The sequence below is a fragment of the Anopheles gambiae genome, chromosome 3 (genome assembly GCF_943734735.2).
Source record: "Anopheles gambiae chromosome 3, idAnoGambNW_F1_1, whole genome shotgun sequence".
Lineage (NCBI taxonomy): Eukaryota > Metazoa > Arthropoda > Insecta > Diptera > Culicidae > Anopheles > Anopheles gambiae.
The window spans coordinates 9,038,353-9,177,265 of record NC_064602.1 but is presented as its reverse complement, the minus strand read 5'-3'; the positions used below and the strand labels follow the sequence as shown (position 1 = coordinate 9,177,265).

The 138,913-nt window shown below is 46.8% G+C and overlaps 12 protein-coding genes and 1 long non-coding RNA gene across 38 annotated transcripts; 9 read left to right on the top strand and 4 right to left on the bottom strand.

The window, feature by feature from the left end:
• Positions 1-7,276: 7,276 nt before the first annotated feature.
• LOC1277649 (odorant receptor Or1-like) lies at positions 7,277-9,114 on the bottom strand. Its single transcript, XM_061662569.1, has 9 exons — positions 9,086-9,114; positions 8,791-9,016; positions 8,575-8,723; positions 8,211-8,508; positions 7,991-8,151; positions 7,717-7,921; positions 7,571-7,659; positions 7,438-7,510; positions 7,277-7,376 (listed from the first exon to the last, which is right to left on the bottom strand). Exons 1-9 carry the CDS (start codon positions 9,112-9,114, stop codon positions 7,323-7,325), a joined length of 1,284 nt encoding a protein of 427 aa, XP_061518553.1. The 3' UTR covers positions 7,277-7,322.
• Positions 9,115-44,570: 35,456 nt separating this feature from the next.
• On the top strand, positions 44,571-45,774 carry LOC1277651 (replication protein A 32 kDa subunit). The gene is made up of 4 exons (XM_061657701.1): positions 44,571-44,705; positions 44,792-45,013; positions 45,098-45,524; positions 45,599-45,774. The coding sequence occupies exons 1-4, from the start codon at positions 44,693-44,695 to the stop codon at positions 45,678-45,680; spliced, it is 744 nt and encodes a 247-aa protein (XP_061513685.1). The 5' UTR covers positions 44,571-44,692; the 3' UTR covers positions 45,681-45,774.
• Positions 45,775-48,892: 3,118 nt separating this feature from the next.
• LOC1277652 (GATOR2 complex protein Wdr59) lies at positions 48,893-53,832 on the bottom strand. 2 transcript variants are annotated; one of them, XM_061657699.1, is made up of 5 exons: positions 51,775-53,832; positions 51,409-51,707; positions 51,202-51,334; positions 50,456-50,485; positions 48,893-49,602 (listed from the first exon to the last, which is right to left on the bottom strand). In XM_061657699.1, the coding sequence occupies exons 1-5, from the start codon at positions 53,680-53,682 to the stop codon at positions 49,018-49,020; spliced, it is 2,955 nt and encodes a 984-aa protein (XP_061513683.1). In that variant the 5' UTR covers positions 53,683-53,832; the 3' UTR covers positions 48,893-49,017. The 2 variants fall into 2 exon arrangements, with proteins under 2 accessions (XP_061513683.1, XP_061513684.1); XM_061657700.1 differs by lacking the exon at positions 50,456-50,485.
• Positions 53,833-54,070: 238 nt separating this feature from the next.
• LOC1277654 (guanine nucleotide-binding protein-like 1) lies at positions 54,071-56,302 on the top strand. The gene is made up of 4 exons (XM_317131.5): positions 54,071-54,269; positions 54,368-54,720; positions 54,785-54,931; positions 55,020-56,302. The coding sequence occupies exons 1-4, from the start codon at positions 54,191-54,193 to the stop codon at positions 56,202-56,204; spliced, it is 1,764 nt and encodes a 587-aa protein (XP_317131.5). The 5' UTR covers positions 54,071-54,190; the 3' UTR covers positions 56,205-56,302.
• A 684-nt stretch (positions 56,303-56,986) lies between these two features.
• LOC1277655 (small ribosomal subunit protein uS7) lies at positions 56,987-59,528 on the top strand. 2 transcript variants are annotated; one of them, XM_061657697.1, is made up of 5 exons: positions 56,987-57,124; positions 57,816-58,014; positions 58,129-58,467; positions 58,777-58,875; positions 59,076-59,528. In XM_061657697.1, exons 2-5 carry the CDS (start codon positions 57,820-57,822, stop codon positions 59,142-59,144), a joined length of 702 nt encoding a protein of 233 aa, XP_061513681.1. In that variant the 5' UTR covers positions 56,987-57,124; positions 57,816-57,819; the 3' UTR covers positions 59,145-59,528. The 2 variants fall into 2 exon arrangements, with proteins under 2 accessions (XP_061513681.1, XP_061513682.1); XM_061657698.1 differs by having other exon boundaries at positions 57,029-57,124; positions 57,745-58,014.
• Positions 59,529-59,750: 222 nt separating this feature from the next.
• On the top strand, positions 59,751-65,305 carry LOC133393301 (uncharacterized). The gene is made up of 16 exons (XR_009766086.1): positions 59,751-60,069; positions 60,334-60,397; positions 60,607-60,648; positions 60,860-60,909; positions 61,113-61,236; positions 61,526-61,632; positions 61,856-61,994; positions 62,213-62,341; positions 62,634-62,697; positions 62,984-63,105; positions 63,317-63,351; positions 63,581-63,723; positions 64,020-64,082; positions 64,369-64,461; positions 64,722-64,784; positions 65,011-65,305. It is a non-coding gene; the product is annotated as an uncharacterized LOC133393301 (long non-coding RNA).
• A 198-nt stretch (positions 65,306-65,503) lies between these two features.
• On the bottom strand, positions 65,504-80,634 carry LOC1277657 (keratin, type I cytoskeletal 9). 10 transcript variants are annotated; one of them, XR_009766084.1, is made up of 6 exons: positions 80,552-80,629; positions 72,073-72,587; positions 71,816-72,000; positions 71,271-71,745; positions 67,524-70,642; positions 65,504-67,331 (listed from the first exon to the last, which is right to left on the bottom strand). XR_009766084.1 is itself a non-coding variant. In XM_061657696.1 (6 exons), exons 1-6 carry the CDS (start codon positions 80,600-80,602, stop codon positions 67,304-67,306), a joined length of 1,836 nt encoding a protein of 611 aa, XP_061513680.1. In that variant the 5' UTR covers positions 80,603-80,633; the 3' UTR covers positions 65,504-67,303. The 10 variants fall into 10 exon arrangements, 8 of the variants coding, with proteins under 8 accessions (XP_061513680.1, XP_061513679.1, XP_061513678.1 ...); XR_009766085.1 differs by having other exon boundaries at positions 65,504-67,319; XM_061657696.1 differs by having other exon boundaries at positions 70,055-70,639; positions 71,816-71,997; positions 80,552-80,633.
• Positions 80,635-81,047: 413 nt separating this feature from the next.
• LOC1277658 (dnaJ homolog shv) lies at positions 81,048-83,157 on the top strand. The gene is made up of 3 exons (XM_317136.5): positions 81,048-81,455; positions 81,544-82,409; positions 82,496-83,157. The coding sequence occupies exons 1-3, from the start codon at positions 81,307-81,309 to the stop codon at positions 82,558-82,560; spliced, it is 1,080 nt and encodes a 359-aa protein (XP_317136.5). The 5' UTR covers positions 81,048-81,306; the 3' UTR covers positions 82,561-83,157.
• A 1,077-nt stretch (positions 83,158-84,234) lies between these two features.
• LOC1277659 (uncharacterized) lies at positions 84,235-90,982 on the top strand. Its single transcript, XM_061657688.1, has 3 exons — positions 84,235-85,557; positions 88,486-89,285; positions 89,352-90,982. Exons 1-3 carry the CDS (start codon positions 85,541-85,543, stop codon positions 90,608-90,610), a joined length of 2,076 nt encoding a protein of 691 aa, XP_061513672.1. The 5' UTR covers positions 84,235-85,540; the 3' UTR covers positions 90,611-90,982.
• Positions 90,983-91,149: 167 nt separating this feature from the next.
• On the top strand, positions 91,150-92,202 carry LOC1277660 (rRNA-processing protein UTP23 homolog). The gene is made up of 2 exons (XM_317138.5): positions 91,150-91,383; positions 91,476-92,202. Exons 1-2 carry the CDS (start codon positions 91,264-91,266, stop codon positions 92,151-92,153), a joined length of 798 nt encoding a protein of 265 aa, XP_317138.5. The 5' UTR covers positions 91,150-91,263; the 3' UTR covers positions 92,154-92,202.
• A 470-nt stretch (positions 92,203-92,672) lies between these two features.
• Positions 92,673-99,777, bottom strand: LOC1277661 (enhancer of mRNA-decapping protein 4 homolog). Of its 3 annotated transcripts, none has more exons than XM_061655633.1 (9): positions 98,757-99,777; positions 98,484-98,689; positions 96,769-98,406; positions 95,686-96,339; positions 95,268-95,570; positions 94,116-95,209; positions 93,881-94,046; positions 93,266-93,803; positions 92,673-93,182 (listed from the first exon to the last, which is right to left on the bottom strand). In XM_061655633.1, exons 1-9 carry the CDS (start codon positions 98,981-98,983, stop codon positions 92,993-92,995), a joined length of 5,016 nt encoding a protein of 1,671 aa, XP_061511617.1. In that variant the 5' UTR covers positions 98,984-99,777; the 3' UTR covers positions 92,673-92,992. The 3 variants fall into 3 exon arrangements, with proteins under 3 accessions (XP_061511617.1, XP_061511618.1, XP_061511619.1); XM_061655634.1 differs by having other exon boundaries at positions 95,686-96,336; XM_061655635.1 differs by lacking the exon at positions 95,686-96,339.
• Positions 99,778-107,619: 7,842 nt separating this feature from the next.
• LOC1277662 (protein PALS2) lies at positions 107,620-135,024 on the top strand. Of its 12 annotated transcripts, XM_061655985.1 has the most exons (10): positions 113,079-113,297; positions 114,587-114,662; positions 118,235-118,356; positions 131,187-131,855; positions 132,521-132,778; positions 132,850-133,060; positions 133,139-133,309; positions 133,373-133,536; positions 133,738-133,812; positions 133,929-135,024. In XM_061655985.1, the coding sequence occupies exons 2-10, from the start codon at positions 114,620-114,622 to the stop codon at positions 134,103-134,105; spliced, it is 1,890 nt and encodes a 629-aa protein (XP_061511969.1). In that variant the 5' UTR covers positions 113,079-113,297; positions 114,587-114,619; the 3' UTR covers positions 134,106-135,024. The 12 variants fall into 12 exon arrangements, with proteins under 12 accessions (XP_061511964.1, XP_061511967.1, XP_061511966.1 ...); XM_061655980.1 differs by lacking the exons at positions 113,079-113,297; positions 114,587-114,662 and adding an exon at positions 107,620-108,189; XM_061655981.1 differs by lacking the exons at positions 113,079-113,297; positions 114,587-114,662 and adding an exon at positions 107,640-108,189 and having other exon boundaries at positions 131,187-131,813.
• On the top strand, positions 122,811-127,321 carry LOC1277663 (uncharacterized). 2 transcript variants are annotated; one of them, XM_317141.4, is made up of 2 exons: positions 122,811-122,953; positions 126,054-127,321. In XM_317141.4, the coding sequence occupies exon 2, from the start codon at positions 126,089-126,091 to the stop codon at positions 126,875-126,877; it is 789 nt and encodes a 262-aa protein (XP_317141.3). In that variant the 5' UTR covers positions 122,811-122,953; positions 126,054-126,088; the 3' UTR covers positions 126,878-127,321. The 2 variants fall into 2 exon arrangements, with proteins under 2 accessions (XP_317141.3, XP_061511975.1); XM_061655991.1 differs by having other exon boundaries at positions 122,950-123,054.
• Positions 135,025-138,913: the final 3,889 nt, after the last annotated feature.

Genomic DNA, 138,913 nt, shown 5'->3' with positions numbered 1-138,913 from the left:
TGTGTTCATTCTTGTTGAAAAAATAATACTTTCATTATTTTATCCAAAATATGATCAAATTTTTTTTTTCTGATAATAGGCAAAAGCATAAAGTATCTTAAAGAACTCATTTTTCACCATCAAACACCGCTCAACCACCGTTAAGTTCGTTACTTTGCGCTTCCCATTAATCTCAGCGCATGGCGCTTGTCACACAAACGCAGCGGGAAATCCCCATTTCCTGCCGTAACGAACCACCCGGATCAGCTTGTAAACGCCTTCCCCTTCTCCTTCTCCCTATGCTTCCCTGTTTCCACCCTGCCGATCAACCGCAGGGTCAGAAGGTGCCATATGCCACACGATGCTTCCGCGAACGGAACGGCAAGGAGGCAAAGCTAAATCGACAATATTTTCCGGCAACCTGCTGCGATGGGCTGGGAATAGCAGCAAGAAAGCACCAACAATTACAGCGTACATTTTCTAGCTGAATTTTCTCACTGCAAGGGCTGCTGCAGTAGTTTGCTCCTCCGAACGGTTGCACAGCACTCGATACTAGTTCGTTTCGCTAGTCGCCTGGAACTGGCTGCGAGATTCAAAAACGATTCGCGGCTGCACAAAAACAAACTACTTCGGTTTCTATCGTCACCCCTGAGCAGTCACCCAGTCACTGAACCTCCATAAACAACGGACGCGAGGTGCGATAATCAACAACTTAACTTCTGCCAACTGTTTCGCTATACAGCTCGTGCCATTATCCCTCGCCACAGCGAAGTGTGTTGTAGCGTTTCAGCCCTCTGTGCAAGTGATACGGCCAGCATCCGTGAAACGGGCTCTTTTGTGAAGTTGCTCGATCGGATCAAAACACAGTTTCGCTCGAACCCATCTTCACTCTGTTCCACTTAAGGTGCCGCTGGCATTGATAATGGTGTGCAGGCCGGGGGTGTACGCGGGTTTGCTTGCTACCGTTTTTTTTTTTTTTTTTTTTTTAATGTATCCGCAGTTTATTTGTCAAAAAAATTACATAGTTAACATACAACTGCGCGCACCTTCCGATGGGGGTTACCCGTTAGGGATTTACCCACCGGATAAGACCGTCCGATTGGACCTTCCTTTTTTATTATTAGTATTATTATATTTACGCATTTATACACTATTGTGCCTTCACCCTTTATGAGAAAAAAAAACCTTTTGACCTAGCTTAAGCCCTTCCGTTACTCGCGTGGGAGTCATCCTCTGTGCCTTGAGCAGCTCTCTTAGCGCCCTGATGTTACTTGAGCGGTAACGGCTGCTTCTTCTTCTGGTGTTAGGCCAGTACGCCTCTCCTGTCTCTCGCCCGATGGTGGCGGTGACGATGGTGTCACCGTAGCTTGGCGCTGGTCCATTTCCACAGTAAGTTGCGCTGTGTGACCCTGCAGCCGACTGTCGGATAGTTGTTGTTGTCCGACCCTTCTCTGCGTTCGCCTCCGGTTGCGTTGTGGTGTCGGTGGTGCTACTGCTGCTGTTACTGGTGCTGGTGTGGCTTCGGCTGGTGCTGCATCGCTGGCTGCTGGCATGTACAAAAGTCGTAACGCGGACGCCAGTTCCATGTCGCCAAGCTGCTCCGCGCGTAGCCGAGCTCTACGGGCCCTTATTTGACGGTTTCGGGCCGCTCGTCGTACTGCAGCCTCGTCCTGCGCCTGTTCTGCGTTGACTGTCGTCTCTTCGGAGGCGGAACTGATAAGCGCGTTCATCGCTGCCTCATCCTCTCTCCAGCGCAGCTGCAGAACTGTGGTTATGCGTTGTGCCGCTTCCTTGATTCGGGTCCAAGAATCTGAACTTTGCAGCAACCTCCGCCCGATGTTCTCCTCGGTAATGGGACCGTCCGTTCCCAGCTCCAGTAGGTCGCGCCGGACTTCTACAAATCTCGGACATTGGAACAGCACGTGAGCCACTGACTCGACCGAGCCTGTGCATTCCGGGCATTCTGGAGATGGAGCGAAGCCGCAGACGTGCAGAAACTCTCGGAAAAATCCATGTCCCGAGAGTATCTGGGCAAGATGAAAATCCACCTCACCCCGCTTCTGTACCATCCATGAATGCACATCGGGAATCAGGCGGTGTGCCCAACGTGCATAGCGGCTGGCTCCTGGATTTGCAGCGTTCGCGTCCCACTCCCGTTGCCATGCCGCAAGTGTCACAGCACGTTCCTCGCGTCGGATGACCATTCGACTCGCCTCTGTGTCGGCGAGGTATCGCTGGTGGCATCGAGCATCCTCCCTTATCAGATGGTGATGTGGAATGAGCCCGGCCATGAGTACAGCAACGCTGTAGCTCATGGAGCGAAATCCGCTCACCACTCGCTGCGCCAGGTGTCGTTGGGCACTTGCTAACATCCGCCGGCACCACTGGCGTTCCGTGGCCTCAGCCCAGATGGGTGCACCGTAGCGGATGATTGACTCCGACACCCCGGCGAGCAATCTCCGCTTGGCTACCTGGGGCCCGCTGTGATTTCTCATGACGTTGGTCACTACCCTCACCACGCGACTGGCCTTGTCCACGACCATTTTCACGTGCGGTCGCCACAAAAGGTGGTCATGAATCATCACCCCCAGGTAGCGAATCGCCTGCTTGGAGCGAATCTCAACTCCACCCACTCGCATTGGTATCTCAGGATGCCCTCGGCGGAGGCTGGATATCATAACGCATTCCGTCTTTTCTGGAGCCAGCTGCAGATGGTGTTGCCTCATCCACGCGTGCACTAATTCCACTGCTTCCTCTGCAATTCTCGCCGCGTGTTCTGGCGTTGTTCCTGCCGCTAGAATCGCCAAGTCATCGGCGAACCCAACTATCTGAGCCCCTTCAGGGAAGTCCAACCGCAGCACGCCGTCGTATCCGACGTTCCATAGTGTGGGACCCAGAATAGATCCTTGCGGACAGCCGGCCGAGACTCGACGCGTCACGGGACCTTCTGCAGTGTCGTAAGTCAATTCCCTGTTGGTGAAATAGTCCTGCAGAATGCTGCGCAGCTGCAGAGGAACTCCTTTCTCTCTCAGCGCCTCCGCGATGCATTGCCAGTTGGCGGTGTTGAACGCGTTGCGTACGTCGAGTGCAACAACCATGAGACATCGCCTATCGCGGTTGTTTGTGCGCCCAAACGACATGGCTCGTCGACCCGCGTTCACCACCTGTTGTATAGCCAGCAATGTTGATCGTCCGCGCCGAAATCCGTACTGATGCTCAGACAGTTTTGGGTTCTCCGGATTCTCCAGGTGCTCGTTCAAGCGGTTCAGCAGCAACCTCTCGAACGCCTTGCCCGCGTTGTCCAGAAGGCAAAGCGGACGGAAGGATGATGGGTCGCCCGGTGGTTTGCCCGGCTTAGGCAGGAGTACCAATCGCTGCTTTTTCCACTGTTGTGGGAAGCAGGACATGTTCAGGCACTCCTGGTACACCTGTCGGAATGGGCCAGGGTATTTCGTTATGGCCACTGCAAGAGCGGCATTTGGCACCCCATCAAGACCCGGGGCCTTCTTAGGATGCATGCTACTAGCGATGGTTTGCAACTCCGGATCGGTGATCTCACGAAGCGGCACCATGTTGCCAGCTTCGTTTCCGTCTATAGTGGGCCACTCTGCTGGGGGATGCTCCGGGAACAACGTGGAGACCACTCTCTCCAACACCGCTGGATCGCGCTCCTGTGCCGTACGTGTGGGTTTCATACGATAAAGGACCTTACGGAAAAGTTGCCCCGTCTCATCGTTGTGCATCGCTAGCACCATACATTCGAAGAATTGCTTTTTGCTAGCTTTAATTGCAGTCTTTAAGTCATTTCTCGTCTGCTGGACCTCGGCTGCCACTCCCAGATGGTTGGGTGATATGTTGCGCAGCTGATCTGCCTCGCGGCAAGCCTCTACCAGGTTCGCGATTTCCGGGGTCCACCAGTATGCTGGCCGGCCTGTATATTCCTGCGAAGGGAACACGCGTGACATAGTCTCGTCACAGGCCCGTGTCAATGCCTCCACCAAGCTTTCTGCACTCGTGCCTCGCTCCTCAAACTGGGAAGCCCGCAGCGATGACTCGAATAACTGGGAGTTGAACTGTCGCATGTTCCATCGTGTCCCAGCCAAACGCGCTGATGCTGAGCGTTGTCCCCGTGGTATCCCTCGTCGATCCGTCGTTGGAAGCTCGCCGATTGTATAGCGGATGTACACATGGTCGGAGTAAGAGTAGCTCCGCAAGATCCGCCAGCAAGTGGCCGGGTTTGTCGCCAGGTCCGGACGGCAGATAGACGGGCTAGCAAACGCCACGTCAATTCTACTGGGCCGCGCTACTCCACAGCCCCGGAAAGTGGGTTCGGTTCCGACGTTAAGGACTTCGAGCTGGAGACTGTTGGCCAGCTGGAGAAGCGCCTCACCTTTCTGGTTGGTACGCTCGCTCCCCCAAGCGTTATGCCAGGCGTTGAAATCGCCTGCCAGCAGCACCCGTGGATGGCCTTGGGCCAATACGAAGATCCGGTCTAAGATCCCCTCAAACTCCGCCACTCCGATGTGAGGTTGAACGTAGCAGTTCACAATCGTTACCCCATTGACGTCTGCTACCACGACACCCGGAACTCGGACACTTCGGATGCGCTGGATAGGGTATCGCACTCCGCTGGTTACTATGGCCACCTTTTTGTCGCAGTCAACCACCCAGTTGCCGTTATTTTGGGGAACTCCGTAGATTTCCGACAACAGCATAACGTCCACTTTTTCTACCCGCATCGTATTGAGCGCAAGATCTTGCGCAGTCCTGCTCTTGTTGAGATTTATTTGTAAAATATCCATCAACAAGTCCGTGTTGTTGTCGCACAGGAGGCGGCGGCGATACGATGCGGGCCGCCGCAGATCATGCATTTTAGGTCGTTATTGCAGTTGGCTGCCTTGTGGTCAATCGCTCCACAGCGCAGGCACATGCCGGATCTGTCGATCCCCTGGCAGTCCCTGGACATGTGGCCGCGTTCCAGGCACCGGAAACAACGGCGCGAATTTGGCAACGGTTTCGGTGCTTCTCGTACCATGCAGCAAGAGTAGCCAATTAGGAGCCGCTTATCTATCAGATGGTTGGCGTCGCTGCGTGGCAATCGCACTCGGGCACGCTGTGAACCATCGCGCCGCTCCCAGATGTTGATAGTGGCCAGCGTCGCCTCCTTCTCTAACACTGTCTGGAATGTCTTGCGGATGTCCTCCTCCGTGGCCAACATGTCAATATTGGTGATAATTATCTCCGCCATCTCAGTGACAACCCGCGCAGTACCCATCTCACCTAACTCTCCCTGTATTTTTCTCATGAGGGCTACAGCGTCAGCGTTGCGCTCCAGTTTAAGGCGCAGGTGGTCGCGCGCCGTTCGATATCCCCTTCGAATCTGGCGATTTTCCTCAGCCAGATTCGGGTTCAAACGAACTTTTTCGTACAGCGTTTGATAGGTTTGACCCGTACCCGGTGCCACGAATATTTCATCTGGCCTCTTCCGAGCAGAGCGTCTCTGCAGGTTTTCGCACCGTTGATGTTGCTGACCAGCTGCGTCTGTTGTCTGCAGACCCGCCCTCGGCTGCTCCTGCTGGTGTTGTTGTTGTTTCCGCCGCTCCGTCCGCAGCTCCTGCCAACGACGCGACTTTCGCTGGACAACTTCTGCGAAGGAATCCTCGAGTGTCCCCGCTGACGATGAGGCTTCTTCTATCAATTCACTTTCCTGGTGCTGTCGTTGGAGCTGACGTAGTGACGGTTGCAACTCTTGCGACTGTCGCACAGTTAGTGACTGCCGTGATGGTTGTCGGTGTTGTTTTCGCTGCTGCTGCTGCTGCTGTTGCTGGTTGCCTCTTGAATGGCTGGGTTTGGAACTGTTTCCCATAAGCAATGAGATCAGCTCCCGATCGCGCTGGGCCTCTTCGCATAACGCCTTCGTGCGTTTTTCGGCTTCCTCTCTGAGGGTGTCCTCGCGACGCCTGGCATCTTCCCGCGCCTCCTGTGCTGCGCGTTCTACCCGTTCAGAGCTTTCTGCAAGCTGCTGCCGCATAAGCCCGAGCTCGACTTGGAGCTGGGTAATCACAGCCTGCAGCTCCGTTTTCTCTCTGCGTGACTCCTCAAGCAGTTCCGCTTTTTCCCTGCGCGATTCTTCGAGCAGCAAGCGCAATTCGCTCACATCGCTTGAGCGTTTCGTGAGGCCCGTGTCAATGCGAGCCTTTGTAGCTACAGCCATAGCATTTGGCTTTTTTGGAATCGCCCCGCTGCTACAATCCATTGGGATTGTTCTCGTTCGGAGCGTCTTCGCGGTTCCATTCATGCTGTTGCCGCTATCATATCGTCTTTTTTTGGTACGTACCGCTGTAAACTTTCTGAGCCGCTGTACTGCTGCTGCGTGCCGCTCCGCCGTCTGGATCCTCGGATCCGGCCGTCTAACCGCGCTGACACGAGTTTTAGCTGTTTTCAATCCTTGAATCCTACCCTATATCCCCCCTTTTTTGTTTGTTTTCACGCTTCCCTCTGCTTGTGCGAATTGCGATTGTGTGTGAGACTGTGAGCCGACGACAATAATTTTCGCTTATTTCCGCTGTGGTTCCTGTGGTATTCGCAAAACCTTCACTAAATCCTTGTGCAAATCACCCACTCCTCTCGATGTGTGCATCTGAATTCCGTAAACTTTGTCAATATCAACTATTTTATGACCGATCCGAGCTTGGAGCTACACCAACACATCCGATCACGCTGAACACACACACCACTTGCTTGCTACCGTTTGGCCTGGCTCGACTGCAAGACAGCGACAACTGCACCCAAGGGGGTTGCGAGTTGCTTTATCTAATTTGATTTTTATTCTCCCGAATGCCAGCTACCACCGAACAGTGCACGACTTTCGTGTTAATCTACACCTCGTACTATCTCGGCACCAACGACATTTTGCACCGCCCCGGGGTGAGGTGATTAAGAGGGGGGGGGGAGGGGGGCTGGGAGTGAAATCAGGAGCAAGAGAAAGACTAATCGGATAGACTTTGGTGCTTCATTATCGCAAGGGAGCAGTAAGTGCTTACGTAGACATACGGCGTCGTAAATCATTTGCTCTTGCCTGGGATTTTCACTCAGTTTTCGTTGCAATTGCAGTGTCAAGGAAATATTTTGTTTTAAATAAACGCAAAGGTCTCTTGTTTCATGCTTTGGGCGTGAATTCAAGCGGACTAACAGCAACGTGGGGACGTGTTTTATTATTCATCATCCAATGGTAAAGCTTTCTAAATTCTTAAAACTACAAGCAATCTGCGCTGAAAGTTGTAAGGTTTCATATAAATTTCAAGTCAATATCCAGAATGTCATCGCACTTCCCAAAGAACGGCCTAATCCGTCATCGATCTCAAAACTGCCAAATACGAGTAGGATGTTTTGATGATCTTTGCGAAAAAATTATTAATAACGAGTTCCTAAAATGTTGTGTCTACCATTTTGCCTTACCGTCACAAAGGTCTGCATGCTCAGTTCGATTGTAAAAATGTACTTCGCACTGCACTTTATTCCTCGAGCAGTTCTGGAATTGTGAAAAGTGTATTAAATGTATCACATTTAGAATACGGCTCTAAAAGCTTACATCTGTTGAAAAGCTATAAGAAGCTTTCTAGTTTTGATGTTCATATCCGGGTAGTTCACAAAGGCTGTCGCTTGATGTACCTTTTGAGCCTTGAATTACAATAACGGTTACAAATACAGTTCTAACTCCAGTTTTCAACTACTTACCATGTAGATAATTTCATTGCCAAAGTAACAGTATTGTACCACTTGTATGACAAGGCACACCAAGTACATTACCGCCTGCATCGTGTCGGCCATTGTGTTCACGTCCGTAAGCAAACGAAACTCGGTAATACACAGGATGAACACGGAACAGTACAGCTGAGACAGCATCGGTCCACTGAACAGGGTCAGCACTTCGCGAAGAAATCTGCGAAAATAAAGAGTGCATCTAACAGTTATAGAACAACTGCAGGGCTTCATTCCTTTATCTATTTACCCAGTTACTTCCTGATGAAAGATAATACATTGCAGTAGTTCATTGTAAACTACATCTGCATCTGATTTCGTTGGGACGCTCTGAGTATCATCATCAATTGGAGAGACCGTAATCATACGCTTATTAGCATCCACCTGCAGATGACGGTTCTGATGTCCTACCTAAAAACCACATACAGATTAGTGCTGTATCAACTTAACCATTTCCACCACTACACCACCTTCAATAGCTGTATTTGCAGACGATGAAGATGAGCGTTAGTTAACGCTAACAGTGCTGCCACCAGTGAGTCCCATGATATGTTAAACGAAGCGTTGAGAACGATTGCCAAGTACTGATACAAGATAACCATTAAAACTACCCAATACGGGGTGGTATGATCTACTCCGGGCCACACCGGTACAATCAAAGTAGTGAGCAACAACGATATCACTAACCACTCCGTAACCAGCCCATCGGAAAACATGAAGTACAAGACCCAGAATATAGTTGACTTCTTACGCGCACTCGCCAGCGGACTGCCAATCGATTATATAAGAGGGAATAGCTAATGATTCAGACATCAAACAATATCAACTACTTACATGTCTTCCTCCGCATTTCTCGACTGGTAGAGCTTGCCATTCAGTCTACGGATGAGCTGTTGAATTTTGGACACATTTTTGTAGAAAAACTCCATCTTCAGTATCATCACAAGCTGAGTGAGCAGCACAAACATGCCAGCAAACAGTTCCTGTACGGAAAGACCACTCAATTTAAATAGATTGTTTACCAAAATTGAGTACATCTGCCCATCTCACCTCACGACTAGTCACAGTGAAGTTGTAAGCTAGCTGTGTGGCTGCTGAAAGATATATGAAAAACACACGAAACAGCACACCCTTTGCACGGTACCACCAGAGAGCACTTTTCTCCAAATGCTCGTCCGGCCACGCGTAAAACATTCGAAAAATGAACAAAATCATACGCAACGATGGTAGAAACATCTCTGGCCTTTCATCCTTCCTAGTGAAGAGTTTGGTTACTCTAGAAGTAGTTAAACATATTCGTAAATTCAATTTGATCAGTACAGCAATATAGTACACTAGAACTTACCTTGTTTTGCTGAAGAAAAGCCTAACCATGTCTTCACGCGCTCAAAAGACAATTGCAAATGTCCTCACACAATTTTGCATTTGCTAACTGCGCTTCAAATCCTTTTGATCTATTGGTCCTCGTAATGGGCGCTGAATTATTTACCATGCAAGATAAACGTTCGATGAAAGGTGTCACACACATGGTCGCGTTACGATTATATATGAATATTTGAATGCTGCTTATTTTAATATTTAAGTTCGCACTTCATCCAATTCTATTGCCGCTTTCGTGCCACCGGGATCACACAGCTCACACGTACAAGATTTAAATCAATAAGCTATTACAATCATGTTTGAGCAAATGAAACGGCTCCTTAACTGCTCAGCTGCCGAACGCTGTATCAGCTAATTGATCGGAGTTTAACAGCAAAACCCTAATCGAACCTACCACTGCGTCTCGGTTCCACTGTATCACACTAGCTGAAGGTGCATACGGTGGGAAAATCGTACCTTCCTGCCACCGATAACCGTGCCCAGTGCACTGCACAGACACGCCGAGGACTGTCCCGACACGCCAACAGCTTGTTCTAGAGTTATTACTTATTAGCAGCAAAATGTTGTTTTCTATATCCCCTCCCCACAATCCATGCTCCCGTTCCCCCTAAAAACCGGTGAGCTTGGAGCACGCTATTTATTGCTTTATCTACGATCCCCTTCTCGTATTAGTTGTTACTGCTGCCCTGGTGTGTTTTGCCGTGTTTAGCGCGGAGTGCTAGTTCCCTTTTATTCCCGAGGATCGCAATCACAATCGCAAATGTCTTCGTCTGCGCCCAGGGAAGGTGAAAACGTTTGCTTTAATTTGTGCATCATCCAGCGCACATCACCATCGAGCGTCCTCTGTCACAGGGGGAGGAAGGTAGGCGGGGGAGGGGAACGGTCGCTTGCGAAGGGATGGTCGTTTCACTTGGTCGCCTCGCAAGGAGGCGAAGGTGTGATACTCATTATAATCCCCGCCAACCGAAGGGAGTTTCCTCCCGCATTTCCATCGTCACACGATCCACAGCACAAGACTTTGGGCCACGGCACGGCGACTTGTCGTGGTCGTTATTATGAATGAGAGTCACGTACTGTCGTTATCTGTTCGTTCCGTTTTTCATACCTCCGATGGCATCTCGTGTTTGGGGATTGTGGTAAGAATTCGTTGTTGTTTTTTTTTTTTCACTCTACCTATACCACCGTTACACCTTTGGTGGTGTCTGGGAGCGAAGCTGGAAGGCCCGGGACAGCATTTCTAGCTTAAAAGGAAAGCTTTCGAACGATCATAAACGGCAGGACGGTTCAAACCGAAAAGTCGCGCAGATTTTGATGTGTTGCCTTCGTGTTCTCCGTGGATTGCACGAAAACTCCAACCTTCTTCGAACTATAGGTAAGAAACGTTTCTTTCAGCAGCTCTGACTATCTCCTACCGCCTCTCCTTCCCTCTCCGTCCATCGCTGTGTTTATTCAAATCGTACCACATTACCAGCCACATTAAAACAATCACCACGTGCATTAAAAGCTGTCCGTAAATCATTCGCACACGACTGCCGATTGTCTGGCGCGACCCTTGTGTGCACCCTACGCCGGCGTGGGTGCCATACAGCCTGCCTGCCTTAAACGCCGGCAACCGGAAACTGATCACGGATCACACCCAACGTACCGGGCGTTGCGTTGCGCAGGGAAGGGAAGCGCGCACCGTGCATGCGCATTTGCGCAAATAAACACGTGTGGGCAGTGGTAGAAATTTATTGCAATATTACTCCTTCACTGGGGGCACCGCAGCAACCCCTGGAGAAAGATCGGAGCAGGTTGTACAGCGGCTGTTACAGGTAAGTTACAAACGCACGGGCGACCGTAACACGGACACAAAACGTTTCTTTATTTCTTCGGATGATTTTTTTCTTCTGTTCATGCGGTGGTATTATTGCATGTTCCATTTTTTTGTGTAACTGGTACATGATCGCAACTCGTGACATAAAGTGGCGCAAGTGTCACGTGCCTGTCACCGTGTCGCACAAGAGAATATCAGAAGATGAATGTTTGAATAATAATGTAATAAGTAGGTAAGTAATTATGTAAGTATTTATAAAAGTTAATAATTATGCAAATAATTTAACCAGTATATAAATAAACAAGCAAGTACAGTAAGTAAATAAGTAAGTAAGTAAGTAAGTAAGTAAGTAAGTAAGTAAGTATGCAAGTAAGTATGTAAGTAAGTAAGTATGTAAGTAAGTAAGTAAGTAAGTAAGTAAGTAAGTAAGTAAGTAAGTAAGTAAGTAAGTAAGTAAGTAAGTAAGTAAGTAAGTAAGTAAGTAAGTAAGTAAGTAAGTAAGAAAACAAGCAAGTAAAGTAATCATTGAAGTAAGAAAACAAGTAAGTAAAGTAATCATTGGAATAAGTAAGCAAGTATGTAAGTAAATCAGTAAGCAAGTTATAAATGAATAAAAAAAATTCACAGCAACAACTAGAAACTTGCTTAAAGATATCTTTTACAAGCTCACATCTCCCGGAACACTATCAAAAGCTTTCTCATTTTCATGTTCATATCCAGACATATTTGACAACAAACAAATGCTGCACAAACAACAGGAACATCATCAAATCCCGAACAAAAAACAAATTCACTAGAGAAACTTCTTCCAGCCATGACATCTCACTCGTCGGAGCTCATCAATCATTATGTAAAACAATTGTTCGCTCAATAAATCAAATGTCTTTCCGATGCGACGTACATTCGCAATACGCTTCGGCAATATTCATTCCCCTGTCCTAGTGGCGCCCCTAAGGGAACCTCGGCCCGGTTCGGCCGGATCAGTGGAATATTTAAATCTTATCAAAATGCATCCATTTGTCTACGCTTTGCTGCTAGGAGATAGTGAACAACAAGATAGCAAGGTTTTCATCCTGCAGAATCATCCTGTTCAACAGCATTTGCATACAGATTTGCAAACCGCGTAGCGATTTTTGATTGAATGCAAATACTGTGGACGGTACTTCTTTTCTTTTTTCATGCATAAATATGATCAAATCCTAAACGATCACTTCCGGCACAGCGAGAATTGAAGAAGAGTCTGTGCGAAGATCGATTGCTTTATGCTCGCTAGCCGAAAAAGGGATCCACCAAACGGGTAGGCGGGACAACGCGCGCGGCCCGCGGTTTGCGTTTCCAGCGGCGTCAAGTTAACCGACTGACCTACATGAAGCATCGGTTTGCAGATGGATCTGCCAACCGTCCGTCTATCATGCTAATGCGAAGGGGAAGGTAATTAAGGTGGATAGGATAAAAGCGAACCTCCGACATTAATCATTCACTTCGCCCAGCGGGATGGGTTGGAAGGTCGCTGCGTGCGATCTGGACACACTCTGCCCAGCCGGCTCGATTCGGATAAACGTTCATTAATTCCATTCTAAACAGGGGTATCATTATCGACACTCCACCGGCACACAGCAGGAACTCCGCAGCATCTGCATCCGCGTGTAGATTCTGACGTGGCGGGAGGCGCTTGTGCAAATTAAAATCCGCCTTTTAATTCGATTTTAATCAAACACTTATACACACAACTTTTCGTACACAATAAATCCACATTAGACCACAGCGCATCGGAATAGACCAATGCTCCTCCTCTGATTGCTGCACACGTCAGCTCGTTGCATTTGATGCATGTCCTCATGGATGAACTTTTGGCAAACAACTAACACAGTGTGACCTTGTCTGTGACGCTTTTCAGACCACCCAGAAAGCAGTAACTTCACATTCGCTCGAACTTTGGCATCAACTGGGTTAGCAAATTTTTGACTCACCGATCGAAATCTTAATGTTTATTGCTTCGTTTTGAGGATAGAAATTTGCTCTCCCTTTTCTTGGGACTATGGAAATGAAGAATGAGGCACTCCCTCCTTCTAAACCTTAAGCTATGACAATGGTGTGTTCCACCAAATCGCGGTACATCGGATGTCACACTGAAAGCATGGAAAACATGACTGATCTTTACACCTTTTGGTTGGAAAGAATTCGATTTCGTGGCGATGAATAAATCAAACGATTCGATGCTGCGATACAGCCCGGCAAAATGACTCAGTTAGATGGATCGCTTTTGATACGTGGAACAAATCTTGACGTTATGCAAACAAATCAAGACGTAATGGGAGAATTAATGTAGGGCTCATTCGTCTGGAAAATAAAGAATAGTTGGAAATTAAACTTGATCGTGGAATGACTGTTGTCCTGAAAAATAGTTTCAATCAAACCTTTTTCGCGATAGATTCCTGCATGCTAATGGAGCTTCCTAACGATGATAAACAAGGAAACATTAAGAGACATCACATCCTTCTCCACTTTGAAGAGGGTAAACCATTTAAAATGCAATTAAACTTACGCCACAAAGTCACACACACACACACACACGGGCATACCGTGAGAAAAGCACTCACTCAGCGCCTACTCTACGCCCAATCGCCCACCTTCAATGTAAACCAATACGCCACCGGCCATCAAAGCGGGATGCAGCAAATTGAATTATGCTACATTATTTTGCTACACCCGGAGCAACCCGCAGCGTGCTCCACTAACGAGTGCACTTGTTGCCGAGCAAGAATGAAGCTGCGCACCTTTGAAGCTGCACACATCAAACATTTTCCCACACGTGATGTGTGTGCCGCAATCACGCCGAAGAGCGTTTTATGATCTGCGAAAACTACCGTGCAGCGGTCTATAATTAAACGATCAGGAGAATAGCGTACAGATATACGGAGGGGAAGGGACTAACCACAAGACATAATTCCCGTCTATGGAATGAGGAACACCCATCTGTCCCCGGATCGAAGTTGGACAAACCGCGGTCAACCGAACGCACCCGGAAACCCACTCGGGAGCTGTGGTATGTGTCAAGATGCCGCGACGGGTGTCAAATTTATGACATCAGCAGCAGCTCTCACCAAAGGACCGCTCTTTCAGGACGCGCGCGCGCGCTCGCGAGCTCATACAATTCACACAATTCACAATTGTGCAAGCGACCATGAATGAAAACATCGCCAGACGCTGGCAAGGCATTGGCGTTGGCAATTGATAAGCCGGCAGCCGGGGCACACAATTCCCTACGAAGGTACTAGATGCAGTAGATGCATCTGACACGGAGGTGTCAGGAGTTCAGACTCGACAAATGCAGCAGGTTCACCAAACAGTGCACGTACCCCCTGTCTGCGGGAATGCGTCTAGCGTGCCTGGTTTCGTGCGGGTTCGCGGTTAAGTGACGAAAATTAATGTGTTAATTAAGCAGGAATACTCGGCGTTCAATTAGACGGAAAGTGAAGCCACGACTCGCAGGGAGAGCGTCCAAACGCCCTTCGCCTGCAGATGGCAGACGAAATTGCGTGTTTTTCTGTTACCCACAAAATGGAGAAATAGACGCGACCCGTCAAGTGCGAACTCATCAATGTACGCTTTTGGGCGAAAAAGTGATTCACATTCCGGCACACAATTTTCATTCACTGCAACCCGGCAGGGCCTGATGAGGCAAAAAACGTTGTCTCTGATGCATGTGGATGTGCCTCAGAGCAGAGGCAGCAGTACCACATCACACCACTGCAAAATGATTGCTTATTTATAGACATGCAACTATATTCGCTTACAAACTTTCCCATGTCGCCGTACAGCAGCAGGGCACGCCGCTCACCTTTTCCTAGGGACGATAACAAACAGAATAGAGTCATCCGGGGTAGCCGAGGTTCACACCGAACGATCGATTGACACGTGTTTGATTTTCTCAGTCACGAACCGGTGAGTCCCTTTTCCCTGCTCAGTTCAGAGTCCGAAATCTGGCAACGGTCGGGCGTACGATCGTTACTTTGTGGATGGAGATCGTACCTTCTAAGGCGTGCGACTTTACTTTCGCTCTCGCCCCATTCTCTCCTCCCGGACTCGAACCCTATATTAAATTGTTACAATTCTAAATTATATCCTATCTTCAAACAACCAATCTCTTTTTTTTTTTGCTCAAACTTCACCCGGAACACAGGTCAGCAGACCGTGGCGGAGGACTAAAATGGTGACTCTATCCTCGGACACCTCTTCCACCCAAACTTCCCAAGCACTCGTCCCCAACTTTGTACTTGACCATTAGCTTGTCTCGCGGTACTTATGGAAAATGATAAATTGTAATTGTGGACCCATTTTTTAACACAACCAACAAGCACTGTGGCGTGGGCACACACACACAGATACTTAGTAAAACGGGTCGTTCGGTTCAATGTTTTTGCACCGTGCCGCCCGCGTCAAGTTTGCTAGTTTTGGCGTAAATCGTGAGCTACTCCATCCATCTCTCTGCTCTCGATCTCACGGCGGTGCATGATCTTGATATCTTAGCAAAAGCAACAGAAACACAACACCCCAAGAATGAACCTCCCAGGCGTTAGGGCGGTGTGTCGGGTTTGCTGAGAGGAAAAGCGCGTAAAAGGGAGTCCCTCCGCAAGGGGAAAAGTGCTAATTCGCGTGCCGTCGCACGTCACAGGCGGTGTGAACTTAATCTTATCGCCCCGCATGCATGTCGAACAGCGATCGACTACACGAGCACGATGCCGAGATCGCGCAAAAGCCCTCGCATACACCCGGCACTGCCCGTCGTTCGAACGAATCAATTTATTGAGTGTGGCAACCGGACCGGACCGAACATTTGCTGGAAAGTAAATCACCACCCCATCAGTGTCCGGGCAGCGGCGCACGTCACACTCAAAACGCACGATACGCCCGGCCGTGCGCTATTGCTCCTCTCGGCTCGGTTTGCGATGGATTTACACGGCAGCGCGCCACGCGTTCTTGGCCTCCCCGTGGTCGATCCGTGACATCAGAGCATCAGGGACGATGCTCCTTTCGGCGGGGAGCATTTTTTTCCGGCAGTCGTGCGCTCTACCCGCACTGTCAAACAGGGAGACAGGGTTGAAGGGGTGCCTTGAGACACACGGGCCTATAAATAATCAAAATCTAATTATACTCCCGCTAAGGGGAAACGTTATTGTGCATGTTGCGGTTTATACACACCGCACTTTCCTACCGTTTCGTTGCACTCCGAGTGTCATTTGTTGAGATTGTCGTTGAGGAGGGGATCAGCATGAGTTTCGTATCCCTTCGCTGGGAGGGATCGAATTTTTCTAAGGTTCTGATTGCGCACAACAACTGGCAGTCGTTAAATGATGCCGAGAAGTGTACGGTACAGAAGTATAGCTTGAAGCTTGCTCCAGTTTTTTGAGCTAGAATTTAAAACGCAATCACTGCATTACGGCATTTAATTTGTCTTTCTTTTTAACGATCCGTTCTCAAACAGCCTATATGTATGCAATGACACATTTATGACAATAACTCCATGCCTTTTTTGCAAGGATTCTAACAAATGAATTATTGTAAATGTGTTTGTCTAGATATTTTCTATTCAATTTGAATAATTATACATCAGTCTTCCATTTATGTTTACTTTACATAAGAAAACCCTTCAATAGTTTAAACCCTTAAGGTTTTTCTTCAAAATTACTAACCATTTTTGCATACATTAGCATTTAACATCCCACGCTCGTCTATCGTAGTGAAAAAAATGTATGAAAACCAAATTTGCATACTTTTTCTTACCCTCTCAAATCTTCTCCTTGCACTCACGAAATAGTATCTAATCTTTCTAACCCATACATCCCATACCAAAGGCTCTAACATTATCGTTTAACATGGTCGCGTTAAAGAGAAGCCGCCAGAAAGAGATGCATCATCTACCATCGTTCCTCTGCTTGCCAAACATGCATCTCCACCGAGCAGCTGAGCAAGAGTAGATTATCCAGGAGCCTTGCCTAACTGCATTGCGTGACAAGGGCCTCCCTGGTCGGGTACGAAGATTACAATCACGCACCGCTCGCTCCAATCCCATCCGTACGGGGCAGCGCGTTGCGTTGCGCTCATTATTTCCTTCGGCTCGTCGGCTCGTTACGAGCAGCAGCAACAACCGAAGCCTTCCCAGATGCGTCCCAGGTGCCGCCAAACGGTGCGCCCTCTAAGTTCAATGCATTTCAACGAATGTCTCGGTTTATCGGGGTCTGGCAGACCCTGAGAGAGTTGATTCAATTTTCATCTTCCTCAACAACCCAATTCTATACCCACCCAGCTCTGCCTTCCCACCCTCGTTATCACTGTACGCTGCAGTTCGTCCAATTTATTCAGGGACTCAGCGTGCCAGCTCCCTGCTCGTAATCAGGGAAGTAATTTGTTTTCGGTACAGAACGCGGCGGCCGGATAGGAACTGATCATCATGAACGCGATCGTGATCGCACCGTCGCTGCCTAGGCTTGTGTGCCTTTGCTGAAGCAGAGGCGGCGACGGTGGGTTTTTTGATAGCGAAACACTAAAATTAGATTCGACTTCTGCTGGGCAAACTGCCGGAGATGGCGTACCGTCATTGTTACTCACCGTTTCGCTTCTACGCCTGCAGAGGGTTACGGTTTCGAATTTGCGAAAGCAATTTTTTCTGCCGATATTTCAAGTGCTCGGCGAAGGTTGCCGGCTTAACCGGTGTGTGAGTGTGTACATCATTTGCACGTTGTTTTTTTGTTTTGTTTTCTAGTTTGATCGTTTCGCAATGTTTTTGTTCGGATTCAATTTCTTCAAGCAAGGTACAACGCGAAAGGGGCGTGGAAAGTCGGGAGCTGTATGCCGTTGGAGGGGAAATTGTTTCTCCCGCTCCCGCTTCCAACGTGGCGTAGTGCAGTAGTGCAACCACTTGCTGGGTGGGATGGCCGCGAAAGCCGACGAGAAGCAAGTGCAGCCGAGTCTAATCTCATCGTGACGGGTGATAATGAAAATTGCAGTTGCTTACGTGTGTTTCAGTGTTGGTGGTACGTGCTGTGAGCGAAGTTGTACTGTTCGAGTCATTTATTTGAGTGAAAAACCCATAAAATGAAATAAAAAAGTTGATTGCTTTAAGCATAACCTATTACGTATTTCAGTAAACACTTTCGGCGGGCGATTTGCTATCAAAAACGGGAACAATAATTTGTCAAAGTTTTAGATTATTTCGCTCCAAAGCAGTCACTCATCCCATGGGCTAAATCGGCTTACTCAAAACGAATCCATTCCACGCCGGTAAACTTCATCTCCACGGCAGAACTATTTCCCGTGACTTCCGGCTCTGGCGATCAATACCGGTTATGGGTTACAAAGCAAACTTCAATTTACTTTATTGTTCGCGCGATCGTGCCCTCCGGAAAGGCTCACCTTTCGATAATGCGATGATGGATTTTCCCAAAACCAAACAAGTCACGAAGATACAAGGTTTCGCTTTCTGGGGTGTCTTGCTGATGATCGAGAAAAAAAAGAATACAACTCTCAAAACTGATCGTCAGTTCAAGGCTATACCTTTGCAGGACAATAGTTACAAAACGGATCTAAACCGGGGGATTGAAAAAGTGACTCATTGGAACTAAAGTCAGAAAAGAAGTCGTTAGTAAACTGCATTATTGAGCAGGAATTAAGATGAACAGAGTGTATTAAAATGCACAAATTCACCGTTTCCTATTCACGAGCTCCTTTTATTCAAAATACGTTCCTTTAGCTAAGATAATCTTAGCAAACAAAACCCGCTCATGCGGCTAGCAGTCAATTTGTGGTCTTTTCTCCTTCCAAGCTCCATCGTATATCTACAAAGAATCGCTCGATCTATAGTTTTCAAAATGCAAATCTAACAAATTCGCTGTCTCGTAGAGTTATCGTTTCACCATCAAACTCTCCCCTTCCTTCCACAGCACGGTCTACGAGCTAAGAGGATCAGTTAAATCCAACTAAACCCTGGCATAATCTGACATGCGTATGTGTGTCGAACCTTCAACAAAGCTACCTCCACTTGCCGAACATCCTGTCCTCTGCTTAAGAGTCAAACAAGAGGCACAGGGGAAAAAACACACACACCAAACACGACAACGCGATGAAAGACTAATTAAGTCGTCTAAAGTAGAATGTTATCTCTGATTGCAATGCGATGCTGTTGCGCGGTTTGCCGGCGTGCTTGCGCCTTAACATAATCATTTGCATTTTACATATCTCGCTCGCGACTTAGGTCCGAAAACTGCGCTGATCTTCGGACGCTGGTCGGAGAATTGAATATCGCACCGTCTTTGCCGAGGCACAACGAGCCGGCCGCAATGCAAATGCTGCAGAAGCGGAGTGGCGAACCTACTCCCCTCCATTACCTGCCGACAATCCACAGCATTGCCAGCGTTTCTGGGCGAAAGACGGCGGCAAATGGCGTGTAATTTTTGCGTCATTCCAGTAGTACGTCCGGCGGCGACGGTGGCAACGCCAGCTGATCCGAAACATCTTCCTTTCTTCCGCATTAACGAAGTCCGCCCTTGCCCAAAAATGGGAGAAGTGCCCGGTTGCGCGCGGACTTTAAAGGCGTCCTAACGAGCTCCGAAGCACGGCACGGAGGGGCACCGATCGGGTGAAACAATTTAGCGCATTAACTGCAACAATCACCAAACTCCGATCGGTGATTTGGGGGCCACTCTCTTTCGCCTTTTTCACCATGCAGAGGGCGCAAGAATTTGGCGTGGCTTTCGATTCATACATTTCATTTGAATATTTTATTTATTTCATTTGCATTGCATTGCGCAGCTCAGTCAGCGGCTGTTTAATAGCCATTCCCCTGAGGTAGTACTTCATCCGTTTGGTTTACGTGAAGATCTGAAGTGACTGCGGCTCGTGTATTTGTGCTCCCAACTCCGGTGAAAGAAACCAGTAAATCAACCCCGGCTACCAGTACCAACTATTTCGGTTAATTTAAATATTTCCCAACCAAACGGCCCCCAGTGCGACAGGACCATGGGTGTTGTCAGGCGTATTATGGTTCTCGCTGACGGTGAAATGTTGCGATTGTGACAACCCTTTCTCCCTGCTCATTCAACTCTGCTTGCGGGAACGGATCATTTAGCGCGGTTGATAATACGCTGCGTGATCCTTTTCACACACTGGTTCCTCCTTCCCTTTGCCATGATGTCGACATGCGCATTCCCCGCGTTATCTGTGTCCGCATTCAATGCCGATTGGGAATGTGACCGTTGGAGGCCAACGGATGGTGCGATCCGTTAGAAGCGACATAGTACACGGTGTCGGTTGGTACCGTACGTTTCGCAGTTAAGCGATCTGGCTGTTTATCTCCTCCATTCCTAGCATTAAGTGGCATTACTGGCGTAAATTATTTCGTCAATTTAAATTCCCGTACAGAGTACGGGCTGCGCTTGCGTTTGTATGACACACATGGTAAGCAAACCGATCTTGTAATGCGCTGTAATGGGCTAAATGACTTAATTTAAGCTGGCAGGTAAATTACTAGAAAGTTGTCTCAATTGTGTCTTTTGGTGTGATCCAAAGACAATGTAGAAAGGGACTTAAGTATGGCGTGATTCTACGCGAATTGATTGTAACATCTGAGTATTTATATATTTGTGTGTCCATTTTATAACAGCATATGCATGTAGAATGTGCAACAGAGAAACATTAAATTATGTCAGACCTTTTGATGTGTTCAGTATTCCCCCGCAATGCTCTCCGACATCTTTGCAGTACGTGTTGGTCGATTGTCATCTACGAGCGAACCATCCTCTCAAAGGTGTCTTTAGATCCTTCAGCACGATAGCTTTAACTTTCATTTTTATAGCGAAATATCATCCCAGCCCGACCTCAAGACACTTAAGCCAGCATCCTAGCCGTTCTGTCGCTGAGCAAATAGTCACGATATTTCCCAAAACTGACCTGTCGAGGCTCACCCGTCTTCCAGCACGGTTATTTTCATATCATCCGAGCACAATTTATGGCAAATGTATGTAATCAAACTGCAGGACGATCAAACTAGCACCTCCATAATCCCCTGACTGTGCCTGGTTAAGGGTTGTTCATACTCTAGCAACATCATGGCAATTCTTGCTCACTGCTCAACTCTAGGAATTGTCTCGATGCCCCAGCTCCGGGTCCTAAAGGAATACAATTCAATGCACACCTTCCCTACGATGCTGCGCTTTGAAAAGCCCCCTTCCGATATCGGTGAAATGATCGAAACCGAAACATGTAAATTTATTAGCCTCAACAACAACACCCCAAACGCGAACCACAGCCACCCATCATTTCGGGCCGAACCTATCAACGCCTCCGTCCGGTATTATTTGTGCACCGCGGTGGTGCATAGATCCCACGGGCCGCTCCACGGGGCCGCTGCTTTCGGTTCTGCTCGACTTTAGCGATGGCGTACAATTTGTCAGTCCCGTTTTTTTTTTTTTTTTGTTGTACTTTTTGTTACTGTTCAAGCGAACAGGGAAGCGAGCAGCGCTATACGATGGGTGAATCGAGAAAATCGTGTATGCCGCCGGGCGAAAATTGACTGCAAGCTGGCACACGCTTGCAGGAACGAAGCCAAACAACGAAAGTCGGGCTGCCGCACGAAACGAAACCCCGAGCACACAATGGGCATGGCGGAGCAGCCATCGACATAATCATCATCACCATTGTACCAGGTCTCATATGGCCTGCGTGGGTGTTAGCAGGCACCAAACCAACGAGGAAGAGTTGCCCGCTGAAATGCACACGTCTGCTAGTAATGCTGGGCGACCTAACCTAGCCCAACCCACACCCCCGCGCGGAGCATCGGTGTATGTGTGTGTGTGCCTTCGGACGAGTTTGAGACAGGTCTCTGTTATCCCGCCAGTGGAGACTGCCGTCGCAAGCCTCGTTGCACCCTTAGGACCGTAGCTTGAACTACTCTAAACGCAGGCGAGGGGAACAAATTTTCTCTCTCCATAAGGCGCGCTTATCGGCGAACGAATTCTGCCCGGGGACACACACGTTTTTGCAGCGACCACGTGCCTTACATATCTTACCGGCGGTGAATGAACACAACCTGGCCCGGTTGGAAAACGGAGGGAAAGTGCGAGTGCATCGAAAAAACAATAAATTCTGTCCTTACCGTGCGTTCACTTTGCAGCAGGCTGCAACACATTCCACCATGATTTGACCCTGGAATATTTTCCATATGACCTTACGGCTGAGTTGCAAAAATGGTTCCAAAGATAGTGCGCATAATGCGTTTAGCGAGATTCTGTACACAAATTTTTCTTTTTTCTTCCCGTTTACAACCAAACTAAAGTGTTAAAATAAAGTGGATTTTCGTGGGAAAATGTAGCTCCTCTACTGCAGTTTAACGATCATATCCAATACTGCTCCTAGAGTGCAACGGACAAGTTAATTTCGCCCCACAAAACACCCTTCCACGGCAGCGAAACTGATTACCCTTCCAACGACAAATACCTTAAGCCGGTAGAAAAATGTACCATTGCTCTTTGTTTCTGATCGTTCTGCTCACTGGTGCACTGGTGAATGCTTTATTTCTGCTCAGTTGGTGTTACTATAGTCTATGCTGCACCACACACAAGCACGGTGAACAATTTCCCGCTTCGGACATAAATTACACTTTACAGGCAGACAGAAAAGGGCGCGTGTAGTTTCAAATTACGACATCACAATCAAACTCCGCATGTGATCGTTGTGTCGTTAATGAATATCCAGGCCAAGACTTCAGGCTTTCGGCCGTCTGGAACTTCCCCATGCACCTACCACTTTTAGGGATGTGTCAATTAATAGTGGAATATTCAAATTAAATCATCAAAATGCTATCACCGATCCTCACCCTGCACAGAAAACTGTATCCCTTTCCCCCTGCACCTGTACCACCACCACCACAGCCACTCATCTAGGTCATGTGGCTCATGCGGGAAGATTGATATCTCCCGCGTGCACCGCCTTGCTGCAGGTGTGGTGTGGCATCGAGTGGCGTCGTTCTATCCCGCGGCCAAGCCCAGCTCACACACACACGCGCGCAGGGAGGTGGATTAGAAATCATTTGTTATATTTCTCCACAGTTCAATCGTAATGGCGGTGCATACATTCATCACGAATGCAACACCGCGAGCCGTGGCGATGCATTTCAGCGACATTAATGATCATCAAAAAAATAGGCACAGGGAGGGATCTAGCGAACTGAAGTGCAACTAGTTTCAGTCTCATGCAGTGCAGCGCTGTGTGAGCGATCTCACGGGTGAGAGCGATATATCCTAAGCACGATATATCGAAAGCCCTTGCTACCTAGCCGGATACCCCGGGGAGAGCTGTTGGCTGTGTATAGATACAGCATTTGTGTACAGAAATCTTTACTAAAGCCTCACCGAACCGTACGTTTTCATTGAATAAGGAATTCTTCTGCCGTATCTTTACCCTTAAAAAAACAACCCCATCTTCACATAAGGTGTGCTCTCCACGTTCAATCTAATTATACGGTTTCACCGGACCATCCGGGAAGACCCCTCGGGACGCAATCCACACACTCATAACTATGATTACAAAAATATACATTCCAAATTTGACCAAATTGATCGAAAACCGCCCATCCTGCCGGGCGGGAGCAGTACACACTGCAAAACGGCAGCGTTTATCCTCGATGTGACCACATGCTCGAACGCTCGCAATTGCTTTCCACCGGCAATGCTGCCGTGCGGTGCCCTATCATTTCCCGACCCCAAATGATTATTAATTGACATCTTTTGCTTCACGCAGACGAACTTAAATTAAGACATTAAGGTAAAATGGTCCAAAGTAAGCACAAGGGAGGCGCGTTATGGTACGGGGAGTGACGGACACACTGCAGCATTGCTTTCGCGCTTGCAGCCTTGCAGGGGACCTAGGGGATGCATGCTGCAACACCTACGACCTACGACGTTGTTTGGCCGAAGAGTCTTCCCGCTGTTTTCGCAAGGCCCATAATCTCTTATCATACATGCAACATGTGATCATGTGAGGGCCAAAAGTAGCGTTCTGTTTTGCGTGCCCAAACCATCAACCAGTAATGACATTGTCACGAACTTTTCTCCACGCCACACACACACACTTATGGTGAAGTGATTTTACTGCTGCGTTCCTTTCTATACGCTCTTAAATGGAGTAACGCCATCTACATGCCGATTGCCCTAAAAAACAACAAACGGTTCCCTTTGCAGCGTTTTGGTAAATTTTGTGCAATGGTGCGGAAAAGTTAATTAAAAAGTGTCTGCCCACCAAACACACACACACACACGGCCGAGGTTGGCGCTTTCTGCGCTAAAATGTTTATCTCTTTATTTAATGAAATATTTACGATCGACTGTGTCTCTTGCCAACCAAAAAAAAGATCTTGAGAAGGCGGAGACGTCCATACGATTCTCTTTCACCATCTTCATTTATTGAAGTGATCATTCCGATCGATCTGACAGAATCCTGCTACAATTCATTCCGCGTCTTTACGTTCAACCCAATTTCTTTCAACAGCCCCCCATTTCAACGTTGGCACCAATGTTTGGTGAAAATTCAATTGCTTGATCAGATCTCCGCTTGGAGCCGCTTGGACCCTTGTCAGCCCTTGAATTATGTTTTATTACAACTGGTTTAATTACACACATTTAGCAAACGGGCGGGACGAATGATCAAGCAAACCTTGGGCCTCGATCAGACAAGCGCATCCTTCTACGTATGCTTCTTCGTCCAGACAAAAAAAAATCCCCCTCAGATGTGTTGGTTTGAGAAAACCAGTGTTTAAATGCTGTAAATATTGATGGTTTTTCGGTCGCAATTTTGAATGTTTATTACGGATCGACACGCCGGCGCGACAGTTTCGGTGGGTTTTGCGATCGCGCTACGGTGAGGTGTGTTGATTTTATTTCGGGACATGTACGTACAGTGAGATTGCTTTCACGCAGTCTGCGCGAACTATCAATTTGATATACTTTTTTGCTCGTTTTAGTTAAACTCGATTGGGAAGAAGTATTTTCTCCATGAAAGATCTCGTGTTTCCTCGAAAATTGACCACCAAAAACCACACTGAAATTAGCAAAATGGGGCACTTTGGATTCATTTCTTCTTCAACACCCGCAGTCCGTGCACGCAATCCTTCGCATTAATTGAATGAACACACGTTGGAAGTTACGGCGCTCAAGCACGTCAATGAAGCGCCTCACTTTGGCTTAAACCACTTCCCTTGAAGGTATAAGATCTGTTGTTCAAAGTTCCCAACTATTCTTGTTATTAACATGTAGAGGTTGATATTTCAATATTATTAAACGGTTCGATTTATTTCTTGTTATTTGAAGCCTCAATTAAGATATCCCTTCTGCATTCTTAATTGCTCGTGTTTCACCCCACGAAAGCACCCAAAACCCCCATTTTGAACCCCCTCAACATTGCAATTAAGTGATCTGGTTTACTTATTGCCCCTATCGTTTCAAAATATTGATGGCCAATAAAACAATAATTCATGCCGCGCCGTGCCAACGCACACAAACTCCCGCGCCGTAATTTGTCCCGATTAACCCTTCAACCATCAATCACGGTCCAACCGTGCTTTAATTGCTTTTTCTCCCTCCCAAAACAAATGCAAATGCAGTCCCGCGGTACGGTCGTTTATTTGGAAGCGTTTAACCGGGACGCAAGGGTGCCGTGGTCTGCCACAGCGCCAAGGTGTGTTTAAGAGTTTGCTCCAAATCGATCGTTTAATGGTTCCGCTGTCAGCGAACTCCCGCAGCTTACAGCGGAGGCAGAAAAAAAATATCCGAAACTCACACAGCTCGCTGACAAGTGGATGACATTTTTTATTGTAGCCCTGCTTACATGCAGTTTCGTGTAGTTGATTGTTAATTCTTCATGTAGAAGTGAAGTAATCTGGCTTGTAAGGTGAAGGTAGGAGTGATAGAGATTTTCAGAACTACTTTCCCGCTGTCTTGCTGATGTCGTCCGCGAGGACACAACATTCTCTTAACCTTTCGGGAGTTCGGGATTGCGACCAGTGGTTCCAGTTCCAAAACACTCTCCACCAACGGTTCTTTTGCGCAGAATGGCCAGTCGGGCCAGAATTGCACCAAAATTGCAATGCACTCTGCAAGATGTTCCCCGAAAAGGTACCTACCATGACGACCGTAAGCCCCACAACAGCTCACACGTTGCGATTACACGCGTGGCATCAGCCACCGATTTAAACCTGTTTCCCGGTTGCGTAACGAGAACAATGCTGAAGAAGGAGAGAAAGTATCGACGTGGGTGAAATAATGCCCAGACACCGTCCATTGATAAATCAGCACTCATCGTATGCCGAAGATGCTGCTCGAAGATCGTGTGGCTTCTCCAAAAGTCCTTCAAACCTAGTGCACCACTTTCGCATCCTCGCTTGCTCGGCGAAAGCTGCAACACCCCGAGCAGGACCTTGCACACCGTACTATCGCGAAACCATTGATTTTAACTGCTGCCAGTGCCATGGGTTTTTTGCCCTTCTTTTAAATATATTTTGATCGTTTTATAAAGACATTATAAATTTCGGACTTTGGAGCGCCCCGAAAAGGTCAATTGAAATTGCTCCGGTAAAAATAAAAGCAGGATGCTGCGTTAAACGCACACGGTTACGAAATGCAACCCGTCGTTGTTGTTGTTGTTGTTGTTGTTGCCGTAGTTGCCGCACAACGCCCATACACAGCTGTAGTGTCCGAGCGCACTGCAAAAGGTACAATAAAGAAAGGGAAAGAAGCGTGTGGAATGGGGAACAAAATAATTTAAATCATAAGCTTATAAATATGTGCATCGATCATCGCACAAATCGTCCGAACGAGATCACGACCGGTTGGGTCGCGCGTTCAGTATGACCCGGGACAAAAGGCTGTTGTCCACCGCGAGATCACGACAGCGCTATGCGCGAAAAGGAGGTACCTAAAGGTGCCAATTGATTTATCTGTGGTAAAATGCACCATTTTCCAAAACCGTTCCCAGCGCGGCGACGGCAACAACTCGAAGCGGACGATAAGCCACAATGTAGGCGATCTTGATCGATAGGAACTATTTTGGAGGTAACTTTTGCAGTTGATTATCACCCCGTAGTGATCCCAACTAGGGCAAAACAATGCGGAGTGCAATTTACTGTTTACATACGATGGTCAACGATTACGCTAAGATGACCCTGACGATGAAGCTTCACAAAGGAGAGTTAACGTGGAGTGTTGAACGCGGTCCTGGTGTTAGCCTGCATATGTAGCTTATCTGATATAATTCCTTCTTTTGTTGCTACAGTGCTGTAGTGAGGTGCGAACGTGGAATTGTAAACATTATTCATGCACGCTGAATAATGAAAGCTAATTTAAAAGTAATTAAACCGATCAACATGTAGTACTTACCGTGTGGAACTGAAGAAACAATGTAGCGCACTGCCAGAAACGTATTATTTCGCACATGCTACCATTAATGGTGTGTGAGATGTGGTACGATTGTGGAAAGTATGTTGGATGATAACAAAAAGGAAATATCTTAAACCTTAACACGTATTTTATCATTTAAAGTTGCAATATTTTTACTTGAGAATTGTTTATGTTTAATTAAAAGCAACAGCACAATTTATGTTCTAATCATTATCAACCTTCCCAAGCTCCCAATGCATAGCATATCCATCTTTTTCTACCATCAACATCCTTCACGTACCACTCACTGCAACATCAATTCTGATGCATCATCGGACGGCTACATAACTTACGATCGCTACCGATCGACATCATGATCGGTGTGCTGCCACAGCTGACAAGCTCTCATCCCCTGCAAGAACGTTCTACTCAAAAGGCAGGAAGGCAGGCACATAAAACCATCCTTGTTCGACACAAAAGCTAAAAAAAACTCACACACGAACCGTACCGCCTGTTGCAACCTATTTCGTAAATCCATCAGCGTAATTGAATTTATTTAGATTTACTACTTTTCACTGACGAATTGCTTCGCTCGAGCTCGATTGTAAATTGATTCTGTCGGTTTGTTGCCGTGCTTTTTGTGTTCCTTTTCCGTAACAGCACCCGGGCAACGGTTCCTGTTGGGCACTAACAGTATTAAAAAATATATATAACCCTCCTCCAACTCATCGGAGATTACGAATTGATTAAGTTTCTGCGCTACCTAGTCTCTTTCTCTCTTGTGAAAGGCTTTCTAGACGAGGGAAGAAAAACGGGAATGGAAAATTATCCACCACGTACTCCCGTCTCTTCCTTGCGGATGCTTCCATTTCCCCATCCCCAGCGTTTGCCTTTATGCACGTCCTGTGCTGCTGGATCCTCGCATTCACCGGTGCTACCGGTGCTGAGCGCCCGATCCGGAGATTTATGCGCACGTTCTATGCAGCGACCGGGCGCCATGCCCCCCCCCCCCCCCCCCCCAAAAGCAAACCAATCTTGCGCAAGCCGCGCCAGTGCTGCGCGGTTGCGGTAGGTCCCGCTCGTGGCAACGCAATCCCTGGGAATGGGGAACAGGTTTGCACCGGACGGTACGGAACCGTGGCATCGGCTTGGTGATTGTTTATTTTGTTTGTTGCAAACCTCGCTTCGCAGCCGATCCGAAGAACAATATGCCCAATATGCCCGAAATCGCTGATTGTGATCGAACGATTGAGGTGGATGGGAAATTTAAATACCATCCACCAATAGATCTGTGCTGTTTACCGCGAGAAGAAAGGAGTTTACCCAATCCGTTGGGCTTCAAGTTGGGGCTGAGGATGAAAAGTAAAATCTTGCAAATGCAATAGCTGTAGCTTAAGGTACGAATAGAAAGGCCGTAGAACAAATTTAAATCTGCGCTTTAGAAACAGGAATGCTTTTATAACGGTCGTGAGTCAGGTATCGTTAGGTCTCATCATAGAGCTACTCGCGAGCAAGGCTGCTGTGACTTAATTAACTCTTCGGGAGTGTCTTCTTCGATTAGGGATGAGCGTGACCAGTTTCTGTAGTTTCCTTTTACGAAGTTGCCTCTATCTTCCCAAGATCCAACTATCCAAAGACACTCCGAAAAGCCTGGGTTAAGATGCTCTCTTTTCCCCAAAAATTGGAGCAACTTAACGAAACGACCCAACATTGTATTTCACCGTCCTATTGTGACAACAGCAAACTGAAAGCATATCGCTAGACCGGTTGCTTGTTATGCTCCAATGGCAATGGGATAATACAGCAGTAAATAAAATTATTATGATCGTACACTATCATCACTCTATACGGGGCCCCGCTTTCATCGAACACTGCGGGTAATGATCGTGATCAGCCCGCTTCCATCAATAGCCGTCGTCAATGCGTCGTTATTACTTTCCGATTACCCTGGCGCTTATCACCCTAGTTAAGCAGGCTTTGTGTGTGCGTTTTCTCCTTCCTATCCCCAGAGGCGCATACATCCTGCTGCTCGGCTTTTCCCCCTCATCGAAAGCTCTGAAGAGCTCTATTTTCGCACAGGCAATCCTCTACCGGTAAAGGCCCTTCGCCGCAAATCAGTGTCTTTCAGCCAATTTCTAAACAGGCCTGGGAAATGGAAGGTACTACTCCCCTACTTACCACAGATGCTCTCGCTCTGCTGATGAAGCCTAACATGCCCATTAAGATCCCCGTCGTCTGATAGCTGGAGACAAGGGCTATTATTGATTTTTACTTCCCAACCTCCAGCCAGTGCCTTGTGTGGCACAGCCATCGCTGAACGCTTCCCAAACGCTACGCAGAATCGAAGGTACAACGTAGAACGTAGGTAAAGTCGTCGCAACAAAACCCTCCCACAGGTGATTTTCGGTGCAGACAAACTACGGCCAACCCGTGTGGTCGCCGTGCGGTGGGTCCGTGTTGCCAATTTGCGTACGGTTTTCGTTCGGCAGGCCAGAAAGCCTGAGTGTGAGTTGGCGTTAGTAGAACGGCATTGCTTCATGCCCATGGTGGGATGGCTAAACATAAGGCGAGATTACATTATTGCCATTTAGGGGTTCAAATTAAGAGTCAAATCTTCGCGTTGTACGTGTTCTGTTTGGGTTCAATATAGAGCTGTTTGAGAATCTCTATTGTACAATTGTTTGTTCCGCTACAAGGCGTTTTAAAGGTCGGATTAGTTTCACATTTGGAGCAGGTTAAAGATCATTACTTTCGTGATGTAATGAGTGCTCCACATTAGATCTCATGAACACAATTCATTAGTTTTGTGTTGAATCAGCTAAAATGTGCTCGAAAGTTCTTATAAAGTCTAGAAACATACTTCAATTTGTAATGACTCCTTTGGACCTCTCTGGATGCATTAAAACAACGATCGTGAAATCTAATATCCACTCCACAAACGTTATTCACCGTTAACTCGGGGCATAATTTACATCGAGCTAATAAAATGTTGAACCACCTTGCGAAGGCCACCGATGATTTACACTTGCCTGCACTGTACCGTTTTGCTCATGTACGTAAGCTAATTTGTCTCGCCGAAGGACGATCGCAATCGCGAGGTTTTACGCGGTGCCCAACATGTCACCCGAAAGTCTACCACCTGAGCCTGATCCACATAAAACGCTTCAGCACTGCTGTCACTAACCGCCGCACAGCCAATTGCGACAAGTACAGTGACATTTCCCCGTTTCGTTATCCCTTTTTTTGCAGGTACCATCACCTCCACCCGGCACAACCATTACCAATCCGGTGTTGGCCCATGTACCCATGTGAAATCTCATAATCCTCCCCTTTCCTTTGGTACCCATCGTGCAGCTTGCAGTAGCCCCGGCCCCGGTATTAACATAAAAGATCGATCAATTATCCAACGCAACATGACCGCGCAGGCGTTATCTTCATTGATCTTCATCGCGACTTCAGCAGCAGCGAACGATGACGACGCGGGACGGCTTTATCTCAGCCGGCAAAACCGTGCAACCAAGCCAGATTCCCATTCGCATTCCCACCGCACGCGGTGTGTTCTGGTGTGGAGGCCAGCGTTTCCCTAGGTAGATGCGTACAGTTCATCGATCACCGATCAAGCGGAACCGATCGATCGCCGATGCCATGGCGACTCCAGCAAATTCCTTCGCAAACGTTTCCCAACGGGGAGCGGTGCACGGTGAAAATGTGCTCAAATTTGTACCCAATGAAGATCGGGGCAAATTATTCAATGGCCACCCGGGAAAAAAGATTGAGCTTCCATCTTGCTGAAGAAGCAAAACCAAAACGGGCCAGCGAGAGCGTAAGGTGAAAAAGACATCCCGTTTGCGGTACGATATGTCAATAAATTTATGATAGTTTATCGAACCGATTACTCTTTGGGTGCTGCTGCTGCTGTTGGTTTGTTGCCTGGACGAAAGGACGAACGCACAGGCCCAGTATCAGGGCAGACACGAGTATCGGGTGTCGCCCGGTATCTTTGGCAGTTAATTATTTTCATTACGCACCGAGCGTCTGCACGCGAGTGTCTGTGTGTGACTTGCTCGTCTTTCGTGCTCGTTTCTTTATCGCTCCTGCGCCGTCAACGGCGGTTGTTCCTGGAATATGCTTCTTTTTTTGGATAGTTTCTTTTCAATTTAACTCTTTTTTTATGAACACTTTCTTCCAAAGAGACGCCCAGACGCTTTTATTGGGAGCAGTCGTTGTTTTGCTGTTGTAAATTATCACACCCCGAAGGGGCAAATGGCTGTCCTAGTCCTTGACGCTTGTCACGTGCAGCTATTCATTTTTATCGTCCTGTACGCATTGTTTGTGATAACAGTAGACGCTACGCAAGCGAAACCTCAAAATCTAGAGAGCAAAGCAGAGCCTGAACCGAGCTCACAAAAACCCTTGGCTTTGTCCTGTTTTGTCCCGGTCTCTCTCTCTCTCTCTCTCTCGCGCGAGTTGAGGGATTCGTGACGGGGAAATAAATTTGATTAAATCATGTCAAAATATTTCTTTACCGTTGCACCGTCGTTGTAGCGTAAAGTCTTAAAATTTTATTTTTATGCATAAACAATACGATCTGCAGTGTACGATCAGTGGGCCCTTTGCAGCCTCAATGCTCGATGCGCCGTAAAAGGGGGTTGCCCGAACTGCCGTCGGGCGTTCCCGAGAAACCGTCGCGGCTTCTGCAAAACCACCATTGGCCCTGCGTGAATTTCGCTCCCGGGGAAATATCTTTCGCACACATTGGCACAGTATGTTTTTTTTTTTGCACTTCAAGACGATCCCGTTTTGCTGGCACCGTTGTTGCCGTTTTTCCTCCTTACTGTTTTGGAGCGCCTGAGCTCGACATGTTGAATTCGGGCTTGGCTGCCGGTCCCCCGGGTTGCCTGCACAGGTCAGGGCATCCGCGTTTTCAACGTTTTTGCGCTGCATTGATTCCATTTGATTGATGTTATTGATATGCTAAATTTTATGACACCGAACCTTGCCGGACGGACATCAAGCTCGTCTGTGAAACGCGTAATGCGTCCGTAACGGCAGAAGTGGACCGGTACGGCCGGCACAACCAGAGGCGATCGGGATGTGAGATCCGAGAAAAGCGAGAGAAGAAAATAAAACCACTCCAAAAACACAACCCCGAATGTACAAACATTCCAGCAGCAGGGAATGCATAGGACCCAAGATGTTTGTTTCCCTCTCCCCGTTCGATTGCGTGCCAAATGCGTGCCGATATTTAATCGGCCGGTGGTTTAAACTGTCTCAAGCCGAAGTTATGAAATAGGTTAACGATAAGGGATGGGACCACCGGTTTCGTTTCGAGCTTGCTCAGCCACTCCCGATAAGAATGTGCGGCAAGCGGTTAAACCATTTAGTGCAGGTGTGTTAAGCACTATCAAGACGAGATTATCGGTAGTTATGTGATGCTCGGAGGTTTTATTTCGAATGTTTAAACATATTTGAGGCTCAATTTCATTACGAGCACGCCAAAAAACCTCCAATAATCCGCAATTAAATGTCGCAAAAAAGGCACAAGCACGATATAAAGCAGCATTTCCACATGCATTCAACGAATAATACAAAACCCCGAAAATCCTTCCCCCCATAAACATGCGTACACTTATTGCCGGCTCCACGTTTGCACGCACGCAGATGAGCTTGCGTTGCTATTGCTTGTTGGGCAGAAATACAATACGGTCGTAAAATTACGAAAATCTGCAAACGGCATCGTTTTGCCATACGCTGCAATTCGATGCTGGCGTTCCGGGGCTATGTTGTGCTGATTCGTGGCACGGACAAACAATGCACAACGTGCCAAAATGGCTCGGAAAAAGGGGGTTTCGGGGGGATGATGAGTGGAAGCATGTTTTCAGATCCCAATCGCGAGGATGCGGTTTTTGAATTATTCGAATTAATGATATTATCGCTTGATTATGGAATCGAAATGCTACGGACGACGAGGTATTCGGTGGAATTGCTAATGAGGATGTTGGAGGTTGGTTGATGGAAATTTTACGAAAGCGTAAAGAATTGTGTTGCCTTTAAAATGATAATATGAATTATCTAAACTTTGGAAAACACTTTCCAATTGATTCTTTGATAAATAAAAATGAAATTCCATTCACTCATACAGACCTATTCAATCGCTGTTCAAGATCTCCAACGCCAACAGTATCACGAAACTGAAGCTTTCATCAAACTGTCATGCATTTACACATTTTAACAAATCATTCCATACACCTCTCCATCCATTGCAATTTCCAACAAAGAACATAATTGTACGTCAAAGGGATTTCAATTTTCACAGCCTCCGAAACCGACATTCGGACTTGACCTAGGACCTCGCCAGAAGCAGCTCCACATGCAGCGAGCATTTAACTGGCTTACGCCAGCTTGCCAGCTTGAGGCAAACCAGCAACAACGAAAACCGACGATACCGACGCAGTTACAATATATCATGGAATGCATGTCGGTTGAAATTACGGTTATAAATAAATGAATAAACGAGTTATTGTTACAATGCCGCGGTTAAAGTGAAATCTCTCCCTTACGCACTTCGTATGTGCCGTGGCAGTGGGTCAGCAGCAGCCCTGGTCCCTCCGGTTCACGTTCCAGTATCATCACAACCGATAAGCGGAGCGGATACATCTAACCCGTGAGCATTGCATCCGCAACTTATCGTATCGATGCTCGAAGGGACAGCAGCGGAGACCAACCCCAAAACCCGTAAACCATACAGGTAACAGCCGGACAGCAGCATTTAAAAATTAATTCCACAGTACCGATAATTCGATTATGCTAACTGAACCATAACGGACGAAGGGCCAAATTGAAGGGCCGTAAAATTTGGCCACCCTATCTCACTCGGTCCCCTTTTGTTCGGTGTATGGCTTAAGCCACCAGCAGCTCCTCTTGAACAGTGCAAAGCAAACGGTGCGATCGAACGATCGGTCGGAAAAGGAAACAAGAATTCGCACACACGAACCAAGGGAATGGGTTATTTATGTGTTTTTTAGGTGTAATTTCTGTGTAGCTTCAGTTGCATTCGCTTACCATCGTCCGAGTTTCTTTTCTTTCCATTCCGAGTGATAACGATTCGTTCGGGAGTCTCTGTCGGTTGGAGTTTCATTTCCCCCGAAAACGAGAAACGGTAGGAAGCTATTTAGCTTTTCTGATACTCTTCTTTGTACTCCAAAACCGGGAAAGATGTCCGTACGAGTAATCTCTTCGCTGCTGAAGTGAATTATGCTGTGTGTGATTTGCGATTACTGATCTCGCCAGTTGCCAGTTACTCTCACTCTCATGTTATCTTTCATCCGTTTATTTTTCTGTGCTTTTTTTTAAGATTTTATTTCTTTTTCTACCGATTAAGAATTCCTTCTCCACTTTCTCAACCACCACAAACGACTGGTTTGTTTTGGATGAATCAATTTTCATCCCACAAAACCGTTTGGCGCTGCAATCGATCCCTTGCTCCAGATGCGCGCGCGGTGTGATTAAAACAATTAACCACCACCTACCAATAAATCCTTCCCGTACCCGGTGAGTGTGTGTGTAATTTTGGGAAATAAATAAATTGAATATTGCAAACCTTTCTTCCCGAAAGGCTCCGCCGTACAGTCGTTAACCTTCGCGCGGGAATTTTTTGGGTGCTAAATCAAGTGAGGCTTTTCGTGCCCTTTTTTCGCCTTGCGTTGGTAAAAACCAGCCCGGATCGGAGCATTATCGAATGTTCGATGCTCTGCTCTCCCCATCCCCGGGTCTCTAGGTGTGATTTCAAGATGCCCATGCCTGTCCTAGAACTGTCAAAACGCGCCACGCCAGAATTATGTGACATGATATTTATTTTGCTCCAAATAAACAATCGCAAGACCTGTAATTGATTCCAGTCCAGAGGGCTGCTCGATGCTGCCCTACAAGATTTATCTCGGCTTGGCAGCCGGTACCATCGAACGACGCTGCCTGTCCAGCGCACTTTCACGCACCCTGTGGCCCTGTCTTCGCGGAGCACGGTGCAAAAGGGAGCAAAAGAAGCGACACATACAGAACCATGTGATACTGATATCAAATTATCGTTGTTGTTTTTTATTCTTCTTCTCGTCATCCTTTTCTCACCAAACCAGCTGGAGGAAACTGGTATCCAAATCTTGTTGTGCATAAATTGCCCCATCCCTCCGGGGGAAGGATAACTACCGGTCTCCGGATTGTCCGGTGGTGAACGGTGTGAAACAATCGCTCGGACGCTTCTGCTACAGTTTAATTAGTTCTTCTCGCGCTCCGAACAAAGCGCTCTCGCTTTGGCCTGACCTATCCCAACTGGGATGGGATTTGTGGGACGAATCGGCCACAAACGGACGGATCATAAGGAAGCTGCGATCAGGCCGCAGTTATGATTTTTAACTACTCAATTAAAAGCGTCAGCTCGGTGTCCTTCGCAGGCGACGGATTCGTTACGGATTGTTCACTATCAATTAAGGATTAAGCACTCCGATGTGTTGCGAATCGTACTGGACTGCTGGAAACCACATTCTTGCTGGAACAAGGCTATTAAACGAAGCAATAATAATGGATAGCTTTACAGCCTAATAAAACTGCTAGCATTTTGTTTAATGGCCAACAAGGAAGCGTTTACCTTCATTATTTTATTTCTCTTTTTTCACTTTAAATCTTCTATGAAGCATCGAAACAGTTCACTCTATGAAACATACTTCTAACTTAAAAGTGCTCAAACTTTTCCTTTCAACATGCCACCAAAAACCGACCGAATGTAAAACTCCCATACGACCGCGCAAGAAAACGGCAAACCACCTAACTAAACTTACGAAAGATTTGATCGCGCGCCTAAGTGACGAACCGTGCGGAACAAATTAGCAGCCACGAAACGCCATCATCATCATCATCATCATCGTAGTCGTCGTTGTCGTTGGTGCAAACATGCACCACAGCGGAAAACGAAAAAAAATAACAAAGATCAATATGCTTTTTACCTAAAACCTAAACTAGAAAGTCCGCGTCCAAATTTCCCATCCTTTAGTCGCACACAATCGCTCTCTTTCACTGGCTCTATCTTTGTTTTGTAACCTCGCTTAAAGCACGGCTCCCGCAGGCTCCCTGTACGACTAACGCTTGGGCGTGAACATAAAACACACTCTCCGAAGGGCGCAAAATTATAAAACCAAACCAAGAGCCCGGGCGCAACGGCCCCGTGCTAGGCTCACGGGTAACGATCGCAAAATTTAGCTTAATTTTAGCCTTCCCACTTTTTGCATCCGAGACGATTATCGTTAGTTTTATTGTTATTAAAGTATAACTGCCAGGTACGGTCGGTGGCATGGTTTGGTATTCCTGTGGTGAATGCATCAACCCAGCCTAGTGGAAAGCAAACGAGGACCGCAAACGTTGCACCGTAATCTTACGCTCCCTTTTTCCTAGTCGATGTACCAATTGGAGTCAACAGAAAGCCCGGCCACGGACAGTTAGATTCCTGCTGGTCATTACCGTTTTGTGGACCGGCGTCGTCGTCGTCGTTGTCGCCGAAACGATCATCATCAGTACTACTGGAAGCAACGGTTTTGCTACGGTTGCTAAGAATCTCGCATCGGAGGACCGAATAAAAATTAATGAAAACGAGTGTTTATGGCCACACGTTTTACCATATTTATTTGCGCTCGCCACGAACGCTCGAAAGACGATCCCGAAAGAAATATCACCGATGGGTAAAACGGTACGTAAATAAGCTTCCCTCACCTTCCCTTTTTGCACTCCTGCTTATGCAATCCCATTCCCACTCTTTCTCTTGGATTTGGAAAGCGAACGAGGGGACTACAAATGTGCATCTTGTTCGCGTATCGCGCCTGTCTGGACGTCTGTCGCAGGAACATGGGGATTTGCCATTTTCCACCGTGAGCTCCTCCCTCTTGTGCCTACATCGCTGGAAAGAGGAGAGGGGGGGAGGGGGGACACCCAATTTTACTACTCTAATCGTGCCCAGCTCCAGCACGGTGGGAATCCGATGCACTTCGGTGCACTTCGATGCGTGCTGCTGCTTAGCGGGACCACCCGATCGTCAGCCGTTGTTCCTCGATCGTCTCGATCGGTTTACGCAAAACGCATGTAAACCTCCGCCCCAGCTATCGCTCCTGTTGTATAATGATGAGTGTATGTGCTTGAAAGAGGGAAGCTTCTTACACCTCCTCCTCTACACACACGCACAAAATCTCGACGTAAAACAAACAAATCGTTTTTACAAATCTCAAAACCCCGAAGGTGGGTCGTCTAGCGGCGAAAAGAAAGGCGTTAAAGTTTTGCGAACGCGCGTTGAACGCTTGACTCTGCGGCAATGGTACAAAATCGTGCCCGGTGATGCGGGAAAACTTGGGGGATGGAGGCGTTTTGCATCTCGAGCAAACGAAGCATCCAAAAGAACGCCCATTCCCGTTCTCGGCCAGCCCTTTTGCTGGCTGTTTGCAGTGCCTGCCATCCCGGACTCGTTCGGCTCGAAAGGGGACCACGGTGAGATAGTTAATCGAATCGTTTTGCAAATTTCGCTCGCTTCCAGCCTAGTCTTGGTCTTGGTAGTGGAAAAGGTTAGGATGATACCGAAACGAATCGTCATCGTCCCTGGTTCGCCTGGAGTTTGTATTCAAGGGGCAATCTTTTCTTTGTTTTTTTTTGCGTTGTGTTTTGAGAGAGAAGACTTTCTTTTCCTGCAATGCTTCATTTGTAGTTTATATTTAAATCCTAAAATTATTGTATTGAAAGCTTCTTTACAATATGTAGAAATTAAATTAATGCTTAAATATTAGGTTGCGCTTTTGTAAAACAAAACTGTACCTGGAACTATCAGTAGAACTATTGTTGAGTTCGATTGTCCAGTATCATTCTCATAACATCTTCATTTTTTACCTTTTTTCATATTCCTTCAAATTCCACATTGATAATTTAGTCTTCAGGAAGGGAGATCTTGCAGTTCCTAAGGAGGATCTTTTCTCCTCCACTCTGATCACCTTCCTCGGCCAAAGAAACGGCGAAGATACAAAATAACAGTTTATTAGCGACAAATGGACCATAATTTCATTACCCAAAACGATCCCCCACGATCCTCCCGAGGTCCCAGATTGCTTTCTAAATCAATTGCTGCGCCTAGTCGCCGACCAACTGCAGCTAGGGGAACATCAATTTCCTTCTTTCTCCTCCTTTTTTGGACCCTTTTCCACTTTTCTACTCCCACGAACAAAAAACAAGCTCCTTTGCTATCGTACGCCCCTAGATTTTTGTTTCTACCTCACCTACAGCAACAAAATCAACAATCCATTTTCCGGTTCATTGATTTTTATAACTCTATTTACAAATTTGCCCGCGAATCGTTTCCTCAATCCACTTGGCTATCCTCCTTCTTCCGAAGCGATAAGCGCCTTTTATTTACTTAAGATCGAATCCATCCGATAGTGTGCCGAGCCAAAGAAAGCCTACCAACTCTGTAATCTTGTGCCGATGAAAGCCCATGCGCGCAACGGTCGCCGTTCGATCCTGGCCCGGAAGGCAGAACACGGGAAGAACGCGGACAACGGTTTGAATCTCCACCCATAACGGCCGCCGGCCGTTCGATTCGTGGCGCAGTGTCGATACACACAAACGGATCCGATAATCTTTCCTCTTCCCCCATCTTCCCCAGAGCTGGCTCGCTGGTTCTCTGGAAGTAAAAGTTGGGGCGATCACCGCTTATCGCCACATCTATAGATCATCTATGCGCGCGGCCGGCCACCGCGATCGCATAAAATGGGCTAGTCGCAAGCGAAGGGAAGCAAATAGAAGAGGTCTAATGCTCTGATAGAGCGAGGAAAGGTTTTTCAATGTGCACTTTTCAATGCACAATTGGCCGCACTACACACCTGCCCAACCGGTTAAAGCAGCAGCAGAAGTAAGAAGAAATTTGTGTACTACCTGTCCTATGTTTTGCATTGAGCTGCATTAGTTAATAAGCCAAACACAACCCCAATCAACGTGTCCATGCCGCAGTACTGCACCATCTGCGTGCTGCACTGCGGGTTCTAAATATAGCATTAAAACTGAGACACCCAAACACTCACTCCCGCGGTGCACCGCGGCGCGTACGCATTTCCCGGATTTGTTGTGATTATGTCACGCGCTTACGCCGCATCTTGCACAGCTCCCCGCGCCAATGTGGCATGTGTGCATCATTATGTTGGCACATTTGTATCATCCGAACGCAGCAGTAGCAGAAGAAAAAAAACAGAAAAACACTCCTCAATGTTTTGTGTCTAGGTGAGTCGTGGACTAAAACGGAACGATCGTGTCGGACGGATGGACGAGGACGGACGAAGTCCTCGACGCTCTACTATTGCTATCATTAAAAGTTTATTGTGTCAATTAGTGATTGCAAATTTTCCTCCCCGTTTCATCCACCGAACCAGGGCCGGACGAACGCGGTGAGACTGATTTATGGCGCAGACAACCTTTCTTACTGCTGCTTCCATCAAAAACGCGGCGCGCGCGCAACAAGATCGATGTTGTTTGGATGGAGTTTTTTGTCATGGTGGTGTGATGCACTGTGCGCGACAATGCGAGCAAGGGAAGACACGAGATTGTTGGTTTAGTTTATGCATTTTTGATGAGCGAAATGATGGACAGGACATGGTTTGGAGGGGCTTTAGGTTTGTGTGTGTTTGTGTTCTACTACGGTTGTGCTGAATTCACTAGAACAAAATTGGTATTTGTTTTGGGAATGGCAAAGTGTGATGACGACGAATCTTGTAAGTGGTCGTTTAGTATGATCTTTGGACACTACAACCAGTGGTACACTGTGCTCTTATTGGGTGTGCAACGCTCGATTACAGCGTAAGTCTCATTGTGTAGTCAATAGCACGGAGAACAGCTGTGCAGACGATCTTAGTTCGATCCCCCTCTTCTAAGTTGAATTTTAATTACTTATTGACTTCAATAAAAGATTCATAAATATCATTCCGAACCATGGAGAAGACCATATAGAGGTGATCAGAAGAGATGCGTGTGTACATATTATCATCTTTTATAAATAGTCCTCATAAAAAGAAACCAAGAAGTCATCTTTCGTCTGAGGTGTGAAGGTCGTCGACTACCACCACATATTCTCTCATCTCTTGCAGAAACCCCAAAAATAAACAATCAAATTGGTTTACTACACCACTACTACTAAGCTTCTTCTTTTTAGGCGAAATTGAATCATTAAGATTCTCGATTAATAACCTGCAATAAAACCGATTCATTCATAAAGCTTAGCTACTCGTGCGAGAAGCACATTTATATTAATTTCTATACAGTTTATTCCTTTCCGCACTTTTGCGCTCCAATTCGCCAACAATAAGCTGGCCAATGTATTTCGCCATTGAGGTAGCATTAAATAAAATAAAACCTCAATGCTTCCCTTTCGTCGACCTTGCATTGTACGTGCGTGTGTGTGTGTGTGTGTGTGTGTGTAGGGCAACATAATTGAATATTTTCCCCGTTTCCTCCTGCAAGCAGGGGTTATATGCACTCTGCCCTCTGCAGGACTTCTCGCACACAGGGTGGCCGGGGGAAAATAATCATCACGTCACGCACGCACACCCGTCGGCCGTCTGCGTTGCCCGTCCAGCGCACCACAATCGCATCCGCCATCGATAAGTTATTGTTAATTGGCTGTTTGATTATTTACTACCGTTTCGGGATGGCGCAGGTACTGGTGGGTTTCTACGTGCCTGTTTACTGCTTTAATCGATTTGTGGGGCACTGCCAAATGCATGCCGAGCAGCAGCTTACTTCCGAAAGTGTGGAAAGTGGAGTTGATGTGGAGTAATAATGCTGAGGTGCCTTGTGATCGACTGGTTTGTGGGGAAGAATTGGAATGCAGTTCTTAACTTCGGTCGGTGGTTAATTGTAGGCTCTTTCCTCAAGGTGCAATGAAACCATTTTAATAAGCGGCTCCTTATTTGCTCGACACATGCGTGGAGTATGTCCACTGTGATTTCGTTGCAACCAGCTTAGTAGTTCTTGTAGTACACCGCTGTCGTATTGATTGCATTTAAAGACAAGCTCTTATTGAAGCACAAACAAAAGAGCCCGCAGATGACGAACGAACGTTTAAAACAATCAAACGCACCAAAACACTTCCCCTATCGAGCCCGATCCTTCTGACAGGCTGGAGTTTCATCCCGTGTTCTCTCTACCTTTCAATTGATTAAAAGCACCAAATATGGCTAATAATCTGCACATTAAGCACAACCTTGCACACCCCGCCATGGCGGCATTTATTTTTATTTTGCTCTCTCTCTCTCTCTATCTTGCGATTCTTCAATGGCGGCTTCAATTCAACTTGCAGCAAGAAGTTTAAAGAGTCGAGTTGACGATACACACACCAACCCAAAGAAAGAGACGCTGCAACGCTGAGGGACGCTAATTGATTCCACATTTTTCATCCCACCCGGGGATGGTCCCCAACCTCCCCCGGGGATGGATGAAGCGAGCGAAAAAAGATACAAGGAACGCAAAGCATGCGTTCTTCCGCAAAACGCCAAACGGAACGAATTTCACGGGCGGAACGGGCCATTTAACGTCCAAGGGAGTTGCGCGAGCCCTTAAAAACTCCATTTACCCGGTGCCGTGTGTTTCGAACCATTCCGGTTACCTTGAAGTGCGGGCGATGGTATATTTGCGCCTGACCGCGCCTGACGTCCATTTACGGGCGGGATGACGTTTAATTTGCCTGCGGTGCCTTCAGCGGGTTGTCTGCAGAATGTAAAGGAAAGGGAGGGGGGGAAAAGGGCAGGACAAGCTGCCTTCCCAAGCTGGTTCACAGCTTGGCAGAGTGTGTGACACGGTTGTGCAAGGTAGAATAGCACATTGGAAGTTTGGAGTGGACGGGTGAAGTCAAAGAACAAGTCAATTAGGCATTGAATTATCGGCTTTGGATCTCGAGCGATCGTGCTGGTTGATCGACAAAGAAGCATAATGTAAGATAAGGGTGAGAAATGTTAGTGGAGGAGAGAAGAAGGGGTGGATTTTGAAGACCTCACTGCAATAAGAATATTCTTTTCGCCTCGTAGGACTGCAAAAAATCATTATTTTTCATTGATGATCTACTTCTGAGGTCTTTTTTGGTTGAAATGATCAAAAAAGCGCCATCTGTTGAGAAATAAAACAAGTCCATTTTATTAGTAACATCATCCGAAACGTATTCTTCAATACTTAGTGCTTACTTATGTAGTGAAAATTCCAACAAATCATGCCATGCACGTTTCTTATTTCCATACACGGCAAACACTTGCACAGAAATAGAACCACACCGCAAGGAAACGCAAATCAAACCACCAGATCAAACGAGCTGCCGATAGGTGCACTGGCTGCTGCAGTTTAGTAGCCGCGTAACAATTTATCAACCCAACCGTTCTGATGTTGCGTGTCACCGAGATCATGTCAGCGTGTGAGTAATTTGCCTGCTTCATTCATCCCGCGCTCCCGGTTCCATTGGGTTCCTTCGCTGTGCTATAAAGCGGCCAGATAAATAAAAGAAAATTTGCAACATTATGCGCACGCTGCTTCCAATGAATAATTGTGGTACATGTCTTCAATGTAATTTGGGGCAGAAAGAAAAGCGCGTATTCTTTTTATGGAATATTGTGCACGATCAAAGGCGATCGTGCAACGGCCTGTAGCATATCTCGCGATTTATTCCCAAATACTAACAAGGTAATATTATGTTATTGCCCTGCTTCTCCAATGCAAACTACTTAATGATGCTCCCCCCCGTCCCCGACACACCACACCCCGCCTAATGGAATGATTTTGTGTCAAAAGCTTAAACATCATTATCTCCACCGTGTAATTGCACTATTATACACCATTTTCCCCTCCGTAAACCCCACCTACCCGTATGCAGTCCAATTGGAGGTGACAGTGCACCGGGATAAAATTAATAGCAGCGTGATTAAATGCTTCCAAAGCGTGGAATAGAAACTGATCAACCTCCTTCTCCTCCTCCTCGGCAATGGGTTGCGCACAAAGTGGAGCACCGGCTATGGCGAGAGCCCGGAAGATTCCTTCTACTCGTTCCCATATAAATATCGCCGTCCTAACTGGCTTAGGCTAGCGTTTATCTCTCCCTCAACGGGGCACCGTCGGCAAGGTATGTCCAATGTATGCATGTAATGCGTATGTTCCCACCTCGTTGCTCGATCGAACGTTACGGAGGGGTTTGCGTGCAGATGGGTACGGATTCGGAGGACCGATCGCATCATGATCGTATGAGAGGATCGTGCCGATTTTGTCTGGCTTGGAGTTGCTTCCTTTCCTTCCCTTGCCCCCTTCAAATGACCGATCATCATAAATTAATCTCACTCGAAATGTATTACGCTAATGACGAGACATTCTAATGTAACCGAGCTGGGAATACATATCCTCCTGACACTGTTCCTGGCTGACTCGGTTTTGTACGTCGGATCTACTCGGGCCTGTTTTCTGCCGCACACTACATCGTTGTCGTCGTTGTCTGTACACATGCAGCTTCCTAGTGGGATGAATGTGAAGCGTTATAAATAATTTTTCCCGATATTACATGCCAACGTCATGATGCAGGCACTGCCAGACAGCACGGCTACAGTCGTGTCGGTTTGCTTTTGCCTTCGCGCGTATACGCTAGACTGGGCAGATGTTCGGTGAGCATAAATTTTGATATGTAGAAATAACCACCATCGGTTTGGGCATGCAGACCTTGGGATGCGAAAATTCGATCGTCAGTCGGGAGTACTAACAAAGAAGCGAAGAGTGTAGCTAAATTACTTCTCTCTAACCGTCTTTTATAAACGCCTGAAGGTATGCAATAAAACAGCATCAAAATAATCGACACGTTCACTTTTTGTTTGGCTTTTTTGCATCAAAAAGCTAATACCAGGCATCGAATAGTGCAAAGAGACGGCATGTAGAACAAGTGAACATATTTTTTCCAACTGATCATGTGGTCGACAAGACATACGATGTGAAAAGGATTATAACGGCTCATCTAAACGGTTCCAGTTTTCATATATTTTAAGCAAATTTTATAATTTTTGAACTTTTATTAAATTTGTTAAAAAAACGAAATTTCCCTTTTTCTTAAAACGTTAAAAAACGAAATTTTTGAACGTGACAATTTGCCTTTCCTTTCTTGTGTGCCAAACTGTCATCACCTTCTTGACAGCTCATTGCACGCTGTCAACGCGCACCGCTCGAACCAACCCGTTTACTCACCGACCTTGTGTTTGGGCGCCAATTCGTGTAAATCCGTGTTGTGTTGTTGTTATCTCTCCTCGCAAAAATGAACGATAGCTGTAAGCCAAATTAACTGTGAATTGTAAAAAAAATACGTTAGTTAATTGTGTTTATTTACCTCTTCCCCGTTTGCTTCCTTTTCCAGTTGGTGCCGGTGGATTTAACGCGACCGCGGGCGGCGGCGGTGCGGGAAACGAGAACAAAGCGGAAGGCGTCCTGCCGCTCGTCATCGAGCAGGTGCTGGAATCATCGGACGGAGGCATTTCGCTGTTCGGGCACCAATATGCCATGATTACGCTGGTTGCAATCATCCGCAATGTCGATTACTCCTCCACCAAAGTCACCTACCAGCTGGAAGATCACACAGGTATGTACGGTGCTGCCGGCAGCCAGGTGGGGAACACCGACACACAAAGGGACGTTCACGCATGGTTTCCACTTTCCAATGCAGGCCGAATTGATGCACATCTGTGGATAGAGGACGACGGTGTCACCAGCACGCCGAGCATCGTGCCCCAGTCGTACGCTCGCGTGGTTGGATCAGTGCGCAATCAGGGTGGCTCGAAATCGATCATGATCTTCAAGATCGACCAGATCAACTCCCCGAACGAGGTGACCACCCATCTGCTGGAGGTGCTGCATGCCCGGTACAAGGGCGAGGAGAACAGCAAGCGCAAGGTGGAGGGTGGGTTCGACACGAACGCCAATGCGACCTCGAACGGTGGGTTCATGGAATCGGACTCGGTCGGTGCGTCGCTGGGCCTGAACGGGAAGCAGCTGGCTGTGTACAAAGCGATCAAAAGCCACGTATCTGACATCGGGATCAGCCGCAAGGAGCTGCAGGCCAAATTTTCTCACATCAGTCCCTCGGAGATGCAGTAAGTGTTATGAGTGTAGGATGTAGAGCTCCTGCGGTGATTGGAGTTTAACGTTTCGTCTCTTTTTTTTACAGGAGTATCATTGATCATATGGGACAGGAAGGCATGATATACACCACGGTCGATACGGATCATTTCTTTTGTGTGGACGCATAAGAAGCATTTCTTTTGTTGGAGTTTTTTTACGCTCTTCTCTCTCTCTCTCTCATTCCCATCAATAAATAATCACGATATTACTATTTACCACAAAGTTGAATGAAGTATTGTTCTGTGACCGCGCGGCTACACGAGGTGAAATATACAGCGAAATGAACTACAGTCTTTCCCCGAGTTACGCGACACTCGAGTTACGCGAATTTTTATTTTTGACAGTTCAGATGTCAAATCAGTACAATTTTCTCCATCAATTGTCAAATGAAAAATAATTACCGATAATTAACCAAATTTTCTACACCAATTGCATCAAATAAGTATTAAATTACATAAATGAACTAAATTCAATAAAAAATTATGATAAATAAAGTATATTTTTGCTGTAACATGTGATATTCGACTTACGCGAAAATCCGAGTTACGCGAATGTCTCCGGAACGCATTATTCGCGTAACTCGGGGAAAGACTGTATTTGACAGGCGAAATATCTGACCGTAGCAATAGACGATGCGCAATCTCAGATTGCGCATATATCTATCTGTCAAACGGGTCGGTTTGATATATTTATCTGTCAAAAAATATATATATATCTCGGACATATAATCTTGAAAATTTATGCGCAATCTTGGCGCAATCTGAAAATGTATGGAAATGACGTTTATAGCTCAGGGTTGGCTACGCGAAATGACTTATGTTTTGATAAAACGAATATATGCGCAATCTGAGATTGCGCATCGTGTATTAATACGGTGACGGATAAAGCATCACAGCAACCAGCTGATGTGCAATGTAAACAAATAACGTGCACAAAATCGTAATTAAATCCATTAAATAACTTCAATATCGAGTACTTCGTCAATTTTCAGTCAACAGTTCATAATTTCTTCTAATTAGGGAATGTTCTACTTATGAATATATTATTTTTAATAGAATTTCGAAAGCGGATGTTGTGTCTCCCCCAACCCTTTAGCTGTACCTGTCAGATATTTCACCTGTCAAATAGTTCATTTCGCTGTATATTTCACCTCATGTAGCCGCGCGGTGATGTGTGTTGTGAATCGGTTATCGGATGAATGAAGCATCTTACCGTATTAATACACGATGCGCAATCTCAGATTGCGCATATATTCGTTTTATCAAAACATATGTCATTTCGCGTAGCCAACCCTGAGCTATAAACGTCATTTCCATACATTTTCAGATTGCGCCAAGATTGCGCATAAATTTTCAAGATTATATGTCCGAGATATATAAATTTTTTTTGACAGATAAATATATCAAACCGACCCGTTTGACAGATAAATATATGCGCAATCTGAGATTGCGCATCGTCTATTGCTACGGTTATAATAGTACCTGATCTATCAAATCACGGTAGTATAATTTCAATCGACTCTTTTTAAATATTTGCTGATAGGACAGTCTAAATTTACTTTTCTAAAGCAAAACTAACCCAATACCAAGCGAAAGTTCACACAAGAAATTGGAACCTAAATCAAATTCCCTTTTTCCCGTAGCACACGACCCCTGCAATTTAATGGGGAAGTTCCCTTTTTCGAGCTGTCAGTGACGATGGACGAAAGCGCCGCACACTATCAGCCGGTCCAGCAGCAATCACAACAAACGCTACCTGATTATCATTTTTCGTTTATTTTGAATTGTTTGCGCTGTTCTCCATTCCGCTCCCAGAAGAAGTCCAATCTTTTCCAACCCAACTAGAACAAACATGTAGTGATAATAGACGCAACGGCAGGGCAAACTTAGTTCCGAACGTACTTCTCACGGGCACCAAAACGACCAGCCGCACGATGGTGCTCGCCGCATTGGGCGACTTCATCTACCACTGCTACATGCTGCTGTACTACATCATTCGTGTTAGCACCTTCGTGGGCTATTTACTGTACGATACGCTCAGCAAAATAGGATGGGCCGTGCTGTGGTGTGTGCAGAACGTGTCCGTATTTGCCAGGATCGTGTACGAAGACAACCATCACCACATCCAGGACGTGCGGACCATCATCGGGGGAACGTCCGATTTCTTCATCAGCAATCTGGTGAAGGTTTGCAGTGCAGTGTGGACTGTCTGTTGCGTGTTTCGAGAAGCGTTGATAAGATGCTGGACGTTGCTGTGGCAAACGGTATGGTGCATCAAACGCAGCCTCGTGCTGATCGGTGAAGCCGTCTGGTTGCTGTTTACCGCTCCGTACCAACTGCTGGTTCTGCTCGATGAGTTGCTGTGCTACGGGACGCAGCAAACTCTTCAGCTAGCACGAAATACGGCCACGTTTTGTGCCAACGGGGTGGTCGATATAGTTCACTACACTATCCACGATGTACCGCTGGAATCGGCCCTGGGATTAATGCTTCTCGGACTTATCTACCTCAATCCCGGACCGGCAAAGTGTGTACTGCAGTTTCTTCTGAAAGCTGCCCGCTACGCATACCGTGTTGGACGTGCAAAGGCACAGCGTGCTCTGGCCACGCTCAATGACAAATTGTCCCGAATCGCTCTAGCGGCGTACATAAGGATTTTGATACCACTTGGAGAGCTCTTGAGGCGCTATCTACACGGGACCTTGCACCTGTTGCGCTACGACAGGATACGTAGTCTGATTCAGTCGATACCGCTGAACCGAAACATGCTCGAGCTTAGCACTCCCCAAGAAAACCAACACACGGAGCGTAATAATCGTCAGGAACCACCAGCAGCACTGCCACCACCACCACCACCACCACCACCAAGACGTCGTTCAACGCCCCAGCGTGCGAAGATTGGCTCGTGCATCATCTGCGAAGACGACGATCGGACCATCGTGTTTGTGCCTTGCGGACATCTTTGCGTGTGCAAAACGTGTGCGCGCAACATAGCCTACTACAATCCAGTGTGCCCGGTGTGCCGGACGCACATCGAGAAGCAGTTGAAGGTGTATCTTTAGGGATGAGGGGGGGAATAGGGATGATAGATTTACATAGGAGGCTCAACATAGGAATTAAGAGTAGGCGACGAAGAGTATGAGCAGGCTCAAGAGATGATTGGATGTGAAAAAGATTACGAAAGACATTAAGATATGGAATAAAAGGTCAGAGAGTGTAACTATAGCCAGTACGAACTCAAATAAATATAAGGATTTATAGAAAGCCATACAAAGCATTCATCATTGCAGTTTTTTTCAGTCAAAATCGTCTCAATCGCAAGAAAAAATGGGAGATTCATGTTTCATGGTTTTATAAATTTTTATAACAATTTTCTCTATACAACCAACAACAGTTCATGTACCTCTGTCCCTCTCTTTCTCTACATTTCGGTAACAAATTCGGCAAACCTCCCTATCCCTAACCACTACAAATTACAAAGCTTGGAGCTTTTGCTCAAACACGGACAACCGCATCCCGTGGCGCACACGTCGTGCCGCTCGAACCATATGCGCATATGCTCGGTGTGTCCGCCGTGCCCACAGTGCAGGCAGGCGTTGGCCGCACCGCGTACCGGCAGCCGGCACAAGCTACAGTACAGCACCGGCTTCTTGCAGGTCGCACAGGCGGGCGCCCCGACCCGGCAGCAGTTCAGGCACTCCGTCACGAACTCGACGCACCGGGGCGTGTCGACGTAGCTGGACAGATACTTCAGCACCTTGGCCCGCTGCACCAGCAAACCCCACCGGTACAGCATTTCCGCGTAGCTGCGCTTAAAGTTGTCGTACAGGTAGCGATTGCTGTCGCCCAGCAGGCTGCGATTGATGTCTCCAACGAAGCCGATGGACGTCCCGCCGCCGCCGCCGCCGCCACCGCCAGGGCCGAGCCGTATATCGTCCAGCGAGTCGGACCAGGAGTTGCTGCGCAGATGCTTGAGCTGCTGAGCCAACAGCCAGCCCTGGTGGGAGGAAGGATCCACTGGCAGGATCGTATGGTACGGTGATCCACTAGGCTGCTTGGCCAGCAACGAAAGAGAGGGAATTAAAAAATGGAGGGAAAAACACATATTATTAAACAATTCCGGGAAAAGCGAACACACACAGGCGATGACAACCAAGGTCATAGAGAGACAACGGAGGGGGGAAAAGCATTTCCAGCACACACAGAAACACATTTACACGGAAGGACACGACGAAGCGAAGCTTTCCTTCGAAACCGTTCGTACACCTAAAGCTTAGGGAAAGGCGGTATCCAGCACATTCACAGAGGGGGGATGATTGTTCCTAAAGTCCGGGTTGGAATGTACAATTTTTGAATGTGGTTAGCGGCATTCCGATGAGGCAATGATCACCAGGGGACAAGCACAAACACTCTGCACTGCAGCGCACACCTTCGGCCCTGGAGGGAGAGGGTGGGATTCAGGCACTAAAGGCACATTGTGGCGCGACGGATGGCGAAAGAACACGTTAAACTTTAACACAAAGCACAACGAAGCAACGGAAAACAGCTACAAAGGACAACGAAGCGTGAGACAGGAGCACCCGACCAAGGGCACCAGCACAAGTACCATCCATCATCCCGAAACGAAATCGTAGCATGCTTTGCGCTTCCACCTGTTGGTGGGATGTGTCGCACAGAAACGAGAGGACGAACACAGCGAGAGGACTTTCTGCCGAGGAGGGAAGCGTTTTTCTGAAAGAGCTAGGGGCATTAGCAGCAATAATTTCATCATATTTTTGTTTTAGTACAGACGAGCAGCAGCGGGCATAGCGTAAAATTTGGTTTGCTTTTTTGTTTTGTTGCAGTTTTGGATAACAATCACACATTGGCCGGAGGAGTATTGGTATTATATACACCTGATTTACCTTAATTTTTCGATGACCGCTAAGTAAGTGCTATAATGAAGGGTTGAAGGAAAGAAACGGAATTAAAAAGCTAACGGAAAAAGAAAACAAACTACCGCGTACGTGTAGGATTGTCGGCGTTTGGAGGGGGGAGGGGAGGATTACACAGGGAATCATCCTACTACCACAAACCCTTGGGTTATTTATACTAGGGAAAGGATAATTCGAGAGGACTTTTCTTGGTAAACAAGGGACAAGAAATGAATGAAGGATTAAATGAGGAAGGATGTTCATTTGATGCTACGTTCCGTTCAAATGAATTCATTAGTTAAAATAATATTTAAATGGTAAAACTATAGAATGGTTCATTTTATACATCTGTCCTATCGAACGGGAATGTTTAAAAGTTAGTCAAACATTGCATGAAATCTTAATTTTGTCTTTTAGGAAGAACCATGGAACGTATGCAAATTATGAAATAAACAAGGAAGACGATGATTCATGCCGGCAGTTCCCCGGTTGGAAAGGAAGTACTATGCCGAAATGGACCATGTATTAGAGGGATGAGCGTTATCAAACCAACTATTCAAGGCACCCGAGAATTCATGCGCCTATTCTAATTGAAGGGGCTTTGAAAGAGTTACTTAAAGAAGGTTCAATCGGAACCGTTTCACTAAAATGCACCGCGTTTATGGTTGCATTTGCTTTCGAGCACGATAGACGCGATTGATGACGTTTGAAATAGATCAGTAAATTGATTAACTTACACTTTGGTTAATAGATTTACTGCTCGAGCTGGAGCTCATGGAGAGCTCGAGCGCCGAGGGACAGTGTCGCCCGAACGCACAGCACAGCATGGCGGCCGTCTGCACGTCGTGGATGCGGGCAAAGTGGTGAATCCTAAAATAAAGGAGAACAGTCCCATTAAAACGTACCTCAAAATGAAGCGTACTATGAATGAATCTTATACTCACAGCGACTCGAGCAGACTCTTGGCGAACGGATTCTGGGCGCACAGCATATCGTCGTCCGTTTCGAAATCCGTGCTCGGCTGGGCGATCATCTCCGCCAGCGACCAGCACTGTACCAGATCGGGCCGGCCGTACCTTTCTGCCGCCGCCCGATTGTGGCGACACATTTCGGCCACGTTCGTCGTGCTGATGATGTAGTTCTCTGCCAGCTCGCGGCTAACGTACAGTATCTTCGACACGTCGTACACGTGCACGGGCGATACGTTGATCTTGACCGACGATCCTCGATGGCGTGATGATTTCTTGGGGAGGGGAAAAGAGAGTTTTGATTGCAACAAACCCGCCATTTCAGACAATTTGCACACTTACCCTGTCCGGTAGGTAAAACGAGGACGTGCTAGGATCGCGATGGGCGTACAGAATCGGCTGCGAGCCCATCACGTTCCCGAGATAGCCACCGCTCAATGCGGACAGAGCCCTTGGGGTGGTGTTTTGCTGCTTCAAGCTGATGCGCTTTGTGTTGAGCGGCCGCGAGAACGTCACGAGTATACCCACTTGGCTGAACCGCACCCCTGAAGTTTTGGGAAAGGGCACGCAGGCATCGTGCAGGGCGCTGCTGAGCGCACCCTCCAGCCGCGGCGACTGCAGCCGCAGATGCCGATCCCCATTGCTGGTGGAGGACTTTTTTAGCTGGTCCACCAGCGCCCGCAAACACTGCTCGAGGCAGGTGCGGCCCTTCTTCACCCGCTGGCTAGCGGTCATGCGCAACACCTTCATCAGCGTCAGCGAAAGCGAATCGTCCAGCGACGTGCCCTGGCAGTAGTGAAACTCCGGCACGGTGCCATTGTTCGGGTAGAGCGCGGGGAAGTTGACCTGCAGCATGATCACGTACCCGTTGACGGAGATTCGGACCGTGGCGGTGCGCTTGATCGGATCCAGCACCTCAATGTCGATGTGCGGAATGTTGGGATTCAGCAGCGAAAACTCGTGCTGCAGCGATACCGACGGTTGCTTCTCGCGCATCGGGCTCTTCGGGCAGACGGTCGCCGTGAATTTTCCTCCCCCGACAGCGCCACTCGGCACAACGCTGCTGCCGCCGCCGCCGCCGCCACCATTCGTTTCCTCGATCATAAACCCATCGTCATCGTCGGGCGGGAAGCGCTCGCACAGCTTGCGCACCTCCTCGTCGATGCGCCAGATCCGGATCGTCTGGTCGCGCGACCACGTGATCAGCTCGGGATCGTGTATGTCCTTCCGGCCCCAGGCAAAGTCCAGCACCACGTCCGTGTGCCCGACCAACGCGCAAATGGGCGCGTCCTGCTTGGAGTTGTTCCACATCAGGAGACTGTTCTCGCCGCGACCCTGCTGCGGCACGCTGGTCGTAACCAGCCCGTCCGCGAACGGGGTGTACCGGGCCCGCCACACTGGACAGGACGTCGTGATGATTTTCTCCGCCCGCCGCGGGTTGTTGATGTCGAAGTACTTCACCGTACCGTCCTGGCTAGCGGTGGACAGGCTCGTCTCGTGATCGTGGCTCCAGTTGATACCGTGGATGCGCGACAGGTGCGCGGTAATGTACTGTATCGGACACGAACCTTTGCGCTGGTCCCAGATGCGCAGGTCGCCATCGTGCGCCGTGGCGACCAGGTTCCCCGAGACCCGATTAAAGCCCACCTGACTGGCACCGGACATACAGACGGCACTCAGCGACAGTACCGGCTTCCGGGGATCGCGCAGATCCCACAGATGCGTGAACGTGTCGATCGAGCAACTGGCGAGAAGGTGCGGCACCTTCGAGTGCCAGTCGATGTCCGTTATCATTCGGGTGTGCGCTCGAAGCGAGTGCTGCAGGGTCGGCTCACCGGACCGCCACGTGACGACCTCGATCTGCTGGCAGGTGGCGATCGCGCAGTACTCCTGGCTGTGCTGGCAGATGGCCCATTCGGCCGCGGTCACCTCGTACTTGGAGTGGCGCTGAAATTTGCGCAGCCCGCAATCGACCGCCGGATGGTGATGGTCGTCCATCCGCGGGTTGCTCGCGTCCGTCGATTCGTAGTCGCGCAGTGACTGCAGGGCGAGCAGCCGCCGGCCGGCCAACAGTATCCACGAGCCGGTCCAGTCGACGGACATGACGTTGGCTTGCAGGTCGCGGTACTCCCGTACCCAGGAACTCTTGCGCTGCAGGCATAGTGGCTCGCTGCCGACCGCTCCCGCTCCACCGACGCCGATCAATCCGCCCAAACTGCCGCCCACTCTCGACTCGGTGTATGAGGACATTCTTTTTACGCGTTTTTCAGGGTTGCGATGTTTCGCTTTAATCCATCGTCGCAGGTAGTGTGTAGAATTGGTTTCGGAAAAAATGCGCAGCAATTTTGGAGTCCGCGCTGGGTTGTTGTTTATGTTTTTGTCTGTCCGTCTTTTGATTGACAGCGACAGCGGACATTTCATTTGACAGCTGAGCAGTGTGGTGTAACGGTTGATTTTAAATTCTTCACATAAAAATACATTGAAATGTATATTTTATGTTGGTAAAAACTATTAAAAATTAAATTATATCATTCAACTCAACACCACAGCTGTTTGATTTGATTTCAGGACTTACTTCCCTTTTTTGTTTGCGTTGACCAATATGGTGTAAGCACGTTGTAAACAAACATGTTTTGACAGGTTCCAATTTTTCCAAAGCCAAAGCAGAAAACGCCGTACAGCAAACACCGGATGCGCAAATACAAGGCAAAGTAAAAGCTATTAAAGAAATTCGATTCTCTTCCCATTCTGGTGCATCATGCCGCAAGGAAGGCGCAAGGTAGCTTTCAGTGGAAAACAGAAAAAGCAACAGCTGCTAGCAAAAAAACAGGCGAAAAGTAAGTTTGTTCCGAATGCTATCCTTTCGAGGAAGTTTCTAGAATTGTTTCGGCAAGACGTGCCAATAGTGATTGCTTCTTCATCTTCCACCACACAGGTAGCACATCGCACAACTTAATACGAAACCTGAAGGATGAGGAGTCGAGTGACATCAGCGAGGACAGCGATATGCCGAGAACGTTCGGGCAGAACATTGAAAAGATCAACCTGCAACCGTTGAAGGATCCGCGCAGCAAAACGAACCGATACGTGCTGCAGTTCCACCGGGAAACGGCGAAGGAACTGCGGGAGATGAAGGAGGAAGCTCGGAAGGGGCTGGTGTATCGCAGCGAGCAGGAGATGGAGCTGGGGGACAACTACTTCCAGCAGTACGATTTCCCCACGCGGCCCAAGTGGACGTACGAGATGTCGAAGGAGCAGCTGGATGGCAACGAGAATCGGTACTTCTTTGTACGTTTGGCGTTTGTGGGTGGCTGGTTCGTGGTTTTTCATGGTTTTCCCTTCCCTTTTGCAGAAGTACGTTACAAAGCTGGAGAAGGATCATTACGACGACATGAAATCGCTGAGCTTCTGTGAGTTGAATTTAGAAACCTGGAGACAGTTGTGGCGTGTGCTAGAGTTGTCGGACATAGTTTTAATCATTGTGGATGCTCGTTTCCCTGTACGTGTGATGTTTTTACTGCTCCCGTACTTCACCATCGCGAAGGAAAGGCTCTTTAAATAATCAATGGTTTTCTCTCCCGTAACAGACGCTCATGTTTCCACCTGCGCTTTACAAGTACGTGACGGAGGAGCTCGGCAAGGGAATGATGCTAGTCATCAACAAGATCGACCTGGTGGAAGCGGAAGCGGTACTGGCCTGGAAACGATACTTCGAGCAGAAGTATCCGCATATCCATGTGGTGCTGTTCACGTCCTACCCTTCGTACAACCTGCGCGGTAAGCAGGAAAGCAAGTACGGGCTGAAAATTCGTCGCCGCCGTGGCCGCATGCGCATGGCAGCGGAAGGAGCGCAGCAGATCTACGACATCTGCCACAAGTACGTCGGCGATGAGGTGGATCTGGGCTCGTGGGAGCAAAAGATTCTCGAGGAACGCAACGCACCGATGGAGGTGGACGGGGACGAGGACAAGAAGCTCGTTTCGGAGCGAACGCACGAGGAGGAGAAAGATTTCGCGTTCGAAGAGCACGTCAAGTTTAAGAACGGCGTGCTTACGATCGGGTGCGTCGGCTACCCGAACGTTGGTAAATCGTCCCTGCTGAATGCCGTCATGGGCCGGAAGGTGGTCAGCGTGAGTCGTACGCCGGGCCACACGAAACACTTCCAGACGATCTTCCTCACCAACACGGTACGGTTGTGCGACTGTCCTGGGTTGGTGTTTCCCTCCTCGACACCACGCCGGCTGCAGGTGCTGATGGGAAGCTATCCGATCGCGCAGCTGCGCGAACCGTACGCCTCGATCCGGTTTCTGGCCGAGCGGCTCGATCTGGTGCGGCTGCTGTCCCTGAAGCATCCGGAAAGCGACAACGATGAATGGTCCGCGATCGATATTTGTGACGCTTGGGCGATCAAGCGAGGCTTTCTGACGGCCAAAGCTGCCCGGCCGGACACGTACCGAGCGGCCAACAGTATTCTGCGCATGGCGCTGGACGGTAAAATCACGCTCTCGCTGAAACCGATCGGGTACCACCTGGAGAAGGAGAAGCTGGCCACCGATCCGGGGCTGGCACGGGTGAAGGAAATCCAAGCGATCGTCGAGAACGATGGTAACGACGATGAGGACGATTGCTTTTCGGACACGGATACGGAAGACATGGCTGGAGCGAGCAATGACGGTGATAATGAGGAGGATGAAGATCCAAACAGTACGATGTCTCCGCCGGCAGGCTCTAGCAGTGCAAATCCGTTCGATCTGCTCGGTAGTCCCGAGTAGGAAGGGGTGGGGTGGAATTTCGATTGCAAGTTATGTAAATTATGGTCTGAATCATATTTGTCTCGCTTTTAATAAATGTGTTAAAGTTACTCCGCTTACCTACCTGTTATCAGATGTATGTTTAGGAGTTTTTAAAGTACTGTCCGAAATGTGTGGTGGTGGATTATAGATACAGGACGATGCTCTTGTGTACCGGCAGAAGAAATGTGATTCGCAATAATAATTGAATTAATTTGAATAAAGTAAAAGTGAATAGAGTAACGAAAACAGCTTATATTGAAGGCATATTGCGTAACATGAAGCAGGAAGGTATATAAAAACCCAAATAAAATACCGAAACATGACCCACGGATGGTAATAAAACGGGCACGTAGTGCTGGACATAAAGTGGTATCATTGCTGATTTGCAAAGCAGGAACAAAAAAGGGGAATAAAATGCAAAACCAGATCTGGAAAGGGAATTGGAATTTGGTCGGAAACGGAACTAACTCCAAAAGAAGCAAAACATATTCAATAACTAGCCGGCGTAAAATATCGGTTGAAACATTAGTTACCGGTTTATTCAAAATCTCAGTAGACAGTCGACACAGATTTTTCTTCTTCGGATCCGAAATATCGTCAATATAAAGGCATTTGCAATGATTTTCAACTAATTATTGAAAAATTAATCACTAATATTAATTTATTATTCTAGCAAACTCCAGCTAATAGCAAACAAATAAAAAAATGATTTTTTTTTCAAAAATTGCACCGAATCGACCACTGTGGCGACATTCGGGCGAACGTCATGTCGACCTGCGGGATGTCTTCCTGCCAGCTGTCAGATGGAGCTGCTACCAACATGAAAGTGCTGCTCGGCCCACAGCAAACTGACAAACTCTCTTTCCGGCTAACGCCACTGTAAAACAGACGTGTTGAAAGTAAATAAGATGAAACTTTTTCTATTTTCTCCGGTAAAACGGCACGAATTCGTGACACGGTGCCCCTTTTCCGAACGCGTGAACATTGGCCGTGCAGGGCGTTGTGAAAGTTGCGTGCCGATCGGGCTATTTGATGGTAAAATTTCGTGATAATGTTGTGCCACCGAGAGTGCCGACCGTGAGCTGAGCCACCAACCACTCCTGGGCTCGTCGAAGTTGGTAGGGTGTGGAGTGAGGGGAAGGGGGTTGGTGATGGTGGTAGGCAGGGATGTGCTGAGAGGGTAGGTGAAGACTGTCAGTACGACAGCTCGTTCATTTCCTCCTGGACCATCCTAGCGCACGTGTCGGTGTTCTCTCTAAACCGGCCTTTTAGTTTTGCAGAAGTCTCTTGATGTGTCTTAATATTCACAAGAGATTGTTAAACTTTAAAACGGTTATCAAGTGACTAGTTTAAAATCCCAACCTCCCCTGCACAGTTGAATGTTCGATCGCGTTTACTGAAACCGTTTTGTGAACGAATTCGTGCCGCGCCGCTTTTTCACACGCGCAACCGCGTGGTTTGTGTGAAAGCAACCGGAAGCCCCATTTTTTGTTGGGTTATCTTCTGCAACTAACGCAAGCTTGTGTGTGTGTGTGTACGCGCGCGGTGGCTTTCTGTTCTGGTTGTGTTTCGTGAATTTTGATCCGATAGCACCATGGCTGACGAAGCATTTGAAAACTTCGATGAGGAGGCGGCGGCACCGCAGGAGATGGACGATGCCGTCCAGGATGATCAGGCAGCGCAGGTCTACGAAGAGGCACCCGTAGTCCAGACTGCCGAGCTTCCCGAGATCAAGCTGTTCGGCCGATGGAGCAGTGATGATATCGATATTTCCGACATTTCCGTTTCGGTGAGTGTGGCGGCGTCGTGTAACCACGTGTTTCACATGCCTCCCTGATCGAGAAAGCATTTTTCGAGCATCTGTAAAATTAAAACTAATGTTTTTTCGCTTTCTTTTCCCCAGGATTATATCGCCGTGAAGGAGAAGCACGCCAAATACCTTCCCCACTCGGCCGGTCGCTATGCTGCCAAGCGTTTCCGCAAGGCCCAGTGCCCGATCGTCGAGCGTCTCACCAACTCGCTGATGATGAAGGGCCGCAACAACGGCAAGAAGCTGAAGGCGGTGCGCATCGTGCGCCACGCGTTCGAAATCATGCATCTGCTGACCGGCGAGAACCCGCTGCAGATTGTGGTGCACGCCATCATCAACTCGGGTCCGCGTGAAGACTCCACCCGTATCGGCCGTGCCGGTACCGTCCGTCGTCAGGCCGTCGATGTGTCTCCTCTGCGTCGTGTGAATCAGGTAGGTTGTGTGCGCGCCACAGTTTTAGCGCAGAAAACAAAATGATAGACTGATGCTAAGGCATATTGGGTAGACTCGATTTCCCCCACGTCTTCTTTCAATTCCAATAGCGTCGGAAAGTGTGCCCTCTTTCGCAGGCGGCATGGTCCGCTCGGTTCAGATTTCGTTGAGCTGGCGCGTTGCAAAACGACATCGGCTCAAGGTGTGCCGAGTGATCTGTTACATATTGTCCACGTGTATTAGATTGTTAATTTCGTTCCCATTTCGCTTCACGATTGTTAATGTGTGTCCTCTTTCTCGTTTCCACAGGCTATCTGGCTGCTGTGCACCGGTGCTCGTGAGGCTGCATTCCGTAACATCAAGACGGTTGCCGAATGTTTGGCCGATGAGCTGATCAACGCCGCGAAGGTATGTATTGACCGTAACATTCCATGCGTCCTCGAAACTCGTTATTAATATTGCTCAATTGTTTCGAATTCCTTATTTTCCCCCTTTTGCGTCGTTACTGATCCGTCTTGTAAAATGGGCTTTGTTGCCGCCATTTTCTGTTCCCTTGTGCCAACTCTATGCTTGCTTTGATATCGCTTTGACGACACGCACACCTCCAGGGTTCGTCGAACTCGTACGCCATCAAGAAGAAGGATGAGCTGGAGCGTGTGGCCAAGTCTAACCGATAAGCTGCCCCATGTCACGTCTCGTCACTTTTTGTTAGGAGGAGAGGGAAAACCGTTGCTTGTCGGTGGTGGTCCCTTTTTTTTTGGAAGGGCGTGTGTGTGTGGATGGTTTTCGTTCTTTTTATCTCCCCGTTAATGTGATCTACGGCGAAAAAGAACGATAGTCTCTCTCCCTGAAACAAACCAACCAGACCGCGGGGGGAAGAAGCATGAAGAAGAAGGGTTACGAAAACATCCTGAAACCCGTTCTCATTACCATCTTTGAAGAGAAATGGGATTTTTTTCTGGAAAAGTGTATTACGCTGTGTGTTTGTGCTTACTCCAACACACATCTATCACCTTTGCAGAAAAGAAGGTGTCAATAAAAATGAAACAGGAAATCCAAAATCTTAGCAGGCTTTGTTTTTTATTGTTGCTTTTATTGCTGTGTATATAGTAACGATGACGGATCTCGGTGGCGCACTTTCGGGAAAGGGGAACTTTCTTTTGTCTCCATTTAGGTCTTGTCGGCGTGTTATTCTGTTGCGAAAAATATCCAACCTCTGGAAACTGCTTCCTGTGGACCTGGACTTCTTAGCTTTGCTAAGGTGAGTGTTGTATTTATTTACTATTTTATGAACATTCTCGTATCGTCTTCACGCCCAGCAAAGTTTATTATGCTTTTTCCACCTTCAATTCGACTGGGCAAATGATGTTGCTGGGCAAAAGCATATTCGTTCACAGGTATCTTGGATCCTTGACTTAATTCAAGACTCTACATCGCACGTTGTAACGACATTTAAAAATGAATCTGATCATTAAATTGAAGTAAAATGTATGCAAAACATTTTTAACAATTTACTTTTCTCTTTTATTCTATAGATAACCATTTGGATAGCACGGAGCCACGGATTGGTGAACTGGAATGTCTCTTATGCTTTGATAATAGGTAAGAAATTGCTCATGCATTCCTTGTATAATCCTCCCCGTCCTTCGACGTCACATATATAACCATTTGAAGTGAAACTAAATCTTCTTTCACCTCGAAAGGAAAAATGTGACCATAGCAATAGTTGGCGCTTTGCAGGGTATGGATGTGTATCTTCTTTACCCCCCATTAAGTCCAATGACAAAATTTCGACCGACTGCTCGATTGTCACTCTGCTGCTATTCTTCTAAATATTCATGTTATTGTTTGTTCTTTCTTTTGCAGATCAAAAACCAACACAGTCCATCTACTACAAGAGCATTGGAATTCGTTGGTGATTTATGTGAAGGTGAGCAATTTTATTAACTTTGACTGTGTCTTAAACTGTCTAAACCAATATTTAAATGATGTTATCATTTTATCAGTTATCCCTGGCTTAAACATAATGCTGATACCTTTTTGAATCTGAAAACTTATTAGATCAGTTTTTATAATCGTGTTGCGTTACCTTGGAGCAGTGTTTCAATATATTTTCTTGTTTTCTTTATATTTTTACAGAAATTGACCGGAATACATATGTTATTGCAAAAATATGCAAAGGTAAGCTTCTTTCTTATATTTATTTCTATTAGTTTTTATTTCTCCTCTTCTCTTTATTATGATGAGACCTTAACATAATTGATGTACCGCTCCAGGCTGAATCAATTTGATTGATATCAATGTTATACTGAAAATGTGTTCTATTTAAATCCCCTCTTCCGCCCATTGTGAACTTGTTGTTAATGATGGTTATTTTCTTGTTAATTTACAGTTTCTTGCCGATCTGCTGTGACGTTGGAATTATACTAGCAACTGATTGAGGTAAGCATTCTTTACACTGTTTCTCAGTCTGTTTACTGAAGTATCTTTCTGATGAGACCTTAACATAATTGATGTACCGCTCCAGGCTGAATCAATTTGATTGATATTAATGTTATACTGAAAATTAATTGTATGGCAAATCTCTCCATCCATTCGCTGTTGAAAATGTGTCTAATAGATGTTTTGGTTCTGTTTATTTCCAGTTCGATATCGTTCGCATCTCGCATTAGCTGCTGTACTTGGTGTGCTTGGGGATAAACTGATAAACGCTCTAGAATATTTGGCGTGGATGGCCAGGATTCGCGATTTGATGGTGGTACAGTAAATGTAAGTTTCATTTTCGCAAAGCTCTATCACTTTTAGTACACATTGTCCAAATCTCCAGTCAGTCATTTAGGCCACAATACTTGGCTAAATGATCTCCATTATTGGACTACATAAAATGGTATGGAGATCAAAAAGGTTTCTTCTTTTGTCATTTTCCTTACTGGTGACAAAAGATTATTTCGAAGTACCGACAAAATGCACTAGTTTACAAAATCGCACTATAATTGCGACTATTACGATAATGAGAAGGAACTATTTTTAATATAAGACTTCGTATCTCCGCTTTTAGATTGGACGACCTAACGCAGAGCAATGCTAAGAAGAACTACGAAACCCAATTTTTTGGGGATTGAAATTCAATTCGCATGAAAAAGTGTGCACTCAGGCAACCTACTGGTAAGTTTAATTTGGATAAATTTCGTTTCAGACTAATTTTGACCCTATCACAAGCAACTCTTTACATGATGAACGTAAAACTGAATGAAACCACAATGTTTAAAATAATAATAATATTTTATTTCGATTGGTCTTACTGAATTATGTTCTGTTCATCTCAACTTTACTGGAATTGCAGGTGCAGTTTATTTAATGAATGTATTTTTATTTTTATTTGCCACAGGTTTATCAAAGCATGTTCGAATGCCGAACAATCCAAATGAATCCAAATGAAGGTTGAAACGCGATGATTACACCTTGCTCTTGATGCCGTATATCATTTAAACCGACCCCTTCGTGCATGTTGCTGGCTGAACAATACTGTAAGTTGAAACGCTATCCTTGAATAAACAGACACATCTATATAGCAGAAGCTATACTTCCGGGATGAATTGAAGAACTCAATGAAACCACGATGTTTAAAATAATAATATTTAAGTTCGATTGGTCTTACTGAATTATGTTCTATTCATTTCAATTTGATTGAAAGTAAAGCGTTTAGTTTAATCTATTTATATTTTTTTATTTGTTTTTACGACAGGTTTATCAAACCCCATGGTTCAACATCGAACACGGTTCATTCAAAAGACTGTGGAAACACAATGTGTGACACCTTGCTTAGACGCCGTGTATGGTCTAAATTGGTATGCTGTTTGCAGGAAAATGCGCTGTAAGTTAAAAAGCTAACTCTGAATATAAACAGACACACATTTATGTATGCACTTGCACTGTCCATAATCTAATCCAGAAAAGGCAACCTTCTTCATGCTTTATTTTGTTTCGCATGTGGACTAGAGTAAAACACATTATTCTATCCTAATTTATGGGGCTAATGTTTAAATGTTCTTTAAATTGCGGAAAATAATGGGACAGTATTTCTAATTTAAATTTCAAATACGATTGATGTTTGTTATTGGTGCTGTTTGTCTACAATTCTTTTTCTTTGTTTATTTTTTTGTCAGATTACGTACATTACAAAGAATGGTCCGAATGTCTGCAGGTCGCCAAGATGCAATACCATGGAAGGTAAGCATATTGTTAATTACTCTTATCTTAGTCAACTCGTGTTTCCGTCTTCTGTACCCTCGGTATTGTCTCCCTCCATCACGGGATATACCGTTTTATATTTTCGAAGACAATATTAAATTTTGTTACTTCATCCACAGCTACAGTTACTCTCTGGAGTGTGTACTGATACGCTGTCAGATAAAGGCAAACAAATTTAAACTAGCGCGTTAAATTAAATAACGATAACGATCCAGTTCATCTTAAACGTGTGTCTAATTCATTTTTGTTGTGTAATTACTTACAGTTGTAAAACATCACGTTACATACGATACTGGCAACAATTGGTGTGAAATACCCAACTAAAGTGGAATTTTGGTATGCGTTTTGTTGAAGGTGATGCAGTGAAGATACCATCCAATACACAAGGTACGTTATAACAAAAAAAAAAAATTAAATTTGTAAAATCCGTGTTGAGATGATGGTTTTAATATACGCATTTTTGTCTTAAAAATCATGCAGACAAAACAAGTTATTCGGACTTGCCCTATCTGATCATTTTGTTCAGACCAAATATAGAAATCGAAGTAAAATTATCTGTAAATACTAATAAAATCTTTGTCTTGTTCTACGTCCACAGACGCATGGTATTCGGGAGTACTGCATAATTCCAAGGTAAGATCAAATGTAACAAAATTAGCTTATGATTAGCGGAGTCGTTTTGAAATGATGGTTGAATATACGCTTTTTTGCCTTAAACATTCGTGCAGACCAAAACAAGTTATTCGGACTTGCCCTATCTGATCAATAACAATTGAAAATATATATCATTGAACCTTCAGAGAGCCTTCTACAGTGATACTTACGTTTTCTTTTATTTTCTATCGATTCTCATTCATTACAGAGTTTATATCAGTGATACTTACCTGTTATTCATCAGTTCAACGGCGATGCTAAACGACCAAAGATCTTCATAATCGCTTGAAAGCACTAGACGCAGTTAGGATGGTACATCTGGGAGTGTGCGGGTTAAGTGAATGATTTGATGTAAGTTGAAAAACAAACTTTACTTCCTCTGATCGAAAGAAACATCTGTACGACTCTTGTACAGTCCATTCTCTAATAAATGAAAGGCAAACTTAGTTCTTTCGTTTTTCGCAAATGGACTAGAGTAAAAGACATTATTCTATCCTAATTTAGAGGTTTCTTGTTTCATGCCTTTTAAATTGCGGAAAATAATGTGACATTTCCTCTGCATTGATTAAAAGCACTGAGTTCCTGTGTATTCGTTTCATAAATGTTCTAATAGTTCTTTTCCGCGTTATTTTTTATCTATGTTTCAGATTGGTTTAAATAAATCACTGCATAATTCGCTGTGTTGAGATATTGTACAAATGAAATGTCAAGTAAGTTTCGTTTTCATACGAATCTAATTAACCTCCACCCTATAACCCCCCTATCTTACGTCCTGAGACGACTAGAGCCGTACGGTTGTATCAACTGGTCGTATGGTCTCAAAGAGGGACAATAGTAATTACCTTTTGGTCCAATATTCTGGCAATGGAAGATGAAAATGCCACGGCCTTTTCTGTGTATCAAAACACATCTATCTCTTTGCCGAAACAGATGAAAAATAGTAAATATCATTAAATCTAACCTTCTTTATATTCTTTTCATTCGTCGCTTTACTAGATGTTGGGATGAAGGTACCATAACTGCAACGGAAGTTGCGATCGTGATTGATCGTGTATCGGTTATTGGAAATCATCTGCTTCATTTTTAAAGGTAAGATTAATATTACTGTATTCAACTTAATTCATCACCAGCCAATCTCATATCTACAATAAAGCGCGCTTAACTTGGTAGATTTTATATGATGATCAATAACTTATCCTTACCTACATTGTCTGAGTGAATCAGTGACAGAGGATCTTTGAACTGAAAATGTCTAGCGCGTTTAGAAACATTTTTGCAAACTGCGGTTTGATGATTAGTGTCCAACAAAAATACTAAACGATTTTTTTCTTTTCGTTTTCCACTTCTAGAGTCAAACGGGCAGGCTTGCGAAAGGCAAATGGGGAGCATCTAACAAAAAGTGTTTGTGAAAGGTAAGTCAAAGGAGACCACATTTAAGAGAGTGCTCATGAGTTTTGTTTTATTGATGATAAAAAAGGAACTGGTTTCGCAAAATAATGTAATGAGATACAAATATCATTGATTTAAGCTTCCTTGGCTGTCTGAAAACGTTAACTTATGAAATGTTCCACTATTCTATATATTTGCTATTAGTGTTCAGGTGTTTTAATATGCCATATCGTTCTATATCGTTTTCAGATATGAATGTGTCGTGATGGTGTGGTAATAGTGACAGTTCGAGCAACTGTTTGTAAGTGAGAAGGTACTATCAGGTAAGTAATGTGTTGTAATTTGTTCTCTTTGCTCAACTCATCTGATTCAGTTGTCGCACATGCTGCTGAACTCTCTGTGACGTGTGTGAAGTGAGAATGTTTCACCGGCAATACGTTTCAGGGAGTTTAGCAAGCATGCACACAGTATCAGATCTGTTGTCCAACACGGTCTTAAATATGTATGATGAAAAAAGTCAATAAAATATTTTACCTCACAGAAATCACTAAATTTTGGTTGTGTGAATCGATTAAGCCGTCCGAAATGTATGTTCATTCTTCATTCGTTTCTCCTTCTTGATGTAACCAATTCAAAACTCTTGTAACTACAAACTCTACTACGCGAAATACTATAAACCCCAGAACGATGATCATGCATTTGTCATCAGTTTCAAATAGAACACACGATCCGCCCTTCACCGTTCGTTTAGATGCGCCCAAGAGCGAGACTTCCTTTCGATTCGATTTATTTTTGTACTATGAAGTAGGTATAAAAGACAATAGAAAAAGAGCTGTATGTGTTGTTGACGTTGTTGTGTTGTAGCTATTTAACTAGGGCTTGCTTTTTTTTTGAAATGTAGGCGAACACTAGCTGAAGAATGGTCCTGGTCACGGGGGGGGGGGATGGTTTTCAGTGTAAGAAAGGGTAGAAAACGGACGAAGCTCAACGCTCTTTTATGCACGTTTTATTCGAAAGCAGCGCAATGCGTGTGTTGCGTGTAGTGGTGTAGTGTGCTGCGTGTAGGTGCGTGCAATGCACAGAACTGCCGCTGTGTCTACATTTTTGGACAGATCTAGTAATCGAGTTTCATTGAGGAAAAAATGTTAAAGCTCTCTCCTCATGCGGAGATCAATTCAATTCGGGTTGTTGTTGTATCAGTCGAAAAAGCTACAAACTACTCGAGATGATGGAGGGAGGGTGTTGGTAATATCTACTAGCACTCTACAGCATTGCGTAGTTTTGTGAGGAGTGTGTGATGATTTCCAACGTATATTTTCAGCAATTTTAGCTTTGATGAGGAATGTTGTAGTTGTTTCGTTGTCGAAGCAAAATGCACGCGCTACGACGCATTGCTCTAGTAAAAATAACACAAGAATTGAGGAAGCAAACTTAGAAATACTCTCTAGTAGTGTAGGAACAAAAGTAGCGCTTCCCCATGTGTGCGTGTTCCTCCTCTACGTGGACAAGTAAGCATGCGCGGATTTGTACATCAGTTCCTACCGGTTTTCATTGCAATTTTGCAGCTGCTTTTCTCGTGTTTCATCCAAAATCCAGGAACCAGAAAATTGAGCTCCAGGATACACGATTTAGTAGTGTGTCAGTCTTGTTTTTGCGTTCTTCCTTCCCATTGTTTTCTTGCTGTTGTACACATCCATGGCGCGCATTCTTACTTGCCTATATCCAATCAAAATCAATCATCTGCTAACAAAGAAGGACTTTTTACTACTACACCTACCATAAACCATTACGAACAAATTACTTAGGGATAGAAGCAAAGTAACGATCTTCTTCAATAGTACTATTAAAAATGCTCTATTGAGTGCTAAACTAAACAACAACGCCTTGTTATAACTGAATGAGAACGATTGCGAACCAATGCTCTTCTGGACTCTCTCTCTCTCTCCCTTTCTCTCTGTTACGTGCTCTCCACAGAACGCGTGAACCATACACGTCCGTTTTAGCGCAGTAGATTATCCTTTTCTGTTGTTTTTTTTAATTACATTATCATCTCTTACACATTAAATTCACCTAATGTTAGCATTGCTTCCACGTGTTTTCGTGTTTAATGCTGTTTTATTTTGTTAATTTTACCTTCATTATGCTATTTTAATAAATTAGTTTTCTCTTTTCGTTATTGGATTCATTCGTTTCTATGATTCTGTGTGTGTTGCACATCAATTGCCTATCTCCTCCGACTAAACCACACGCTGTGTTGGCATTGAGTTAAAGTAAGATTTGTCTAGCATGTTTCTCTACGTCCGTCCTCTCTCTCTCTCTCTCTCTCGCTCTCTCTCTCTCTCTATCTTGCACGATGTTTTCTTCTGCTTTGGTTTAGTGTTGTAATCTTCTCTTCTTTCCTCTGAAACAACTACTGCTCTTCTTCTCTTCTCCTTCCTTGATAGCTCGTCTTACTACCTTGCTGTGTATTTCCTGTTGTCTAGTTTTCACCTCTATTCTCTTCTCTATTACTTGTAATCTCAGATTATACTTCATCTAAATTTCATAGCCGTGTCGTTCTATTGTAGCAGCTAAGGAGAAAGAGAGAAAAAAGTAAGACGATGATAAAAAAGAAGAGAAAAATGGAGAAAAAAGAAGAAACAAGAGAAGAATACATGAGAAAAATGAGGGAGTGATGTGTGGTGGCGCACAGCAAAAAGCTGGGTTTTGCGTAAATGGTTTTTGTGTTGCTGCTGCGCGCACGGGGAGAAGGGGGCACGTACTCTGCTGTGAAGAGGTATTGTTTTGCAGGACGAGCAATTGAAATACTATTGAGATGTGATGAGCTAACAGATGAAGGAGACGATACACGATGGTCGAAAGTAGTAGTAGTAGTAGTAGTACTAGTAGTAGTAGTTGGTGGTGATGGTAGTGGGACGAGCAGAGGAGCAAAACCTAGCTGGCGGGCTAGAGGGAACTAAGAAGAGAGGATCGATAGATAATAGAATATACAAGGGAGATAGTAAAAGATCATGGATTAAACACACAGTGTTATGCTAGTTTTTTAAGGGCTTTGCTGTTGGTTTTGGTTAGCAAAACATAATGTGATGTGTGGAGCAGGTTACATCTATAAAACACACATAGCAATTTGATTGTTACACACATCGAACGGAGCAAACGTTTTGGATATATATGGGGTTTTTGTGGGTAAGTAAGGAGAAAGACACATACAGCCTGCTGGCTGGTACACTAACTATACATAGATAGACTTGTAACAAACAGCAGCAAATGCACAACAACACACTACACAACCTTCAGTTACATCAGTGCAGAAGCTCTCTCTCTCTCTCTCTCTAACTAAAGAGCAGCTAAAGGAGCTAAATGGGGGGAAGGCATTAATGAAGGAAATGTGGGGGGAAACGCAACAATGCAACCATGTCTCTGTGAATGTCACAACACTGTATTAATATTCAAGCCATGCGCGCGTGTTTACTACTTCGAATCTTTGGAAGTTGGGAAAATAGGATACTCTTTGTAAATCTAGCTAATATCCTAATATCGAGAGAAGTGTGGCGCTAATATTTGCCCGCAATTTTTACTGCCATTTTACAATCTGGCTCTAATATGCTTATTATATATCGATGATATGACTGAATGGTTCTACAGATAAAAAAGAATCACTTTTCGTTTCGTAGTTCAACAGAGAGCTTTTTATTTTACTTACTGGATCGCTTGTTTATATGATATATACGCCTCACTAGTCTTGAGTATAGAGTACGGAAGGTCTCGCGAAAGTGAGCGAGACCTCTAATCAAGAAGAACAGAAAAGTGTGTTTTTGTGTGTCGTTTGTACTTGTGATATTCGTCTATATATGTAACGATGTCAGGAATGGTCAGATCCTGTGCGTCCTCACACCAGTGAGATTCCTCACACTCTTCTCTGACCACCGATGACGTTAATGTATGTCTGTTATTTGCTAGATAATCGCTATATCATTATTAAACAGCAGGGCTTCTTACATTATTAAAATACTGTGGTTTGTTTTGAACTGTGTGCAAATCTCATATCTAAAAGATCTTGTTCGCTTGTGGGTGCGTTTATCACTACATCTAACCCTATTATCTCTCTTCGTTCCCCGGAACTCCTAACGCGCAAGCAAAATTGACTAGAAGTGTAGCTATTGTTTAGATTAATAAATATAAGGGAAGTTTTTCTTGTAGAGTAGGTGTACCTATAGGATGATGACCAAACCCCCACACATAATGCCTTCTTAATGTCTAATGTCTCTCACTCTTTGTATGTACAGCAATGTGTGTGGGACCATGTGGGTGCTCTTATGTGCTTGTGCTCTAGGCATGTAGCTACTCGTCCCCAAACTATCCAAGAAGCTGCTTCTGTTGGCCATTTCTGTCCTATACTGGTTGTTGTGGCATCGTAATGAAACCCTTTCCACTGGTTTTTAGTAATGGTCACTCTTGCTCTAATGGTAGATTGGTCTTCTCCTCTGCTACGCTTGGTCTTCTCCTCTGCTATGTAGTATAACTTCAGAATACTTTTCGTAAAGAGGGGGGGGGCGGACTTGACTAATCTCGTTGTGTGGATCACATCCTAGATAACGGCGACACACTGGTCAATCTTTGCCTGAAGACAGTTGTGGGGTTACCTCTCAAAGTGAACTTTACTTAGGAATGATCTTTTCATCGAAAATGCTGCTACTTTTCTCTCTCTCTCTCTCTCTCTTTCTCTCTCTCTCTACTAAGCTGTTAGGGTTTTAAAATTTGCTCATCCTTAACCTGCAAATCCCTCATCTATTGGTGTCAAAAGTATGTAAAAACTTAATGCCTCAACAAAAACGAACAGAAAAAGAGGCAAAATATGGCGCGCGAGAGGAGGGGGGCATGTCACATAAAGAAGAACAAATCCAGCCACACACAAAAAAACATCAGACGCGCGAATATGGAGCAGATGTGCAAAAAACAAAAACCTTCTCTAAGGGCATAAAGCTATAACCGATCACAAAATCACACATAGCACATACGAAGAGCAGAAACACACTCGCACGCACATCACAAAAGTGAAACATAACGAAACATAAAATACAGTGTCTTTGTGTGTGTGTGTGTGTGTGTGTGTGTGTGTGTGTGTGTGTGTGTGTAAAACGAAGTGAGTGTACCATACATCGACAAAAGATAGCAAGAGAGATTAAAAGAGGAAGTAAAAACAGTAACAACGAGTATAGGTAAAAACAACACCAGCTAGTAGTAATCGTACACATCCTTGCGCAACAGCTGCATATAGATGTCTCTACCGTACCTTTCCAGCAGCCGTCGCTTCAGTTCCGGTGGATACGTCACGTAGATGTAGTGTTCGCTCTGTCCCAGCTCACCGAAGTCGCCGCCACCGGTTGCCGCGCCGGCTGATGATCCGCCTCCCGCACCACTCGCCGCCAGCGCTGCCGCGGACGTACTCGTTGCGGACACATCACCGCCACCGCCGGACGCAGCGATCATTCGAGCAGCGGCGGAACCGCCTGCGGAACCTGCCGCATAGCCGTAGCCACCACCACCGTCGTCGGCCGTCGTGTAGAGCATGGCGGAAGCGGAGCCAACACCACCACCCTGGCCCCCGGGGGACGCATGTATCTGGGGCGTATGCTGAATGTCGTTACTACCGCTCGTGCCCGCGACGAGGTTGTTCAGGCTGGCGGCAGAATGATGGCCACCGTCCTGCAACCGGTAAATGCCGGAACCGCCGCCACCGCCACTGCTGCCGCCCGTTCCCGGTTGTAGGTAGTGCCGTCCGTGGTGCAGTAGATGGCCACCGCCACCACCGCTGCCCGCTGTCGGATGATGGCCTCCGAGCAGTTGTTGGTTGGTCGTGGAAGGACTAAAATCTTCACTGCTGCGCTCGCCATTTCATTTCGAACGAGGAAGGAAGGATCGGTTTTTTTTTGGTATGGTGGATAGAGTTCGGTTCATATTTGTGTATCCCAAGGAGGTGTGGCGGGTTGTTGTGCCCCAGGTAAATATATATAGACGAAAAGAGGAAGAAGGAAAGATCGATACGTACATATACCAAGAAGAGAAGGATTAAGATAGGTGAAAAATAACAGACAGATGTTGTGGATAGTGAGAGTAAGAAAGGAACAAAAGACGACAGAGAAGAAGAGTTGGACGATCGTGGTGGGCACATCATGCACTCGCAAAGTATTCCAAAGAAAGTATCATTGAAGCAACAGAAGAAAAAAAAAACATTGGTGTAAAGGTGAGGTGGTAGTGGGATACAGCAAGATAAAGAAATGGTTTGCAGCCGCAGGAAGTGGACGAAAATAGGATATGATGGTGGCGCGTATGTGTGTGTGTGTGTGAGGGAACCAACATCATAAACTGAATATTAATTATAACAAGCAAATGTGTATGAGAATGATCAGTGATCGTACACTACGCGTGTTTGTGCACTAATGCCGCGCCTACTACGAGCAAATGGAGGATCATGCTGCATCCTCCCAACCAGCCCGCGCGATACTCACTCGAACAGTATCCAGATGATGTAGTAGCAAAGGCAGACGCCCATCGAAAGCACCATCACGAGCACAAACACCAGCCCCCATGGGAAGGGGCGCTGCTCTAGCGGACCGTCCTCCCAGTATCGCTCGCACGTCAAGTACCAGCAGATGGCGCGGTTCATCTCCTCCTCCATGCTACGGAAGTCCTCGAGCGAAAGCTGCACCAGCAGCCCGACGATACAGTCGCGCACCAGCACCTCGCAGCGCGTCTTCAGCTGGCCGATCTCTTCCGCATTACAGTTTGCCTTCATGCGCTGCATCTCCGAGAGGCGTTGCTGCTTTCGATCGACCGGTGGCAGCGAGGAGTCGACCAGATTTTGCTCACACTGTGACGTGGCGTTGCTATCGTTCTCCGACTCTTCCTCCTCGTCCTCGTCATCCTCATCGTCCTCCTCTTCATCATCCTCGTCGTCATCATCTTCCACTGGGTTGTCCTTAGCTGGAAAAGAGAAGTGGGAGTTGGAAGCTGTTCTCGCTACACAGTGACTGTAAGCATTTCTAGCACACACCTTCTTTATCTCCCTGACCAGATTTCGATCCTTTTCGACTGCTCTTCGATTTGGTGGCATCGTTCTTGTCGCAGTTATCGGCACCCTTCGTCTGAAGCACTGAGGTTACACCTTGGGGTGGTTGTCGGTTCCGAAACACGTCGTCCCGAATGGTCTGTAGCATCTTCGGCAGCAGTGACTTCCTACTGCAACGGAAAAACACACACACATGACAACACTTTCAACCAACTCCCCTCTTATCTCCTTTTTACGCGTACCTTTCCGGAATCTTCGCTACATCCCGCGGCCCTGACGTCGACAGCGCCGTCCGGTACGCGGTCGCCTCACTCCATACCTCAATGTCGGTCGAGACGGCATTCGGATCGCTGCCGAACGCTAGCGTCGCGTCCTTCGCGATCAGCACCTCACAGCGCATCATGTCGCAGTAGTCCGCCAGACAGACGGCATCTTCCGCTGTGTTGATGTTGGTCCGGTGCCGATTCTCGAAGTGCATATCGAGATGCTTCTCCTCGAAGAAGCTCTTGCCGCAGAAACCGCACGTCCACTGGCTCGGCCGGTGCTGCTTTTTGGCGCTCTGCTGCGGCCCGAAGATGTCGCGCAGCGGATGAAACGGACACTCGAGCGGCAGCTTCACCTGGTACTTCTCCAGGATGGGCAGCCAGCGCGAGTGCACGATCTTGCGCACGACGCGCGAGCTTTCGCGGGAGCATGATATCTTGAACACGCTCGGACCGGGCCATGGTATGATGGAAAGTAAGCAAATAACTATCACCTGTGGTAAATGTAGGGAGAAATGTAGAGGAAAGAATTCTTAATAGTAAGCTTCAAGAATCAAGGAACTGTGTTGATCAAGTTGTTGATTAAAGAAGTCAGCGTTTAAGATTATTTTGCGCAGAGCTGTCATCACATTTCTTACTCTAAAATCAATGAGTTTGATGATATGATAAACGGCCATTAGAAGTAATCATGAAAGTTAGAGACGCTCAGTACGCCTTGCCTTTTGATTCATTTTAATTAGATTCCTATTGGAATTTAGAAATGCGGGGCTTTAAAAGCTCTAATGGGAGCTTCTGTTGGATTCCTAATGAGAATGTGCAAAAGGGGTACTACAGGGATACACTTCCCTTCACATAAAGTTCTCTTCCCGGAAGAAATTGTCAAGAAAGTATCCCAAAATTATGAGAACCCTTGTAAAATCGTTTTAATTAACAATCGACAACAAAGAAACAACCCAAAAACAAAATAAACCGAAAAACAGCACTACATTTTATTCAAATTAAAACTGATACAAAGAACACTCAAAACATCATTAACGTAACACCGCATTGCTGCTTCTTCTCCCAGTAATCTTTGTTTCCACTTTCACTTCACCAACACATTGCAATGTGCCGTTCCTCCGATGCGACTGCACAGCGTCTTTCCGCACCGATCACAGTCGGTCGGGAGCACGGGCAACGGTTTCCGGGGAGGTGAAACGGCAACCACATAGAAGGTGGTAAGCATCATGCTACCCCAAAAGCACAGCTGGTACAGCATCCTCCATGCCACCAGCAAGGGACCCGTGAGGCGACAACCAGCATCGCTTTTGGATTGACTCCTGTCCGATGAAGGCCGATGTTGCTGCTGCTGCATTACTACTGCAACTCCAGCCATTTTTGCATGCCTTGCTCTGAACACTGATAAGGTACTGCTGTTTGTTGATGCTCCTTCCCTCTTCGATTGTGTGTCACGGAGGTTAAAACCCAATCGTCGGCACTCGTCTTACGCAGCTTAGACAGCACGCACCTTGGACAGTATCAGCACGGCGTACGACCTAGTGAACAGGCAACACATTGCATTCTGACAACAACAACCACACAGACCGATCAAGCAGGCGGCGATCCGAACCGCTGCACTTTCGACGCGTAACTGGTGACCAAGAATCGCAAACGCAATCTACTACACTGACCCAGACCACAACACCGCCCGTCCTAGAGCGAGAAGGTGCAGAACAAGTTCACAAGCCATACATGCTCGATGATTCCGTGCTGCAGCTTATTTCATCAGAACGGAAGTCAAGTTAGGAGTCCTTCCTCTCTACCGCTGGCTCGTGTGCTGCTGCTGCTGTTTCACAGGCCAACAACAACCATTTACTTTCTCATTAAGCACGACAAAAACGTGCAAAGTACACACACGCACACACAAAAATGTCAACGCCGTGTAGGGTATAGAGCAGCACACGTTATTAATCGTGCCTGGCAGCGATGAGACCCATCACCACTGGGGCCAACCTTTAGGTGCGTGCAAAAGCGCTACCATTTCACTGTGTGTTGCTTACATGAACAGTGTAATAGGTGCGTCACCTCAGCCAGACTAGTGAAGGGAAGTAAAAATACATTTAATTTCTAGTAGTTGCCGCCCTTAAGACGCGTCTACTTCAAACTTCCCAAAAACGAATCTCCATTATTATACTACGGTGAAGGTTTACGATAAGAAAGAGCATCCGCTAACCACCATGCTCAAAAAATCCTCTGCTAATGAAACTAACACTCGCCATATTTTAAGCTATCTCTCGTGACTTTCGTCCTCTTCCTGGGCACGCTTCTTGTGGTCATTCTTTTTACGTGGTTTTGGCATTAAATAAAACCAGACCGAAGATGTTATCAGCAGCAGCAGCAGCAGCAGCAGTGTGTAGGGTAGCAGAATTGTGGAGAATAAAAAATAATAACCTCGGCTGGTAACCCCGAACCGAGCCCCGAAGAGAAAGGGCGAAGAAAATAGTCATAAGACATAAGCTTCCGTGTTAAGGTTCTTTCCCGTTCTGCTGTCCCGGTTCATGTCGTACCGTTTCCGTTTTATGGTTTCTTATTTCGAAAGGGCAACTCGGACCTGGTGGTTCCTCTGTCCGAGTCATCAGTACTGCGCCGCCCAAAATACCTTCATTTATTTTTTGACACTCATACAGACGAGGGGAACTCCAAAAAGCCTTCCAGTACGTGTTCGAGCTATGATTCCAACAGTAAAAGAGGGGGTACAACGTTAGTAAGGGAAAATGTCCCTCACTCGTTCCAAGCAAACTGCGTTTAACAATCATTAGAACTGTGTCCGCGGTGTGTTCCATGTAGCAAAATAAATAGAGGCCGCCCTCCTGGCTTAAGGCGTTCTAGGTAATTCCCCTTTAACACCTTCAGTGCTTTCATGCTGCCCGTCGCGTCATTATTTAACTCCATTGACTCCGTCGCATGAGTGAAGCGATTTCCCCTTTTTGGTGTAATTCTTCCTGTCAAAATGACGACCACCTCCACCTGAGCCTGGCACTCCGTCAATGCTAATGAGCTAATGAACGATATGCAAACTCAATCATCTGCTCGATTTACTGCTCTTCGAGAGAGGGAGATAGGTACTGGGGGGAGCTACTGAACCCACGGGGGTAATGATTTTTTAGCCAGTACTAGGTAGTAGCAGCAGCAGCACTCCCCCAACACCTCCAGCACGTCGCTATTAACTTCCGGCAGGGGTTTGTAGCAATAATTTGCCTCCGATTTCACTTCCCACATTGAACCGGCTAGTTGGCACGTGTATGAATTCAGGTGGAAAGGTGTTTGTTGTGTGAAGATTTGTCATTTGTGCTCTTGTGCCGTTTTACCACTGCTGTTGACTCTATTTTGTTACAAATATATGCTTTTGGTTGTGTAAAGAACTTATAAATTGTTGATTGCTTCCCCATTATGCTATTTACATTGGAGTTAATTTGGGTATAGCGTTAGCGGTGAGCATTGTGTTCACTGTTTAGAGAATCCCCAGTGATTGCTCCTTTAAAGACCCAGAGCTCCCCCATCGGTGCGTGCGTGCGTGTGTGGGTGAACAAATCGATCAGTAACTAGGTCGACTGGCTGGCAGCCCACTGCCCGATGTGGCCCGACCCTTGTGCTCTCTCTCTCTCTCTCTGGCGTGGCAAACACATAAACTCTAGCTAGTTGCTTGATGAACCCACAACAACGGTCCATATATACTCAGTCACCCAGTCAGTCATTCGCTCGCGCTTCCTTATCCATTATCTAGCTCTTTTTACATTATTTTCACCTTCTTTTTGCAACTACTCCGAAGTGCACTTGGGGGAAGAGAGGGGAAAGGGGTCAAATTGTTCACTCCTCACACTCTCATCCTGTCACCGACCGAGCCCGCGCGCTGTGTGTTGTGGCTTCAGAATTGCATGTATAATTTATGCAAACATTCAAATTGCTCAGTAAATGCCGCATAGTAAAAACGACTAACGTTTTTTTTTGTGTTGCTTTCTTACAACGCTGTAAACTTCTTCTACCAACGTTCGCTTCGAGGAGGTAGGTGCTTTGCACTTGTGCACCAGGCGGTGGTTGGGAGGGGGCGACTTGCAGCGATAAGGGCATCGTGTGATTTTTTCAAACGTGCTGAAAGCACGGTTTTCTAGGCGCGCGCGAGAAAGATTAAACGAGAAAAAAAAGAACGTTCACTGGAAGGAGGAAGTTTCGCGTAATTTGCTCCTTTTGATTATAGTAGCGCTAGGAGTTTTTGCACGGGTGTGGGCAAAAAGAGGCCATCAAAAGGGCATTTTTTACCGGGTCATGAATGTGTTTTTCTTCTGTTTTACTGTTCGTAGAAAATTGAAATATTATCATTCAATTGGTTGTTAAAAACAATCAATCCGTCGACCATGATAAACAGCGGCAACAGCGATTGCAGTCCTCGAGCTGCTATGAGGCGTATTATTTCAAGATTGAATTGGATTCTTTTTTCATTCCAATTTGTGGTTAAAAGGCCTGAACCAAAACATAGTTTATCAATTTTTGGGGCACCTTGGGAAGTGTTTTTGATAAAGAAATTCAAAGTTGCTCTACAATCACAGTGAGTTGCAGTGAGCTTCATCACGTTGAACTTTCCAACAATAGAGCAACAGTTGGCGAAGCTCACACAGAATACAGCCAGCTTGATAGGCACATGGACAAACCAGACAAAAACTACATAGGCCAGCGGAAATACAGCCTAGATATCCGTCACTTATTGGTCGACTCATATCAGGATATACCTTCCAACTGATAACTTAAATATCAAAAGATTTAAAATATAAAAAAAAACTTTACATTACCAACTAAGCTCCTTTCACATTTATTGATCAGATGAGGCGGACTCCTACTTGGCGTAACACGTCCAACGCGAACACGCCGGCCTATATAGGCTTTCGGCTTTATTCAGTACTACGCAGCCAGATAGTCAAGTCCTTGGCTACGGGGGACGGTCCATTCTAGACTTGAACCCACGACAGGCATGTTGTTAAGTCGTGTGGGTTGATGACTGTACCATGGAACCGCCCTGAGAAGGGGACCGTTCTGGAAGGTGAGGCTACAAGCTATTCTGATAAAATTAGTGTCAGGAATTGTGTGGAAAAGGGCATATGAGAAACATCCCTCAATTCGATGCCAACTGAAACATTCATTAGAAAGCCTTAGAATTTCTTCAAACCTTCCATTGCTTTTACAGGGCCTATTGATTTCCTTCCACTGTGTACAACATTGTATCAAAGTGGCAGGTGGCAGACCCACTAACACGCGTTCCTCAACTTCGACCAAGTAGTACAATACAGTACACCCCCGCCGCAAACACATCAGCAATCTATTATTTATGTCGGACATTTGACCTAAAAGAAAAATCGAACCGCACACGAAACACATCATCCACTTTCACTCCTTCGTTTAGAGCCTCAAACACACACCGAAAAGGGTAAAATAAAACACACACATCAGCAAACTCAGCAACCGGAAAACCGCAAACCGGAACCGGAACAGCTAGCTAGCCCAAAATCATCTAACCCCAGCGTGGAGCGCGAATAATAGTGCGAATTTCCTGTCCGGCGTACGATCTCGCGAAGTACTGGAAATAGTCGCGCGCGTGTATGTGTGTGTACGAAACCAACACTACAGCTGGGGCAAGAAACTATTCAGAAACTATGTGGCATTGTGGTCTTGCTTTATGTCTCACTCGGCGGGCCTCTCCATCTCCCTCTCTTTTGCTGTACATCTCTTCCTAAGGACGTTGACAAGAAATCGATTTGGTTGTGTGGTTCCCAAAACCACGAACCTCTTATGTATATGTATATATTGCTCGATTGCGTTTTTTCCCTCTTACCACCCAGTGGGAGGAGTGACGTATTCTGGCAGTTCTATTTCTATAATCATAGTGCCATACTGAACTCACCCCCACCCACTTCAATCACCATCTTGACGTTGCGTTAATTTCTCTCCAGTTTGTTTCGTGCCAGCCAGAAGACGAACCCCATTATTCGATACATTTTGATCGTTTTAATTTCCAAACCAACCCAAACACGAAACCACGGGCTTGGGCCAGTTTGCGTGCTTGTGACAGATTCCTGATTGGAAGAGAAGCAGGTATGTAGGGTCAGAGCAGCGGAAGGCTAAAAATAATTAATTTGAAATCAAAACTGAAGTCCCCGCGTAAGCTGGGCGGGATGTGAAGTTGTCTCCCATGGGGAGGAGCGATACGCGGTCGTCCGGACACGATCCGCGCTGGGTGGTGGTGGTGGAACTATATACAAAATTTACGACTTTTCCGGAATCGATCCAATGTCCTAATATGCCTGCCACACATAGCTCCGTCCGGATGCGTGTGAGCTCCGTCGTCGGTCCGTTTTAGGCCACAGTTTTAGCGGCTTATTTGCCTCAATCCACTCATAAATCTTCCGCAGGGATAGGGTCCGTCTGGTGTAGTGTACAAGCTACCCCATCGAGAGGAGGAAAAGGACGACCCCTCCGATTTGCGTACGAGCGCGCCACGAAGCACTAATGTCGTCTGTCCCTCACTGGGTGGATAGTTTTTCGACTTTGTTCCCTCATTTTCCATATTGTCCAAACTTTGAAGGCTTTTTCGGAAGAAGGCCCCCCTCGTCAAGCTTCATTTCATGCATTATCATCTACAGCGAGATGTATTTCCGGGGGCTCTAAAAAACAGAGAAGCGGACGGGAGAAGATGCGGTCACAACAAATTTGGCTGCCATCCATAATGAGGACCGGGGTTTTTTTTTTGCTGGTGTGTCCTACACGAAAAAAGCCACGCCGGGTTTATGCCCTCTACGTCCTGGCATCTTCTTAGCCAACTTGGCGGCGCTAAATCTTGCCCAGCAACATCACTTTATCACTTTTTATGTACTTTTACTTCGCTGCCTCTGAGGGGCCTTGCTCGTTTCGGACAGCTGGTGCCTTCTTTGCTTCATTTTACAAGCTGCCAACTTCTCGATGCGCTGCGCTGCTACTTGGATCAACAATTAAGAAAGTTTTTGGCAGCGCCCGAGGGTCCGGTCGGTTACTGGAGTTACTGGCAGTGGTAGTGGTGGTGGTGTTACTACTATTCTACTACCCCTTCCGACATCACGTCCCTACTGCGATTGCAATCTATTCAACAGTTTATTATGCACAGTAATCCTTACATCCGCGAACGGTGGGGAGAACTTGTGGGCCTGTTACCGGCTACCTGTTAAAGTTTTGGCAAGGTCCGTCGAAGCACCACCGCGAAATTCACCATTTATATAAATTGAATGGCGCGGTGGGTAGAAAGCCCTTTTTTTGCGGATTAAGCGAAGCCACAAAGCATGAAAAGGGAAAACGGCACGTTTTTCTTTTACCTTTGCTTTTACAACAAGCTCTCAAGTTGTCTCTCGCTCTCTTTCTTTTTCTCACGTTCAACCCTTGCTTAGCACGAACGGGGTGGAAAATGAAGTTAACAAGAGTGGGAGAGTGCGCTAGAGATAGAGTGGTCCTGCTTTGTCGCACGGTTGTGCAAGGACGAGGGGTTGTTAAATGGCCATTTGCATGATGATGTGGGCCGGTTGGGTGGGTGGGTTGGTGAGGTGGGTTGATTATTGATATGAAATTCAATGAATCGGAACATGTCTAACTAGCAGCTCAGTAGGTGTAGTATTTGTGTAAAGGTGTGTGTGTGTGCGCATATTTTTCTCACACCGTCTCGTTCCATCCCTCGTATTCTTGTTTCTTCTCTTACCTCGATATTAATCGATTTAGTCCACATTCATAATCCTCTTTCATAAATGATTGGGACGAAAATGTGCGAAGACCGCTCTGCCGGGGAAAGAGAGGGAGTGAGAAAGGGCAACGGGGTTCCCTGTTCGTGTAAAGGGGACGTCGGAAAGGGTGGAGGAAATGATTTACTATTAATCCTTAGCCGAGTGCAGACAGCCGACTACATAATCAGTCGCGGGCCGACACTTTACTATTTCACCACCTCACTTTGCGCTGGACACTTTTCTTTATTTTTCACTTGCACACACACGCACACGTTTTTGCACTTTGATTGATTCACTTGGGAGCACTCATTGCGGAACAGCAGCACCACTTCTCGCTTTTCTAGCAGGAAGATGAAACACTTTACACCGAAATTCACTAATCACAATCCGTCAAAGGCATTGCGGGGTTTGCCTTCGGGGTCGGGGTCCCCTACCTGTGTTGCGGACGCGACTATAATTACACTACGGGGGAAAAAAACTCGGTCCTCCGGTACGGCTTCTTGCTCTCTGCAGTATCTTTTCCCTCCCCCCTTCACACACACACAGACTCAGTTAACACAGTTTGCAGCAACAGCAGCAGTGGTTAGTACTGCCAGAGCGCAGCAGGTCGATTAGAAGCACGTACGACACGGTGCAAATGGGCCTCTTCCAATGGAATGGTACGGTTGTGTGTTACAGCGCAAACTTACCATCACCACCGCCAGTGACAGGAGAGTGTCCTTGCGCAGAAAGGACCTCATTTCCTGCAAACGCCACCAGAAAGCGGCACTTTTTGACGTTACGGCACAGGGGACCGAGATGGGGCGAACGGGGCCCGTTTGCAACGCCGCCGATAACTTACGAAACGAAATTGTCCCAATGTCCCATGGATTGCTGCGATAAAGTTTATCGTTTTTTGGCGAAAGGAAGTCTTGGTTGGCGTTTTGGTCGTTGCACAAGTTGACTTTACGAACTGAAGTTAAAAAATGTTTTATTTATGGACGAAGCGACAGAAATAACGGGAAACAATTTTTTAAATGTAAACCGAACTATTACAATTAATGAAACGGACAAATTTGCTGGAATTAATATTCAAAATGCAAAACATTTCGATCACGTTTTTCATTGTGCTTCTTCGAAAACCTGTTTCGTGTCAAAAATCGTACTTTTCGAACACCGTCTGCCCACCCTGAACGTTGACGTTTCGCGACGTCCGACGTTTGACAGCCGCTCGACCAATCAGAAAGCACCAGCAAATGCTAAACAAAAAGGGAAAAATTGGTACACCACGCCGTACTGATTCACTGTGATAGAAGTGGGCAAAGCTGTAATCACTGTTTCCAAATGAATTTGTGAAGCAAAAGTGCATTTATTTGTGCAAAATCAGCTGCGGCGCGTGTCCTGTATCGAGGCGCTTCAACTAAAGGCGGACAGGGGGAGAAAGAGAGAGAAACAGAGCGCAAATATGAGGACGTTCGATTTTTGCTTCACACTGCTCGTCGGCGCCGCCGTTCTGCTGCTCGTTGCTGACGATGCACTTGCCGGACGGGACTTTTACAAAATACTGGGCCTGCGGAAAACGGCCAGCAAGAACGATGTGAAAAAAGCGTACAGGTGAGTGTGCCGACTTCCTGCTGCGAGTGTCCAGTTCCCGTTATCTCCGGGGTTTGCTGACGTGTTCCGTTTTTCCGTGTCATTGCAGAAAGCTAGCGAAGGAGCTCCATCCCGACAAAAACAAAGACGATCCCGATGCGTCGCAAAAGTTCCAAGATCTGGGCGCCGCGTACGAGGTCCTGTCCGACGATGACAAGCGCAAGCTGTACGATCGGTGCGGCGAGGAGTGCGTGAAGAAGGAGGGCATGATGGACAATACCGATCCGTTTGCGCAGTTTTTCGGCGACTTTGGGTTCGGGTTCGGCGGGCAGGAGCAGCGGGAAACGCCACGCGGCGCCAACATCGTGATGGACCTGCACGTCACGCTCGAGGAGCTGTACAGCGGGAACTTTGTGGAGATAACGCGCAACAAGCCGGTGATGAAGCCGGCGTCCGGCACGCGCAAGTGCAACTGCCGGCAGGAGATGGTGACGCGCAATCTGGGCCCGGGCCGGTTCCAGATGATGCAGCAGACGGTGTGCGACGAGTGCCCGAACGTGAAGCTCGTGAACGAGGAGCGCACGATCGAGATCGAGATCGAGCCGGGCATGGAGAACGGGCAGGAGACGCGATTCTCGGGCGAAGGTGAACCCCACATGGACGGAGAGCCGGGCGATTTGATACTGAAGATAAAGACGGTCCCGCACGCCCGGTTCGAGCGGAGGGGCGATGATCTGTACACGAACATTACGATCAGCTTGCAGGATGCGCTCGTGGGCTTTACGCTCGACATTGTGCACCTGGACGGACACAAGGTGACGGTGACGAGGGAGAAGGTGACGTGGCCGGGCGCTAGAATACGCAAGAACGGGGAGGGTATGCCGAACTACGAGAACAACAACCTGCACGGCACGCTGTACATTACGTTCGACGTGGAGTTCCCCAAGTCGCAGCTAACCGATACGGAGAAAGAAGGTAAACTTCACTTTCAACGGGGTTTTGGTTGAGGAATTTGCGAGTTTGAAGGTTTATTAACAATTTCTTTCCCCCTTTTTTTGCAGACATCAAGAACCTCCTGAACCAACCCTCCAACAACCGGGTATACAACGGGCTAAGATACTCATAAGAAATGAAACACGTCAAACTCCGATCGGAACATTTGATGTGTTCGCAATTAGGAAACGATTGTGGCGGAGGGGGGTTTTATTCTGTAAACTCACCCTCCCAACCAACCCAATCAACACGAAAATAGGCTGATAACAAATTTAGTGTTTGCTACAATTAGAACAAAACGCCCTCACGGGGGGGCGTGATGATCACAAGGGCGTATCTCTGCATTACGTTTGCTTTTGAAGCAGTCGTAAGCCCCGCGACTGTGCATTATGCTACTCTCCGATGTTCAGTGAAGTGAACAATTAGAATTTTCAACCTTCCCCCTTTTTTCATTCTCCCCGTCCTTTCCTCCCCCTCCTCTCTGTGACTCTTTCGGAGATCGCTGGACCGTTTTTGTGTCCCACCTCTCTGCTAGATGGTATATTTATTTTGTTTTCTCACTGGTTTCCATTTATTCCCTTTTTATTCTTCTTCCACCCAATGCAACAATGAACGAACGAACTATTTTGCTCTCCATCCTGTGTTCTTGTAAGACGAATTTGTACATATGAGTTGTGTCAATAAAACAATATCGACCAAAATAATTATGTATTTGAAAAAAACCTCCAAACGAACAGTCTAATATCTTTCAATGTAGAGTCCTGATGCATGAGAAATGAAGAAAATAGTGATAAAATAGATAGGAATTTGCTTTTGATAATATGTTTATTTCATTAAAAAATGTTTTTTTTTATTTAACTATTTTACTATTAATACCCTTTAATTAATATTCTTAATCTATTCCTCAAATTCAAAACCATTACAAAAGTTTTATGTTTAACAGAAAGTTTTTTTGATATGAAATTTTGGAACCTTCTTCCTATGCTCCAATCCGGCTTTCAAACGATTTCCAACGCAGAAAACGGTTCCCCTTGAACAGGAAACCAATTACGGGCACCGGCTCTGGCCCTGGTAGCATGGTGGCTTTGCCATACTGCCGGAATTACGGACCGCTTGCTGCATACATTTTCCGCACAATACGCCCGAGAAATGAATTGGCCGGAAATAATGTGACTATTGCAACATCGCCTTATGCTCTAGTGCTTCTTTCCATTCCTAATCGTCCTACACACAGTCCCAAGGTCGTCCAGGATATTGGTGTGGACGGACGGTTGGACCGTTTTCGCTGGATTGCACATAAAAGGGCGCTCGTGCACCGCGCGTGTACATGTATGTGTTTGTTTTCAAAACAAAACACCCCGTTTCTTTCTCCAGCTCTAAACCATCCTCTTCTTCAAGGGGCGGGGGGTGTCATCTCCTCCTCCAAGTGTGTCATACCATCCCCTTTCCTCCATGAAATGTCCAATAGTTCCGGTTCACGAATACCGTGTCGTTGGTGTCGTGTTGGTCGTGAGCCACGACTTCCTCTCCAACAAAAGAGAGAGAGAGAGAATGTGAGAGAATTCACCATCTCTTCCATTGGAATGTTACCATGACGATACGCGTTCTCCGTTCTCGCATGGATTCTCCCATGGCACCAGTCACGGATGCTGTGGATGCTTCGATCTTCTGCTTGGCGAAGTCTCCTAAGCTCTCGCAGCGCAAACTCCACCAGGGTTCCGGTTTGCCGTCTCGGAGGGGGTGTGAAGCTCGAGAGAGCAACATCGGCACATAAATTCCAGCATTTGTGTGTTCACTCTCGCTTTTTCTTATTTTTTTTTTTTGTTGCTTTCGTTACACGACGGAGATTTTGAAGGGCGACTCCGTACGGTGGAGGCGCATGGTGATCACGTTTATTGGAAGGGATATATAAGCAGGAAGGGAGCGGTGGGGTCGGTGCTGGGATATGATAAAAATCTCCTGAATCTCTCTGCAAATCACTCATAACGGGGCAAGCTCAGCTTCAGTCACTAAAGTACCATCAGCGCTGCCGGGTACGGATGGTACAGCTCCTAGTAGCCTTTGGAAACGTGTGAGTGCGTCCCTTTTCTCTCTGTGTTGGTGTATGTATTTGTGTGTGTTTATCCATTACAAATAGACAAAAAGAAAAGGGATTTTATTGTGTGTAAAAGATTGCTTCATCTATTCAATGTGCGTTTTGTGTAAAGTCCTTGCGCGTGGACCAACACCCGCCCCGCGGGGTGCCGAAGGGACGTCATGGCGTGGCCGTACAATGTGCAGGAGGCGCTAATGAAGCGTATCCATTCCTGCTTCATTGCACTGGCCACTGGGACACACTCTCGCCAGGCTCAAGGATAATGACACTCCGCCTGTGGAGAAAACGCGTGAAGCAATTGGTGGAAAATATGAGCCATAACAAACATCAATAAAAGATACACAATGTTTGCGACACGAGAGCACTAATTGGAACACTGGTACCCGGGAGGAAGTGACACAATGCTATCGCATGAAAAGAACAAGTCGTCCTGCTGCTCCTGTAACATCGGTGTGAGGTGAAAAACGAGAAAACGGGCATAGTGATCCGCACCCATCGGATACACGCACTCGTAGCTGGAAATACAATCCCACCGGATGCTACTACTACTACTTCTGCTACTGCCGTCGTCGCCATCAGTCAGTGAGATGTGCCTCGTGACCCCTTTTCCGGCGCTAGAATTGAATTAAAATTCAATCCGAAAGGATTTGCTTCGGGGGTAGGAACCAGAACCGGATAAAAAAGGAGTTACCCTAACGACGCTGTGTTTGAGCCCTACGGGGCTACGGAGAATCTGGGAATGCCAATAAGCCGTGCTGCATCCTTCGTGAGCGCCCAAGGCAAATAGTGTCGGATGTCGTTAGTTTAGAAGCAAACAAAAAAGAAAAGAAAGTTACTCAAAAGAAAATAGAGAAAAACACTCCAGCTCCAGAGTTGCTCCACCGGAAGAGCTCTGATCGTGTGCCCTTCGGGTGGAGGCGCCCAGAAGTTCGTTCAGGAGCAAAACTACGAGCCTTTCGCACACACACGCGTACGTACCCTCGTCGGCCAGGCGTCAACAACCTCCGTTCGCGTCGGGATGGCTGAGAAAACAAGGTAAGCAGATAAGCTCTGCCAGCGAGAGTAGAGCCAAAGTGCAAACATCTGCGCTTCCCGGTAATGAATCGTAAAGGCGGAGGAAAACGGATTGATGAAACTTTCTTCTCGGTTTAGGGGATGAGTTTTGTTTTATTGCGCGTTTATTTTAAATATATTAAGGAAAAAAGAATCATTTCGAGATTCTGCATCGCTGCAGCAAATTAGAAATGCTAATAATGATACTTTTTTAACTTTGTGATAGAAATTTAAGTAATATTCAATGAAAAATCATTCGCTTATTTCCCTCACCTTCTCACTTCCAATTCAATCAAAATGAAGATATTCCCAGGCACCAATCCAAAATCAATATCAATCAATTTTCGCCCATTCAATTAATGACTGCCTAATGAAGTAGCAGCGCCCATTGAAAGCACTAAGCCCCAAGGTAGCGCCGTACGTCGCAATCTGCTAATCCTTTTCCATCTCATCATTTTCCATCCCTGCCTTTGATGTGCTGCGATAAAGCTTCCTCTGTTCGCTGATTAATTGAGGACGCTTCGCTTTGTGCCTTCATTTACCGTCACCAGCGGCACAAGCAGCAGTCGTTATTAATCGCTTTATGTAATGCCCATGGTGGTACCTTGGGAAAGGGTAGTTTAAATTGCAATTGTCAAGGCATATCGGTGCCAAAGCCGGAACAAATCGTCAACAAACAACCTATCTCGTTCCAATTACAATGTGCCCAATGGAAGCCAATCGGAGCCAGAGCTTGATTGGCCCGTGAGCCATCAAGAAACCCCGTGGTCGTTTATTCAATCGAGCAAAACCGATGAGCTTTGAGGCAGCTGTGCCAACACCATACCAACAACATGCCATGTTCGCGCCTACTCAGACGAAACGTGGTGATGGATGTGGCGAAGCACGTGGTGTTGGAAGCATGCTTCCAATTACCTTGAAGAGGGAGTGATGCAGCAGGCGCTGGAACGGAAGATTTCACACCTGAAGATACACCACGAGCACCGGGGGAGGAGCCCGGTTGCAGTGGGAAATGTGAAATTGAATTCACATAATTGCCTTTTATTAATTAACGTATAAACGAATGGTGCTGTGTCTAGATCTCTGGGTAAAGGGACACTCCGACGGATCTGTGTGTCCCCACTGCGATTGGGCAATAAATCTAGGTTTATGGCTTTGTTGCAGGGTTGTTAGGATTCGGTCACCCTGCCCAGGCCTTCGGGAAACTGTGTGTGTGTGAACAGACAGATTGGGAGGGATCCTTTTTTTGGCACAATTTAGCTTACCTTACCCGAATACGGTTCCATATCGGTATGTACGAAGAGCAGGGCAAAGGAAAGGGGTTTTCTTAGCACATCAGGCAGTAAGAACCAGGCCAAAAGCCCCCCGACAGACACGAAAAACATGAAAATTGGAACATGACTTGGACCCGGTCCAAACGGGGAGGAAAGTTTACTGATTTATTGGCTGGGCACACGGGGATGGGACATAGTTGAACAATAGTTTGCCGAGAGGAGCCGGTGGAGCCAGACCGAGAAAGCGGGGTAGTGTTTTACGTGATTCTTCCCACTATAGCTGCCATGATTAAGTTCTGCTTTGCCGTTCGGCCATCGTCAAGGGTTCGGTGACCGAAAATAACAATCAATTTCATTTTTGGAAAACATAAGAGGAAAATACTTACAAACTTACTTTCAAACTGTGGTAAATGTAAGGGCAGGACATGTATGACCAGATGAGATGGGTTGCAGAAGATTGTCCCCATACATTGTGGCGAAACGGCTTACTACAAGGTCATACTTGTCTGTCGTATACAAATCTTCATAGACTTCTTGGTACCACGTAACCCCGCATGTTCAAGTCGTTGAGAATAGAACCGGTCCGGTATTGCTGATGTCAGTGCATCTATCTTATAGACCACCGAGTCATCTAATGGTTAGAACTCCTACTAGAAGGAGTTCTCTTCGACTCATATTTCTTGCACAAGGTTTTTTACTTGGATTTGACTTCAAAAGTGCGTTCTTGTTAGTAGAACCGCTGCTGGTGCCATTATCAGATTGGTCTTAGTCTCGTTTATCTGCAATCCGAGATTGTATGCCACCTGCTCTATCCCTTGGTAGGCTTTAGGCTACATAGGAGATTCGCAGTCCTATGAGGTCTATATTATCAGCGTATGTTAGGGCCTGGGGTTGATAGGTAGAAGATGATTTCCTAAGTTGGAATTGGAGACAGGCAAACCTAGTCCCCTGGCATAGACACTGGGATGTAGTCTTCTTCTACTTCTTCTATTTGGCGTAACGTCCTACGCGGACATACCGGCTTATATAAGCTTTCCGCGACTTAATTAATTACCACGCAGTCGGCTATAAGTCAATCCTTGCTACGGGGGGACGGGTCCATTCTAGGCTTGAACCCATGAACCCATGACGGGCATGTTATTGAGTCGTTCGAATTGACGACTGTACCACGGGACCGCTCTCTGTTGGGAAGTAGTAAAAGGCTCTTTTTATAGAGACTTTGAGCCGATTGGTCTCATTCGCCTCTTTGCGGGAAGTGATCATTTTGGTGCGCTGATGATAAAGCTGTTACTATATTGGATCTTATGTGACGGGTAGTGATTCCTATAGCTCCGTTATTGTACAGACAACCTAATAGGGCATGGAATTTAAATTGGAATTCTATTCTAATTAACAGATTCCAGTAGGAAAAATTCAAAAAATCTCATTGCGCTCATATAGTTTTATTCTGGCTATACTATCATGTGCGGCTTTGAACTGTATGAAGAGATGGTACGTGGTATTATTATATGTCTGTATTCGGCCATCTTCTCCATTATCTACCGCATGGTAAAGATCATTCGATTTCCCTTCATGTACTTTAATTGCACTGCCAAGCCTTTCCCATGGTCATCTCAACCACTTCCTCTCATTTCAGCTTTGCACACCGCTACCGATCGACCCACAGCGTGCATCACTACAAACCCCTCCTGCCCACCGATCGCAGGATGGGTCCGATACGCAAAAAGAAAACCCGCTTCAAGGTGCTGCTCATGATGGGGACCGTTTTCGCCTGTCTGCTGTACGCGATCGAGCGCCCCTTCTGGTGGGACTACGACGCACTGGAGGCTCCGCTCTGGAACGAAGCGCTCGAAACGCGTGACGACGAGCAGCACTTCAACTACAACAGCTCGTACTTTGTCAACACGGTCGGCTGCAAGATGCCAAGCTTTCCGGTAACGAACGCGCAGATACAGAAGTTTGTCGAGCGGCCGGAACCGATCGAGTGTGTGCCGGCCCTGCTGGAGGCGGACGAACGGTGGATCTGGTTTCAGCTGTCGATGGAGGACATTGAGCGCCATTACAACGTGACGAATGCGAGCATGATACAGTGTTGTGTGCGGTCGTTCGAACGCTTGACCGACCAGGAGGAGCATCAGGTGGGCAACGAGAGTTGTTTCGACTATCCGGAGCGGTACGATGCACGGGAGGAAGAGTTCGCGATGGTGAATTGTCATCATGTGGGGCTGAAGGATCCGTTCTACTGGGACTACTTTGCGTTTGTGCCGCCGGGGAAGAGGGCGGTTGAGGAGCGATTGAAAACGGCCAGAAGGGAAGGGTTGGCCGAAGGTGAACAGCGGCTGAATGTGATGATACTGGGGATTGATGCGGTTTCGCGACTGAATCTACACCGCCAGATGAATCAAACGACCGACTATCTACTAAACACCTTAAATGGTATGTGTTGGTTCCTTCTCTATCTACTCTAGATACTAAACTACTACCTTCTTTTCCACCCTCCAGGCATTGAGATGTTCGGTTACAACAAAGTGGGTGACAATACATTTCCCAACATGGTGCCGGCCCTAACCGGGCTGGACATCGAGGAGCTCGGTGCAGCATGTCTTCCAAATGCCAGCAGTACCTTTGACCTGTGTCAGTTCGTGTGGAACAAGTTCGGCGAGGCCGGCTACCGGACGGTCTACGCCGAGGACAGCTCGGCGATGGGCACGTTCAACTACGGCAAGAAGGGCTTTCGCCGCCAGCCGACCGACTACTATCTGCGCAACTTTTTCCGCCAGATGGAATCGAGCGTCGGCTACAACAAGAAGCTGAACGCGAAACTGTGCTTGGGCGGGCGGAATCCGACCCGCGTGCTGCTGGACTATGCGCGAAAGATCGTCAAAACATTCGGTGCGTCGGAGCCGGTGTTTTCGTTGCTGTGGGGCGTCGGCATGACGCACGATTTCTTCAACAATCCAGCCCTGATCGACGATGACTATCGGCAGGTGCTGGAGTTTATGCAGGAAGAGCATCGGCACTATCTGAACCGTACGGTGTTAATTCTGATGAGCGATCACGGCATACGGTGGGGCTCGTTCCGCAACACCTACCAGGGCATGATGGAGGAACGGCAGCCGTTTCTGATCTTCGTATTGCCCGCGTGGTTTCGTCGCGAGTATCCCGCCGCTTACCACAATCTGCGAAGGAACCGATTGCGGCTCACGACACACTTTGATCTGTATGAAACGTTGAAAGAGTTTCTCGATATGTCCGGGTTGCGGACTGGGTCGATTCGTGAGCGAACGGAAGAGCTGCTGGAAGCGAAACCTATCCCACGGGGGATTAGTTTGTTTCTGCCTGTTCCTACCACGCGGACCTGTGAGGATGCGGGTATTGCTCCGCACTGGTGTACCTGTCACGATCATAAACCGCTGCCGAAGAACGATCATCAGGTGATACAGGCGGCACGGTTCGCCGTCGAGCGGGTGAATCATCTGCTGCTGGAGTATCCGCAGTGCAGCGTGCTGCATCTGAACTCGATCGACGATGCGAGCGTGGGCATGTCGCCGGAGAACATCACGGCCAAGCACAAGTTTAGCGACATCAGCGTGCGGTTCGTGACAAAACCGGGGGACGGTGAGTTCGAGGCGACGGTACGGATCGATTCGAACAACGATAGCTTCCTGACGGGGACGGTCAGCCGTACGAATCTGTACGGCAAGCAGAGCTTCTGTGTCGATGACTATCGGTTAAAGCTGTACTGCTTCTGTGGAATTTAGAGGGTGAATAGGGTGCAGAAGTATTCCAGTTATAGATAGACCTAGTTCCGTTGGGGATAGGTTGAAAAGAGCTAGCTTTAGAATAGGCGTTAAACGATCATGCAAAATCAAACCAAGAAATGGGAGGAAGGGGCTCCACTGGGAAATACAAGTGATAGTGTAGAGATACGAGATTTCCACTTACCATTTTTAAGCCTCACCCTTTTTCTTACTACGAAGGTAGGGTGGGTGAGCTAGTGAGGACGATAGAGCGGGCGTATTACCAAAAAGTGTACAATGTATATTTGTTATTTGATTTTCTCCATTTTTGTATTGTGCTTCCGTTGTATAACACGGTAAATAAATAAAGAGAAAAGTATTATTTTCAAATGACATCCGATTGGTGCGCTTTTTCTTGTTGAGAAGCTTAAAAATTGTGTTTTCATTTACTAAAAGATTAAAATGTAACGTATAAAAATACTTACAAATTTGAAATCACTGCACGGTTTCCCACTGTGCAGCACTTGCGCCAAAAAAAGTCGATGAAATGTCAAAACGACACACGGCACACGGATAATCCGTTTGTTGTGCTTTCGGCGCGTGCAACACGCAGTTTTCGCTGCCGTCGGGGAAAAGATCTCCCAAAACACACCGAAAAACGCTCCTAATTCACAATGAAAATCACCAAACACAAGAAAACTCGTAAGTATATGAGTTTTTACATCAACAACTTTGGATTTCGCGAACCACTGCTCGTGCTGATCGATGGAAGCTTCTGCCATGCAGCGTACAAGGTACCGGATCCCCGTTTCCGTTCCTCAAACAACGTGCTTTTGCTATTTCGTTTTGTAATTATTAACTCACCTCATTATTAAAACTCTTCCAGATCCGCCTGCAAATAGAAGAGCAGCTAAAAAAGTACTTCCAGTGTGAGGTAAAGCCCATCGTCACGGCATGCATCATCACCGAGACGGACAATCTCGGACCGGGCTTCACCGGCACCAGTCAGTTGTTGAAGAAATTCCTCGTACATCGCTGCGGCCACGAGAAGCGACCGCTCGACGGTTCGTCCTGCATCAAATCCATGACCAAATCGTGCCACTACATCGTTGCTACGCAGGACCGAGCGCTGCAGGAGTGGGTTCGCGAGCATCCGGGTATACCGCTTTTCTACCTGCACAACGCATCCGTCCCCACGCTGGTCCAACCGTCGGAGGCCCACCGTCAGGCGGCTGCAGAAGGGCAGAAGAGTCGGGTAGGAATTCGTGAACTTGATCAGCAAACGATACAAAAGCTAAAAGTGAAGGAAGGGCTCGTTGCGCCCGAATCGAACGGTGGCCCCAAGAAGAAGCGAAAGGTGAAAAACCCCAACCCGCTGTCGTGTAAAAAGCCCAAAAAGACGAAAAAGGGGGTGGACGGAAAGGGGACGCCGTCGGAGAGCAAGCCACCCACCGTGGGGGAGGGTGGAGTGGTAAAGAAAAAGAGCAGAAAGCGCATCAAGCTGCCGAAACACGTCATCGAGCATCTGAAAGCCGGCAACGGTGGAGGTGCTGGGCCGTCATAAATGTAAGCAAAAACTGTAAAATAAAATTCGGCAATTAAAGCTCATTTAATTGACTCATCGTTGTTTTTTTTGTGTGTTTTCTGGTGTTGGAGTATGGACACAGTTTTATTATCGAAGGTTTTCAATTTGATTTGCGTTAATTACAAACTAAAGTAAATCCGCGGATGGATGATGATTGTTTCTTTCTATCGTCTCGACATTTACACGACACAGCGACAAAGTGGTGTGTGTGTGTGTGTGTAGTGCTGCTACTACACACGAACATCCGTTTCCTATTCCGGTGTTAGAGTGGGGATTTTTACGTGGGTGTGGTGTGACAACGAGGGGGGAAACATAGAAGGGGCTGACGACATGGAATGACGCTCGACAGCATGCAATTGTGCTGCGCGATGCAGTGTGGGTGTAGAAGAGCGCGCTTTTATAGTCAGAAAGGGTAAAAACAGATCAAAAAGTGTCAAATGGAAGTATAACAAAGCACGATTTCAAATAGAATTTGCAAACGATCGAACGAAAAGGTAGTTAAATAAGTGTCAAAATTGTACTTAAAAGTAGAACACGGACAGGATGAATCCTAAAAATGGGACTGAGTTCACGATTAGTTCCCCTCTGGAATGGGGTGTGTTGGTCATGTCTTTTTTCATCTAAGAAGGGATTGTGTGTGTGTGTGTGAAAGGTGTAAAATTGATTTGAATTGATTTGATTGCTTTGTGGGGGGCTTACGATGGGGGATGGGACCTCTTCTCTCTCTCCCTCTCTCTCTCTTTGAATGTGCTCTTTCAGGTGCCGTCAGTCTTGGTTCTGCCGTTGGTTACCGCTGATTGCCGCTACTTGAACAGGTATCAGGTATTCTTGAAGCCAATGTACTGCGCGGCAATGACCAGCATCTTCAGGCTGGTGCAGAGCGGGTTCTGTGGGTTCGCGGTCATAAACTTCTGACAGTTGCTGATCAGCTCCATGATCACCTTCGGCGAGTGTTCCTTCGTGATCGGATCCTGAAAGTCTAGATTGACGATTGCATCGGACAAGTACCTGCAAGGGGAGAAAAATTAGACGTTAACATTCATAAACAATCCTTTTTGGCGATTCGTTGCCATCCTTCAATCCACACTCACTTGTGCTTCAGTTCATTGTGGTTTGCCATGTCGGCGGAAATTTGCTGTATGAGCGACAGCAGCACGGTTTGCTCGAGCGGGCACGGATTGAACACCTGCTTGTGGTCGGCCCGCTCGAGCAGAAACTCCACCAGGCTCAGATCGTTCGACAGCAGCGCCTTGTGGAAGGCTTTGTTGATCTGGCCCCCGTTCAGGTACTGCTTGATCTGGTCCTGCACGTCCATGTTGCTCGGGGCGGGCGTTTGGGCCTGCGAGCGCACCACCGACAGGACGGAGTCTTCCAGCGAGGACGCCTGTGCCTCGAAGCCCTTCTCGATCTCCTGCCGGATGTGCTCGCGCACCGACCGGAGCAGCGACGCGTGCAGCCCGCGCATATCCTTCTCGATCGTTTCGCGCAGCGCCCGCACGGTCGCTATCGTCGTTTGGTCGGCCGTCGTGCTGAGCTCCTTCGGCAGCTGCCGGACGCTTTCCACTAGCTCGCCGGTACGGTCCTGCATCTTCCCTATGCCCTCCAGGTGTTTGTCGACCTTTTGTATGACTGGAAAGATACCGAGGGGGAAATGAAACCATCAAGCACTTGCTAGAGCGAACGAAATTGAGAGTGACGGGACTTACGTTCCAGTATGCCATACGAGAAGGCTTTGCTCATCTGTCGGAACAGTTCTTCACATTGTTTGCTGTAGCTGGGCAGGATCACCTCGCGCAGCGATGCGTGGTACACGTCGTACAGCACCGTCCGCATGCCTGTCTGTATGGCCGTGGACATTGCCTTCATGACAGGCTGGAAAGAAAAATGGATTTTTTATTACAATTTGCTCCATCAACAAGCACATTTCCCCTTCACGCTTACCTCACTTCGCACCGTGCGCTGAATCGAGTCCCGGATGGCGCCTTCGTTGGTGCGCAGCTTTTCCGCCAGATCCGCGGCGACGGCACGCTGCACCATGTCCAGCTTGCCGTTAATCGCGGGCAGCAGCTTCTGCTGCATCTCCTGCACGATCGCCTGCAGCAGACGGCCTTGCAGCTGCGCAATCATCGCCTGAGGTAGGTGCGTTAGGGTTTCGGCGATGCGGGCCTGCTGATTGTTGAAGCAGCTCACCAGCGTCTGCTCCATCTTGAGCGAGTGCTGCACCAGCAGCCCGGACAGTTGCGTTTCGATCGTTTTCGGCAGCGTCTGGTTGAACCGGTTCATCGTGGCACTGTTCTTGCGCTGCTCCTCCACCCGGGCCTTCTTCATCGCGTCCAGCTGCACGTTCAGCTGCTCGATCTGGCGCGACTGTGCCACCATGAGGTCCATCATGCGGTCCAGCTTGCTGCTCAGCTCGGCTATTTGCTTCGAAGAGTCGGGCACGTGCACGATGGTCGGTGGTGCCGTCGTAACAACGTCCTTTCCAACCGCCGGCACATCCGTCGGTACGGACGACGGCCAAAAGCCGGACACGGAAGGCTCATCGTTCGGTTCCACCTTCGCGCTTTCCTCACCTGGACTGTCGTGGAGCAGGGCGGAGGACTTTCTTTGCACCGAAACTTCCTCCCGCTCGATGGTGGGGTCTGCTGCCGGTTCCTTCAGGGCGGACGCCGCAACCGATGCCTTTTCTGCGGACAACAACACGCTAGCGTCTGCCACATCCGGCTCCGGATCTTTCTCGTCCACCACTTCCTCGTCCGCATTGTCGTTGGTACCGTTTGGTACCACAACTACCACGCCGTCCTCTTCATCGAACCGGTCGGCCACGTTCACCACACCTTCCTCTTCGTCGTCTTCCTCCTCCTCCTCCTCGTCGTAATCGTCCTTCCGCTCGACGCACGAGTACAGGAACAGATCCTCGACCATGCTGATGACCGGTCCCTTGGTCGACATGATTTGCTGCACCTCCCGGCTCGGGCTCGAACCGCCGCTAGCAAGCATCTCCGCCGATGGCATCGGTGGTACCGTTGGAGCATCTGTAATCACATCGTTTTAGAAACTCCTCCGGACTGTCTCGTTAACAAATTCCCCTACCTGTAACGCTATCCTCCTCCGTATTATTGCCTGGCCCGTTGGTGGAATTTCGATGCTTCGCCTTACTGGCCGCCACACTATCGTCGGCCGCTTCCGAGCGATTCTTCACCATGTTCACGAACGCTTCCAGTGCGTCCGTCGTCGGCATTGTGGTGGGCTGCGTGACCTGCTGGCCAGCGGACGCCACCATATCCGCAACCGACGCTGGCGGCTGCTGCTGCTGGTGCTGTTTAGTGGCTTTGGCCAGCATAAACAGGGTGCTGAGTACGTCCGGATTGACGGTTTCGTCGCTTTTGATTTTTTCTAAAACAGAAATTTATACATTAATCACTTCTAGTGTCCGCAAAACGCACAATAGGAAGACGCTTATGCGCCTTCTGTTTAAATTTTAACACAAAGAATCCGTTAAATTAACTACCTCGAACCGTCGGCGGTTCTGCTTCGTCAAGTGTAAGTATTTTCGTAAAATGTTCCATCGTCAGTGACGTCCCCGAGACGCTAATGACGGCGCCATCCGGTTGACCTACTGCGCCCGTCCCGTGGCCCTGCGGCTGCTTTCTGCTCTTGCCCTGCTCGACCACCGTGCTGCCGTTGGCCAGCGCAAACTGGGCTCTCTTCACGGGTCCCTTCTTCTTTCCCTGCTTGGACACCGGCTTCGGCTCGGCGTCCGTGTCTTCCTCATCCCCATCCTCATCGTCCGGATCGTCGGTAATGTCGGTAATGACCCGCTCGGAACCGGCCACCGAGGCAACGCTTGTGTTGCCACCGCCTTCCTCCTCTTCCTCTTCCTGCTCATCGTCGCTTGAGGCGCCGCCACTGTCGCTAGACGACACGCTACCGTTCGCGCTGGCCGTGCTCGTGACGGACGAGCTGGCGGCCTTCCTGGCACCGGTCGTGGTGGCGGTGGTGTTGGTCGTAACCGTCGTGTTGACCGGTTGTGCACCCCGGCCCCGCCTTCGCCCTCCCGTGGGGGCCGTTCGCCGATCGTACTGATTCATGATCGTTTCCATTTCGGGGTAGGGCAGCTCCGAAAGGTTGATAATGCGCACGTCCTTCACGTTCTCCTTGCCTGCTGCAGCGTCAGAGAAGGGGGAACGAAACGGAGGGGAAAACATGGCATCGTTACCAAGTGTCATTTTTTCGACCGAAAGGGATCGTTAATGAAAGGAGCAGAGGGACATTGTGTTTGTCTTTTCCTTTCATAAAAATCAAAGCTAATGTATACAAAACATAACTACAACAATAGCTTCCAGGAAGTACAAACAATAAATAACATAAATGTCCGCAAGAAAACTAAACGCACACAAGGGTAACTCTTCAACTCGTAACCCTCTACGGTACGTTACATTTGAAACATAATACGTTTTACTTTGCAAAGCTAACTAAAACAACGAATAACTGAGCTACAAGTACTCAACACATAATACAAACAGTTTAATTTCTAAATAACATCTACAAAACAATACAAAAAACAAATGTGATAAATGTATGGTCATCTTACCTGATCTGGTAGCGCTGCCCGGTGTGCTGAAGGAGTCCGGTGTCATAAGATTCACTTTGTTGCTGCTACTGGCCGGCGTCGTAGGTCCACTCGTACCACCAACGTTTGTTCCCTCCGCAGAAGAGTTTGCCGTGCGGATAGATACAAACACGTCGTTTAACTTCTGAGCCGCTTCGGCCATTTTCAGCGCTATGGGGTTATTGCTATCATCCTCCTCCTCCTCCTCTTCGACATTGTCCGATCCGTTGTTCAGCGTGCCTTGCGCACCGTTCTTCCCATCAACCTTCTTGCTCTTCGCTGCCGTTTCGTCCACCAAACGATCATCCTCCTCCGAAGGGCCGTGCGACACATTGTTGTCCGTGGTTTCGTTGGAAGCGGAGGACGACACGGACGACGAGTTGCCCGTGCTTTCCGATGCCTCCGCATCATCCCGGACCGGGTCGTCCGTTAGTTCCTTCGTTAGCGGTTCACTTTCACTGTCCGGAATGGCTTCGTACATGAGCGTACAGTCCTGCAGGTTGTTCGGTTGCACGAGGAACATACGAATCATGACACACTTCGGTGACGCCTGCTCGTCGTCCTCATCGTCGTCGTAGTCGCCGTACTTCGAGTTGCCGGCCGCCGCGTACAGTATCGAAAAGCCAAGCACCGATGCCGACAGCGGGTACTCCGCAATCGAAACAATGTACGGCTGCACGATCGAGCGTGTGCCGCCCTTGGAGAGGGTCGGCTTGTTCGGTTCGCTTTCCGCCGACGAGCCCGCCGACTGTCCCTTGCGCACCTGCAGCACGTAGATCTGGCGCGTGCTGCGCTCGGTCAGCACCAGGTACGTGGAGGATATGTCGATTTCCGCCTTGAAGTGGAGCGACGCCTCGACCGGCGACGTCAGCCGGACCGTCTGCAGACACTCCCAGGACTCGCAGCACCACACCTTAATCTCGGCGTTGTTTTCCGCGCACGTGATCGCGTGCTTCCAGATCGTCTTGTTGTTGACCGTTTCGGTGTAGTTGTCCAGGAAGAAGAAGCTCGTGATCGGCTTGCCGTCGTGCGGTTTCCACAGGTGCAGCCGCCGGGGGGACCGATCGTTCGCGTGCTGGTACACCTGGTAGAACCGGATGAGACCGTCGCTCGAGCTGAGCGCGAGCGTGGTACCGTCGTCGGAAAACACGCTGCCGGTGATGGTGGCTTCGCCATCGTTCGCCTTAAACCCGCCCTCCTCGATGTCGGACGCTTTCAGGTCGGTCGTATCGATGTACGATTTCGTCAGCACGCTAATACTGTAGCACTGGAAGGTGGAACCGCGCGTCCACACGAGCAGTTGCTTCGCAAACTCGTCGTTAAAGTCGGTACCGTCGCCCAGGTACGGGCACCACGTGATGCGATCGCAGATCGGCACGTGCCCCTCGAGCGGGTCGACGATTTTCACCTTCAGCGCGGTGGTCACCTTCTCGCCCTTCACCAGCACCTGGTGCACGTGCAGGGTCGTCCGTTCGATGATGCCGAGCAGACATTCGGTGGTGCTGTTGTGCGAGAACTGCAGATCCAGTATCTCGTCCGACAGGCCCTTGATCAGCCCCCGTTCGGGCAGGTCCAGATGAGCTACCCGGACCATACCTTCGCTCTTCGACTGCTTCGTTACTGTTGGGAGGTGAAAAGAGGCGCAGATTGGTTAGTGGCGGGGGAGAAAAAAGGAAAAACCTGAAGCAGTACTGTACCTCGAATCGAGTAAGCCAGCAGATAGCAATCCTTGTGGCAGGCTATCAACCGGCCCGGGTAGTTTTTCTGTTCCCATTTGAAGTTGACCACGTTGACCAGCTTGATCTTCGAACTGCCACGGTCATGTTTGCCCTCGGTACACACGACTGTGATGTTCTTATCGGTGGTCTTGAAGGAATGTTGACTATCGTCCGCATTGAATACGCTGCAAAGAAATAGAGCACGATGCCATTAGGATCGAAAACTGCGGCAGCAAAAAAGGGACAACTTACAACTTCTTGCTGCCGCTCGCGACGGTAGAGACGGTTCGGTCGGTGGTTTCCATGGTGAACTCAAGGCGCTCTAGCAAGGACGATGATATATGGTTCAATAAAGGAGCTGACTGGTGCTGCTGCTGCTGCTGTTCTATGTGTGCAGGATCTGCTAAATATCGGCGCAAATAAACGCGTTGCAACAACCGAGACAACTCAACTGTGGTGATGATGGCCAAAATTAGCATAACATCATGGGGGGTCAGCACATAAAAAATGTAACACAATCTTCACTGAATGCAGGTCTGGAGTTGTCTTCCTTCGTCGAGTGAGGTTCGCTTATGAGGATGGCGCTACGCGATAATGAATGATTACGGCGCTTGTCTCACAATCTCACGTACGTAGTTGTGCACACTACTATACACTGCGTGGAAGGAATTGTTTCTAAAACATTGATTTTCTTTAACCCCCAAGCGCGCTCTGTCTCTCTCTCTCTTTCTCTACGGTCACGGAAGGGTTCGACGCCTTTCGCGGGGTGACCGAGAGGTGTGGCGGCGATGGTGAAACGGAAAGAAAACAACAAAAAACGAAGAAGAAACTAGGGAAAGCACTTCTCCAGTTATTCGGGGGGAGCTAAAAAAACTGCAACCACTGCAGATAGTCCCGTTTGTGCCGATTGTGTTTTTCTCTTGATTTCTTACTAAACGCTATTAAACGATACACTTTTACTACGCGATAGATGCGTTCTTCTTCGTCTCCAGTATCCTTTCCTTTCGGAGTCCGTCGAGCCCGGCGGAACCTTTTGCTGGGGGCGGAACGGGCACACGCAGTAGGGTAAAACAAATACACACGCGATGCAGAGGGTCGCTCGCTAAAATGCGCCCCGCGGGAAACGGATACGGATGTGACACGAAATGTGAACGGGTGGGGCGGGGGGATATATTATATTTCCCGAGATTGCAATTCCCGGTTCGTCCGAACGCTTCGATTTTTTCAGCAAAAAAATAAATGCAAAAAATAGCTTTTTCTGCTGCTGTCATCACTGTCAAGGTGAAATGGGTACCCAAGCAGAGTGGCCAGATTATTTTGGCGGTTTTCGGTAGGCGCATCAAAATTTTATCGGTAGTTTTCGGTAGGAGTTTAAGATTATTTCGGTAGTTTTCGGTAGGCTTTAAAGTGTTGAGCGGGGGGGGGGGGGGGAGAGGTTGTCGGAGATGGAAGCTAATCTGTCCCATGAAGAGCAGCACGAGAAAATAACATCTTTCATTTATTTAAATGTTGTGACGAGTAGAAAACGCCCTTAGGCACTCAGGAGCTGCGCGCCTCGGAACGTGAGTGTGTTCGGGTTTAGCCAGGGATCGTGAGGACACTCTCGGATAAGCGGTCAAGCAAGTAGGAACGCGATTAGGAAGTAAGCGGAATAAAAAGTATCCTGTTAGCTGTATGAGTAAACGCGTGTTGTTTTAACGTTTTATATTACGAACCACCCGAAAACGTAACAGTGGCGACGAGTGATAAAAAAGCGATGTTAAAAGAAAATTGTGTGTGTATGTGAACATTAACATTATTCCGTGATAAAATTGGTGTTTAAGACAAATATAGCAGCGAGTGAATTGTACGAGAAAAAAAAAGAACTATCAGTGAAAGAAGTATTGAGTGAAGAAAAGTGGACAAAATTCCGTCTAAACGCAAGCGCAGGAGAATGAATCCAAGTGGCAGCGAATCATCGGAAGAGGAGCAACGACGGCTTTCGCAAATGTTTTGGCAGCAGAGCGCAGCAGCCGTACACCAGCCTGCAAGCGGATCGTCCAGTGCGTTCGTGTTGGGGTCATTGGACCAGCAAGCGCGCGGTCAAGTGGCGTCAGTGCAGAATCCGCCATCGCTTGTAACAGCGCCGGCACAAAACGCGGGGGTGCCGCCATCGCTGAGTGCTGCTCCCGGGCAGAATGCGACGATATCGCCATCGCATAATACGGGACAAACGCTTTCTTCCCAACCACAAAATGCTTCGTCACCCGATCTAATGCAGATGATTTTACAATTGCAGATACAAATGAACCAGTTGATGGTGCAGAAACAACACCAGCCAGAGCGTCAATCTGTGTCCGTTCCAGTGCTTAATCCGGAGCAAATACTGGATTCGTTAAGTTCCCATGTAAGAGAATTTCAGTATGACGAGGAAGCTAAAATTACTTTTGCGGCTTGGTATGCACGATATGAAGATTTTTTCGCAAAAGATGCATCGAGGTTGGAAGATGAAGCGAAAGTGCGTTTGTTAGTCAGAAAGTTAGGTGCTGCGGAGTATAATCGTTACGCTAATTTTATATTGCCGAGGTATACGCGAGATTTCAGTTTCCAAGAAACGATAAATAAGCTAACGGCTCTGTTTGGTAATAGGGAATCTCTATTAAGCAGAAGGTATAAGTGCCTCAATACAACAAAGGCTCGTGGGGAGGATTATTTGTCGTATGCGTGTCGTGTAAACCGTGTGTGTGTAGATTTTGAAATCGGCAAGATAAGTGAGGAACAATTAAAATGCCTAGTGTTTGTATGTGGAATTAAAAATGAAGAAGATGTGGAAATAAGGACACGTTTGCTATCGCGTATCGAAGATCGTACAGATATAACGCTAGAAAGCTTGACCGCCGATTGTCAGCGTATTATCAATTTAAAAGAGGACAGTGCTATGATAGAAAAAGTTCACGAGGGTAATGTTTATGCCGTAAAAAAAGATGTTAAACAGCAACAGGGGTTCCAGCACAGGCAACGAAGCAAGCAACAGTTAAAGTTTTACCGATCATGCTGGTCATGCGGAGGACAGCATTTACAACGTGATTGTACTAGAAAGCGTATTGTGTGCAACGTGTGTGGTAAACAAGGGCACATAGGGAAAAATTGCTTTCACCGAAGAAAACCGTTTGGATTCCGTCGAAGGAATGATAGTGCAGATCTACGTGTGGTTCGAGTAAATGCTATGAGCGTATGTGGTCGGCGGAAGTTCGTGCCTGTAAAACTGTTTGGTATGGATGTGAGGTTACAATTAGATACAGCTTCGGATATTACGGTTATAGATCGTCAGTTATGGAAAAGAATTGGGAGTCCATGTTTAAGGCCAGTGACAATAAGAGCCAAAACAGCATCTGGTGCTAGGTTGCAGCTAAACGGAGAATTTAGAGCACAAGTTGGGATTAAAGAAAAAAGTCTAGTAGCAACAATACGAGTGGCTGATGCGAATTTACGATTGCTTGGTACAGATTTAATCGATCGTTTTAATCTGTGGTCTGTACCGATGGATAGATTTTGCTGTTATATTTCGGAAAATCAAGAGAGACCAGCGGAAAGTGTAATGAAAATAGAGCAAATTAAAGAGCAATTTCCGACAGTTTTTCGCAACACATTGGGATTATGTACTAAGGCAAATATAAAGCTGAAGTTAAGAGAAGGTGTTGCACCTATTTTCCGTCCCAAGCGGCCTGTAGCTCATGCCATGGAGAGTGCCGTAGATGATGAGTTGAATAGATTAGAAAAACTTGGAGTTATAACACCTACAAACTTTTCTGAATGGGCGGCTCCCATAGTAGTAGTAAGGAAAGCAAATGGGCAAATTAGAATATGTGGCGATTATTCAACAGGGTTGAATTCATCTTTATGTGCTCATGAATACCCGCTTCCATTGCCCGATGACATATTCGCAAAGCTATCAGGATGCCACATATTTAGCAAGATAGATTTATCTGATGCATTCCTTCAAGTTCAGATAGACGAAGATTACCGACATATTCTTACAATCAATACGCATCGTGGCCTATACTACTATAATCGCCTCCCACCAGGCATAAAGGTTGCTCCAGCAGCTTTTCAGCAACTGATCGACACAATGCTAGCTGGAACTAAGAGAGTGTGTGGGTATATGGATGATTTAATCATCGGAGGCGCAACCGAAGCAGAACATGATAGGCATTTAAAGGATGTTTTAAAGCGAATCGAGGAATATGGATTTACCATCAGAAACGAAAAATGCGAATTTAAAACGAATGAAATAAGATACCTGGGGCACGTAATTGATAGTCAAGGTTTAAGACCAGATCCAAATAAGATTGCAGCGATAAGAAATTTACCGGAGCCTACAAACCTCACTGAGATTAGATCGTTTCTGGGAGCCATAAATTATTATGGAAAATTCGTGCCGAATATGCGACAGCTCCGATTTCGCTTGGATGAATTATTAAAGCACGGAGAGCGTTTCCAGTGGGATCATAAATGTAAAGAAGCGTTTGATCAGTTTAAGAAGATACTTTCATCAAATTTGCTCCTCGCGCACTATAACCCTAATGAAAAGATAGTGGTATCAGCTGATGCATCCTCTGTTGGGTTAGGAGCTACATTGAGCCATAGGTATGCGGATGGTAGTATGAAAGTGGTTCAGCACGCTTCGAGAGCGTTAACAGAGGCAGAGAAACGATATAGCCAAATTGACCGTGAAGGGTTGGCAATAGTTTATGCAGTAACAAAATTCCACAGAATGTTATATGGACGGCATTTTTTACTGCAGACGGATCATCGACCGCTATTGCAAATTTTTGGCTCTAAGAAAGGCATACCGATTTATACAGCAAATAGATTGCAAAGATTTGCATTAACTCTGCAATTATACGATTTTGAGATCGAATACGTTAGAACTGAGCAGTTTGGCAACGCGGATATATTATCCAGATTGATAAAAAACCGTTCGCAACCAGAGGATGATTATGTTATCGCCAGTATAGACATGGAAAGAGATGTAAAGGCTATGGCGATAGAGGCCATGAGTAATTTTCCTATAAGCTTCAGGGAAATAGAAAGGCATACATCGGCAGACGCGATGCTACGTAAAGTGCGACATTATATACAAGATGGTTGGCCAACAAGCGTGTCTTACGGTAATGAGCTAGCATGTCTTAATAGCAGAAAGGATGCTTTAACGCTTATTGATGGTTGTATTCTTTTCGGGGAGAGAGTGGTGATACCACAAAGATTGCGAGAGCGTTGTTTGAAGCAATTGCACCAGGGTCATCCAGGTATGCAAAGAATGAAGTCAGTTGCACGAAGTTATATATATTGGCCATTCTTGGATAGAGATATAATGGAGTATGTCAGAACATGTTCATCGTGTGCAACTGCCGCAAAATCACCACCACATGAATCTCCACAGGCTTGGGGTAAAACTAACACTCCATGGGAGCGCATACACGTAGATTATGCAGGACCCATTGATGGGGAATATTTTCTGATTGTAGTTGATGCACACTCTAAGTGGCCGGAAATATTTAAGACACCAAGTAGTACATCAACAGCTACGATAACTATGTTGAGAGGATTATTCGCCCGGTTTGGCATGCCGGTGACTTTAGTAACAGATAATGGTACGCAATTTACCAGCGAAGCATTCAGTGATTTTTGTTTGAAAAATGGTGTGCATCATATGAGAACAGCGCCGTTCCACCCTCAGTCCAACGGCCAGGCCGAGCGTTTTGTGGATTCGTTTAAAAGGGCATTGCGGAAGATAAGAATTGGTGGCATGGCGTTACAAGAGGCAATCGACATATTCCTGCAAACGTATAGAACAACTCCAAATCCTCAGGTAGAGCAGAACAAATCACCCGCAGAGCTCATGTTTGGAAGACATATTAGAACCTGTTTTGAGTTACTGCGGCCGCCACCAAGATTAGAGAACCAAGCCACATACAACAGCACGAGGTTATTCAAACAAAGCGATCTAGTATTTATCAAAGAGTATAGCCGAAACAATTGGAAATGGATACCTGCGGTTATAGTTAGAAGGATTGGCCACGTAATGTATCTGGTGCAAACAAATGATCGGCGTACTAGGAGGTGTCATATGAACCAGATAAGACAACGATTTTATGAAAGCACTGAAAACAGGTCATTAGCTAGCATTCCTCTAAGTGTTTTGTTGGAATCGTGGAATTTACCGTTACCGCCGCAAACCACGATCAATCCTAGCGAGACAGAGACACCCGTTGCATGTACGTCTATACCTCAGACTTCTACGACATGCATGTTACAGCCAGAAAGCGCGTCACAGCCAACAATAGCATCATCAAGGTCGACGCAGCATACCCCTTGTCATCGCGAAGCCCAACAGCCACTTGCACCTCGTCGCTCTTCTAGAAATAGAACGGTACCACGAAGGTTTGCACCCTATCGTATGAACTAAAAGGGGGAGATGTTGTGACGAGTAGAAAACGCCCTTAGGCACTCAGGAGCTGCGCGCCTCGGAACGTGAGTGTGTTCGGGTTTAGCCAGGGATCGTGAGGACACTCTCGGATAAGCGGTCAAGCAAGTAGGAACGCGATTAGGAAGTAAGCGGAATAAAAAGTATCCTGTTAGCTGTATGAGTAAACGCGTGTTGTTTTAACGTTTTATATTACGAACCACCCGAAAACGTAACATTAAAGGAGATAGTTTAGATTTGGTTAACAGCGGTCACATGAGGCCTTTCTGAAGTGTCGATCGGAAAATTGTACTAGGGAATTTAACCCAACAAATGATTGGGACGCTCTAGCAGCAATCGAACGCGATATCGAACATGAAAAATATATGGGATTTTACATGTTCGATGTGATTACCCACAAATCGAACATGTGAAGTCCAATACATTTTTCATGTTCGATGTCGTATTCTATTGCTGCTAGAGCGCCGGGTTACATTATCTGTCAAATTGCATATAAAATTTTATCAGCGCGTTCGACTTCATGAAGTGCAGACACGGGCCTTAGTTGTCTCTGTTGAAGTTCTGGTTCTGGTTGCTAGTGATTTCCATATAGAGTTTAATACATTAAGTGATTTGGGAAATGGTAATATGACTTTTTGGTCAGTATTACGAAAAAATCAGTGATTTTCGGTAGGATACATGAAAATTCGGTAGTTTTAGCACCGACAAACCGACGTGACACTGGCGTTACAAAAGTGTCCCACACTAAAGTACTGTCATTTACCAGTGAGGCGAACACTTCTGTCAAAGTAAGCTCTGTTCACTGCTGCTTCGATGTAAACAACTTTTCTAAATACAAATGGCGAAGGAAGTGTGAGGCAAGATTTTGTGAGAATAATTGGACAAAACACACAGGAAAATCATTTTATAAGTTTTCAAATCAATGTAAAAGATGTGAGAAGTACATAAAACAATACGCATTGGAATTTGCGAAGAAAAACAAAAAGGGGGTTTAGCAGTTTCTTCTCTGTGTCAGTGTAGTAAGCGAATCATTATAGAGATGGCGCTAGTGTTTAACGTATTTTCATTTGAAATAAGGAGACAACTTTTGAAGCTCATTTTGTTCGAAGTGTCACGTCGGTTTGTCGGTGGTTTTAGGGGGCTCATCTGTAAATCGGTAGGCATATCAAAAATCGGTAGGAATACAGATAAATCGGTATTTCTGGTCACTCTGTACCCAAGTAACAAATCGGTACCGCGTCAGTTGACACGCTATCAGCGGGCTGGGCGGAATTGAAGGAACATATTTTTATGTTATTTCTATTATCGTTTTAAAACCAATTGACAATTGACAACAAGTTGTTCAAACCCAGCAATTAACACATCATCAATGTATGTCCATTTGCTGTTGTTTCAATAATATTTGTTCAGATCCTGGTATCGCTATTGAAATGTAGATGGCGCTAGCGCTGATGGTTTGAAAATGTCGTTTGGGTAGAATGAATTTGATTTGAAACTCGTTTTTTTCGAGTCACGTTTTTCATATCGGGAACCAATTGGGTGATGAAGAAAGAAGATAACATAAAGGGATACTTCATTTAATCGCTGTATTCCGGAACCTAACGTAATCATGAAATATACAATAATTTAGAAAATGAATATTAACGAAAACATTAGCAACAAATAAGACATGAAAAAGAAAAGCAAGGATCGGAGGAATAAGAAGATGAAGATAATTTGCAAGTACATAAAGAATTTCTACCTTGGACGCCGATTGAATCATTAATCAACCTCCACCATGTGCATTGCTCCATATGGCGGCGCAATACACCTTCCGTGCGGATACCGAGGGACTCCACGCGAACAACCTTCGCCAGCCCACTATCAGTCAACCGTTCGAGGTAGAACCAAACGGTGTTGACCACAGCCAACCGCTCCTGGCTCCGCAGTTACATAAAAAAAAACGATCGATTCTGCGTGGAAACTCTGGTAACATTTTTTTCCGATTTCCCGGCTATTGTTAGTTGGCGCGCTTCGGTTCCATGGAGACGCTGCGCGATGGTGACGGCTTGAAGTTGTTTGGTTAGGTGAAGAGCGACCCACCAAACACACTACTCACCCGTGTGTGTGCGTTGTGTTGCGGTGTGTGGTGGCTTCGAAACCATAAATGTAATTAGCATGTCCAGAGCTACGATACGGGAGCGTTTTTAAGAATGGACGTTGTGTAAAGCATCGGTGTGCGGTGTTTATTAGTAGACCTTGGAAGGGTCCGTAGTATCGTCATGCGTTTCGGTCAGCCCAGTCAGTGGTTGCGCCGGGAGGGTTTGTGTGTACCACATTGTCGTCGATTGTCGGCTAACGACTAGAAGGCCCATCTAGTTGGCGCAATACGCAGTGACATCGAGTGTGCGTTGGAAGTTCAAGCATCGTTGGTTCTAATTGACGGTGCGAAGTGAACAACATTGGGCGTCTTTGTTGTTGAGCGCTTGCTATGAACGTGCAAAGAAGAAGGGTGCTCTGCAAACAGTGCTATATGCGTCGTCAGTGTGTTAATAGCCCTAGAACTTAGCAAAACGATATTGCAACATTGCGACACAAAAGTAGTGCCTTAAGTGAGTATATCGTGAAATTAGCATTTTACAGTTCAGTGAACTTGTGTGTGTCGTTCATGGCGTGACAGTTGTTAAGGCGCAAGTGTACATCGTCTCTCCCTTACTCACCCGCTTTTCGTGCACACCACACACGTGTGATTGCATGCAAATATGGTGCACCTTTATCAGACGACGACCGCACCGCAACCGTCCCCGAAGACGGTGACGAAGCCGGCCAGCTTTATGGCCAGCCTGAAGGGTCTGTTTTTCCGCACCAACCAGTCGAAACCGAGCACCGAAGGTCCGAACACTCGCCCCAAATCGCTGTGGACCCGCAGCTCGGCACCGCAAGCACCGATTGCCTCGCCCGAGTCGGGAAGTGAACCATCGTCGCTAGTGTTGCCCCGCGTACCGGAAGCGCCCATCCAGCCGCTGACCGTACACCGCACCGTAACGATACAGCTGCCCCACCACGGGGACAATCGGTACGACATCCGGAGCGAGACCGGCGGCAAGGATCGAAGGCGTGCCAAGGCAGCGGTCAAACCCGTCAAGCGGCGCTCCTTCGGCAAACGCATCAACAACCTGTGGAGCAACTTTGGTCTGCTGCGAAGTTCGGAGAAAATCGTGGAGTTTGCCAACGGTCACGGTGAGTCAGAGGGGTGATTTTTGTTGTTGCTGTTTTTGTTGTTGTTGAAAGCAATTTAATTTCCTCGCGCCATTGGAAACCAATCGAGTAAATCATCCTTTTTTTCACACCTTCCGCATCGCGCATTGGGCGTCTCCATCCGAGTGTGCGGCGAGGCGGCAATGCGGGAGTGTCGGTTGCTATTCGCGATGAACTATTGGCACAGCTGTGCCGAGCGAGCATGGGTTTCTTGGATGTCTTCGATGTGTCTGCAGCTTAGCATTCAGCGGCAGATATCGATTGTGTGTGGTTTATTTACTTGCATACTGCCGGAGGTGCGGCGCGTGTGTATACACATCCTCGCTGCTGGGTCTGCGGTATTATTAGAACACGCCGCAATTTGTCTATGTTTTCCGTTGCTATTTCGTAGCAAAAAATCAATCCACCGCTTGATGAAGATTCGCGGCTTATCCATTTGTCTGATTAGTCGATATTAAGCGAAGGTGGATGGGAGTGGGAGGGTTGCAGATTGAGTCGTTGCTTCGTGCACAATGGCATGGAGGAGGGGATTGTCAGCGAAACTTCCAGGTGCAAATGGAACCCGCGTGTTTCGGCGCAGTAAATGGGAAAGGGCAAACTGATGACTATCGTACGGTTCTACTTGTACAGTCAATGCAAGCAGGGCTGATGGATTGGGTTTGAATGATTGTCTACGAGTCTTGTGGGAATAGAAGAAATAGGTCATCATAGGTGGAAATCTCTTGCATGTCTAAATGGTTTAAGACACACGTTCAAAATACAGGAAAAGAAAATCCCTGCAGTCCTCCATCGCCAAAAACGCATAAGAAATATACAAAAAAAAACTATCGAAGGGCCTTTTCCAGCCCCAACTTTCCTCGGGGTATAAAGGGGCGCATAATGAACACGCGGGTGCGCGTGTGAGTTTGTGTGTTATGAAATATAATGGATTTTTTTTGTAACCTTTCTCCCCCACGCTATTCTATTGCACACACACACACACTGTTTACTACGCCGACAGCAAACAGAGCCCTCACTGCACGTGCTGCCGTCGATTGACCTGGAAAACAGGTGAATGAACGAAACCGACCCTTTCCACATGTGTCTACGCTCTGGCATCACTCCCCTTGTTTCTCAAAATTCCCTGGTGACGTGGTTTTTTGTGACATTATTCGAACCCCTCTGTTATGCCCTTACTGATGAGGTCCTTGCGTGTAAAAAAACTCCTCCCTTTGGTTGTGTTGTTTCGCTGCCAGAAAGCAAAGACCACAAAGCGAACGAGGGGAGCGAAAACCTCCATGCAGTCATTCGATGTGTTTAAACATGGGTGTTGATTACTGTGCGGGCACTCTTTTTCACCTGAGTCACTCACACCTGGTGAGTGTTCGGTGATGCAACGCGCCCCAGGCCCACTCACGAACCATCTCACCACGTGGGGACTTTCGAGTTGCTCCGAAGGCATATTTCCCTCTTGATCTCTCTCGCCCCTAAAGGTCCCTCTCTCCAACAACAACCGGTTATGGTACGCTTCCCGAACGGCTTGGTGGCGTGAAACCCCCTACTCTTCCTGCTCCCTCTGCTTGCAAACCCCTGCACACATTCCACGGCCATAACGTTCTGGCGGGTCTCTCCCGGGAGCCCGTAAGGTCCGAGCAAGAGTAAGGCTTCCGTTGGCTGTGGGCTTGCCGACCGTCCGTCAGTTGTGACGGTGTTGTTGAACTCGCTCGATCAGCGTCGAGCGGGCCCGCGTGCGAGTGTTGGTGGCGCGATCGCTTTGGAAGCGAAAACATCCCGCGTATAAGCGTAAGCAAACCGTGCATACAGAATACAAAAAAAACCTGTCCGACGAGTCCGACGCGATAAAGTGTTTCTATTCAGCTGGGCAGGGGTGAGAGAGAATTTTTGCACGATCAGAGCAGTTCTGGCATCACTGTGATCGGTGGTGATCGATTAAGCTGCGCGTTCGGTACAGTGTGTTGTATGTGTGTGCGCTAAAATTAAGTTAAATGTGTAAGCGAAAGGAAGCAACAAAAAAGAGGAAAATAGCATTTTCGTGGAAATGTCGTGAATGGAAAAAGGGAGGAGGAAAACTCTCGCAATAACGGTCGAAAATTGATGGCATTTCTGTCAACAGCTTCCGAACGTTTGGGCGGGTTGAGCCCCAGGTTCCCCCAGGTTTCCTGTGTTTGTGGACCTCTTTGTGTAGTTGCTGTCTGTGTTGTCGGTGTGTGGGATGGAAGTGTGATTATTGAGTTTTCAGTGCGCCAGAAGTGATCGTGATGCTGCAGACAGTGTCTCCGGTTGTGTTGTTTTACCAGAAAATTAATGTCACCATATGACCTGAGGAACACACACTGGGTGGAAATTCCGAGCGAAAACGATCATTAACGACCATCCGGACCTGGCGATGAAGATGTTGTGCAGGAAACATCCTGAAAACGATCGCCAGACACGTGTCTTGGAGCGCATCTCCGCTGTGCTCTACACTAATGTACTCCAAATGTTGCAACACTGTGACCCACTGTGAGGGACATTCCTGAGCAGCCAGGGGCAGGTGCATGCGTCATAAGAAGAAACGTTATTTGCAACCGTCAATCAACTGTCCCACCCCGGTGCATATACTTTCATCCCCGCGTCGACACTCGAGTCCACTTAATGCATTTCCCCCCTTTCCCGGCAGATGGCGCGGTGCGGGCGAGCGGAATCGATTAAGCAAATTAAACTCCCATCCATCTATCTATGATTTCCGGATAATTTAAGATTACGGCTCACTGCCGTCCAATCGATTAATTTTACTACTGTCTGTGCGCCGGCTAGCCGGTTTCTGCCCTTATGCACACTCGAACACACCCGCGCTTCGACCGTCCAAGTCCAAGAGCTGTTTGGTGATTTATGGAGCAAAGTAGTGTACGGCGGAACCGGGGCCTGTCCGCCTGATGCATGCCGCGTGGTGTAAAAGAACGCGAAAGTCCAAAGTCTTGGCGCGATACACATACAGCCCCCCCGCTCTGCTGGTATACGGGGGTGCAGTGGGCGTATTCCGTTGAACGGTTCGTTTATTTTTGCATTTTGTATTTTCCTTCCCAACGCTCTCTCTCTCTTTTCCTCCCTGTTTCTTCCTCTCTCCGGATGAACAGAGCTAGAAATGGTAATTCATACTGTCATATTTAATTCACGACTTGACCGACTCCCACATACTGCCCGCGTGCGTGCGTCTTGAGAATTGAAATTGAGCTCCCCAGCAGGGGGGTTTTTGGTTCTGGACAAACAGTGGCCGATGCACAACAACGTTCTCGTATTACGCCGATTGGAAACTGGAGATTGTGCAGTTGTTTCGGAAACGGTGAAATGATCTTCATGCAAGCCAGAGTGAAATCGTCCGTTTTCGGTCGAATGGAACGGAAGAATGCAGCAGTCCGGAGTGTGGTCTGGTTTCGTGAAGAAAGTGTGGCTTTAAAAGAGGCCCTAAAGAAAGAGGGAGCTCGCTTTGTGGTAGAAGTGCTTTAAAGAAATGCCGGCGTGCTATTTATCATGTCTGTTTTGTCATGTGTTGAGCCGTGGCGGGAGGAGAGAGAAGACTGCATAATGTGATGAAAAATCGGTGACAGTTGCAGTAAGGCTCCTTGGCGGGGACTGTAAACGGTCTGATTATGCAAAACATATGAGGAAGTGGTTTTGGTTAGTGGGTGAGAAGGGGCGAAACACAATGATAACAGCGATAGAGAAAGGGCTTCAAATTTGGGTCAGTTTTATTCAGATGGCATTGGAAATGGGAACTGTCTGGATTAGTAGCATTGATAGCTAGCTTTTAATATGCTTGATTCTGTTGGTCAATTAGTATGCTTATATTTTCCAATTTTGTGCAAAGATTATTTCTTACAAGAAGCCGTAACAAGTATTTGATTAAATTCTTATTAAAGTGTCTTCAACGAAAACCTCTAATGGAAATCTGAAATGTCAACCTTGTATTACTAATTCCCTTTATCAAATTAAACCACCCCACATTAATCGATCTTTAAGCCTGCGATTGTTTGCAAACTTCTCGCACCAAAACATTAAAAACAATGTTCCTTTCCCTGTGTTTTCCCAGTGGTCCCTCCTAACCCTCCATTTGTTGCTTATTTGTTCGCGTTAGCCACACAGTCAGTGCCTTAGTACATCGTCCAACGGGTGTTAGTTTACCCACATGTCAAAACACGCTGTTTGACAAGCAGGAAGAAGATCGACCCGAGCAGACCAACCGATCAGAAAGCAAACGTTTTTTGCCACCAACGATGGCCCAGCCTGGTGGAAATGGGAGTGCTGGGGGATTGGAGGTGGAAAAAGGGAACATTGTTTACCTTCAAATTGTTCGCAAACACGCTGTTGTTTGATTTGTGCCCCCTCCTGGTGGTGGAAAACCAGCGCAAGGGAAAACGGGAACATGTGTGTGCGAATGTAAACACATTTGTCGTCATCGATAATTTCCACTCGCCGGCGATGGTGGTAGTCGCTAGCTTTTCGACCGGCCTGCGACATTGGAGGTTTGGTGTGGGGAGGGCACAGATTGCTCGCTTTCTTGTTCTTGCGCGATTACGCTCTCGCCAATCTCACGCTCAAACCTCACATCTTAACCCATTTCCTCGTACGCGCGCGTGTGTGTCGTCACCGATCGGCATGGCATGGGTTGGGGGGGAAAACTCAAGCAAGGAAAATGCTCTCACTCACCGTATCGTTCGCAGTTCGCACTCTCCGCCGGTGGCACGATCTCGCAAACACTTTCTTCCTCATCTCAGCGCGTCCGAGCTGTGTGACGTCACGGATGCACGGACGGTTTCGGACGGCAGGCCCGCTTTTTCGCCCGCTTACACCAAATTCGTGCGACCGCGCGGACACGATCCGCAGTTGACGATAGTGCGCGGCCGAGCAAGCATTGTACACGCGTGTCGGTGCCGGTTCCGTCTAGCTCGCGCCTTGAGAGGCGGAAAGCCGACGACGACGACGACGACGACGTTTGCAGCAACGGTTCCGACCGGAGTGGGTGTGCGTGTGTGTATGTACGTGACAGGTCACCAACAATCGCCTACGGATTTCAGAAAATTCCTCTTCCTCAGCACAACTCAGCGGCACAAGTGCGTGATTTTTTGTTTTTTCGGGTGAAGTGTTTTTGTCGGTGGCGCTCTTATTTTTCGGCTCTCCGAGTGTGTGTGTGTGCGTGGTTTTTGTGTGTGGTTCTGTTCGTTAAATTTCCCTGGTCGCTTGGTAGAATAGCAAGCTTGGTGGCGCGCACACGGTTTTGTGACACCTTCGGGGCCGCCGTGAGCTAGGACACGTTTTGTTGTTTGTACACTTATGGCATGTTTCGAATAGCACATTTGTTACATACATTGGCCGCTTTTTCCTTCTTCTTTTTGTTCTTTTCTTGAGAGTTCGGTGAGCAATCGTTTGCGCCTGACATTTGTCACGTTGGGATTGAACGTTCAAAACGCGGCCAGGATTAGCGGAAGTCGATCGGTCGTGGCGGTTTGGACCCGTTTGGTCGGTCGCAAACAATTGCTCATAAACAGACAACACTTCCACACTTTTCTGCTAGAGCTCATTAACTGCGTTCCTTTATTTTTAGTCGTTTGAATCACTTGCCTGCTTGAGCAGTGGGAGAGAGTCATTTAAGAACGAGTCACCGGTTTCTGTTCTTCTGTAGGCTAGGCTTTTCTATTTCATTACGCACCACCGTATTTCTGGTTCGTTATCTCAATCCACTCTCGCGCTTTCTCTACTTAATATGTGCCAAAAACGAAGTGCGCTCAAGTGATCGTTTCGGCTTTTAGGTTGGCTTTGTAACATATGTTTTCCATCAGAATGACCCGTCCCACCGGGCACGGTTCGGTTTAATGTGTAAGCTTGTATGACATCGAAAGGGATTAGTGTTTTTGGGCGTAAAATTTTATGTGCTGCATCCTCTCGTCTCTTCCCGGTTTTCGTTTCGTGCATGATCTTCGTATGATGAATGTGTGTTTTGTTGTGTGGTTGTGCTGTAGTAGTGTGATCTTATTTTTAAGCTAATTTAATTAATTTACGTTTATTGAAACCAACAAGACAAATAACGTGAAGAATGTGTGTTCTTAAAAATGAATTTGCATTGAAATATTAATGTTTGTGCTTAATGGTTTCCCAAGAACAAGTTATTCTTTTGTGGCAATTGCTTATTAATTTTGTTGTTCGTTATCAGTGTGCTGGCAATTAATTGGTGTGAATGAAATTTAGTGTGCCCGCTCCTTGCTCCACCTTCACCGAACTGCAATTTTGTGCACTTTAACAAAACCTCCCCTGTTCCGTGTCCCCTTTTTGTCGTCCGTTCAAATTGTGCCCCACCATTCATGCTCACCTTCACCGCGCTACGATGGTTCGATTCGGCAAAAAGGAAACCACCGACAAACGGCAGCTGCTGGCCAGCATGGACTCGATGCATCGATACGGCAGCACCAAGCTTGACAACGGTAAGTGTGTGGCGTTTCGGAAAGTGGGGGAAAACCGCGATTCATATCTGGTTAGCATCCTTTCCCTTGCGAAACGGTAGAACCATCTCGAACAAGTGCTTGCGTGTGTGTGTGTCATCCGTACTAAGACACTGTGTCGAAGGGCACCTTTTTCCGCTCATTCACTGTCCATTCTTGCCTTCCGTGAGGCGCCCATCGAGTGGCGGAGAGTGAAAATGAAAATAGAAAGTACATTTCAACGCCGGTCCAAATATCGTTTTTCCGCACTGAGGTCGCCGCCCGAGGTTCCTGTGGTAACGAATTCATTACGATATTTTCGGGGGTACGGACACACGACGGTGGTGGTGGTGTGTTCGAATTCTTGCTGAGGCCTAGAGCTGTCTAGCCCCGTTGTGTTAAGCGGCCGTGGTTCCCGTGAGGTTCAGCAAGACGCGCTAATGATGACGACGGTTTTGTTTTATCGACCGCTCCTTTCCACTATCGCCTCGGCTTTCGGCTGTCTGACACCAAAACGCAGGGAGCTTAAAGGGATTCTATCTTCCAATTCTTCCGTCTGGTGTGCCTCAATCGCTGAATCGCTGTGATCGCCGATTTTGGGGGATCTGCAATTTTTCAAGTGCTCCCTTTAATGTTCCCTCTAAGGCCCGCGCCGCGCACCGCGATGGCGTGTATCTGTGAGTGAGATTTGATTTAATTGATTAGTAAATGCCGCTTTCGAAAGGGGGGTGGTTAATGGGAGCTGGTGTGTGCGCCTAAGTGTACAGTACGAAGCGAGCGGAGGTTTTATTTCGTGGTCTGCAAATGGATGTGTAGGCAATTAAATTAGACATGCTCGGGTTTTATTGGCCCAATGATGATGGGCTGCCTGGCAGCAGGGGAGCGTGTTGTTTGCAAGATGCGCGTTTTTTTGGGATGGTTAGGTTTCGTGCACTTGTACGAGGGAGAGAGGAACAATAAGCTGTGTTTGGGTTGGTGGGAAGCCGTCGCTAACGAACGTGAATTAAAACAGTTCGAAAGTCTAAGCATAATGATTTGCAAACCTATTTCCAGGAGAAAGCAGATGAAACTATCTCAGTTGGTTTTGGAAACAAAAATTGGTATTGATTTTGAAATTTTTAGAAAAGTCATGCAAACAATTAGTGACGAAGGTTGTAAAAATGCCATAAAAATTAAAATATAATTGTAAATGTAGTTTACAACTATTCTAACCAACGGACAAGAGACAAGACAACAGAAGACATGTTAAAAACAAACTGAAAATTGTATTTGGCAGGTACATCATATCCCCAACATGTTAAACCAAGAACAAATCTAAAGAAGCAGTAAAGTAAAGCAGTAAAGTGATGAGACGAAAAAGCTTTGCATAAAATCAAACCTAAATGGCTCACATTATCATACATTGAACAGCGTCACATCAAGATAGATGCCCCATAAACCCTGCGAGAAAAAGGAGGGCATCCTTTTTATCCATTTTGCATCCACTCAACTTGTGATGCTTAAATTGAGGCGTTACTTAACACATCAATTTGCGCTAACCCATAAATTCGTACCCCAAAACACACAAAAAGTGTCTACCCCGTACACGGCTGCTGCATCATAGACGCACATTTTCGCATAAGTTAGCGTATTAGCGCGACCGTAGACCGTACGTCGACAGCGGTCGACGGGTGGTGACGACGACGACGACGACTTGTTTGACCCCGTGAGCGCATGATGTTGCGCTAGATCACGGATCAGCTCATGACAACCACTCGGCGCGTAAGTAGAGCCAAATCGTAAATCGCCAAACGCCGGGTTGAGCGACCGGGATTGGCGACCATGGCAGCAGAAGCCGCAAAGGCAAGAAAATATGCACCAGCAGAAATGTGTGAAAGCCGGATTATTATCACACCGACCGTTTGCTGGGGTTTAGAACGGTGTGGGGTGGTTTATTTTGTTTTTTTTTGGCTCTGCTGGTTGCTATTGCTGCGCCGTATCTCATACACACAAACCAATAAAAAGAAATCTTACCACCGAGATGAAAAATGTTATAAACAAACCATCACTTCTTGGCGTTAGGCCGGCACTTGCAGTGGGAGAGGGGTGTCATGCGCTCCCACATTTTACTGCTCGCGGTTCAAAACGAGGCCGATTACGGCGAAACGTTAACACTGCGGCGAGGATGACTACTCGGGGAGGCACATGCTAAGCTCAATTGCAGTAACTTTTCCAACTTTTTTTTTCTCCCTTTCTCTGCTTGTTCTTTAACCAATGTTCTTTCAAACCGCACTGCAATCGGTCGTCACCGTCATTGGTTGGCTTTTTTTGGGGGAGGAAGGTGTTTATTTGTACGAAGGAAATATTGTAATTTAAAGACAACAACAAGAGCATTGGAGTACGTGGGGGTGAGTTTTGGCTCAGCAGGAGCAGGTCTGGATGGTAAGAAGCTCGTCGTTTTGTTGCGCTTGTCGTAGCTGGTGGTCCACAGGGGTTTGTAGATCAAACGGCCAGGGAGGATATGCGCTTATAGATAAATATTATTATGAATAGCATCTTCAAAGTGTCGGGTGGAATGATTTGTTTGGCTTTAAACTATCCGGGGGCGTTGAAAGGAGCAGAACGAGCGCAAACAGTTTCGGAATCACATGTGAAACATTGGGAAAACAGGGGAAAATAAGAGACCAATAATTGGCTCGTTTGTTCGCAGTTAGGACGCAGAATTGGTTTTTAAGTCTTTGTTGAAATAATATGATTTAATCTATTTTCAAAGCAATGCAATTATTTAGTCTTTTCCTTTTTCTTCAAGTTCCTTTTCATAATGTTTCGGTTTTATTGAATAAGCAAAAGGCTTCTCATATGATCATATTCTCTTGCTAATCTTCCTAATATTTTGTTACTCCATTCACGCCCATTTAATGTATTTTATTACCTGTTCTCAATGTTTCCTTGCGTACAAGTAAATGGTTTCAAATTTTTATTGACTTCCACGCTATTCCCCTTACGCGATGCGTATGTGCGCTTACTCCCAAGCAACTGTAACTTTGTAGCAACCGACCGTTAATGCCAATCCCTCTAAGCTCTTCCTTAACGTTCTCCCTTTTGCCGCCGGTCTTACGTCTGCTTGGCTCATCCATTTGCTAGCACCATAAAGCCGTTGGGTGTAAAACTTTGGACCTACTTCCCCCTGAATACGGTGTCTTGGTGTACCATATCCGCTCGTTAGGCCGTATGTTTCTCGCCTTAAGGACACACGAACGCATCAGAAAGGTAATGGGGCATTTACACAATTTCCCCCCCGAAACCTAGAGTGTGCGATCATAAAGCGATAGAAAGAATGTCCCAATAAAATTGGAACGCATCTCGCCACGGAATAAGGAGGAGTGGTTCGAGGTGATTTGACCTTACATTTGGTTTTATTCTTCGCTTGGAAGTGGGTGACGCTCAGACAATGATTAGTGGATGGTTAGCAGTAAAATCTAACAACTAAATACATTGAGCCACAAAGCCGGAAACGGTGCTCGTTACAAGGTGGATTGATTTGTCGTGCTTAATCTTATGTCTTTCCTCAATTTTGTTTGTTGGTATCGTTTCAGCTGCCTTTCAACACGTGCGGGAAAATTTGACCGATCTCAATGGGCGCTCGGAGGCGAACGAAACGGATCTGGTATTTCTGCAAGGAATACTGGCCAATCCAGCCGTTACGCAGTTGATTAAGGTAGGTGTACACGTGTTTTGGTTGTTTGTCTGGAGGAAGAAGGTACCATTCGGCACCAGATGTTCAGCAGGGTAATTGAATAACTTAGCGCACACATACGCAGGAGGGTGTGTATTTTGTGTAGGTTTTCTCACAGTTTTTTTTTGCTCCAGCACTCTATACGCACATTGGCATTGGTCCTGGGGGACAGCTTCAACCGAGGACCTTACGTGAGGGGGTTTTTCTTTTCGGGGGCCTAATAACGTCCCAAGCTGACCGACCACAGGCCGCTAGCGCATGAGGAAGTAGGTTGTTTATTTTCACTAATTGGATTGGCTGCAGAGCCAATTTCGCTGCACATAAAGTGTGGCGCGGTTAATTGGTCGAGTGACACATATTTCCCCGTTCCCTGAAATTGACCTCCCGACGTGTGGTCGAGATGCTGCGTGGCCGAAACGGGAGGGATTTTTTGGAGCAAGTTTGATGCAACTCTTCGAGAGGCGTTTGTTGGCTAGGGCGGAAAACTCAAACCACACTGTGTCAGCAGTGTGCCGAACGGTCCGACATGGGATGAAATGTGGTCGTTACGTGCCTGAGGGAGCGTAAATTGGCTGACGGGTTGATGCGTGTAAATGTGCGTCGGAAAGCTAATTGGTCATGAATCAGTGACCTTCCATCACCCTGGCGTAGTGTTCGCGTTTGACTCCAGCACTGAGGTTAGCCGTACTCATTGATGAATTGCAATTAAATCAGATTGGTTTAAATTGGTTTAGTCAGAGGGGAAGAAGCGGTTTTGAAAGAGATGTACAAAGTGTACAAGCACCGTGGAGGAATAGACTAAAGAAAGGTGGTTGTGAGTTTCTTTGTCGTTGTAAGATTTATCGATTAATTGAAAGATACCATCCTCAGCAAAGACTAAAACAAAATTGTTATCATGCCAAGAAGAGTAAATAAGATACTTTTTTTTACCTTACGAGGATATAAGACCCTAAATACTTGCCTATGGTGTTAATAACTTGCTTTGAAACACTTAAAATTGATATTTAATACCACAGCATGTGTTCATTAGTTGCCTAGCCGAATTTCTCTCCGAATTCGTGTTTCGCCAAGCAACGCGTACCAAAATGGGACCAATCTTTAGAACATATGGGAGAATAACCTTCCAAAAGAATGTTCTTAATTTCCGAGCCGCAAAAAAAGGAAAAACAAAAAAAAACAACTTGTTTCAATTTCATTACACCGAGCCACTTCTTGCTCAACCGACCGGAAAAGGACCGCCTTGTTTCTTCTGATCTAAACTAATGAACTTATTCCCACCGAAGAAGGCGCCCCGGTAAGCCCGCTCTTGGAATGAAAGTCTGCATCACGAACCTCGCTGCAAAAAGCCAAACCAAAACCCGCCCAGCACGAGCATTCCTCCAGCCAGGGTGAACAAAAAGCGCTGCACCCCAAAAAACGACGACGACGACGGCGGTCGTACACAACGCACTTTTGAGCAACTCATTTTCTCATCGCTGATGAGCTCCACAATCTTGGGGAGTTTTAAAAACCGGTTCCACAACAACAAAAATCGTTAACGTTGTTCGCTTTCGTCCGGGTGGCTGTCCGGGGTTTCGGGCGTGGTGTGTGTGTGTGTTTTGGGGTGCACCATAAGCCTTTTATGTTTGTGGTTGCGATGTTTGCCGAAATTCAAAAAAGGGCTGCGAGTTGAGTTGCAGCCGGCTTAAGCCTGCCAAAACCCACACAATGAAAACGTTAAACCCGTAGTGTATCTGCTTGTGTGTTTGTGGGCATCTTTCTTTGGAGAAGCGCAGAGAATCTTTTCTGTGGTGGAGATGTTGTTTAAGTTTGGAAATGACATCAGAGCTTCTAACAGCGGTTAGTTTGAGTGTGTTGGAGTGAGTTGAGTGAAAGCTTATCATGTTGGTTCTGTTGGATTAGTTTACGCCGTGCTGGCGGCAAAAGATGACCTAAAAGCAAAACATACCAAGTCACGTGAACCTAATTAACACTTGGTTTAGGCGTTACGGCAAGTGAAAACAGCCCTAAAGCCCTTTCAGCCCATCGCTCAACAAATAAAAGGTAAGTATCACGCTCCCTTCGTACGATCTGTCAAGAGGGTTTGATTACTCGAGTTGCATTGTGAAATGCTGGGTGCTGTTTGTGGAAACATTTATCCACCGGTGAAAAGTGTCTTGGAGTCTGTATCGCCGCGTTACGGTGTTCAGGCACCCGTGGCGACGAAATGTGGTCACGGAGATTTAGTTTCGCGCAACGGCGTTTATGTGGTTTCTCTGTGCGCTTATGCAATCTGGACGGAATTAAGATCGGAGTTGTTTTCACTTTTGTTTCATAATGTCAAGCATAGCCGCACAGAAACGATTCCGGCGTTCCTCTAGCTGCAATTGCATCCTTTTACCGTACATCGTGAAAGGTTGAGTCATTGTATCTGCACCTCACCAAGAATGTGTCCGTAATACGCCTGTCTGGGAATTTCGGAACGATGTTTTAATGGCCCATGGTAGCTTCGTCCCAAGTCTACGCTCGGGACTCATTGGCTACATCATTAACTTTGTCATGTTTACGGTGTCAGGCTTCTCCAACGGCACACGCTTGTCTACATGCCGCCCGTGATCATAGCATATTTATAAAACAATTAATCAGTCCAACGAACGTTTAAAAGGTGACGAAGCGCGACCATAGGTACATTTGTTCGAAATGTATCGTTGCCAGTTAGTTTGTCCCAATGGGGGTTTCCGATGCTGTGCCACTGATCAAAACACCTGTTGCGGAGGGATTCAGCCCGATTGAAGTGGACAGGCACCGAATGCGCTATGCTTTATGGATGCGCTGAGGAACGTGCCAGTGGCAATTCGCTTATTATGTCCCATAATTGCCACTGGCACGTCGTCATCAGGCAAGAGCCGCGGGTGTACGGAAAGAAAAACATCGTCTCACCCACGCGGCCGCATCGTCATAGATAGCAAGACGATCGTCGGCCTGAGCATCGGCCTGAGCGTTAGTCTTGACCTGCGGCACCTCTGCGCGAACAAACAATCTCTTATTGCTCTCTTCCCCTCCCCAGGGCGGGTTTTCTTGAGTGGGAAGTATGCCTTGATTCGCCTGAACGATCAAGTGCTGATGTTTTCTTTGTACAGGCTGATGAGCGCGATCGTCTGGCGCTGCGGTGCGGAGCATCACTCGAACGTTCCCCCTCTGTCGTGTCGTGTCGAGTTTGCTGACCAATGTTGTTCTATTTCTCATTTCTGTGCACGACGCTTGAGCAATGATGTGTGTTCTGTTTCCGTCCGTCTCGTGTACGGCTCGAGTGAGACTCGACGTTAGAATGCATCACTGACGTATGCGCACGGGCACGGGTACGGGTGTTTCGTCATCGTTCATGAACGAATCGTTCGATCGCACGAAAACCTGTTGATGGTGAGAATATGCATATTTATCGAGTGGATGTTTCATAAGAAGCTATTGAGAGAGATAAATGCATTTGAGTGTGTGTATGTGCATCGTCAGTACTGTTTCTATGGCCCGTACGAATAGATCTTGTCTGACTAATGAGGGAGGTTATATTGAAAATTCATACAGGATAGATGTATGATGTCTCTGTCTATATATTATGTCAAAGTTATAATAATAAGAATTATAATTATCATTTAGAAATCAAGTTGATCTTTTCACCTAAAGAAATGTTCTGTGCAAATGGATCTTTTATGTGCATCATATAAATATAATTAAAAACATTAATTCATATATAAATTGAGTGAAATACGCAACTGTACCGGTCTGAACCACTAAACATGATGATCATTCAACAAATACACACCAACGAAAAATACCTTTACAGGCTTCTCTTCTCTTTCACGGTATCCATCACACGCAAACAGAGCCACCGGTTATGTTTGATGGTATTCTCCCCCAACATTAAAACCAACCCCTTACGGTAGCTGCACAGCATACTCACCACGGCGAGCGGCCAAACGCTCGAATTCACCACGAGAGCACCACAAACAGCGAAACATTCGTGCCGAAGCGAAAGAGCATCTCTTCGCAGCGTACCACTCAGTGGTAACTCACACGCAGGCCAGCATTTCGAAACGGTCAAACCGTTAGGACCGGGTACGTGTTGAGTTCATTTGCGCGAGAACCATTCACGCTGCTAGTTGCGTGTGCTTCGGGTGCGGTATTACAACGCGGCAACCTCAGCTCATTAAATTCACCCCCCCTGGGATATATCTCCCCCCCCCCCACTTCGGTTTGTGTCACGGTGTGTTTGTGGTGCGTGTCACGCTTGACGGTGCTTGCCGTACGATCACGGTGTGCGTGGTGACAGTACAGACAGAGCCGAGTGAATTGTGAAGATTTGCATACATATCGGTGCGCTGTGTGAGTTGGCAGACTCTGGTGGTGTCTAGGTGTATACGGTGTTTTTCGTGACCGGTTGCCATCGGCGACGGGTGATTCATAGTTGCGCATAGAGAGGGCAACACCAAGCAGGGGCAGTCCAGAAAATCGATATCACAGTGAAGAAAGCAGCAGTGCACAGTACCATCGGACGAACCACAGCAGACGACTGCGGCCCATCGAAAAGGAGGTTAAATTTAAGGTGTGTACCGTGTGGCCGATTTGCGTGTTGCGAGTCGCCCTTTCCCGAGGGAGAAGAGCTACAGACGTTTTGTGGCTTTCCCCTGGTTTTTCCTCCAGTATGTAAGTGATTGTGTATTGGGGGAAAACGCGGGTGGAAAACAAACAGAACCTCTCGACATACCAAAGCTTCGTTAATGTGAGTTGCATACCGTACAGGAATAGGCTAGCGTTGGGCAAAACGTGGTAATGGAATTGTGATGATTGAATTGGAAAACCAGGCATTGGGAAGAATAGCGAAACAAAATTTCCCCCAACCTGGGAATGGGAACGATGCAAGAGAAACCCTCCACTGACCGTAAAGGGTCATTATGATTCAAAATGGCCTCCACCAGAAGCGAGTCGTCTGTCAGCAGCGTTACCTGTACGCAACGCAATAAAGGGTTGTTTTCTCCCCACTTGCAGGGGGTCTCTGTTTTCAGTGAAAACGCATGGATAAGAAAATTGTTTTTGCATACAAAAAAAAAGCAACCAAACAGCGTAACACTGAGTCACCAATGTCATACCAAGGGAACAGAGCGAGAGAGAACGGAAAAAATCCGAGGTATCCACCCATAATTAGCGCCCAGCCGTACGCATCAGTATAGGTGCGATCTTCCAAGTTGGGGCCCGAGCAAAACGGGTCGTCGCCGTCGTCGTGCGTCGTCGTAAGCTCAACCTCGATCGCATCATTTTGCGTCAACTTCTGTGAGGGAGTACGCGTCTGTGTGTGTGTGTGAGAGAGAGAGAAACTTAAACCGAAAGGGAGAACGTCTTGTACGATCGCCTTTCTGCCTTTTGTGGCCAGTTGTTATGGTGCTGTGCCTTCCAAGGTACGCGCTACGAAACCAAGAAGGCAAACGGTGCGCGCGTTCGCGTATTCTCAACGCATCTCGGGATGAGAAGTGCGCGAGAGTGAGCGACCGGACGGTAAAGCCGGCGGTGTTGTTTACGTGCTGACTTCGGTCTTCGGCTGACATGATGGAAGCGGCCTCCATGTCCATTCTCTCGTTGAAGTCTCGCTCGGGTTTGTGTAGCTGGAGGGGGTGTGCAGGGGAGGGAGATTTGCCGAGGGTTGCGCCGGAGGGTTGTTGGAGGTGAAAACAAAGCGATCGTAACGCTGTGAGGAAACCTTCACACAGATGCGCGCTCTAATGGGATGGGGTTTGCTGGAGCTGGAGCTTGAGGGATGAGAAAACCTGTTTTGCGCCGGACAGCTCGCTCTTTGTGTTGGAGACTCGACGCCACCAACACCGGCACAGTGGTGCTGTAGAGCATAAGCAAAGACGCGCCCTGTTGCGGTGGAGAAGCTTATGTTGGAGCAGCGATCTCTGTGCGGCAGAGGTGCAGTTTGCAACGATGGCATACTAACACAAACACACACACACCATCATTAGAGGGCGTGAAGAAAAAAAAACGCAGAAAGAAAAGCAACACATCCGTTGCAGGGGTAGCAAAAACGTGTAGTTACACCGCATATTTTCACTAACATGAGCTTTTGTTTTCTTCTTATTGTTGCGTAATGATAAAAAGCACAAGCGTTTCACTTTTACCTGCTATCGGCGAGGCGCATTCCTGGTGCCGACGTGAGCGGAAAAGGTGTGGAGCGTGGTGTTTAGATTTATTGGTAAACAATTAGCTACCATTTATAGGGGTGTTGCTGTTGTGTGGGCAGGGTGGTAATTGCAAAGTGCCTCATCCATCGAACAGGGTGACACGATTTGAAAGCCGGTTGAATGTATTCAATGTTGAGTTTTTCTTCACCTACGAGGCAATGCAGTACCTTCTCGGCTCTGAGAAACGACCATTGGCAAGTGTGTGGGCTTATAATGTGGCAGATAAGATACTGGAGGTGCCATAACAGAGATAGTTTTATCGGTGATTTAATTCAATCCGCGACATTTATCCGTACTTGCGTTGGGATATTGAATGCTACTGTGCTGGGTCTTTGCGTTTATCGCTCACTTGACAGCGTACAAGTGTTTTTTTTTTTTATTTCGCAGAAGCTTGTTAGCCTAAGAACAAGCCTAAACAAACTCCCCACGCCAATAAATACTCGTTAGCGTCCTTCCAGTGTTTGCTAAGCTGGCTTTAAGCTTATTTGCTTGTAAAAATACCAATTCCAAAAATACTCGCACACATTCCATCCTGTATGTAACTCACGTTAACGAAACGACTACTTAATATGGGCGGCTGTGTAGCCCCGCACTAACCTCAAAATGGCACAAACGTATGTACACGAACTGCAACAGCAAAACGAACCGCTCGAAAGAACGACGACACGAACCGATGCGATGACGAGAAATTTCAACATATGAACATTGACCAAAATTGAGCTAACGAAGGGTGTAAACAGTGGCTGGAGCTGTAAATAGGAACAGCAAATAGGGAAGATATTAAAAGTAAAGAAAAATAGTAACAGCTTAGTAGAAAAAGAGCAGCGAATGGCAAATAAAAGTATGGACACACGCGCATTGTTCTGAATCAAAATGGCACAAGACATACATTTCCGAGCAAACTTTCACCTCTGGCGTGCGGCTTTATTTTGATTTTTTGTGTTACTTTTTATTACATTAACGTTCTTCCTTCCGTTACCGTAGCGTGCAGTGGTTAGTTAGTTTGTTTTAACGTTAATGTGTTTTCCCACCCTTATCGCCGCTGGTGTAGCTTGAAATTTCTCGTTTGATCGATTAAATGTCTCGTTCGTTTGGGTTCAACGCTCGCAAGTGATGAGCTCGTTTTTTGTGCCATATTTCTTTTTCTTTTGACGTTCCAAGATACCAACTTTTCTCCCTTTCAAACTGAATGATTGAATAGGAAAGTTTACTGCAAAAGTAAAACCAAAACATAACAAAAAATAGTAAATAGTACGTCAATGGGAGTTCAGTCTTCCGGATTGCCGGTAGATGTCGCGCCTGCTCGCGTGCATGTCAAGTGTCAAGTTCATGGTGTGAAATTTCTCGTGAAAGCGTCGCAAACAGCGTTGTGGTTTTGCACAATCGTGTGACATTTTAAGGTTGTACTGAGAAGCTTAAGAACAAAAAGCTCAATGCTTGTAACACTGACCGTTCCGTTCCTTCCAGCGGGACCACCCAGAGCTGCCTAAACGTGCCGCACAATGAACTACGGACGCAAAACGCCGTCGACGTACCGGTCGACACCGTCGGTATACTCGCACATTACCAGCCGATCGCAATCCAATCTGCACTCGCAGCGATCGCGCTCGATGAAGTCTGTCATGGTGCCCTGGTACCAGAAGCCGCTCCTGCACAACAACAAATATCTGGACATTCAGCGCGGCGCCTTCATCATGGGCCTGTTCTCGATCTTCGTGGCGATCTTCACGATCGGTACGGCCGTGTTTGACATCTACTGCCTCGCGCTGGCAGCGCCGGGCTCGTCCCACTACGGCTACTACATCATCTCGTACGAGTTTGTGTACGTGGGCAATGTGCACGTGCGCAATGCGCTGATGGTGGCCGCCCTGTTCTCGCTGATCGGTGGGCTGGTCGTGCTGGTGACGAGCATCATGCTGGTGCACGCGTTGCGCAAGGAGTACGAATCGAAGATCGTCCCGTGGCTGTGGTCGTTTGCCATCTTTACGCTGTTCCGGCTGCTGGCGTTCCTGTTCTTCTCGATCGTGAACGATCTGATCTTCGCGTACAACATACTGATCACACTGATCTGGAGCGTCATCATCGTGGCGTCCCTGTACGGCTGGCTGATGGTGTACTCGCTCTACCTGGAGCTGGCCGATCTGACGAAGCTGGAAGATCTGGCGCACCTGCGAATGGGTACGATGCAATCGCTGAACGCGTCCGTAGCGCACTCGCTGGCCGGTTCGCGACCAACGACACCGCACAGTACGGTCTCGACTATGCCGGTCGGCGACACGAAATTCATTTAGAAAGCCATCCATCCGACAATGGTTCGACATTAGCCGTCCGTACATTCCGTCCACGTCGCAAAAGCGACACAACCCTCCGTACAAATTGCAAAAACGAGGACGACCAACCGCCAGTCTTGATAAGGGAAAACGTATCATTAGTTAAGCGCACAAAACAATCGAAGCACAGGTGTGTTTGTGTGCTAGTGCTGGGCAGAATTAGAAGTGCCTGGTTTCGAACCGACCCGAATCGAAAACGAAGCAGTCTTTTTTTATTAAACGTTTAGTTTCGTAACCGTAAAAAGTAGCTCGTAAGACAGTTTTATTGTGCGGTGACTTCACTTCTTCGGCGATGGCGCAGGTGACGAACCTCCTCGTCAACGTCAAAGAGGGGGAAGTGGCCAGCTAACGTTTTGTTTTAAACATTCCACAGTGATCAATAAATTATTGATTTCTCGTATCGAATATTATGAGTTATTTTTGTGTTCTGTTTTCTTTGTGTCTTCATTTTTTGTATTTTTGTTTATTTTCGTTCTTTCTTCTTTTCGTTTTGTTCGCCTCACGCGCTCACTCAAGCGTAGGAATTCCTTCATTGCTGCGATGTTAGTTCGTGGGTGTTTAAAAAAAAGTTCTAGTCTTCCCTCTTTTTTGTGACCTTCCACCCGAAACGTTCATTCACCCCTAAGCTTCTGGCGGGCGGTGAAGAAACGATTCTGTTGTTATGGTGACTTTCTCTAGCATAGCTTATTCCAGTTTCTTCACTTACGGTTCGTTACCATGCTTTACAACGTGTGTGTTTCTTGTGTTTTTTTGGTTTGTTGTTTATTAGGGGTTTCTTTCAGGGAGGCAAAGCGTGCCTAAAACAGAAGATCTAGGGAGCGTTGACCTGCATCGCTACCTTTTCGGAGCCACAAGAGAAACACCCTCAGGTGTTACGGTGTTCTTATCTACGATGTGACATCTCTTTTGAAACATCTGTTGTGTGGTGGAATTTGAAAGAGTTTGTCGTGCTGTGGTAGAGACGATAAAAATAACCTACATTTTATTGTTCTTACTTACTATGCTTCTGTTGTACAAATCGCTCTATTTCAACTGAATTTGACGTCACGTGATGACCTTCTATGAAGTGGCCGGACAACAATATGATTGCCATAAAGCTTCGGGCAACAGAACGTTATCCCTTTCTACTCTGTGCACGGTACCCTTCGGTGGGCACTTTCAAATGCATAGGTAATCGCTGCAGCCCACAGGTAGAAGGGAAGAGCGTAAATAGAGCACCGTGAAGACATTGGCGCGAGGTTATGCTGTGTGGTAAAGTCACCACCGATCGCCAGGAGAATGGAATTCAGCTGCATTTTCAATTAGCAGCACCGTACGTCAGCACCGGCCGGTCGCTCCCCCAGCTAACAGGCAACGGCACCACGGTGTAAACGATCAGCGTCGCATTAATGCCGTTTGTTGTTCTACCGTTTGCGGTGCATTAGCATACTGGTTTGTTACTTAATAATGCGCTTTAAATGGAGCTCAGAATAGCATGACGTTCTTGTGCAAGATTACCCTTGACGCGCCGTTACGAGAGCGAGTCATTGGGAATGGGATTGTTGCGTTTCCTATTTGCAGGTTCATGGTTAATGGTGGTGTCTTTGGTTGTTGATTTCTAGCAAAACCTAGATCGAGTATCTTTGCCGTCAGTTATATTCATTATTTGGCACGTTTCATGTTGGCAGTCACAAACAGAATAACAAACGACTCGCTCATGGAACGTCGTTCATGGTGACGCTACTTTCTGGAGTGACTTCCCCACACACCGCAAACAAACACGATTCGGTTACTTCGCGCAACCAACGCCCCTAGCCGGTTGGATGCATCACACCGATAGGCAGATAGGCATCGGACGTAATACAACCGCCCGAAGTCATAAAACAAGGTGGGAGGTTTGTCTGGTCGATAGTTGGAAGGTTTGGGGATGTGGTTAGGTGGTGGTGGTGTTTTTGTCCGAAGCTCGTAAACCGCCCCTGACGGGTGGAGTGTGCTTCCATCAGACGTGACCTAGAAACCTGGCACGAGCGGACCAAGAACCCGTCTTCGTTGAGTTTATTCCCCGGCCTGGCCGGAAAGGCCAGTTCCCGGTAGTTTGTCGAGCGAAACGCAGCAAGCACGGCTGAGTGTGTGTGTGTGTGTTTTGAAGCTGAAGCTGTTGTGCTTTCTACAACCCTCATCCGTCATACAATACGGCGGAAGATCATTCCGGCAGACTTTCACGGCAGCAGTTGAGAGGTCTCGGGAAGATCAGCAATATCCCTTCGATTGAGTGTGAGTGGTTGTGGTGTTTGTGTCTGTGGAAGAGGCAGTACGGTGGAGAGTAGGGGGAGCTTTTCGTTTGCATTGGGCCCTTTAAGTGAAAGCGCATACAAGTATCAAAAGTTGTTCCCTTCCTTGGGCAAACTCTCGGCAACCGAAGCCAGCGTTGCTGGAGCTCCATTGTTCGCATTCCCTTTCTTTTCGTGCACCGAGGGATGGATGAATTGTTCGTCTGCGCTTTTAATGTATCTTTCGGCCGATGCAGCGAAGGAACATCACAAAGCGGAAGCGTGGAAGGTCAAAGAAATTAGGAATAGTGACTTGCCAGCCAGCTTAGGGGCATCTCTAGGTGTGTGAGTGAGAGAGGTTGCATGGTTGCTTACATTCCTCTTCGAGCGAAGATGCAGACGAAGCATAAACCATCATGTAACAAATTATGAAGAGAGGTGTTAAAATATGAATCTAGATGTGAAGGGAATAGTGAAGAGCTAAAGATTCATCAGGTGTTGTCTTGGGACCTTCTTTAGACATCTTCAGCACTGGCTTTCATTTTTAAAATAAGGGTGCATGGTGTTGAATAATTAGGATAATGTTCCGACCGGATTTTTCGAGCGGAAGTGCCTACCCGTACGGGAATTCATCACTCGTCGAGCCAGAGTTAATGAATATGACTGACAATGATGTGTTAATATTCCGGCTTCTGTGGGGATTTGAAGATGATGTATCGAGCCCTTTAAATTGTCTATTTCCTCAGGGTATTTAAATTATCGCCTCGTCCCATAATCGGTCTACGTTGCTACGGTAATGTTGAAAAACATTCATAGAAACAAGTTTTAATTAACTTGCAAGTCTTCGTTCACAATTGTTCAACATTGCTTCAAAGTTAGTTTGAGCATTGTTTTTCTATGCTCTATCCAAAACAACAATAGACAAAGTACACATAGCATGAGGCAGTAAATCAAAAACTTTTCGGTGTAAATGTCCATGCCCTTACCTACGATTGGCATGATAATTGAAATTGTTTTCGAAGTTAGGTGTATCCCTCCCTTCACCCTCGTAGCGTGTTTAATTGCCATTTAACACACATTTGCATGCATGTACAGTGGAGTGCGATTGTATGATTTTAGATGCACTTACAGCACAAAATCACTCTACATCGTGTTGAAACGATTCAGTTATCGTTTGGGTGTGCTTGGAAGAGGTTTAGCAGCTTTGGAGTTATCCGGTTTCACTGTGTTCAAGACCATCGGGGGTTGGTAAGAGTACAGTTTTTATTTAAATTTGCAACGTGCTTCCGAGAGATGGTGTGACAATGTATTCCAATACACCGATATTACATTACTTTGCGAAATTCCCGCTTTCAATGGGGAGGGAAGCACACAGGGAGTCACCTTTTGCTCTCCACCGTTGATTAAGTGTAGTACCGCTGCATCAAAACAATTGAATCGGTATGATTCATCCACTCCGTTCTGAGCGACTGATCCGTGCCACCGTGTTCCACCGTTCCACCATCTCGCGAACATTCTGTTTGCCTCCAATTATAAACGATTCATTTGGAACTGTCTTTGACAAGCGTGTGCTCGCGCAACGAGTGTGTCAATTGCACTACGCGCACCAAACAACCTCGATCGTACGTATCACGTACGTGTGCGTATGTTTGAGTGATCAGCGACCACATGTGCGCACTAGGTGGGGCACCACGGTGTACTGCATCGCATACCACACAACATTGCGTCACCTTGATCATACAGAAAGCTCTCACACAAACACTGATAGAAGCGCACGGTAAGATTCGAAATCGTGAGCAAGTGGTTGTGTGTTGTCACGAGGGTTTTATCCCACCTTCGAAAACCCACCCCATGGAGTGGGGCTGATCGACGGCTCTGGTAGTGAATGGTACTATAGTACAACGATTGCACTCACACGGCATAGCTGCGTTCAGTTGCGCCCTCCTCTGTTCGTCAGTATCTTTACAGATTGTGCTAAAAGGTGTGTTTTTCTTCTTCTCGTGTGCTCCCCACGAAAACAGATCCAAGACAAACTCGAGGAAGCACCAGCGCCACTGCATCCAGTGCGAGTGGACAACGCGCCCCTACTGAAGGAGGTGATCGATCGCTGTAGCCTGTCGAGGAATCCGCACGCCCGTGAGCTCGCTCGCATCTTCCGCTATCCACACTTTCGCGCCCTGCTCGAAGCGCACGACGAGATCGGTGAGACGCAGCTCGAAAAGCTAAAGCATCCCCCCACGTCCGCCACGTCCAGCCCGGGTGGCAACAGTCAGTACCACCAGGCCAGCCCATCCAGCGAGACAGTCGACGGGTCCGGTGTGGAGCTGCTCACCATCAACGATATGCCCGGGGAAACGATCAAGATGGTCGGGATCCGGAGAAATCCGGACGAACCGCTCGGCCTGACGGTGGAGGTCGACGAGCACAATCAGCTGGTGGTGGCCCGAATCATCGCGGGCGGCATGATCGATCGGCAGGGGCTGCTCCATCCGGGCGACGTCATACTGGAGGTGAACGGGGTGCCCGTGACCACGCCCGAGGAGCTGCAGGGCGAGATCTCGGTCGCGAAGGAGTCGGTAACGTTGAAGATTGGGCCGAGCGTCGAGGAGGAGATGAAATCTGCCCGCATCACCATGGCCGGTGGACAGGTAAAGAATGGAAGAAATTTAGACTCGGGCAAGAAGCTGACGGTAAGTGGAGTGTTTTACGCCTTTACTGGCTTTTCTTTATTGGTTTTAAGTTTTAGTTAGTGTTTAGTTACGCTGTAGCTTTTAGTTTCGTACCTCTGTGTGCTTGTGGCACCGACGCTGTACTAACTGGTTTCCTTTGCGTGTGTTTGTTTGTTCGGTTTGTCTCTCGTTAACCTTGTTTAAATAGATCAGCGTTTGCGATTCGTTGAAGTGTGGTTTTAGTTTTGTGAGTTGGAAGCGTTTATTTGCCAATTTTCACTATCAGTTTGTTGGCTGCTTTTGTGTGTTCAGTTTGAAATTTGTGTTTACATTTGAGTTATGTTATCCGTTTGCCTTATGTGTTCAAACGTGACGTCAGAAAAGACCTCCTAACAAGCTATAGAGTGGACGTTTGTCGTTACGGAAGTCTCACCACGCGTCTCTGGCACCCGTTCTGTACCCACAGCCACGCTAAAAGTGCACTTCATCGATGTTGCAATGTATGTACAATGTAGTATGTAGTGTCGCGCAGGATCTAGCACCAGCCATACTCAGGACTTACATTCACAGATAAACCAAAAAAAGCTAGCTGATAGGATACTTGTAGGGCTGTTAGAAAACGTGCTGCTTCCCAATTTCCTCTAATCGTATTTGTTCTACGCTCTCGATTGTTGTTCAATTTTCAGTGTTATATGCGAGCCCTGTTCGATTACGACCCAAATGAGGACAATCTGTTACCGTGCAAGGAGATTGGGCTGTCGTTTTTGCGCGGTGACATACTGCAGATTATCAACGTGAAGGATCCAAACTGGTGGCAGGCGAAGCATGCGGGAGAGGATGGACCAACGGGGCTCATACCGTCCCAGGAGCTGGAGGAACGCCGACAGGCGTACGTACCTCCGGAGGCAGATTTCGTGCATAAGATAGGCATTTGTGGAACAAGGGTAAGTGTCAATGCGTGGTGTGTTTATACAACTAGAGAAGAAGTTTACTGAAATGTCTCAATTCTTTGCAGATTTCAAAGAAAAAGCGAAAGATACTGTACAAAACGAAGCAGAATAGCGAGTTCGATAAGGCGGATCTGATGCTGTACGAGGAAGTTACCAAAATGCCACCATTCAAGCGGAAGACACTGGTGTTGGTGGGCGTGGCCGGAGTTGGACGACGAACGCTAAAGAACCGACTGATCAACAGCGATCCGGATAAGTTTGGATCAGTACTGCCGCGTATGTATTGGACATATGATTCATTGGATCTCAAAAAACATAGTGTTATTTGTCATATGCTTTGCCCTTTGCTTACAGATACTTCACGTCAACCGCGACCGCTGGAGGAGTCGGGCAAGGCCTACTGGTTTACCGATCGTGAAGAAATGGAGCAAGAGATCCGGGAGAACAAGTTCTTGGAGTTTGGCGAGCATAATGGTAATCTGTACGGTACCCATCTGGATTCGATTCGTGACGTTATCCGGCAAGGTTAGTATTTTAGTGATCGATCTGTGTAATCATGGTGCTAACTGTCCTCCATTCCCATTTCAGGTAAAATGTGTGTACTGGATTGTTCACCGGCAGCACTGAAGACTCTTCACAACAGTCCCGAGTTTATGCCGTTCGTGTTGTTTATTGCGGCACCTGGAATGGAGCAGCTAAAGCTGCTCTACTCCGAGCGCAGATCGGCCAGTGGATCGACGAGGAACTTGCATGTAAGAATCGATTTTTTTGATTAACAGAAGTTTGAATGTTTGTGTTTTTATGGATGTGTTTCACGCAACACTCAACACAAAACATATTTAAACCCACAAACACGTACCGTTCTTCTGTGTGTCGTTGTATGCTGCATGATAACTAATTGCTTGCTTTTTGGTGTGGTCGTGGTATGTTTTTTTTTCTGCTCATGCTTCCAGTTTGATCGTCAAAGCTCTATACGCTTCAGCTCCCGTCGTGCAAAGACTCTGGAATCGTTGGCATCGCTGTATGAGGTAATATTCAAATGTCCCAGCATGATCGTGCATAAGTGATTTGATGTTTATCGAAAAATTGTTGTGTGGTTTAATATAGTTTCATTGGATAATAATGGTTGTTTTCCTTCTTGTAGGACGATGATTTGATATCGGCGGTCGAGGAGAGTGCACTGCTCCAGCGAAAGTACGACAAGTACCTGGACATGGTCATTGTGAACGAAGACTTCGATGACACATTCCGCCAGGTGACGGAAGCGCTAGAGCAGCTGTCACACGAGCACCAGTGGGTCCCGGTAAACTGGATCTACTAGACTCCATGCGTCCGTCCATTCGGATGCAGATCTGCAAAACAAAATGTGTTCAAATCATTCGGCTTGCAAAGAAACAAATGGAAATCCTTGACCGATACAAGTAACAGTTCAAATAGCCATATAGCATTCATTCAGCTTCGTTCGCTGCCCTTTAGATAGGCTCGGCAATAGAAACGGTATTCTTTTCCAGGACATTCACGTCGCGGCGGGAGCATTCGTTGCAATCCTCCCCTTTTAAAGACTCTTTACACTCCAGATGCCTTATCAAACATTATAACAATATATGAAGCTGTAAACACTGTTCTCTCGAGCGCTTTACATGTGCAAACCCCTTGTCTGAAACGGCGCCGGGTATATTTATCATGCAATCATCACGGATCACGGAAAACCGCGCTAGTACTATCAACCACCAGAACGATATCTGCACGATCTTTATCCATCCTCTTAGCTGATTAGCGTAACGCCTTTGATGTTTTAGTATTTTTCTAGCGTGTAAGGTCAGAGTCGAATTCGTCCATTTTCTTTTATTTCGTACTGTTCATTTTAAACCATGAAGGAATCGAGGACACAACTCACGTGTGCTGCTGGAGGGCGGCGTGTGCAGCAGCTGCACAGCGCGAGGTTTTTTAGACGTATGGTATTTCTTAATGAGTAAGATGAGTTTTATTCGTTTACGTTTTGCCTTCTGTAGGTCGTTCGTTCCCGGTACCGTCCTTTCCTTTGCGTTGTGAATGAAACGATACGGTTAGTAAGATAGTAGAAAATCGAACGAGAGAGTGATTGCGAATCCTCTCGCTAGCTGCTAGCCTGTAAGCGCCGATATGAATGGTTTAAACTGTTTGTTTATGAAATCTGTTGTAGCATTTCATTGAATTTTATATGTTATGCGAGAAATAAAAAATTAGAAGTGTATGTGAAAGCGATGTGTTCGATTGCTGTAAGCTTTTGGGGGGACATGATGAAATTTAGATGTTTGAAGACTGTACTGGTTGAGTAGCACTGGTTGACAGCGCCATCTATTAAACTTCCCCGGACACAAACCAAACGCCTGATTGTATGCAATATATCATATTCGGTGCACGCCCTTGGACAGCTTCAGTTGACGTAAATTTAAATTTGATGAAGGATTAGATTAATTTATGATCTTTTAAATGGCCTCAAGAGTTTTTTCTTTTAGATTTGTTAAATTACTATTGAGTGGCTAACTACCAAGAACAATTATTGCATTTTTACCCTTCATTTGTTCAATAATGCAACCATTTCCAGATTGTTGTACTGGACTGCTTAAAGTATTGATGAAAAAAGATCCCACATGCCACACATTCAATTCAATGCTAGACCACTCTCAACAAACAAGTTCATCGCCACTAGCCACTACACACACACACACCCACTCTGGGCAACCAAATTGACTCAATCAGCTCTTCCACCGAACCGGCGCAACCATACCAAAATTTGCTGATTATCCGGTCCGGCCAAGGGCTCCGGGGTTCGGGTTCCGATGGGGCTCGTTGTGATAATTAAAGCAATCGATAAATTGAATCGGCATTCAGGTTGCCGGTTCACCGAGCAACCGTAGTTGCAGGAGGATAATTTCAAGAACTTAATTAGAATCCACTTGTTAGTGCTTTGAGACCTGGCTGGCCGAGGCCGGGCTTGGAATTTCACGGTCATATGCGCGGTTGTGCGAGTTCGTATGGTGTTTGTCTTGCGCTCTATTGATAATATTAAAGCAACTAAAGATCAATCGCTCATCTTGGGAGTAAATTGTGAGAGCGGGGATTTATGGAATTAAACCAAGCACTGCGCGTTGTGTGGCGGTGATGTGAGCTTAATTGGCAATAAGCTTTTGCATAATGCAATAAGGTACGTATAGCGCAGCGCTACGGCGTATCTGTAGGGAATGCAGCAAAGACAAAAAAGGCAGGATGCTCAAAGTGCGACGGGACCGGGATTTGAAGCGATTCGATCCGGAACCGTTTTTAATCAATTAGCAATCTAATGACACTATAATTTGAGCATGCACTAATGAAACGTGTTCCAGCAGTCCCCGGGGGTACGATCGTGACTGCAATCGGGGTTTCGGGTTGAAATTTCAGTTCCAGTCTTCTAGTTAGAGGACCGATGCGAGAGAAAGAGCGAAAGAGAGTGTGGAAAAAATCCACATTTTACTCTGCCACAACGGTTGAATATTGAACCAATTTAAACCCCGAAAACAGCGAACCAACCCGTTTGTCCCGCGGCTAGCAAATGTGTCATTTAAACTGTGCTGCCCAGGGCAGGGCGACGTTCGGCATTCTCATTGCTCACATATGCGCACGTTCCCATCCGCAACGGGGTTGTATCCATTTCATTGCTCATCTAACGATGAGCGTGTTTTAAAAACGGGCGTTTTTGTTTTGTTTTCCCGAGCTGCAAGATCCAGTTTGCATCAGAGCGCCCCCCCCCCCCCCCCGTATGACATTCCCCGTCCAAAGGGGCTCATGCTCGTTGCAATGATGCTGCTGCAGGGGTGCCAGCACCGGCCAGCAAAAAAGAAAACCTTTTCCGACACTATTAATTCCCTTTTTCCTGGCACTGGGGGGGTTTTTTTGTCCTCTCCCAGCACGGGATGGTACCGGGGAGGGAGAAGAAAAGGTTTTCACGGTTCAGACCGCAAAGAGCGAAAGTTGAGAGGTTGCCAGATGACGTCCTCATCACCGGGATGAGGACAAATTCCAAGTGGAACATGAACTCGTCATAGACCGCCTTCCAAGCGAGCGTTTGCGCCTCCTGCTCCCCCCCGCTGTCCGGGATGTCACACCCCGGGGTTTAAGAGGCGCACACCGAGGCGTACCGGCCAAGACCAAGGCGATATTTGCTCTAACGCTTTGTTTTGCTCGTTGCGTTTCATGTTTCGTTTCTATGTTGTTCCTTGCCCATTCTCAAGCCTCCGCCGTGCTGCTAGCCTCCGTGCTCTTCTGGCTCTACCTGGTCATTTTCGCTTGCTCACTTTTTACCCAGGGTGCGCACTTTTATATCATCTAGAGTTTGTGATGGAATTTGGACGGCACGGGACTTTTGAGATGGAAGGTGTTTTTCTTTTTGCCGCTACCGCTCTACCACGGGAGATGTTCTAGAATACGAAACGGGAGTACGGGTGCGGAGGCATGGAAAACAAACGGTAGCTTGTTAAGGGTGGGTAAGCGGTAAGTGTGAGCGATGCAGAAGAAAGAGGAGTCAAATGGCTCAATGTCATCACCGACCGAGGGGAACACGGACTATGACGTTCATATCCTGCAGTTGACAGATGAAAGACATCCCGGGACCCGGGTTGGCACCACTTGTGTCGAGCAAAAAAATAGAAAAAAAAGAAAAGAGCTCGCAAAAGCTTGAAAAGATGAATTTGAGTGCAGAGAATGTGGCACGTTCGTTGTGCGTCTTTTTTTTTTTGGGTATGCTGTTGCTTTGTGGTTTTGCTTGAGCGCGCTCTCCTGCTCCCGGTGGAATGCTTTCAGGTCGCAGAAGGTCTTAATGTCTTGACGATTTCTGTCTATCCTGTGGGAAGGCGTTCAAATTAAGCCCCAGATGTGATGGAGGTGATGGTTTTGTTTTCTCTCTCTCTCTCACTGGGATGTACAGGAAAAAAATCGTTCACATTATTAGTAGCGATCGAGCGATTGGCACACAATGAAAAGTCCATTAACGCGGGTGGGAAGAATGTTAAAATCGAGCAGGAGAAAATTGAAGTACTTGACACATGTGTGGATTGTTTGGTTTGCTGTCAGAATGTAAGCAATTGTTCACATCCATTGAGAACAAATGAACAGAAAGTGATTAACACTTTAAGCGCCGTGTCATATAAATTCGCATGACGGTTTTGCTCACCGTTCAGCTTTGCATCTGACGCTCAGTGATTCTCTTGAGAACGAATGAGGTGGGAAAGAGAGAACGAGAACGACATGTGGTACGCCGCTTATCGCAATGAAACAAAAGAGTGATAACAATCGCACGAGAAACTGTCGCTCTCATCGCTCTCTTGCCATGCGCTACGTGCTCACTCAAAAACTGTGACGTCAGGCTGGCGATCAAAGTGTTAAACAGTTACTGGAAGTCTAGCGCCTGAAGGTATGCAATATGTTCTTTTTAAACGTTGGCACGATTTTGTGGTGAGCAATGTGACTCAAATTTTAGTATCATTTATTTATTAGTTTGTCAACTATTCTGAAGCCTCTTGAAACACTCTGCCAACAATAATTAACATGGAAAAGAATTTCAATCATTTCGCAATAAATGGCTATTGTTTTCGAAAACACTGGATTTGCTAATATGCATTTTGTTGTGTCGTGTTGTGCAGAGAAGAAAGAAGATCCAATCCATTAGCAAACCCTTCCGTAAAACTGTTGTTCAAGCATAAAGAGTTGCTTGTTAAATGTCTACTTAATTCAATTGACAACAAAGAGGCGAGGCTTTTGGACAGCCGACTGCTCTCTGTTTGGTGAGAATTCAAGGAAGGATTTCACAAATGGAATGAAACGTGAGATACTTGCTAAGGACTGTAGGGACTATAGTATAGAACAGAGCAAAATTTTAAACTAACCAAATCGAAATGCCATTTAAACGAGCTTCAACCAAATAAGACATTGCCCGACATCCAACAGATTTAGAACAAAAATACGCGCAATTAGGAAAAGAGAGTATTCAACCTATATTTATGAGTATCCTTCCGAACAACGGTTTTAGCATTTTATCGTCATTCCCATTCCAGAGCGCCGGAAAACACGTAAATTGTGCAATTTGCATGGTTTTGAATTAATTAGATCTCATTA

What these genes read in the sequence shown, in the direction of transcription:
- LOC1277649 (XM_061662569.1), bottom strand. Translation starts at nt 9,114, where the DNA reads ATGGTTAGGCTTTTCTTCAGCAAAACAAG. An exon ending in TGCAAATACAGCTATTGAAG is followed by an intron (nt 8,152 to 8,210) that starts GTGGTGTAGTGG and finishes TGTGGTTTTTAG; the next exon opens with GTAGGACATCAGAACCGTCA. An exon ending in CTTATAGCTTTTCAACAGAT is followed by an intron (nt 7,511 to 7,570) that starts GTAAGCTTTTAG and finishes TCACAATTCCAG; the next exon opens with AACTGCTCGAGGAATAAAGT.
- LOC1277651 (XM_061657701.1), top strand. An exon ending in CCAGCTGGAAGATCACACAG is followed by an intron (nt 45,014 to 45,097) that starts GTATGTACGGTG and finishes TTTCCAATGCAG; the next exon opens with GCCGAATTGATGCACATCTG. An exon ending in ATCAGTCCCTCGGAGATGCA is followed by an intron (nt 45,525 to 45,598) that starts GTAAGTGTTATG and finishes TTTTTTTTACAG; the next exon opens with GAGTATCATTGATCATATGG.
- LOC1277652 (XM_061657699.1), bottom strand. Translation starts at nt 53,682, where the DNA reads ATGTCCTCATACACCGAGTCGAGAGTGGGCGGCAGTTTGGGCGGATTG. An exon ending in CGTTTTACCTACCGGACAGG is followed by an intron (nt 51,708 to 51,774) that starts GTAAGTGTGCAA and finishes CCCCTCCCCAAG; the next exon opens with AAATCATCACGCCATCGAGG. An exon ending in GCGGTCATCGAAAAATTAAG is followed by an intron (nt 49,603 to 50,455) that starts GTAAATCAGGTG and finishes CTGGCCAAGCAG; the next exon opens with CCTAGTGGATCACCGTACCA.
- LOC1277654 (XM_317131.5), top strand. Translation starts at nt 54,191, where the DNA reads ATGCCGCAAGGAAGGCGCAAGGTAGCTTTCAGTGGAAAACAGAAAAAG. An exon ending in ACGAGAATCGGTACTTCTTT is followed by an intron (nt 54,721 to 54,784) that starts GTACGTTTGGCG and finishes TCCCTTTTGCAG; the next exon opens with AAGTACGTTACAAAGCTGGA. An exon ending in TTGTGGATGCTCGTTTCCCT is followed by an intron (nt 54,932 to 55,019) that starts GTACGTGTGATG and finishes CTCCCGTAACAG; the next exon opens with ACGCTCATGTTTCCACCTGC.
- LOC1277655 (XM_061657697.1), top strand. Translation starts at nt 57,820, where the DNA reads ATGGCTGACGAAGCATTTGAAAACTTCGATGAGGAGGCGGCGGCACCG. An exon ending in TTTCCGACATTTCCGTTTCG is followed by an intron (nt 58,015 to 58,128) that starts GTGAGTGTGGCG and finishes TCTTTTCCCCAG; the next exon opens with GATTATATCGCCGTGAAGGA. An exon ending in CTCTGCGTCGTGTGAATCAG is followed by an intron (nt 58,468 to 58,776) that starts GTAGGTTGTGTG and finishes TCGTTTCCACAG; the next exon opens with GCTATCTGGCTGCTGTGCAC.
- LOC1277657 (XM_061657689.1), bottom strand. Translation starts at nt 80,602, where the DNA reads ATGAGGTCCTTTCTGCGCAAGGACACTCTCCTGTCACTGGCGGTGGTG. An exon ending in TGTCACTGGCGGTGGTGATG is followed by an intron (nt 72,588 to 80,551) that starts GTAAGTTTGCGC and finishes CATTTACCACAG; the next exon opens with GTGATAGTTATTTGCTTACT. An exon ending in GTAGCGAAGATTCCGGAAAG is followed by an intron (nt 72,001 to 72,072) that starts GTACGCGTAAAA and finishes TTTCCGTTGCAG; the next exon opens with TAGGAAGTCACTGCTGCCGA.
- LOC1277658 (XM_317136.5), top strand. Translation starts at nt 81,307, where the DNA reads ATGAGGACGTTCGATTTTTGCTTCACACTGCTCGTCGGCGCCGCCGTT. An exon ending in GATGTGAAAAAAGCGTACAG is followed by an intron (nt 81,456 to 81,543) that starts GTGAGTGTGCCG and finishes GTGTCATTGCAG; the next exon opens with AAAGCTAGCGAAGGAGCTCC. An exon ending in AACCGATACGGAGAAAGAAG is followed by an intron (nt 82,410 to 82,495) that starts GTAAACTTCACT and finishes CTTTTTTTGCAG; the next exon opens with ACATCAAGAACCTCCTGAAC.
- LOC1277659 (XM_061657688.1), top strand. An exon ending in TCTACTAAACACCTTAAATG is followed by an intron (nt 89,286 to 89,351) that starts GTATGTGTTGGT and finishes TCCACCCTCCAG; the next exon opens with GCATTGAGATGTTCGGTTAC.
- LOC1277660 (XM_317138.5), top strand. Translation starts at nt 91,264, where the DNA reads ATGAAAATCACCAAACACAAGAAAACTCGTAAGTATATGAGTTTTTAC. An exon ending in TCTGCCATGCAGCGTACAAG is followed by an intron (nt 91,384 to 91,475) that starts GTACCGGATCCC and finishes AAACTCTTCCAG; the next exon opens with ATCCGCCTGCAAATAGAAGA.
- LOC1277661 (XM_061655633.1), bottom strand. Translation starts at nt 98,983, where the DNA reads ATGCTAATTTTGGCCATCATCACCACAGTTGAGTTGTCTCGGTTGTTG. An exon ending in GGGCAGCGCTACCAGATCAG is followed by an intron (nt 96,340 to 96,768) that starts GTAAGATGACCA and finishes CTGACGCTGCAG; the next exon opens with CAGGCAAGGAGAACGTGAAG. An exon ending in AGAACCGCCGACGGTTCGAG is followed by an intron (nt 95,571 to 95,685) that starts GTAGTTAATTTA and finishes TTTCTGTTTTAG; the next exon opens with AAAAAATCAAAAGCGACGAA.
- LOC1277662 (XM_061655980.1), top strand. Translation starts at nt 107,712, where the DNA reads ATGGTGCACCTTTATCAGACGACGACCGCACCGCAACCGTCCCCGAAG. An exon ending in TCGTGACGTTATCCGGCAAG is followed by an intron (nt 133,310 to 133,372) that starts GTTAGTATTTTA and finishes TTCCCATTTCAG; the next exon opens with GTAAAATGTGTGTACTGGAT. An exon ending in CGTTGGCATCGCTGTATGAG is followed by an intron (nt 133,813 to 133,928) that starts GTAATATTCAAA and finishes TCCTTCTTGTAG; the next exon opens with GACGATGATTTGATATCGGC.
- LOC1277663 (XM_317141.4), top strand. Translation starts at nt 126,089, where the DNA reads ATGAACTACGGACGCAAAACGCCGTCGACGTACCGGTCGACACCGTCG.